The following is a 144179-nucleotide window of genomic DNA, read 5'->3' as shown; positions in this document are numbered from 1 at the left end:
TCTCCCATTCTGTCGGTTGCCTTTTAGTTCTGCTGATTGTTTCCTTCACTGTGCAGAAGCTTTTTATTTTGATGAGGTCCCAGTAGTTCATTTTTCCTTTTGTTTCCCTTGCGTCCGGATACGTGTTGAGTAAGAAGTTGCTGCGACCAAGATCAAGCAGGTTTTTGCCTGCTTTCTCCTCGAGGATTTTGATGGCTTCTTGTCTTACATTGAGGTCTTTCATCCATTTTGAGTTAATTTTTGTGTCTGGTGTAAGAAAGTGGTCCAGGTTCATTCTTCTGCATGTTGCTGTCCAGTTTTCCCAGCACCACTTGCTGAAGAGACTGTCTTTGTTCCATTGTATGTTCTTTCCTGCTTTGTGAAAGGTTAGTTGGCCATAGGTTTGTGGGCCCATTTCTGGGTTCTCTATTCTGTTCCACTGATCTGTCTATTCTTGTGCCAGTACCATCCTGTCTTGATTACAACTTTGTAGTATAGCTTAAAGTCTGGGATTGTGATGCCTCCAGCTTTGTTTTTCTTTTTCAAGATTGCTTTGGCTATTCATGGTCTTTTATGGTTCCATACAAATTTTAGGATTATTTGTTTTAGTTCTGTGAAGAATGCTGGTGTTACTTTGATAGGGATTGCATTGAATATGTAGATTTCTTTGGGTAGTATTGACATTTTAACAATATTTGTTCTTCCTATCCAGGAGCATGGAATCTTTTTCCATTTTTTGTGACTTCTTCAATTTCTTTCATAAGCTTTCGATAGTTTTCAGTGTATAGATTTTTCACCTCTTTGGTTAGATTTATTCCCAGGTATTTTATGGTTTTTTGTGCAACTGTAAATGGGATCGATTCCTTGATTTCTCTTTCTGTCGCTTCATTGTTGGTATATAGGAATGCAACCGATTTCTGTGCATTGATTTTATATCCTGCAACTTTGCTGAATTCATGAATCAATTCTAGCAGTTTTTTGGTGGAATCTTTTGGGTTTTCCATATAGAGTATTGCGTCATCTGTGAAGAGTGAAAGTTTGATCTCCTGGCCGATTTGGATGCCTTTTATTTCTTTGTGTTGTCCGATTACAGAGGCTAAGGCTTCCAAAACTATGTTGAATAACAGTGGTGAGAGTGGACATGCCTGTCTTGTTCCTGATCTTAGGGGGAAAGCTCTCAGTTTTTCCCCATTGAGGATGATATTTGTGTTGGGTAGTTCATATATGGCTTTTATGATCTCGAGGTATGCTCCTTCTGTCCCTACTTTCTTGAGGGTTTTTATCAAGAATGGATTTGTATTTTGCCAAATGCTTTCTCTGCATCTATTGAGAGGATCATATGGTTCTTGTCCTTTCTTTTATTGATGTGATGAATCACGTTAATTGTTTTGCGGATATTGAACCAGCCCTGCATCCCAGGTATAAATCCCGCTTGGTCGTGGTGAATAATTTTTTTAATGTATTGTTGGATCCAGTTGGCTAATATCTTGTTGAGGATTTCTGAATCCATGTTCATCAGGGAAATTGGTCTATAGTTGTCCTTTTTAGTGGGGGTCTCTGTCTGGTTTTGGAATCAAGGTAATGCTGACTTCATAGAAAGAGTTTGGAAGTTTTCCTTCCATTTCTATTTTTTGGAACAGCTTCAGGAGAATAGGTGTTAACTCTTCCTTAAATGTTTGATAGAATTCCCCTGGAAAGCCATCTGGCCCTGGACTCTTGTTTTTTGGCATATTTTTGATTACTAATTCGATTTCCTTACTGGTTATGGGTCTGTTCAATTTTCTATTTCTTCCTGTTTCATTTTTGGTAGTGTATATATTTCTAGGAATTTGTCCATTTCTTCCAGATTACCCATTTTTTTGGCATATACTTGCTCATAATCTTGTCTTATTGTTTTTATTTCTGTTGTGTTGGTTGTGATCTCTCCTCTCTCAGTCTTGATTTTATTTATTTGGGTCCTTTCCTTTTTCTTTTGGATCAAACTAGCTAGTGGTTTATCAATTTTGTTAATTCTTTCAAAGAACCAGCTTCTGATTTCATTGATCTGTTCTACTGTTTTTTTTTTTGTTTTGTTTTGATAGCAATAATTTCTGCTCTAATCTTTATTATTTCCTGTCTTCTGCTGGTTTTGGGTTTTATTTGCTGTTCTTTTCCCACCTCCTTAAGGCATAAGGTTAGGTTGTGTATCTGAGATCTTTCTTCCTTCTTTAGGAAGGCCTGGATTGCTGTACACTTTCCTCTTATGACCGCCTTTGCTGCATCCCAGAGGTTTCAGTTTGTGTTGTTATCATTTTCATTGGCTTCCACATAATTTTAATTTCCTCTTTAACTTCTTGGTTAGCCCATTCATTCTTTAGTAGGATGTTCTTCAGTCTCCAACTATTTGTTACCTTTCCAAATGTTTTCTTGTGGTTGATTTCGAGTTTCATAGCGTTATGGTCTGAAAATATGCATGGTGTGAACTTGATCTTTTTGTACTTACTTAGAACGTTCCATGTGCGCTGGAGAAGAATGTACATTCTGCTGCTTTAGGATGAAATGTTCTGAATATATCTGTTAAGTCCCTCTGGTTCAGTGTGTCCTTCAAAGCCATTGTTTCCTTGTTGATTTTTTTAGTTAGATGATCTGTCCATTGTTGTGAATGGGGTGTTAAAGTCTCCTACTATGATGGTATTAGTATCGATGGGTTTCTTTATGTTTGTGATTAATTGATTTATGTATTTTGGTGCTGTCACATTTGGTGCATAAATGTTTACAATTGTTAGGTCTTCTTGGTGGATAGACCCCTTGATTATGATATAATGCCCTTCTGCATCTCTTGATACAGTCTTTATTTTAAAGTCTAGATTGTCTGCTCTAAGTATGGCTACTCTGGCTTTCTTTCGTTGACCATTAGCATGATAGATGGTTCTCCATCCCCTTACTTTCAATCTGAAGGTGTCTTTAGGTCTACAGTGGGTCTCTTGTAAACAGCATATAGATGGATCTTGTTTTCTTATCCATTCTGTTACCCTATGTCTTTTGATTGGAGCATTGAGTCCATTGACGTTTAGAGTGAGTACTGATATATATCTTCATATGTATTTTATATTTTCATATATATTTTATATATATATATATATATTTTCATCTTTTCTCCCCTCAGAAAATCCCCCTTAAAATTTCTTGCAGAGCTGGTTTAGTGGTCACAAACTCCTTTAATTTTTGTTTGGGAAACTTTTTATCTCTCCTATTTTGAATGACAGCCTTGCTGGATAAAGAATTCTTGGCTTCCTATTTTTCTGATTCAGCACACTGAATATATCCCGCCACTCCTTTCTGGCCTGCCAAGTTTCTGTGGATAGGTCTGCTGCAAACTGTTCTGTCTTCCCTTGTAGGTTAGGGACTCTTTTTCCCTTGCTGTTTTCATGATTCTCTCCTTGCCTGAGTATTTTGTGAATTTGACTATGATATGCCTTGTTGATGGTTTTTGTTGAATCTAATGGGGGTCCTCTGTACTTCCTGGATTTTGATGTCTGTGTCTTTCCCCAGGTTAGGAAAGTTTTCTGCTATGATTTGCTCACATAACCCTTTTACCCCTATTTCTCTCTCTTCCTCTTCTGGGACCCCTATGATTTTGATATTGTTCCTTTTTAATGAGTCACTGATTTCTCTAATTCTTAAATCGTGCTGTTTTGCCTTAATCTCCCTCTTTTTTTCGGCTTCGTTATTCTCTATAAGTTTGTCCTCTATATCGTTGGTTCTCTGTTCTGCCTCGTCCATCCTTGCCGCCGCTGCATCCATCCGTGATTGCAGCTCAGTTATAGCATTTTTAAATTCATTCTGGCTATTTTGTATTTCTTTTATCTCTGCAGAAAGGGATTCTAATCTATTTTCGACTCCAGCTAGTATTCCTATTATCGTGATTCTAAATTCTGGTTCAGACATCTTGCTTGTATCTGTGTTGGTTAAGTCCCTGGCTGTCATTTCTTTGTGCTCTTTCTTTTGGGGTGAATTCCTTCATTTTGTCATTTTGAAGGGAGAAAAGGAATTAATGAGGTAGAAAAATTGAAATTAAAAAAGTTAAAATTAAAATAATATTAAAATTAAACACACACACACACAAACACACATACACACAAATTGAATAGATCATGCTAGATCCTAGGTGTGTTTTGGTCTGGATGTTGAAAGTGGTTTGACAGATTAGAGAAAAAAAGGGGGGGGGGGGGGCAGAAGAAAAAAAAAGGAAATCGTTTGAGAATTTGAAAAAATGAATACACTGAAGTGGGCTAAAATTAGATGATGGGGTAAAATAGAATTGGAAAAAATTTACATAAAAATAAAGAATACAGTAGGAAAACATTAAAGAAAAATATTTTAAATAAAAATTAAAAATAATGAATTTTTTCTCTCTTTCTGTATTCAAGGAAAAGAAACGAAAAAGAGAAAAAAGAGAAAAAAAAGAACTCATTTGAAAATTTGAAAAAGTGAATACACTGTAGTAGACTAAAAGAAAATGATGGAAGTAAAATAGAATTTGAAAAAGTTTACATAAAAGCAAAAAATATAGTAGAAAAATTAAATAAAAATATCTTTGATAGAAATTGAAAGTAAAAATGAAGGTTTTTCTCGTTCTGCATTCAAGAAAAGAAACGAAAAAGAGAACAAAAGAAAGAAAAAAATAAAAAGGAAATTGTTTGAAAATTTAAAAAGGTGAATACACTGAAGTAGACTAAACTAAAATGATGGAAGTAAAATAGAATTTGAAAAAATTTACACAAAAGTAAAAAATATAGTAATAAAAATGAAAGAAAAATGTTTAAAAAAATTGAAAATAAAAATGAATTTTTTCTTTCTGTATTTAAGAAAAAGAAGTGTAAAAGAGAAAAAGAAAAAGAAAAAAAGAAAGAAAATTGAATAGACGGACCTGCTAACAGATTAAAATAGGACAGAAATTACCTCATTTTCCCCTAGAAGTCAGACTACGTAGTGCTTTATAGTCCATAAACTAAGTAGGCGGTGAGACTTGTCTCGAAGAGCGAGGTTGGCCCGGTTGGGCGGGGCTCCGTGCAACAGCTCCGCTCTCCACTAGATGGCGCTGCTCAGCTCACTGGGGTGGAGTGTTGGGGGGCTCGTAGGTGCCTGTGCGCCTGCGCGGTGGTGGTAAAAATGGCGCCAGCCAGCTATCTGGTCTGTTCTCCCATCAGCAATCGCGCACCCGTCGTCTGTCTTCAGCTCTCGTCCCCTCCCCGCTTCTTCACTGTCCATGACCAAGTCCTAGACAGTACCTCTCTCCCGGGTTTTGTCCCAGATGCGGCTGTTTTCCCCGGCCCCTTACTTCCGAAGGACCCCGGCCTTGACCCGCTCTGCCCCTCTGTGGGAGGGTCTCATCCAACAATGGCCGAATGTCGGCTGCAGCCAGGAACGCCCGCTGGACTCTGCTGTTGCCGGTGTCCTGAGACTGCGGCCAGGTGCCAGCCCGTCCCAGAAAGCGTTCGCGAGACAGTGTAGCCGCAGCGTTTCACGGATTGTGGAAAATCACAACACACGTCTGGCACCAGGCTTCACCCTAAATTACCCTTAATGGTTCCAGCACCAGCGAATGTGGCCGCCTTCCGGGGTCTGCCGGGACCAGGTGGCTTCAACGGTCTCCACCAAATGTCCTTCCAGCAGTGGAACCGCTTTTCCCCGTGTGGCCCGAGAACCTCCCGGACCCCACTCTGCTCCTGGGGATTCGCCCTTCCCACCAGAGCACCGCCAGGTAGGGAGCTGCGGGGTTGCAGCCTTTGTGCTCCCCTCGCTTATAGTCTTAATGGGATTTAAACCCTCTCCTTTCTCCTTTTTTAGTTTAGTCCCTGTGGCCGTTTCCAATTTTCCACTTTCTCTCCAGCTGCTTTTGGGGAGGGGCGCTTTTCCCGTATTCTCACCCCCCCCCCAGTCTCTGTCCTCCCTCCGCTTGCGAAAGCACCTCCCTGCCTGTGCCTTCTCGCTCCCCAAGTTCACTTCTCCGCGCCGCGTACCTGCTGAATTCTGTGGTTCAGGTTGTGCAGATTGTTGTGTGAATCCTCCAATCAGTTTTCTGGGTGTGTAGGATGGTTTAGTGTTGGTCTGGCTGTATTTCATGGACACGAGACACACAAAAAACTTCCATGCTGTTCCGCCATCTTGGCTCCTCCCCTATATATGAATTATTTTTTAACGTTTATTTGTTTTGAGAGAGAGAGAAAGAGAGAAGGGGAGGGGCAGAGAGAGGGAGACACAGAATCCCAAGCAGGCTCCAGGCTCTGACCTGTAGCACGGAGCCTGACGTGGGGCTCGAACTCCCTAACTGTGAGATCACCTGAGCTGAAGTCAGATGCTTAACCAACTGAGCCAGCCAGGCATCCCAAGTTGATTTAAAAAATAAATATATAAATAAAGTTGATTCTTCCTTGCCATATTGTCACTAAGGGTGTTTTCAGACTCATGTGGCCTAAGTGCCACAAAGAAAATTGCATTGGAGCAGGTGGAATCAGTTCTCGGATCATTATTATAGTTTACTGCAATTGTAAATAAGATCATCCGACTTATTTCAAACTGAGCGTCAGGTAGCTTATGAAAGCTGGTGAACACTCTTGAAGAGATTCTTTCGTGCAGCTTCAAATGCAAAATGCAGTAAAGCCAGGAGAATACTCAGTCTTTTGGCACTCGAACCTGTCTGGGGGGGGGGGGGGGCTCCGGCTTGAGCCTCTGAATTTGGTAGAATAACGACGGGAGCTTCAGCTTTGCTCAGGGTGGTAGTGTCTCTTCTATTATCCTTGTCCAAATGATTCACGCGGCTCTCTACAGGGGAGTGACACCCTCGCTCGCAGCGCTGTGTTCTAGAGGCTAAGTAAGCAGAGCGCAGGGCATGGAGCTCGGTGTGGGAGTAGTTGGCTCCAGTGAACCACCTATTGTATTCTGCCCAGGACCCCACAAACCAGCCCAGCGTCCTCTGTGGCTTTCCTGCGCCGGGATCACTTGGTGTGCATGACAACTCCAGGGACTTGTGGAAACGCATGTTCCCTATCCCCACTAAGATCGACCAAATTGCACTTCCCACAGGGTAGACACCTGGGTCCTGCATTTCCTCGGCTCTCTAAGTGATTCTATGCTTAGTAATGTCTGAGAACCACTAGCTGAAAGATTCTGAGAGAAAGTAGCGGGGAGGTAGAGGAACCAAGAGGCTGCAGGATGCTGGAAAGCAAGGAAAAGCTTTGGGAAGGAGATGGCTTCCTCCCCGCCACGGGATACTAGAAGACAGGGTGGGTGATGACCAGGCGGTCACCGGCGACTTCAGCAGGTGCGGCTTCAGTGGGGTGGGAAGAGGAAGGGCAGGGGTCACAGCAGAGTCAAGTGAGTGGCTCCGTGAAAGTTAGACTGGACAAACATTTTGTTCCTGCAATCCTGCCTCTTGGTGTCTTCCTGGTAGGATATCACTTGTGCACAGAGGCGTGTACAATAATGTGCCCCCAAAGCTTTATTTTTAATGGAAAAAACCCCACAACAACAGGTTTTAAGTGTCCATCAATAGCAGAAGCCTAAATAAACTGAGGGTGGGCAGTGGCCAACGCCCATTTGGATCAATTTGCACTAAATAATAAGCTCACTCCAGCTGAGAGAAGCTCTTCCAGGATGCGGGTTGGTCTCTGCTTGAAGAAACCTACAGCAGGAGGGTTGTTAGGATAAACTTCTATCCCCATGCTGAGGCAAGATTGGGACATGATAATACTGGTTACCTCTCTCTCTACTACAGTCTTGATTCTCTCTCCTCACCCTCTGTTAGCACCTCTACGTTCAGGCCGATGTGGTCTAGAGCGGTGGTGACCCAGCTCTCAGCTCTGGAGGGTTTTTAGCCCCTAGTAAGCTCCCCTTAATCCATGGCTGCTGCACCTGTCCATTTACTATCAAAATTGGACAAGGGAGTACCAATAGGCACCCCAGAGGGTCATGTGAGTGACAAAGTGTTCTTCCTTTTCTCTGCATGTGACATCAGCCTCTTTTTTGTGATCAGCGTCAATTACTCTTGCCAGAATGGTGATGCCTTTCTTTGCCTGCTGGCCATATGGCACAAAAAGCCTGAAATACCAAGGAAACAGTCATAGCTTAATGTTTAATGAGTCTCTTGCTGTGTCCCTTAATGGAAAGAGTTCCTCTGGGAAAGAGGACCTCTTCCTGAAGAGTCCAGAGTTGCAGTGATGGGAAGCACAGTTCCCCAGAGGAGTCACTGGAAGTGAGTGTAAGTAGGGCTGATGTCACTTCTGCCCCTCATGCCCATGTTTTTAGGTAATACCTGCTGGGGACACAGTATCATGCCTTGGTTGTTGATTTAGCTGGAATACTGAATCCTGGAGGGAGTGCCCACCCTTGCAGTCTATTATCTCCAAGCTGACACATTACCTGTGCCTTCAAAGGGTTGTTCCATTGTGCTGTTGGGCCAGAGACTTCAGGGTGGATTCATATGTGCTAGGACCAGTGAATTCATGGTCATTTGCCCACTGTCAAACTTTCTTTGCTGTAAAATGGGTTCCTGGGTCCAATGAAATATTATGTAGGATTCATATCGATGGATCAAATACTCTGTGAACTTTTAGCTAGTGATGCTGCATAAAGCCCTATGGACAGGAAAGGCAAATCCATACCTGTATGGGATGAGTCAATACCCATTAAGGTGAGTCATTCCTTTCCAGGTTGGCTAATTGATCTGTGAGTGATGATACCACATTGAGAGTTCAGGGTTGGTCTCTGTTGCTTGCGGGTTGGACATACAGCAGTAGCTGTGGTTAGATCAGCCTTGGTGAGTTGGAGGCCCCGCTGGTGGGCACATCACAGCCTCCTTCCCTGCCACCACACCTACTCTTTTCAGGATTCCATTATACAAGAACTGGTGTGGTCAATGAATGAAGAGGGCTGATCTCAGTTGGCCAAGTCATTCTCTGTACTTGCTTGGCTGGTGTCTCTTCCATGGGAGAAGATCTGGTTGATGCTAACATAGAACACAAAGATCTTTACACTTAATGCCCATTCCCATAGGACCATCTAGACTTCTGAATTTCTAATCTTCAAATCTTTCTTCCTCCAGGCCATTGAAAAAGGAGCCAAGCCATTCACCACTACCCACAAGTCCATGTACATTCTGACCTCAGGCTACCTCCTCTGTCAGATGACAGATGTGCTGCTTGAAACTCTTCCCATTGGGAGGAATTCTCTCACCATGTCTTCTGGGGACACCCCTGGGTACTCTGGGGCTATAATGAAGCAACAGACCATTTCCAGGTACTACCCTGTAGCAAGAGGACCCGTCTTTGAACCAAACTTAGCCTTTTCATCTCTTCCTTTTGTAGCTAATAAGGGACAAACCTCACCCATGTGGCTACAGGTGTAGATGAAGGAGAGATGCTAAAGTGACAGTGGTAAGTGATGTGGGGGTCCAGGCCGCCTGCCTTCTGGCTGTGCTGGTGCCTCATCTCCAGGTTCTGCCTCTATCATGAGAATTATTTGTTGACTGCTTGCCTGACCCTGTGAGTCTGTGGGTCTTGACAGAACCCAGGTCACGATGGGCAGTTATGGTGTCCGTGGCTATGTCCTCAGTCTCTATCAGGACGTGATATCAGGAAGAAAGCTCTTCCTTGCATGGTGTATATTCCTCTGTTGCGGTTGGCATGATCTTGCTCTAGGATCCTAAGGGTCTACACTGTGATTGTCCTGCTGGGGCTTGTCCTAAACGGCACACGATGTGTTTTCCCACCACAGATATATAGGGTCTACCAGGCGTATGGGCACATTGGCATCACAGCCTGGACCCGCTGCCGTGCCCTGTCCTTCTCTAGGCTTCACTGAGAGCCGGCACCTTCCATGTCACATAGTAAACTTGTTGGGCAATATCCACAGTTTGGAATATGCTACGTCCGGAACCCAGAGAGGTCTTCCAGGCCTGCTTCCTTCTTACAGGTGGGAGGTTTAAGATACAATAATTCATCTTTTTCTTTAGAGGGGAAGTTCAGCAAGCTGAGCTCTTAATTCACTGATGCCCTAGGTTCCTCAATCTACATAGCATTTTCTCCCACCTTCTGGAATACGTATGTCTTACAAAGACCTCCAACATCCTTGCCACCTTTGTTCATTCAGTCTACTTAACGTGTCATCTATATAGTGGACCAATGTGATGTTCTGAGGAATGTCCAGATGGTCCAGGTCTTTTGAGATTATATTATGGTAGAGGGCAGGAGAATTAATATAGCTCCAGGGCAGGGCTATAAATAAATACTGTTATCCATCCCATGTGAATATAAACTGCTTCTAATCCTCCTTCCTGATAAAGATGGAAAATAATGCATTCATCAAATCAATGGCTGTGTACCACATCAACGCTAGCTGGCTCTAGAAAAGAGACCACAGCTGGCACGACAGCTGTCTTCAGACTACCGTGTGGTTGGGTTTGCAGTAGTTCTTGTTTGTTTCCCCAAATCTCTATGATTTGGAAAGGGTCCAGATAGTGAATGAAATGGGGGAACTAATGGAGTTCATCACCCCCTGCGGTGATCTTTTCGAGTCTGTCATTTCTCCTGGGAAAGACTGTTGTTGATTTACTCTCTTGGCCTGAAGGCAATTTCATGTTCCCCTTTGGCCTTCCTCACTGTGACAGCTCTTACCCAAGGCCAAGGAATCCACACGTGTGCGTCAGTGCCTAGGGCTGCTGTGACAAAGCACCACTAGCCACGTAGCTTAAACAAAGGGTAAGATATTGTCTCACAGTTCTGGCGGGGAGGGATCATCCGTTCCAGGCCTTTCTCCTGGCTTCTGGTGGTTTTCTGGCAATCTTTGGGGCTCCTTGGCTTGCAGAAGCATCACCCCGATTTCTGCCTACATCTTCATGTGGTATACTTCCTGTGTGTGTCTCTGTGTCCAATTTCTCTTTCTTTTCTTTTTTTTTTTTTTTTAAATAATATAACACCGGTTATATAAGACTAGGTCCCATCCTAATGACCTTATGTTAACTAATTACATTTGCAATGACCCCATTCCAAACAAGGTCACGTTCTGAGCTACTGGGGATTAGGAGTTCCAGATATGAATGTGGGGGGAAACACAGTTCAACCCATAAAATGTGGGGAGCTCACTCTATCATCCACTCCAAGCTCGCCTGGGGAAAGAGAGGTGCAGGGCAGTGTGCACCCAGCCAGTCTCAGTAAGGAGCCTGCTGTGCCTCACTAGTCCAGAACCAACTTCCCAAGAGTTTAAAGACCCCAGTCCAGGCCCGAGCCAGATCCAGGGTTGCTCACCACAGGGAGGACAGGAATGTGCGGAGCACCCAGGTGCCTGGGACCCGGGCAGCCTGAAAGTGTGTTCTGATGGAACAGGGCCAAGCAGGCTGTGTCTTTCTCTCTCTCACTCTCTCTCCCCAGACCTCTCACCTTCCTTCAGGGAAGAATGTGTGAGAGGTGGACGTGTCTATGGAACATTTCCAAGAGGCTCGAATGTCTGCTCTATGGGCAGGCAGGCCTCTGGGCAGAAAGAGAAAGTGGTTTTCTCAGTTCAGCACAGTGAACTGTGCTGATGTTTGCTGATGTTCTGACAGTCCAGCATCCTTCTTAAAAACATGGAGCCTCCTTTTGGAAAAATACTTCTCCTCCACGTGGGTGGCCTCTATGGGTCTACCAGTGAAGGTGTTCTGCCAGCCACAGCCAAGGGTAGGTGCGTGACCCAGACTTGGCCAAGCAGACTTCTCCTGGGACTTCAGTCTTGAAGGGGATCATCACATATGTAGGGGAACGCTTCCCACTACTAGGGGTACCATGGTATCAAAAGATGGAGATAACAGGGAGCTCCCCTAAATGCTTATATGAAGACGCAAGAGGCAACATTTCCTACCCTCTTCCTACAAAGTCGACCATTTGCAAAGCCAACGTTCATTTTATTTTCATGGATTGGGAATTCAGTTTCCCATCCATGGATGGAAAAGGGTGGTGGAGCATGTTCACTCCACTGATGGGACCTGAACCAGAGCATGGAGACGTCCTGCTGTGTAGACACCAGGTTCTGGTCTTGCTTCCAAACCCAGTTCTCAGATCTGCCCGTTCTTTGAGCTGGCTGCTGTTCCCTCACATTTTGCTTGTGATCCAGAGTTAGATGCTGTTTGCAGTCAAAGAACCTGAGTTGGTAAGTAGGAAGCCGCCCAGCGGCCTGGCTCCCGGGGATGTGATCCTGACTACTGGCTCCTGGCATGTTGGCTAAGAAATCTACCCGGTTCCTCTGCAGATTTGCCGTGTGGACTTCTGCTGTGCTTAACTTGCATTGACTGATTCCAAATGGTTTTGGAGAAAACTTAACTTCTGAGAGGTGGGAAGATGGGGTGAGGCCACTTTTCTTAAAAAGAGACAGATTTGGACAGGGGGAGATGTCGTAACAAACAATCCTTTCTCATGAAGAACTTTCTGTTTTCATGATAAATCTAGATATTTGTTTTGTTGTAGACACTGTGCTTCAGTAATCAATACCAGACAGTACCGGTGCTGACCATGGGCATTTAAGAGGCATCTTCTATCTCAGCCACCACTGGGAAGTTATTGTGTATATCCCTGTAATGTTGGTGTGATTGATTTTCATCACGAATTTCTTTTGTACTAAAACAATACACCTATAGGGTTATCATGTGAAATTTTCTTTGTGTTAGAAAGGCAAATAGGACTCAGTGCTTGAAATGCTTCTTTTCCTCTTCTGTTTTGCTGATGGATGTTTTTTTTGTGTGTGCCTTATTTATTAATAGAAGCGAAAAATAAATTATTTAATGTTTTCCTTGATGCACTGGCCTGGAAAAATATTTTTATCCTTGGCCAATGTGTTGCTTGGTGTGTGCTGTCTCCTGAGCGCCAGGTCTTAAAATCCCCCTTGAATGTGCTTTTCACTCCACTAGAAGAGAAATTAAAACCCTTTATCTTCGTACTGAGAGTTGAATTAGCAAAAATGGAGCTGGTGAATATTTGAGCTCTTTATTCTAGTTGACCTTTTCTTCCCAAGAATAGCATTTCTTTCATTTAAGACATACAGTTGATAGTCTCTGTTGCTGTGAATACCTTTTTCTAAATGTAAATAAATATGTGCTTTTGTTTTCAATCAGGCCACATCATTCCAACTTCCAGGAAGTTTCAGCCCAAGCTACAGAGGTTCATGGACTTATTTTCTTTATAATAACCCCTGGCACACATTCATTCATTCATTCATTCTCCATTGAGAACTTCTCTATCCCTGCTACTGTTCTAGATAATAAAGATACACTGTAAGCAAATAAGAAAATAGATCCCTGCTTTTGTAGCATACAAAGAATGTTCCGGCTAATTTTAGCCTGAATTATGAAAGTAGAAATACAGTTTCATTTTATTCAAGAAAAAAAATATGGTGGGAGAATAATCATTCGTGGATTTTTATAATTAGTATAATTTACAGTCTTCATTTTGTGTGTTCCAATTTAAGGGCGAGCATTCACAGGATTACTGAGTCACCCAATCTCACTGGACAAAATGAAGTGAGTGCCTGTGTGTGTGTGTGTGTGTGTGTGTGTGTGTGTGAAGGGGTGGGGAGGGAACCAACCCAGATGTAATTTTTTTTTAAATATGAAATTTATTGTCAAATTGGTTTCCATACAACACCCAGTGCTCATCCCAACAGGTGCCCTCCTCAGTACGCAACCCAGATGTAATTACAGTAAAATTTTATGTACAAGTCTTACTTCTGCTCATTGCCCTGCAATGCCATCTGGTGGTTGAAATGAAGGAAAACATTTCAGCCTCCACATACAATTGCATAAACATTTGGTCCCCTGCCTGTGATGAACAGGCAATTTATTATCAAAACTGGGGCAGTTTTGAATGTAAAAAGGGAAAGTACTCATCATTTCCCAGGGACAACACGCGTCAAATACGACTGCCCCAGGCCAACCTGCACTAGATGCAAGAGTAGTAATTATAATACATCAAACATTTACAGCTCACCCTTTCTTTACAGGCATTATTATTATTTTTTTAATATGAAATTTATAGTCAAATTGGTTCCCATACAACACCCAGTGCTCATCTCAACAGGTGCCCTCCTCAATTACAGGCATTATTTTGTAACATCCACACAGTAACCCCATGAAGGGTGAGTTCAATTATTATCTCCACTTTAGTGATGAAGACAGGGGGCTTTCAGGTTTTCCATATAAAATATAGAATGTCCAGTTAATTTCAGCGAATCAGCAAATAATTTTTTTGCATAAGTACGCCACACATATTCAGATAAGCAATGGTTCACTTTTTAGTATATGTCGTGCAATCTATCTGAGACATATACTAAAAATTATTTGTTGCTTCTCTGAAATTCAAATGTAACTGGATGGTGTATTGTTTTTCCTAAGTCTGGCAACCCCGGGCTGTAGAGGTTAAGTAGCTTGCTTCAGATGGTATCGGCGGCCAGCACAGAACCCGTTTTTGAGACCGGCTTTTGCTCAGAACAAAGCTCAGGCCTTACCTGCATGACCACCGCCTACTCCTAACCAAGAAGCCCCCATCTGGGTGGGGAGGCAGAAGTCCGAGCTATGTAACCACACTTGGACCTCCACCTCCATACGCAGGTATGTACAGAGGGAGTAGTATATGAAGGATTGACTCGGAATCGTTAACAGCACGGTTTGTTTGAATTTGGTAAAACCCACAAAATTTTAGCGCAGAAAGTGCAGTAGGGCCATAGGAAGAACCTAGACCCAGGCACCAGAAGATGCTGGAAGATTGGGGAAGATTTGCACAGGGTGAGATAGAAATGCCAGCTTGGAACTTTGGGCTCGGGGCAGTGGAAATGAAGTCTGGTAGGCATGATCATGGAGGGAGCCTGGGAATTCTTAGGAGGCATTTTCATTTTTAGTTAATTAATTAATTAATTAATTAGAGAGGGAGAGAGAGCGTGCATGCACGAGGTAGAGGGACAGAGAGAGAATCTTAAGCAGGCTCCACGTCCGGCACAAAGCCCAAACTCACCAACAGCAAGATCACTGATGTGGGAAACGATGGGAAACGAAGGCTGAAGGAAAATGGTAGATAAAATTAAATTTCCTTATAACCTGCAGCCCATTGATAGATACTTGAGGCAGGCAGAGAATAACATTTTTCCAGGGACTCCCTGCCGTCTTAGTGTTAATACTTTGCTAGAGGGGAAAACAACCGGAGCTTGACAACAGCTAGGTTTCCAGGATCCTGGGAGTCTTTGTTTGCATATGAAACTCCTCTTGGAAACTTCCCCTCCTCTCTACTCCCCAAACTCCCAAGTATGTAATCAGCCTCTCCTCATAATCCCCAGGGCAGCTCTTTCTGCCCATGAGTCCTGTCCCCAGGCTTTAACCAAAGACGTCTCAAGAATTCTTTCTTAGCTGTGGGTCTGGACTCCCCCCACCATTCCCAAACCACATCAATCATGACCTGAACCAAAATCAAGAGTCAGACTGACTGAGCCACCCAGGTGCCCCCAAGAGGCATTTTCCTGCTCACTTCCCAGTAGGGTGTCACAGAGGAGGGGCCCACACTAAGGCCCCCCCTAGGAGGGATGGCTCTTCTGATCAATATCCTTGGGTGGCCAGCCTCCACTGGGGGCCAGCATGTGGTTGTGAGCGCTGGGGCTAAGCCTGAGCCACCCACTTTTAGAATATGTGTTTTGAGGAATCTTCTGGTTCACAAACCCCTCTTATGAAACTACCCTCCAACTCTCAGATAGGGTCCCTGGCCGTCTTTCTGCCCACTCCGGCAGGTGGCAGTGGGGACCCCAGACCAAGGTGGATGATCAGAGTCTATTCCCTGGGGACTTAGAATTGGGGCCCAAGACACTAGTTAGTCTCTGGTGATAAGGATATAAAACCTTGGGAGCTGGGAGGGTCCTGACAGGAGAGAGGGAAAGAGGGAGAGAAGGAGGAAGAGGAGGAGGAGGTGGAAGGGAAGGGGAGGGGAATGAGGAAGAGGAGGGAGAGGGGAGGAGGAGGGGGAGGGGAGGAGGGAAAAGGACAGAGAACCACAAAAAGAAGCAGGGACCCTGTGGCCTCAGTTGCACCTGGGAGCCCAGGCCTAGCTTACTGATGACCTCCCAGCTCCCAGTTCTGGAACCTGCTTTCCAAATGAGTATCATGTTCCAGTTCCGGAAGGTCCTGAAACCTTCATGTACTCGAGCAGACCCTCAGCCTTCCCGTCTACACAACATGTCACTATTGGCACTTTCAGCCTGGATGATGACACCCAGCATGTGGTCCAAGAACCACAGCCCCACCCACTGGGTCTCCCCTTCTCATATTCAGTACAGAGAAACCCTGCATTGTCATCAATTTACCAGAAATAGGTTTCTTTGAAGACTCTTCCTCCAGGATGTCTCTCTTGTACGTGAAACACTGGAACATGGCCTCCAAACTGTGCTAAGTCAACCTCCCTATGTGTCAGGGGGACCCCCTCCTGGCTGGGCTGTCAGGGTCCTGCTCTTACCTCAGCTTTTCCCTATCTTCCCTCATCATGAGCCCTTCCCTGCAGCCATGAAATATCCGTTACATCCCTGCCTTGGGGCTATGCCTGATTTCTCAGCTTCCAGCTATCCCCTCTGAAGGACTTGGGGTTTGGTGTCCCAGAAGACTGCATACCCAGGTAATGTGCCTACTTAGTCAGGTCTGTCGCCACCTAGTGGCCAGGTGAGGCCATAAGAGAAATTCTGCCCAGAACAGAGGTGGCATTTTTCTTGGGCCAGATGAAGCGACCCAGGATGGAGTCACTTATGCTAGGCCAGGTAACCAAACTGGGGCTTAATTCTTAACCTAACTGCAGTTTCAACCTCCCCCAGAAATGTAAGTCTTAACAGGTCAGTCAGGAAGTTTCTATTAAACACCAATGAGGTAGTCCGTCACAGGGGCTCTCTCTACCCACCAAAGGAAGAGGAGGGAATCTGCAAAGGATCCCTGGCCCCTTTCCCTAAGGGAAATGGAAGTTGCTTGAAACAATCCTTTCTTTTCTTTTGCTAATAATTTCCTTGCCCCACCCTCCTTCCTATATAACCATTTTGTTAGCTCAGAGCCCCTCTCTACTTGCTGGATGGGATGCTACCCAACTCAAGAATCACCTAATAAAGTCAGTTCGATCTTCAAATTTACTCCGTCAAGTTTTGTTTCTTAACGCTGTGAACTTCGCCCCTTACTGTGGTTTAGACCTCGTACTTGCTTGTGGGATTTATTTTTCTTGCACGTCTTTCTCTCCCACCTGACTGTTTGCTCCATGCGGGCGGAAACCGTGTCTGTTTTCTGTACCTTCAGTAAACGAACTGATCCCTGACACATGAGCTGAGAAACCAACGAGTATCGGGACACTCTGTGTTGTAAATGACAGAACTCTGGAGGTACTTCACCTTTCGAGGCTTCACCTGGATCAGCTTGGGCACAGACTGAATCCCAGGCCCTCTCTGCCACCGTGTTGGCTTGGCTGAAGGCCAGCCTGATCTATTCTCTTCCAGGTCATGGTCAGGTGGACAACTAATGAGCATTAGTTTATTTGGGGGGAGACAGAAGAAACAGACAGGAAATATAATTCATGTACTTCCTGTGAATATAATAGTCACCAAGTTTGTTTTCACACTGCCCCAGAGACTAGTGCGTAATGTCATTTGTCCCTAAAATATTTTCCTGCAAATATTGTTTGTAGAATATATAAAACAATCCATTTGGTTTGGTATTAATGTGTTTTTCTGCCATAGTGTGTGCTGGCCAGTGATGAGCGAGAAACCTGAAGGCCTGGTCTACAAGGGATGCCATTTAAAAAAATTTTTTTTAGTATCAATTTATTTTTGAGAGACAGAGAGAGACAGAGCACAAGTGGAGGAGGGGCAGAGAGAGAGGGAGACACAGAATCTGAAGCAGGCTCCAGGCTCTGAGCTGTCAGCACAGAGCCCTGTGCAGGGCTCAAACCCACGGACTGTGAGATCATGACCTGAGCTGAAGTTGGGCACTTAATCTACGGAGCCACCCAGGCACCCCCGGGATGCCATTTTATTATTATTATTATTATTATTATTATTTTAATTTTATAAATATTTTATTATTTGTTTTGGGGAGAGTGCATGCTGGGGAGGGGTAGGGAGAGGGGGACAGAGGATCCGAAGCTGGCTCTGGCTGACAGGCTGAAAGCAGTGAGCCCCATGTGGGGCTCGAACTCATGAACTGGGAGATCATGACCTGGACCGAAGTGGGATGCTCAACCGACTGAGCCACCCAGGCACCCCAAAGGGAAGCCATTTTAGATTTCTAAGTCAGCATGACTGTACGTAATCTTTTTTTTTTTTTTAAACCTTTTTTTTTTTTTTAACGTTTTATTTATTTTTGAGACAGGGAGAGACAGAGCATGAACAGGGGAGGGTCAGAGAGAGGGAGACACAGAATCTGAAACAGGCTCCAGGCTCTGAGCTGTCAGCACAGAGCCCGACGCGGGGCTCGAACTCACGGACCGTGAGATCATGACCTGAGCCGAAGTCGGCCACCTAACCGACTGAGCCACCCAGGCGCCCCATGACTGTACGTAATCTTTGTGTTGATCAAAAGGCTGATTTAGGGTCTGCTGAGCACACTTCTTACGTAGCCTGAAGGAAAATCATCTTGTTTTTAAAATATTGATCACTGCCCCTCCTAGCTCTGTGCATTCCTGATGTTAAAACTCATGATTCCTGCCTGTGTGTTAATCTGTGGTCTTTTGAGCTCTCACAAGATGTAAAAACTGTTCATTCTCTGAGGTACTTTCTTCACTGTGAAGGCGGTGGGCAGCTCTCTTGGGCTTGAAGGAAACTCTCTTTCTTGTAGAGATTCTAAAGATTTGTTCCTTTTGCACGGACACCAGTGAGAGCTAGTGAAGCCACCTGAAGCATCACCTCCAAAGGTCACCGGTAACACCCAATGCGGAGCATAAGCCTGGCAATCGCAAAGCACTCTCTCACAGCGTGACTTGTGCGAGTGAATTTCTTGATGATTTAGCTTTCAACTTAACATTTTTTGTCTTAGGCTTTTTATTTAACTTAAACTTTTTATTTTAGCATGGTTTTGATTTACAACAAAATTGTGAGTGTAGTACAGTGGGTTCCTATAGTCTCCTAAAGTTCACATCTTATGTCTGTGTGGTGCATAAAACACATCACAGAAATCCGAGTGAGGGATTCCACAAAATATCTGCCCAGTCCTCAAACTGTGAAGGTCATCAAAAACAAAGAAAATCTGAGAAGGCTGAGGGGGCCAGGTGACTAAATGTCACACACGTGGCTTCCTGGACAGAATTCAGGATAGGAAAAAGGACATTAGGGGAAAACAGGACATCTGAGTAAATTATGGACGTTGGCTCAGAAGAAGGCATCAATAGATGTCATGTTGACCATGGTCATGTAAGATTAATAATAGGGGACACTGGAAATCCTGTGTATATCACTGTATTTTTTCTTAAATCTAAAACTACCCTAAAACAAAAAGCTTACTTCACACACACACACACACACACACACACACACACACACACACAATCCAGGTGAAATCTAAGAAATACGAAGGTACAACCCTTGAGCTCATAGATAAGAGAAGAGATTGGTATTTGGCAGAGGCGGGAAGTAGATGAAGGGGGTAAAAAGATACAAACTTCCAGTTATAAAATAAATAAGTCCCAGGGACATAATCCAGAACATGGTGACTGTAGTTAACAGAGTTGTTCCTTATACTTGAAAGTTGTTAAGGAAGTAGTTCTTAAAAGTTCTCATCACAAGAAGCAAAGTTCCATAACTGTGTGAGGCGAGGGATGTGAGTTGGGATCATTTAACAGTTTATACAAATAGGCTGTCCGCTCAAGACTAGGATGATGTTTTATGTCAATTATGTCTCCATTTAAAAAATCCTGACGCTTTATAAAGCAAAATAAAACAACTAACACCCTCACAGAGAGAATCCTAGTGTAAAGGGGCTGATGAGTTGAACTGCGGGTGGCAGTAACTTCACCCGTAGGAACAGACATTTGAAATTACTTTCATTGTAAGGACAGCTTTCCAAAGGGGAGGTTAGGTTAGTGACGCATCTTATACACTTGTTGTAAATATTCTAATACAAAGACAGGATGGGAAGACCACAGGGAGTCTTTGGGGTCAGAGTCAGGGGCAAAGCTGGTTTACAGATGCCATGACTCTTGGCAATGTGATAAAATGTTTAGAGCCTCAGTTTTAGTGTCTGTAAAATGGGTATAGTAATGCCCAGCTCTCATGAGTGTTGAGCTGATTAATGAGACCATCGAAACAACCCCTTACACAGTGTCTGGCTCAGAGAAACAAACCTTTCTACCTTCCACCAAGGCTGAGCCCCAAAATTGGTATGAATCACAAGGAAGCCTTATTTGGAAGTGGAAACTCTGTAGAACATATTGAATGTAGAAAGTTAGTTTTAATTCAAGTGCATACACCCTCTAGAGCAGAAACACCAAGGTGAAATTTTACTGCCTGTTGTAGGTAATTGGGATTTGCATGCCAATGACTGATTAAATTAAACCCTCTGAAAATTATACTCTCTACAAGTAACTCCCAGGATCTTATCTGCATTGTTCATTTCCTTCAGAATAGTTTCAAATAATTACAAATTTGATATTATCATAAATTCCAAATGAAAGAAACCTAGATCCATGAAGCTTTAATTTACTGTTAAAATAACCAGGTGCTTGAAAAAATGTGGTGTCTTTCCCCATATGTTCCACATTCCTCTCCTGACAGTGTGAGGTCCTGGGTCTAATGAGGCAGCATTAAATATAAAGAATGTGCTTCTCTCCTATTGCCAAACCCGATGACACACTCACCAGTGGGGAGCGGGGACATTTACTTTCAGAAAGTAGTGGAAAGTGTCCTAAAGACAAAAAGGGAATCAGAGTGATGTAGTAAAACAAACAAATAAACAAACAAACAAACAAACAGCAAGCCAGCCAGCATGACTTAATTTTTTTTAATGTTTATTTATTTTTGAGAGAGAAAGAGACAGAGCATGAGTGGGGGAGGGGCGGGGAGAGAGGGAGACATAGAATCTGAAACAGGCTCCAGTCTCCGAGCTGTCAGCACAGAGCCCGACGCGGGCTCAAACTCACGAGCTGTGAGATCATGACCTGAGCCGAAGCCAAGAGTTGGATGGCCAAGCGACTGAGCCACACGGGGCCCCAGTGTGAAGCACTTTTAGAGGTCACTAGACCTATTTAGAAAGGAACCAGGGTATCTTCCATTTTGTTGTGTAAAACCGAGGCCATTTGTCCCCCTAACCTAGAGACCCGTCGGCGTTTTTCCGCAATTGAGAACAGCAGAATCTCTTTCTTCTCTGTTGTGGTTGAAATAAAAGAGCTTTGACCGTCTCAACATGTGAACCAAAAAATCCAAGTTTTAGACCCTTCAGCAGACCCAAAAGAAGACCAAGCCCCCTCCTCCTGACACCCAATGGGGCTCAGTCCATAAAGCTTGACTTTGGCCCAGATGACCATTCTTCTCCAGCCGGTTTGCATGGTGAGTCCATGAAGGACAGACACAATGTCAAGCTCAGTAATGGTGGTTTCATTTCAGGGTGAACTAGGGGAGAACACTACAGGCCCTCCAGGTTCATCATTCCACAGATCCTAGGTGTAGGATGGGACTAGGGTAGCTAACTGTGTTTTAAGCCAGAAATCAAATGAAAGAAAACCGTGATGTGCACACCAGCCATGGGGGATGGCTGCAGTTTCAGAATGTGGACTGGGAAGGTGTCAGTGGATGGAGATGTCACGATGGCACAGCCCCAGGAGCCTGGGGTCAGATGATGTACAGGAGAGGGACCGGCTGCTCTCACTGCCCAGCGGCCACTGGTGCAATTTTGCCACAAACCTCATGTTCTGTAGGACCAGAGATCCGGGCTACTGGTGGGAGGGGTCACACTGAAAGGGTTCCATTGAACTTGAATACTTGGGGCCTCCCCTGCTGGTGGCCGAGGAGGCAAAGGAAGCAGGTACTCTTTCAGCAGGGGCCCGTGACCCCGGTTATCACTGGGGCTGTGGCTGCTGTGTGTCACAGCAGCACCGGGAACACAGCTCTTGCTTGGAGATTGTCTGGGGCTTCCCTGGGTGCCACCCAGCCTGGTGATAATGATGGTCATTGACCCTCAGGCAAGTGGCCTGGAAGAGCAGACATGCAGGTGGAGCGTGGGGGTGGAGGAGGGAGACGAGGCGTTTTGGCCATGGCCCCTGGTTAGCCTCAGATGCTGGACACCCACGCCTTCTCTGTGGAGCCATCTGTGCATTGGGGCTGGCCGCTGTCTTACAGACCAGGAGACAGAGAGGGACTGGTGTAGAGTGGGAGCCATCTGAACGGTGTGAGGGGTGTCCCGCAGCACACGTGTGAGGTTCTCGGACTCCTGTTCTCTCGGCCTGACCCCAGATTTGGGCAGGGGCTGGGGCTACACTGGTGCTCCTTGCCGGGCTTCGTGCTGATAAGAGCTGAATTCCTGCACCTGCCGCTGGACTTGCTTTCTCCTCTGATGCTGTGAATGGGGGACGTTCAACAGGGGCAGCTTGTGACCTTGACAACATCCTGGACCTGTGGGGCCGAGGCTGGTGACGAGGCGCTTGCTCTTCCTTCCTTCAGACGAACAGCCTGGGGCCAGTCTGCACAATTCTCAGGGGGCCAAGTGGCACAGAGCGGTTTCCTTGACAAGACAGTCTCTTCTTCCCTGCCCTCTCACTGCCGTGCGTGGAATTGTGTCCTGCAAAAAGGGATGTTCAAGTCTCAATCTCTGGTCCCTGTGAACGTGACCTTATCTGGAAATAGGGTCTTTGCAGATGCAATCACACTAAGATGAGGTCATACTGGGTTGGGGCGGGTCCTAATCCAACGTGACTGCTGTCTTTATAAAAAGACGTCGTGAGGACCTGTGGAGAGAAGGCCATGAGACCACAGAGGCAGGGATTGAAGCCACGGCCAGGCGCACCACAGATCGATGGCCACCACCAGACTTGGAGGGAGGCTCTCCTCAGGTTTCGGTGGGAGCCGAAAATCTTTGCCGACATCTTTGTTTCTGGCTTCTGGTCTCCGGACCTGTGAGAAAGCAAACCGCCAGCTTTACCCCCTGGTCTGTGTTTACGCCATCCTGGGAGATGAATGCCCTCGTTCTGTTTCCTCTCTCCAGTTTTCCAGTATCACCTCCCAAATCAACCACCTGCTTACTGGTCCATGGCTTCCCAGGGTTTTCTTGTTAGGAACCCAGGCCAAGACGCCCCTGTGCTGTGTGAAGAGGGAAACCTTAGTGTCTAAATGAGACTTAAGTTTCTGAACGAACTCCTTTTTTTGTGAAATATTCAATTATAATGATACCACTTGCTGGCCTGGCACTGTATAAACATATCAGATTTAATCCCATGCAACCCCACATGGTAGATAGTAACAATCCTATTTTGCAGAAGAAAAACAGTCTGGTTGAGTTTAAGTAACTTAGAGCATTTGTGACCCCAGATCTTGTTCTAAGTACCTATCACCAAAAAATGCCCAGGAAATCTGGAATTTCTCTGATGGTCTCTAGATTTCATCTACAAATCCTCTTGTATTTGTTGGTATATAGGTTTGGCTGCTATAAAGACCAAAATAGTAGCGGCTTGCACAGGCAGGTGTTTATTTCTCTCTACAAATGCCTACATATTGGGGGCAGGCCTGCTCTTCAAGCTTTCAAAGGCTCAGGTTCCTTCTTCCCTCCTGCTCTGCCATCTTTGGGGTGTGGTTCATGATGGCTCATCGTCACCTCCACTCTCCAGCCAGTAAGAAGGTGGGAAAAAGGGAGAGAGAACAGATTTCTTTGTAAGGACAGGATCTATTCACGTCCCATTGATCAGAATTTAGATGCACGGCCGTGCTTAGCTGCAAGGTGCGAGGGCTGAGAAATCAGTCTGGATTTGTGTCCTGCTAGAGCGTAGGGTTCTGTTGCCACAGAATTTGAGAGCGTGGATGTTAGGGGATGGCAGCAGCCATTCATGGGACACCTTTGTGCATGGAACGGCACCAAGCCTTGTTGGGAAGAGAAAGATGAATGAATGCATTCTGGTTCCTGAACCCAAAAGGAGGAGACAACGAAGGTGAAGTTTCATTAGCTGGTAGAGGTAGACGTCGTAGCCCACGGAATGGCAAGGATACAATATATGGGAAGCGTCGGTATCCAAGTAGGTTCAACCAGCAGGTCCTGGCTGGGAGGATACGCAAAATAAACCAATAAAGAAATTAAGGTGGGGGGGAGGAGTAATATGAAGCTAATTCAAGACTAGAAATACAGATCTCCTTGGGGTATTATAAAAAAACCCAAACAATACACTGACCTCAACTTCAGTCTTGGAAGGAAATACACCCGGTGAATAAAGCAGAGCAGAGGGGTGGGCGCCTGGGTGGCTCAGTTGGTTAAGGGTCTGAATTCTGCTCAGGTCACGATCTCATGGTTCGTGAATTCCAGCCCCACATCGGGCTCTGTGCTGACAGCCTGCTTGGGATTCTCTCCCTCTCTCTCTCCGTCCCTCCCTCCCTTTCTGTCTCAAAAATAAACATTAAAAAAAAAAAAAAAGCAAACTGGAGCCATGGGAGCAGTGAGGCCAGAGAACGTTAACTGGATAGCAGCACTTCCACAGCCGGTGCAAGAAATCAAGGGGTCTGCAGGGTCGTGCTCCATCTGGAGCCTGTGGAGGAGAATCCGTCTCCCCTCCTCCAACCTCAGATGTTCTCAGCCTCTGTCTTCATGTGGCCTCTCCTGTGTCTCTCATACTGTCTTTCCTGCTACATGTGTCTGTGTCTGTATCCAAACCTCTCCTTTGTATAAGGACACCAGCCACACTGGATTAGGCTGCACTCTAATGACCTCATTTTAGTGTGACTTGTCGGTAAAGATCCTGTCTCCACAGCAGGTCACATTCTGAGGTCCTGCCGATGTGGACTTTGACCTAGTTTTTTGGACAGGCACAGTTCAACCCACAATGGCTTGCTTGATGGACATTCATATCTGAGGTCAAAGGAAATTTAAGTCTGTATTAAAAGCAAGAAAGATCCCACCCTAGAACCAATATTAACATCTAGGTGTGAGAAGTAAGGGAGATGATTCATTTTCAGAAATACCAAATAAATGCCGTGTTGTCTAGTTAGCAGTAGGTTTATAACCTATTGGAAATATGTACAATCCCCCCTCCCCCCCACAATGGAGTCCCAAACCCTTAGACACTTCACTTCCTGGTTCTTCTTCCCCTCTCTATTTCACGGGCTTGTTTTCCTGGGCTTTGCAATGAGCATGCACCAAAGAACAAAGGGAGGAGGGACTGAAAGTCTCTGGAACCTCAGGGAATGTACCTTTGTTCCAATTAGACTACTCTTTGCCTTATATGGGCATAGGCGCCTTCTGGGTAAGGCTGTAACCTCTGTAGTGCTCAGCCAATGAGGAACCAGGGGAGGGGATCACCTCTGTAGTGCTCAGCCAGTGAGGAACCAGAGGAGGGACTCACCTCTGTACTGCTCAGCCAATGAGGAACCAGGGGAGGGACTTACCTCTGTAGTGCTCAGCCAATGAGGAACCAGGGGAGGGACTCGCCTCTGTAGTGCTCAGCCAGAGAGGAACCAGAGGAGGGACTTGAATGCTAGGAGATAAATTGTCTGCTGTAACTGCCCTGAGTGTGCCTGTCCCTCAGACACCTGCTCTTACAAGAACGTTGATTAAAGCCTGGCTTCACTGGGCTTGAATCTCCACCTCCCTCCTTTGATTGGGTCGGTGACCCACACAGGGAGTTCCATTTTCCAAGCAACATGAACCCCTAAGTGAGCCTGAGTTGCCAAGAGAGGGCGATGTGGTCACTCCTCAGCCACATGCACCTGTGAGGCATCAGGCCAGTCTGACATGAGGATGATTCTGCAGTAAAATAGAAGAAATTAGATGATGAGGTTCCCAAAGGCAGTTTATACTTTCCTATGCTTTCAAATTCATTTTCAAAAATCTTTTGTTTGTCTTTGAGAATCTTAGGTTGCTTTCAAGGGTCACTTTTAGTGTCCAGCCATTAGTGTGTGGGCTGCATGACACAGGACTGTCATGAGGTGGGGACTGTGGGCATAGGGCCAGGCTGCAGCAGAAAGCCCCCCCTTTTCTTTTCTTTTTCTTTTTTAGCTTATTTATTTATCTTGAGAGAGAGAGAGAGAGAGAGAGAGAGAGAGAGAGAGAGAATCCCAAGCAGGCTCCGCATCATCAGCACAGAGCCTGATGTGGGGCTTGAACTCACAAACTGTGAGATCATGACCTGAGCCTAAACCAAGAATTAGATGCTTAACCGACTGAGCCACCCAGGAATCCCCAAAGGCATTTCTTTAGGAAAGAAAGCAGCCCTGGCAACTTCAAGGGCACATTATTCTCATGGACCTTCCTCCGGGGATTTCGTGACTCAAGGAGCACCATGGACAGAGAGCACTTTGCAAATTCCTAGTCACAGGAGGGGTCTATCAGCTTTGCACTCCAGTCAACCACACTCACAAATATGACAATATCACGTGCTGTTGAGGGTGTGGTGAAGTAAGTCACCTTTGACACTGCATGTGGGATCATAAGTTGGCATAGTTCTGGAAACTCCTTCAACTTTATCAGCATATATATTTTCAGGTTTATTTATTTAAAATTTTTTAAATGCTTATTTATTTTTGAGAGAGAGACAGAGACAGAGCATGAGCAGGGGAGGGGCAGAGAGAGAGGGAGACACAGAATCCAAAGCAGGCTCCAGGATCCGAGGTGTCAGCGCGGAGCCTGACACGGGGCTTGAACGCACAAACTGTGAGATCATGACCTGAGACAAAGTCGGACACTAAACTGACTGAGCCACCCAGGGGCCTCTAGTTTATTTATTTATTTAGAGGGGGGGACTTGTGCTAACATGTGAGAGCAGAGGAGGGGCAGAGAGAAAGGGAGAGAGAGAGGGAGGGAGAGAGAGAGAATCCCAAGCAGGCTCTGTGCTCTCAGTGCAAAATCTGACACAGGGCTTGAGATCATGAACTGAGCTGAAATCAAGAGTCAGATACTTAACTGTCTGAGCCACCCAGGTGCCCCAACTTCATCAATAAAATTTTTTTAATTAAAAAAATTTTTTTTATTATTATGAGAGAGAGAGAGAGAGAGAGAGAGAGCGAGCATGGGAGTACATGAGTGGGGGAAGGGCAGAGAGGGAGGGAAACACAGGATCTGAAGCAGGCTCCAAGGCTCTGGGCTGTCAGTACAGACCCTGACGTGGGGCTCAAACTCACGAACCTCGAGATCTTGACCTGAGCCGAAGTCGGACGCTTAACCGACTGCCAGCCAGGTGCCCCTTCATCAATAATTTTAAAGTGACTAATGTTTTTACATGATCCTAATGAAAAGAGCCTAATGTAGATACAGTACCAAATGCAAAATACAACCCCCCAGCCCAACACTCTCTGTACATAAATACATTCATCTCAGTATTATTTGCAATACTAAAAAGCTGGAAGCAACATAGTGTTTAACCACATGGGTATTCTTACTGTCATGATGATACTTATAATAATGATGTCATATTATGAATCATAATACAGCACGTTATTATGAAGCCATTAAGACAGTGTTCATGCATGGCTTTTAATGGTAGGGAACAATGCTCATGATACTGTGTTACATGAAGAGGATATAAAGTCATATTCTACTATATAATACATGAATGTATACCTGGTTCTTCAAGGAGAACATGTCTAGAATCAAATATATAGAGGCAACTTAATGTTTAATAATAAAGAATTCTTTAAATAACTGATGGTACATCCATAAGGCAATCCTCTTCTGGCCACTTCAAATATTCTGTAGGAATCCATAAATTTATGGAAAGACACTTAGGCCATTTGCTTAAGTGGTTGTAACCGCTCCCTAGGATTACAGTTACAAAGTCCTGCCCATAGGCTCCTTGAAGGAACCCGCATTTATTCTCTTGCAGTTCTGGAAGCTGGAAGTCTGAAATCAAGGTGTTGGCAGGACCTCGTTTCCTCTGAAGCCTCTGGGGGAGACTCCTTCTCTGCCTCATGTAGCTTCTGGGGCTTGCTAGCCATTCTTGGTGCCCTGTAAACACCTCACTCCAATCTCCCCCTCTGTTGTCACCTGGTACACCCCAGTGTGCCTTCCAGCACTCTTTCTTCTGTGTATATCTCTGTGTCCACATTGCTCTCTTCTTTTTTGTTTTAAGTGTATTTATTCATTTCGAGAGAGACACAGAGAGCGTGCAAGTGGGGGAGGGGAAGACAGAGGGAGACACAGAATCCAAAGCAGGCTCCAGGCTCCGAGCTGTCCGCAGACAGCTGTCAACTCACGAACTGTAAGGTCACGACCTGAGCCGAAGTCCGACGCTTAACTGACTGGGCCACCCAGGCGCCCCTAACATTCCTTTCTTCTTATAAGGACACCAGTCATACTGGGTTAGGGCTCTCTGTAATCCAATATGACCTTACCTAATTTAACTAGTTACATCTACCAAGACCCTGTCTCCAAATAAGGTCACATTCTGAGGTTCATGTTGTACATGACATAGATTTTGCCAAATGTATAGTGACGTGCACCCACCATTATAGGATCGTGCAGAGTATTTTCACTCTCCTAAAAATCCTCTCTTCTCTGCCTATTTATTCCCCCACTTCCCCCCCATTACTCATCTTCTTACTGTCTTCATCATAGCAACTGCATTTTTCAGAACGGATCCTAAGGAATCATCAGGGGCAGACTCTCTGATCAGCTGAGACGGTGTTGATCACCATATGCACCGCGAAGCTGGACAGAGGGAATCGGCTTAGGTAAGTGATGCTACCATCCGTTGACGGAATTATGCCTAGTCATTAAAAATAATGTATTTACTGACTGGGGACAGGGATTTGTAATATATTAAGTAAATAAAATTTGACTACTAAACAGGAGGTCCCATCTGAACATTTTTTAGCAGATACACACCATGCTGTTAACAGTGCTTGTCTTCATGGTGTGCTTAAAAGCAATCTATTTAAAATGTTTCTCCTGGGGCGCCTGGGTGGCTCAGTCGGTTGATCCTCCGACTTCATCTCAGGTCATGATCTCACGGTTCGTGGGTTCAGGCTCCAAGTTGGGCTCACTGCTGGTAGCTTTGAGCCTGGAGCCTGCTTCCGATTCTGTGTCTCCTTCTCCCCTGCTTGTGCGCGCGCTCTCTCTCTCTCTCTCTCTCAAAAGTCAACAAATATATATTTAAAATAAAATAAAATGTTTCTCCTTTTGGATTACCTGCATTGTCTATTTTTTTTTTCATAGTGAATATGTATCACTTTTTAAGTAAGGAAAATAATAGAAGCCACTCATTAAAAATTTATAATGCTTCAAAATGAACAAATCAGGAGACTAGAGATGCTGGAGAGGATGTGGAGAAACGGGAACCCTCTTGCACTGTTGGTGGGAATGCAAATTGGTGCAGCCGCTCTGGAAAGCAGTGTGGAGGTTCCTCAGAAAATTAAAAATAGACCTACCCTATGACCCAGCAATAGCACTGCTAGGAATTTACCCGAGGGATACAGGAGTGCTGACGCGTAGGGGCACTTTTACCCCAATGTTTATAGCAGCACTCTCAACAATAGCCAAATTATGGAAAGAGCCTAAATGTCCATCAACTGATGAATGGATAAAGAAATTGTGGTTTATATACACAATGGAATACTACGTGGCAATGAGAAAGAATGAAATATGGCCTTTTGTAGCAACGTGGATGGAACTGGAGAGTGTGATGCTAAGTGAAATAAGCCATACAGAGAAAGACAGATACCATATGGTTTCACTCTTATGTGGATCCTGAGAAACTTAACAGAAACCCATGGGGGAGGGGAAGGAAAAAAAAAAGAGGTTAGAGTGGGAGAGAGTCAAAGCATAAGAGACTGTTAAAAACTGAGAACAAACTGAGGGTTGATGGGGGGTGGGAGGGAGGGGAGGGTGGGGGATGGGTATTGAGGAGGGTACCTTTTGGGATGAGCACTGGCTGTTGTATGGAAACCAATTTGACAATAAATTTCATATATTGGGAAAAAAATAAAAATAAAATGCAAGGTGGAAAAAAATTTATAATGCTTATCCATGGATGATATTGAGATTATAGATGGTTTTTATTTTCTTCTTTATATTAGGTTGAGCTTAACATGAAATAGCCGTTTCTGTAAGAAAAAAAAAAAACACAACACAGGTAAATGTATTCTAACCTACTGCTCTTAGTACTTTAAAAAAGTTCTACACAGATCATGGCCCTTATCTGCTTAAAGTGCTCAAAGAACTCCTTCCTGTTCCTGGGATTTAAGATTGTGGCTCTTATACAAATTTGAAAGGAACACGGGGTGCCTGGGTGGCTCAGTCCATTGAGCAGTTGAGCGTCTGACTTCAGCTTGGGTCATGATCTCGCGGTTCAGTTGGTGAATTCAAGCCCCATATGCAGCTCGCTGCTGTCAGTGCAGAGTCTTCTGCATAATCCTCTGTAGCTCTCTCTCTATCCATCCCCCTCTCGCGTTCTTAAAATATACATCTGGGGCACCTGGGTGGCTCAGTTGGTTAAGTGTCTGACTTCCACTCAGGTCATGATCTCATGGTTTATGAGTTCAAGCCCCTCCCGTATTGGGCTCTGTGGTGACAGCTCAGAGCCTGGAGCCTGCTTCAGATTCTGAGTCTCTCTCTCTCTCCCCCTCCCCTGCTCATGCTCTGTCTCTCTTTCTTTCTCAGAAATCAATAAACATTAAAAAATTTTTAAAAAATGTTTAATTAAAAAACCTAAAATGAAAAATGAAAAATGTTTAATGTTTAATTTTTTTTTAATATGAAATTTATTGTCAAATTGGTTTCCATACAACACCCAGTGCTCATCCCAACAGGTGCCCTCCTCAGTACCCATCACCCACCCCCCCTCCCTCCCACCTCCCATCAACCCTCAGTTTGTTCACAGTTTTTAAGAGTCTCTTATGGTTTGGCTCCCTCCTTCTCTAACTTTTTTTTTCCTTCCTCTCCCCCATGGTCTTCTGTTAAGTTTCTCAGGATCCACATAGGAGTGAAAACCTATGGTATCTGTCTTTCTCTGTATGACTTATTTCACTTAGCATCACACTCTCCAGTTCCATCCACGTTGCTACAAAAGGCCACATTTCATTCTTTCTCATTGCCAAGTAGTATTCCATTGTGTATATAAACCACAATTTCTTTATCCATTCATCAGTTGATGGATATTTAGGCTCTTTCCATACTTTGGCTATTGTTGAAAGTGCTGCTGTAAACCTTGGGGTCCAAGTGCCCCTCTGCATCAGCCTTCCTGTATCCCTTGGGTACATTCCTAGCAGTGCTATTGCTGGGTCATCGGGTAGATCTAATTTTAATTTTCTGAGGAACCTCCACACTGTTTTCCAGAGTGGCTGCACCAGTTTGCATTCCCACCAACAGTGCAAGAGGGTTCCCGTTTCTCCACATCCTCTCCAGCATCTCTAGTCTCCTGATTTGTTCATTTTGGCCACTCTGGCATGAGGTGGTATCTCAGTGTGGTTTTGATTTCTATTTCCCTGATGAGGAGCGACGTTGAGCATCTTTTCATGTGCCTGTTGGCCATGTGGATGTCTTCTTTAGAGAAGTGTCTATTCATGTTTTCTGCCCATTTCTTCACTGGATTATTTGTTTTTCGGGTGTGGAGTTTGGTGAGCTCTTTATAGATTCTGGATACTAGCCCTTTGTCCAATATGTCATTTGCACATATCTTTTCCCATTCCGTCGGTTGCCTTTTAGTTTTGTTGATTGTTTCCTTTGTAGTGCAGAGGCTTTTTATCTTCATGAGGTCCCAATAGTTCATTTTTGCTTTTAATTCCCTGGCTTTTGGGGATGTGTCAAGTAAGAAATTGCTGTGGCTGAGGTCAGAGAGGTTTTTCCCTGCTTTCTCCTCTAGGGTTTTGATGGTTTCCTGTCTCAGCTTCAGGTCCTTTATCCATTTTGAGTTTATTTTTGTGAATGGTGTGAGAAAGTGGTCTAGTTTCAGTCTTCTGCATGTTGCTGTCCAGTTCTCCCAGCACCATTTGTTAAAGAGACTGTCTTTTTTCCATTGGATGTTCTTTCCTGCTTTGTCAAAGATTAGTTGGCCATACTTTTGTGGGTCCACTTCTGGAGTCTCTATTCTATTCCGTTGGTCTATGTGTCTGTTTTTGTGCCAATACCATGCTGTCTTGATGAATACAGCCTTGTAGTAGAGGCTAAAGTCTGGGATTGTGATACCTCCCGCTTTGGTTTTCTTCTTCAACTTGACTTTGGCTATTCGGGGTCTTTTGTGGTTCCATACAAATTTTAGGATTACTTGTTCTAGCTTTGAGAAGAATGCCGGTGCAATTTTGATTGGGATTGCATTGAATGTGTAGATAGCTTTGGGTAGTATTAACATTTTAACAATATTTATTCTTCCAATCCATGAGCATGGAATCCATAATCCATCATAAGCTTTCTATAGTTTTCAGCATACAGATCTTTTACATCTTTGGTTAGGTTTATTCCTAGGTATTTTATGATTCTTGGTGCAATTGTGAATGGGATCAGCTTCTTTATTTGTCTTTCTGTTGCTTCATTATTAGTGTATAAGAATGCAACTGATTTCTGTACATTGATTTTGTATCCTGCAACTTTGCTGAATTCATGTATCAGTTCTAGCAGACTTTTGGTGGAGTCTATCGGGTTTTCCATGTATAATACATGTCATCTGCAAAAAGTGAAAGCTTGACTTCCTCTTTGCCAATTTTGATGCCTTTGATTTCCTTTTGTTGTCTGATTGCTGATGCTAGCGCTTCCAACACTGTGTTAAACAGCGGTGAGAGTGGACATCCCTGTCGTGTTCCTGACCTCAGGGGGAAAGCTCTCAGTTTTTCCCCATTGAGGGTGATATTAGCTGTGTACTTTTCATAAATGGCTTTTATGATGTTTTAGTACGTTCCTTCTATCCCGACTTTCTCGATGGTTTTTCTTAAGCAAGGATGCTGAATTTTGTCAAATGCTTTTTCTGTATTGATTGACAGGATCATATGGTTCTTATCTTTTCTTTTATTAATGTGATGTATCACATTGATCAATTTGCGAACATTGAACCAGCCCTGCAGCCCAGGAATGAATCCCACTTGATCATGGTGAATAATTCTTTTTACATGCTGTTGAATTTGATTTGCTAGTATCTTGTTGAGAATTTTTGCATCCATATTCATCAGGGATATTGGCCTGTAGTTCTCTTTCTTTGCTGGGTCTCTGTCTGGTTTAGGAATCAAAGTAATGCTGGCTTCATAGAATGAGTCTGGAAGTTTTCCTTCCCTTTCAATTTTTTGGAAAAGCTTGAGAAGGATAGGTATTATCTCTGCTTTAAATGTCTGGTAGAATTTCCCTGGGAAGCCGTCTGGTCCTGGACTCTTATTTGTTGGGAGATTTTTGATAACTGATTCAATTTCTTCACTGGTTATGGGTCTGTTCAAGTTTTCTATTTCTTCCTGTTTGAGTTTTGGAAGTGTGTGGGTGCTTAGGAATTTGTCCATTTCTTCCAGGTTGTCCAGTTTGTTGGCATATAATTTTTCATAGTACTCCCTGATAATTGCTTGTATTTCTGAGGGATTGGTTGTAATAATTCCATTTTCATTCATGATGTTATCTATTTGGGCCATCTCCCTTTTCTTTTTGAGAAGCCTGGCTAGAGGTTTATCAATTTTGTTTATTTTTTCAAAAAACCAACTCTTGGTTTCATTGATCTGCTCTACAGTTTTTTTTAGATTCTATATTGTTTATTTCTGCTCTGATCTTTATTATTTCTCTTCTCCTGCTGGGTTTGGGGTGTCTTTGCTGTTCTGCTTCTATTTCCTTTAGGTGTGCTGTTAGATTTTGTATTTGGGATTTTTCTTGTGTCTAGAGATAGGCCTGGATGGCAATGTATTTTCCTCTCAGGACTGCCTTCACTGCATCCCAAAGCGTTTGGATTGTTGTATTTTCATTTCCATTTGTTTCCATATATTTTTAAATTTCTTCTCTAATTGCCTGGTTGACCCATTCATTCTTTAGTAGGGTGTTCTTTAACCTCCATGCTTTTGGAGGTTTTTCAGACTTTTTCCTGTGGTTGATTTCAAGCTTCATCGCATTGTGGTCTGAAAGTATGCATGGTATGATCTCAATTCTTGTATATTTATGAAGGGCTGTTTTGTGACCCAGTGTGTGATCTATCTTGGAGAATGTTCTGTGAGCACTCGAGAAGAAAGTATATTCTGTTGCTTTTGGGATGCAGACTTCTAAATATATCTGTCAAGTCCATCTGATTCAGTGTATCATTCAGGGCCCTTGTTTCTTTATCGATCCTGTGTCTAGATGATCTATCCAATGTTGTAAGTGGAGTATTAAAGTTCCCTGCAATGACCACATTCTTATCAATAAGGTTGCTTATGTTTGTGATTAATTGTTTTATATATTTGGGGCCTCCCATATTTGACGCATAGACATTTATAATTGTTAGTTCTTCCTGATGGATAGACCCTGTAATTATTATATAATGCCCTTCTTCATCTCTTGTTACAGTCTTTAATTTAAAGTCTAGTTTGTCTGATATAAGTATGGCTACTCCAGCTCTCTTTTGACTTCCAGTAGCATGATAGATAGTTCTCCATCCCCTCACTTTTTTTTTTTTAACGTTTATTTATTTTTGAGACAGGGAGAGACAGCATGAACAGGGGAGGGTCAGAGAAAGAGGGAGACACAGAATCAGAAACAGGCTCCAGGCTCTGAGCTGTCAGCACAGAGCCTGACGCGGGGCTCGAACTCACGGACTGCGAGATCATGACCTGAGCTGAAGTCGGATGCTTAACTGACTGAGCCACCCAGGCACCCCCATCCCGTCACTTTCAATCTGAAGGTGTCCTCTGGTCTAAAATGAGTCTCTTGTAGACAGCAAATAGATGGGTCTTGTTTTTTTCTCCATTCTGATACCCTATGTCTTTTGGTTGGAGCATTTAGTCCATTTACATTCAGTGTTATTATTTGAAAGATATGGGTTTAGAGTCATTGTGATGTCTGTAGGTTTCATGCTTGCAGTGATGTCTCTGGTACTTTGTCTCACAGGATCCCCCTTCGGATCTTATAAGGCTGGTTTAGTGGTGATGAATTCCTTTAGTTTTTGTTTGTTTGGTAAAACCTTTATCTCTCCTTCTATTCTGAATGACAGACTTGCTGGATAAAGGATTCTCGGCTGCATAATTTTTCTGTTCATCACATTGAAGATTTCCTGCCATTCCTTTCTGGCCTGCCAAGTTTCAGTAGATAGGTCTGTCACTAGTCTTATCGGTCTTCCTTTATATGTTAGAGCGCATTTATCCCTAGCTTCTTTCAGAATTTTCTCTTTATCCTCGTATTTTGCCAGTTTCACTATGATATGTTGTGCAGAAGATCGATTCAAGTTACGTCTGAAGGGAGTTCTCTGTGCTTCTTGGATTTCAATGCCCTTTTCCTTCCCCAGATCAGGGAAGTTCTCAGCTATGATTTGTTCAAGTACACCTTCAGCCTCTTTCTCTCTTCCTCTTCTGGAATTCCTATTATACGGATATTGTTGCATTTGATTGAATCACGTAGTTCTCTAATTTTCCCCTCATACTCCTGGATTTTTTAATCTCTCTTTTTCTCAGCTTCCTCTTTTTCCATAATTTTATCTTCTAATTTGCCTATTCTCTCCTCTGCCTCTTCAATCCGAGCTGTGGTCATCTCCATTTTATTTTGCAGCTCATTAATAGCATTTTTTTAGCTCCTCCTGGCTGTTCCTTATTCCCTTGATCTTTGTAGCAATAGATTCTCTGCTGTCCTTTATACTGTTTTCAAGCCCAGCAATTAATTTTATGACTCTTATTCTAAATTCACTTTCTGTTATGTTGTTTAAATCGTTTTTGATCAGTTCGTTAGCTATCGTTATTTCCTGGAGGTTTTTTTGAGGGGAATTCTTCCGTTTCGTCATTTTGGATAGTCCCTGGAGTGGTTTCGGAACTGCAGGGCACTTCCCCTGTGCCATTGGGAGTAACCTGTGTTGGTGGGCGGGGCCACAGTCACACCCAATGTCTGCCCCCAGCCCACCACTGGGACCACAGTCAGACTGGTGTGTACCTTATCTTCCCCTCTCCCAGGGGCAGGACTCACCGTGGAGTGGTGTGGCCCCTGTCCGGGCTACTTGCACACTGCCAGGCTTGTGGTGCTGCTCCGATGGGATCTGGCGTATTAGCCAGGGTGGATCCGCAAGGTGCACAGGGGTGGGAGGGGCAGGCTCAGATCACTTTGCCAACGGTGGTCCCTTGCGGGAGGGGCCCTGCAGCACCGAGAGGGAGGCCGACCAGTTGGAGGGATGGATCCACAGAAGCACAGCATTGGGTGTTTGTGCGGTGCAAGCAAGTTCGGTGAACTGGTTCCCTCTGGGGTTTCGGCTGGGGGATGGGAGAGAGAGATGGCGCTGGACAGCGCCTTTATTCCCCGCGAGCTGAGTTCTGTCTCCCGGGGCTCAACACCTCTCCCTCCCGGTGTCCTCTCACCCTCCCACTCTCCGAGCAGAGCTGCTGACTTTTAACATTCCAGGTGTTGAGTCCCGTTGGCTGTCAGAACACACTCTGTCCGGCCCCTCTGCTTTTGCAAGCCAGACTTGGGGGCTCCGCCTTGCGGGGCAGGCTGCCCCTCCACCACCCCGGCTCCCTCCCGCCAGTCCGTGGAGCGCGCACCGCCTCTCCGCCCTTCCTACCCTCTTCCGTGGGCCTCTTGTCTATGCTTGGCCCCGGAGAGTCCATTCTGCTAGTCTTCTGGAGGTTTTGTGGGTTATTTAGGCAGGTGTGGGCGGAATCTAAGTGATCAGCAGGACGAGGTGAGCTCAGCGTCCTCCTACGCCGCCATATTCTCCCCTCTCTCTCTCTCTCTTTATCTTTAATGTTTAATTAAAAAATTTTTTTAAATGAAAGGAGCACGTGTCAGAGATTTTATTAACTCACTAATTAATGAGGGAACCAGCATGATGTTACAACGGTTCAATGGAGAACTCAAAGAACTCACATACATATGCTATTACGAATGTTGAAAACTCTAAAAAATAGATATGAAACTGGTCATTATCTGGAACACGAAAATCAGGTGCTTCTTCACCAAAGTTCACTTGTGTATCTGTGTGCTAGAATAATTAGTATTACTATAGGTTTCTTACAACTTTGCATTAGTTGGTTCTCTAGGAATAGACGCAGTAAGGTGTGTGGTGTGGTTCCCGCTGGATGCTGGTCTGTGTAAGCACACCCTGAACGCCCCTGTAAACCACTGGCTTCAGAATACACAGATCCCGTCTTCCCGCTGGAGCCCCAACAAGCAGGAAATGTGGAAACCTGCTGTTCCGTGCTCGAGGTCAAGGGCCCAGGGGGCGGCCAACCTGGAGCATCTCAATTGTGACCAAGAGTATCTGGATGGCAGGCCTTGATGTCCTTGGAATGCTGGCCCTGTAAGGAGGGCAAAGGCTGCAGGTAGTAAGGGGGCTACGTGCTAGATCATAAAAACAGCAGGTGCTTTATCTAGTTGGCCACTCCTGTGCTCCCTGTATGTAAGTTCCCCCAATAAGCCGATGTATTTTTATTTTATTTTATCTTATTTTATTTTATTTTATTTATTTTATTATTTTTTATTTTCTTTTCTTTCTTAAAAATTTTTTTTATAGAATTTTTTTAAAAACTTTTTATTTATTTTTGAGACAGACACAGAGTGTGAGTGGTGGAGGGGCAGAGAGAGAAGGAGACACAGAATCTGAAGCAGGCTCCAGGCTCTGAGCTGTCAGCACAGAGCCTGACACAGGGCTTGAACCCATGAACTGTGAGATCATGACCTGAGCTAAAGTCGGATGCTCAACCTACTGAGCCACCCCGGTGCCCCTAAAAATTATTTTTTGAATCCAAGTTAGTTAACATATAGTGTAACAATGATTTCAGGAATAGAATTTAGTGACTTGTCACTTACATATGACACCCAGTGCTCATCCCAACAAGTGCTCTGTTTAATGCCCATCCCCCATTTAGCCCATCCCGCCCCCCACCTCCCCTCCAGTAGCCCTCAGTTTGTTCTCTGTATTGAAGAGTCTCTTATGGTTTGCCTCCCTCTTGGTTTTTATCTTATTTTTGCTTCCTTTCCTTTATGTTTTTAAAAAAAATTTTGATATTTATTTATTTTTAAGAGAGAGAGAGAGAGAGGGAGAGAGAGCAGAGGAGGGGCAGATACAGAGAGAAACACAGGTTCCGAAGCAGGCTCCAGGCTTGAGCTGTCAGCACAGAGCCTGATGTGGGGCTTGGACTCGTGAATGGTGAGATCATGACCTGAGCTGAAGTCGGACACTCAACTGACTGAGCCACCCAGGCTCCCTCCCTTCCTTTATGTTAATCTGTTTTGTATCTTAAATTCCACATATTAGTGAAATCATATGATATTTGTCTTTCTCTAATTTTGCTTAGCATAATACCCTCTAGTTCTATCCATGTTGTTGCAAATGGCAAGATTTCCTTCTTTTTGATTGCTGAGTAATACTCCATTGTGTGTGTGTGTGTGTGTGTGTGTGTGTGTGTGTGTTTATGCCACATCTTCTTTATCCATTCATCCATCAATGTACACTTGGGCTCTTTTCATACTTTGGTTATTGTTGATAGTGCTGCTATAAACATTGGGGTGCATGTGCCCCTTCAAATCAACACTCCTGTATTTTTTGGATAAATACTTAGTAGTGCAATTGCTGGGTCATAGGGTAGTTCTGTTTTTAATTTCTTAAGGAATCTCCATATTGTTTTCCAGAGTCCAGTAAGCCTATATCTTGATTGCTGTCTCTGGGTCAATTCTCCGATGGTGAGACCACCACCCACCCTTGGCTTAGGGTCTGCTGGGGTGCAGCTGCACAACATATATGTATGTATGTATTATATATGTATGTATGTTTTATGAGAAACTGACTCATGCAGTTTTGGAGGCTGGGGAAGTCCTAGGGGAGCGGGTACTGTGGCTCCCGTGCAAGTCTGAAGCCCTTAGTCCAAAGGCCTGAGGACCAGGAACACCAATGTCTGGGGAAAGGAGAAGTTGCGTGTGCCAGCTAATAAGCAGAGAGAGAAATTTTGCCCTTCCTCACCCCTTGTTCTCTCCAGGCCCTCAGTGGATTAGACGAGGCCCACCCATATTGGGGAGGGGTTTCTGCTTTCCTCAGTCTCCTAATTCAAATGCTGACATCTTACAGAGACATCTTCAGGGACACACTCCACACGATAACGTCTAACCAGCTCTCTGGGCTTCCCATGGCCCGGTCAAGTTGACATATCAAATGAACCATCACACACTTAGAGTTTTTAAGAGCTCAAAGACAGCTCAGGTCCTGTTACGTCAGGTGACCCCATGTAGAGAGCAAGATGGAGTCACTCATGTCAAGCAGCGACTTGTGTCAAAGCAGTGATGTAAGCAGCCAAGGGCGTTGTAGCTATGACCAGGTGTCCCTGAGACCAGCACTGGCTGGAGACACCCCGGAACTGATAACCGGCAGGAGCAGGGGAGGCCTGCAGGGGCCCAAGGCTGATGACATCCCTTTATAAAGGGAGGGTTTTTGCAGCAAACTGTCAGACTCCTCGGACGTGACCCCTCTGTGTCTGACCACCTCAGAAAGGCAGCTGCGGCCAAAGACTCTGCCCGGTTCATCTCCAACAGGAACAGAGACCCTCCGCTGCTTGGACATAATAAACAGTGAGCTCTGAGCGCCGACCCAGACCCGACGGAGGCCTTATCTCAACCGGGTGCCCACAGGCTGACTTCGCGTTGGGTTCGTTAACTTCTTATGCCCTGTTCTACCTAACTTGCTGTGTAACTTGTCTCGTGCTTTGCTTTGGGTGACGTGTAAGAAGCCAAATTAAAAGTGTAGTGAAATGGGGGCGCCTGGGGGGCTCAGATGGGTAAGCATCTGACTTCGGCTCTGGTCATGATCTTGCAGTTCGTGGGTTCGAGCCCCGCGTCGGGCTCTGTGCTCGGAGCCTGGATCCTGCTTCGATTCTGTGTCTCCCCCTCTCTCTGCCCCTCCCCTGCTCATGCTCTGTCTCTCTCAAAAATAATACATAAACGCAACATATATTTTTTAAGTGTAGTGTAATGTCACTGAGTTTGGAATCCTGAATCTGCTTCAAAACTATGTTAACCTTGCCTTATGACTGAATAAAGCCAACAATGGGAAAGACACCTCACGTGCCTTCATGGTGGGCTCATGAAACCCCACAACCTTCTTTGCTCATTTAAAAGGTTTTCACCGCTTTTCCTGACATTCCTTTACAATTTTTTAAAATGTTTATTTATTTATTTTGAGAGAGAGAGAGGGAAAGGGAGAGAGAGTGGATGTGAGTGGGGGAGGGGCAGAGAGAGAGAGGGAGACAGAGAATCCCAAGCAGGCTCCACCCACGGGGCTCAATCCCATGAACTGCGAGATCATGACCTGAGCTGAAAGCAAGAATCTGATGCACGACCAACTGAGCAGCCAGGCGCCCCCTGACATTCCTTTCTATATGTGAGGACAAAAGCCCAAATCTTGACTGTACCCTTTAGTCTGGACCTTGCCTCTTCTCTGGGCTAATGGAAGACCCCTGCCCCCCCTGCCAGCCCTACCCCAACTCCTACCCCTTTGCATTCAAGCCGGGCTAGGCTCTCCAACTTCCTCAGGCTTTTGGGGCCTCCCACCACCCACCCTGACTCAAGGCACACCCTTCATCTTCGCCCCCCCCCCCCCCCCCGCCATGGTCCTTCCTGAACTCCACCTTCCTACCCAGTGTGGTCCTAACATGCCCACCCCACACCTGAGCTCAAACGCCTTTCCTCAGGGAACCCCCCTCCCAACCCCTGCACCTTCAACAAAGCTTTTTTAGGGGTCTTTACCACAATTTGAATTTTAGTGTGAGTATGTTTCAGGTAGATTTGAACTTTGTGATTTTAAAATAGCATAGGCTAGGGGCGCCTGGGTGGCTCAGCTGGTTGGGCGTCGGATTTCGGCTCAGGTCATGATCCCGCACTTCGTGGGTTCCAGCCCCGCAGGGTCTGTGCTGATGGCTCAGAGCCCGGAGCCTGCTTCAGATTCTGTGTCTCCCTCTCTCTCTGTCCCTCCCCTGCTTACACTCTGTCTCTCTGTCTCCTAAAAATAAATAAATATTAAAAAAATTTAAAATAGCATAGGCTAAAAATATTAGTACATCTGTCTTTATGCTCAAACTTTGAAATAATGAAAACCTCCCAAAGTCCAAAAAAAAAAAAAAAAAAAAAAAAAAAGTCCCCCGAGACCACACAGTCTCAGAGTTGCATTTCCAGTGATTTGGAAACAGGGTTTCCAGGCTGGGTAGCTGGTAGACAGAAGTGCCCAGGCCCAGGGTCTGCATCTTTGGGGCACCTCCGAGGTGGTTACTGTTGTTACGTACGCACGTCATACAGCACTTGTAGGGGATCAGAATATAGCACCCTGGAATGGGCCAGGTCGTCATAAGAATTATCGTAAGCTGAAGATAACTGAGAAACAGCAGACCCCAAACTTTGCCTCCCCTCGCGGGTATCAGGAAGGGCAAACACCATCTTCGTCACTGGGGGCTCTTCTCAGAATGGTTACAACAAACCTGACCCGATACAACCCTTACCTTCCTTTTAGTCTCCCCCCCCCCCCCCAACCCTGTCTTCACCTTCCCACAGTTTGCCACACTTAAAAGCCTGGACTTCTTTTCCTTTGCCCTGTCACTTCTCTTCAAGTGTATTGTCTTGTTAAGACTCCTTTGAGTACTCAGCACCGAGTTTCCCCCACCTGTATGCATCAATAAACTCTTGATATCTTGCTGTTCTCTTGTTTTCTCTTGTCAATCTGTCTTTTGTCAGTTTAATTCTCAGGCCCTACCCACCAAACCAAGGAGGGTATGGGAACAAATCTTTCCCCTCCCCTACACTCTCATTGTTATCATAACTCAAAATTTCTAGAAGCTCTAACAATAGTCTCCAGTAGTTATGCTGAGGCTGAGCTGTGCTCTGAAGGTCAGTGCTTGGGACTCCTGGTGCTGACTGATATTCTTCTTCTTCTTCTTCTTTTTTTTTTTTACATTTATTCACTTTTGAGAGACAGAGAGAGACCACAAGCGGGGGAGGGGAAGAGAGAGAGGGAGACACAGAATCTGAAGCAGGCTCCAGGCTCTGAGCTGTCAGCACTGAGCCCGGGTGCTGACTGATATTCTAAACGACTCGTGCTGAAGCCGAGAAAATGAGGAAAAGTGTATCAGGGATAAAAATCAGCTACATTGGCCTTGGGTGTTCATTTCAGTGGCTCATTTTTTGGGAATTATTTGAGTTTTGAATTATGCTTGGCCTTCAGGGACATAGCTCATAAATAAGATGCCACAACCTTGTGTATATTTGAGAGATTATTTGACTCACGTGTTGTTAACTCCTGGAATCTGTTTCGCTCACCGTTTTTTCTGACCAGCACAGGGCCTTGTAGGGGAGGAGGAAAACAAACCTTTTTCTTTGCCCTCTCAGGTACAATGTCTGGGACCTGTGAAGCCAGGTTAGCAGGATAAAGGTGTAATCTGCATGCATATAGGAACCAAGTGGTTGGAATGAATACTTATATATACCTAATTTAGAAGGGGAGAGTAAAGGCGGGGGGTGGGGGGGGTGGGGGGGGGGGGGGGGGGGGGGGGGTGTCGGGGGGGTGGAGAAAGTCTTCTTATGGGAAAAACAAATAGGGTTTTTTTTGGAAGGACAAATAGATTTTCAGTAGAAGAGACAAGAGAGGAGAAGGTTTGTGATAATGTTTATCTATACAGGTGATGAGTGGTCTTTTGAACTTATTCTCATTCAGAGTCGGAAATTCCCCCTGAAGAAGGGATCTCCAGTAGGCTTCATTAGTGGACCCACCCTATAAAGGAATTTATGGCAGCCATATTCCCCAGTAGTTAATGCTTTTAGTCAGAAAAGGGAATCTCTAAGAAGGCTTTTTTTTTAATCTCTTAAATCTCAAATATTTTTAGCCTAAAATAAATCTCTATGCCAAACTGGCATATTTTGGGGGTGGTGTATTCTGATTCTGTTCCACTGGGGAGAACCGTTTCCCCCTATTTATTTGTTTCAGGGTCTCACGCTAAGTGCGTGATCCACACCCTCTGTTGGTGTCTATTCTGTTCAGACGCCCTTGGCTCTGAGTCCCCTGACAAGATTAAAATGCAGTGGGTGAGGGGCACCTGGGTGGCTCAGTCGGTTAAGCCACTGACTTTGGCTCTGGTCACAATCTCACAGTTTGTGGGTTCGTGCCCCACGTTGGGCTCTGTGCTGACAGCTCGGAGCCTGCTTGGGATTCTGGGTCCCCATCTCTCTCCCTAACCAACCTCCCCCTGCCCCCCGCCCCACCCCTGCTTGCGCTCTGTCTCAAAAATAAATAAACCTTAAAAAAAAATTGAAACGCAGTGGGGGAGACGAGGCAGGTGCTGAGAGAGAACGGCATAAGAGCAAACAGTTCCACGTGGTGCTGCCGTGTGGTGGGTGCCAGGTGGTGGTCTCTTCCAGAATTTTCCACGGGCTCTAAGAAGCCAAGTTCCTTTGTTCAGGCTGAGTGCTGGCTGGGTGTGGGCGTGGGAGGGCCAAAGAAACCTCTTAGCAGTTTTCCTACAAATGCTCCTCGGGAAAGTGCGGCCACATTCCAGAAGGTTTCACCCTCAGGACTACTTTTCTTTCACCGAAGAGTCTTCTTGTGGGTGTGGAGGTTCTTGGCCGGAGAAGGAACCGGCTCGGCCAGCCCCAGGCCCGTGCTGACGCCAGAGATCAACAAGGTTGTCCAGGCCGGCGTCCTCGGGCAGGAAGGGCCCCCAGCCTGGGTAAGAGGACCTTCGGCCCCCAAGGGCTTGGCTCTGTGGGACTGAGAGAGACAGAGAGGGAGAGAGAGAGAGAGAGAGGCCCAGAAGAGGAGCCAGGGCAGAGGGCCGAGGGGAAGCAGTGGTGGCCCCGGAGGCTGTGACCTTCTCAGGCCCCGCTGGGCGGCCTGGCTTGCCGTTTGGGGCTGGCTAATGATTAGCAGGGAAAATGTCACTCTGGGGCATGCACACCTTCCGGGAGCGAGGGGCCAGTGGCAGGCAGGGGCCACCTCTGTGTTTACAGCCCGGCCTGTGACGTGACAGGGCCATTTCAAGAGGAACTTCCTGCTAACCGGCGACCCGGGTGGAGATTCTCGGCGGCCACACAGGTTTGTTCCTGCGTTTGCGTGGAGGGAGGGCGGAGGCCCAGATGCCTCTGGGATCAGAGAACCTTCTGTGACGCCGGAAGAGGAGAACTTCCTGCCCGAGGTGAGCCAGCTCCAGCCAGCGGTGGGCGTCCGTCCAGCGGGTCCGCGGGCACCTGTCTCGGGCCGAGGGGCGGGTCGCTCGCTTTCCCCGGGAAAGTGTCCCAGGACCAAACACACACCCTTTGTTTCCCAACTTCCAGCCAGTTAAACATTAAGAAAGCAGGCTGTTCGGGGAGTTCAGGAATTCAAGATGACTTCTGATGGAGCGAGAGCCTCTGTCATAGCATGCCGCTGTCTGGGGGCGGCAAGAGCTGAGAGCCAGCTGGGATTTGGGGGGGGGGTCAGGATTCCAGGGCTGGAACGTCACCGTGGCCCCATGGGTCATTCCCCGCACTTGTAAATGCCGTTTCTCCTCCTGTGGGAAGGAGAGCCTCACGGAAGTCTCCGGAAGCCCTCACGGGGGCCTCATTCCTGCAGGCAGGACAGCCCCTCCGGATGTAGGGGTGCAGGACGTGGGCTTGTCCGAGTGCAGCCTTTATGTATATTTAGGCACAGACGTTTGCAGCGAGCCCCTTGCGTGGATTTTGCTGTGACGGATTCTCGCTCACCCTGACCAGCACCCAGCTTTCTTTTTGGGTCTTGGCTTCATGCTGCTGCCTGTAGCAAGAAGTGTGGCAGGCACCTTGGCAAAGCTCTTTCCAGGGACCCAGAAACGAGGGCTTGCGTGTGGGGGTCACTGAGTGAGATAATGAAACGCGGCAGTTTCCTTTCCTGAGATCAGTGCGGTGGCCCCTCACACACCTTCTGTGTGGTTTTTGCCTTGTCAGGGCAGTAAGGAGTGGTTGGAGGTTAACTCCTGTTTAGTACAAATAAAAAAACCTTTTTTTTAATGTTTATTTGTGAGAGAGAGACAGTGAGAGTGGGGGAGAGGCAGAGAGAGAGAGGGAGACACAGAATCGGAAACAGGCTCCAGGCTTGAGCTGTCAGCACTGAGCCCGACGCGGGGCTCGAACCCACGAGCTGTGAGATCATGACCTGAGCCGAAGTCGGATGCTCCACAGACTGAGCCACGCGGGTGTCCTGTGTTTAGTACCGTTTAACAAGACTTAAGACTTTAAGAAGACTTTGCAGGTTTTCAACGAGAAGTAGGTACTTCAAGTCTTCCATAACAAAATGACTGGGAAGTGAAATCTCCGGGGTCTGTCCAACTATCCCACAGAGATGTTAACTTGCAAATTACCTGGCAATAGGTCCTCATTTAATTAAAGCGAAGGGACGGCTCGTCTCTGCACACATCCTTCAAATACCAGCCCGGCACAAATCCACTCCTGCAGCAATCCTGCCCCGGGGCTCCCTGGACCTCACTGGGCGCTCCTGCCCTGCCCGTCCCGGGGATTCTGCTGGGCTCTGGGGAAACACAGTCACCGCTCTTACAGAGAAGAAGCCAGAATGGCGTGTGAGGGACGGAGGCCGAACAGAGGCTTTAGAAAACACAGCACTCAGACTCGGCCTGACTCAGCACGGTTATCGGTATTTCCTAATGGACCTTAAACTTCGGCTGCAATTTCAATAAGCACTGGGTCCAAGCTTGGCATTTATGGCCTTCGGTGAGATGCGTAATCTTCTCTACGAGGGCTGTCTCCCGCATCCTCAGCTGGGGTGTAGCCTTCTAGACGACCGGTCTAGCCACCGACTTGTCAGGGCGGTGTGCATTGAACCTTGCAAATTAGTAAATGATTTATTGGCACTTCATAATTGGGGACCTGGAGCCCGTCTGGGAGGGCTGGGGTTTCAGTCCGGCCTGGGTACGGCTGCTGCACAGCTTGCCGCCCGGGCCTATTTGTGGAGCTCTGCGGCGTGTGTTTTAGACCCCGCGGGGGCCGGGGTCCCCACAGCGGCACCGACTTTGAACCTTGCGCCGTGCCGTGCACGCAAGTGGTTATGGTTTAGCACGCATGCTGAGTTTTGCTTTCCCAACACATCAGAGAAACAGAGGGGTGGAAACCCGCGTTCCTTCTCGTGAGCCCCGAATAGCCAGGATCACTGCTTCAGCGTGAAATGGGTTCCGCAGACGTGAGGTGTGGTGGTTACTTGTGCCTGTTTCACTTCCTGTGTTTGTGCTTTTGTGTTGCTGTGGGGTCGGCCTCTTTCGGCTGTAGGAGAGGAAAGGGGACGGGAGCCCTGGACAGGTGTCAGCCCATTACAAAATCCCACAGCTGTGGGGAGGTGGGGGGGGGGTCTCTGATGAAACCCGGTGCCCCACATTTCAGAGGGAGGGTCCCGCCCGCCCCCCTCCCCAGTTGATGGGGCTGTGACGTCTGTGTGAACCCCAAAGCCAAAGTAAAAACCATCCCCTGGTTAGGGAGCTGTGCTCCACATGGTGGTGGTGTTGAAGACTGTGAAAGAAAGAGACCCTTTGCTGAGCCAAGGGGCCATTGTTTTTGCGGGCAGTTCCCCACACGTTCAGTGGGTGATTTACCTTACATGCTCCAGTGGGACCACACGTTGCTGGTGACTGTGTTGCATGGGCCTACCACAGGGAAGAAGGAAAAAATAAAAATAAAAAGAGAACATGTAGGGATGGAGGGGTGAGCAAGAGGTTTATCCAAGAACAAAGGGATTGGAAGGAAGGGCCAAGAGATGCACACAACAGGTTCCCCATGAGCTGCCTAGGGCTCAGTCTACCCTGACCTCTCCTAGCTCTGACCTCTCCCCCTCTCCCTCACCCTTGACTCCACCCCAACGCCAGTGCCTCTCAAACATGCCAGGTATGGTCCCACCCTGGGGCCTTTGCACCTGCTGCCCCTGTGCCTGGAAAGCTCCTTTGCAAATATCCACGTGGCTGTCACCTCACCTCCTTCACTGTTCACGGACCATCTTCTCTGGAGACTTTCTGTGACTTGCCTGTTTGTAATTACAGCCGGCCACCCCATGCACGCACACGACCCCTTGCAGACGTCCCCCTGTTCTCTCTCTATATATACCTTTTGGCACCTTCTAATAAGCTTATGTTCTATTTCGCCTGTTTTCCCTTTTGGTAACGTGAACTTGTTACGGGGAGGATTTTTTTTTCCCCTCAGTGATTAAAACATCATGATTGAAATGAAAAGCAGCAAGCCCTCGCCCCTACATCCTGGCGAGTCAGTCAGCAGTAAGGCTATACCGTCTGCCTTCCATAACTTATACCTGGACTGGGGAGCAAGATCGTTTAATGCAGGGATTCTCCAACTTGAGCCTGGGCCAGAATTGGTTCACTGTTTAATTGTTTGGACAGATTTGTGTGCTCGCCCCTGGAGCTTCTGATCCAGCAGGTTTGGGGTGAGGCTGGTGCCACCGACCGTCCATCCACGGACACCCACGAGCCGGTAGGGGCTCCGCGTACTTGGGATGCCAAACGCTCGTCAGTGACAGATGGTTACCTGGCTGCTTTGTTTTCCCAGGGTGAAGAAGACGCGTGGTGATGGAGGGCAGGTGGAAAGGCATCTCGACCGTGCTGGTCATCCTGGCTGGGCTGGCAGGTAGGGGTCTCCTGAGCTTGGTGGAATGTTCCTGGGCATCTGCTGGAAGCGGGCAGGAGGGAACCCAGAGGAAGCTTCCTGGATACGTGGCTGCCAGAAGCTTCTTCCTTGGGCCTTTCTCACTGCTTCCTCTTTCCACAGAAGGGTCTCTTTCCTTGGGTGCACTTCCTGCTCTCTTGACTGAATTTCCTACCGGTCCTTCCACTGGGTCGTCTCTGCTGTGAGCGTTTGCCCTTCCATTCCTCCCTGTAAGTCATTGTCCTGTCCTCTGCCTGCTTTTCTCTTCTTCCATTTCTATCTGGCCTTCAAGGAAGGCCCAATTCAGACATCACCTCCTCCCTGAAGCCCTCCTGACCTTGCCGTTTTCGGGGTAATAATCCCAGCTCCCATTTACTGACAGGGGAAGGGCCCACCGCTGTTTCTCCCATCAGCTTCTCCTCGTCCTGGATCGCCCCCAGGGGGTCAGTCCAAAGGGACTCCAGGGGGTCCCAGGCCAGGGTCTCCCGATCACACTCTGCTTTGCAGGAGGTGGAGCTTGAGACTGCGGGGTCCTCGGGGTGACTGGAGTTGGTTCCCCCAGCTTTCTTTTGATTATGTCTTGCCTAGACTTCTTAGAGGGTAGCCATCCTGTATTTCTTGTGCAGTGATTTCAAGGCATTGTACTGAAGAATGATGAACATGTAGAAAAGCTCACAAGTCACAGAGGTACAGCTTGATGAATTTTCACAAATCTGAACACCTTCGTGTATTAACAGTGAGACCAAGAACCTCCCGTGAATGCCTCCCTTTTGGTCATTCTGATACCCCTCCCCCAATATTCAATATTTATTGAAAAACGGAAAAGAATGAAATAATATAGGGACTCTCAGAGTGTGTTATAGGCAATAAGGACTCTTTTGTAAGTTTTGGTTTGGAGTATGTTGAGACATTAAGCCCAGGGGCCCAGGCTGTGGTGTTAACGCGTATTTGAGGGCAAAGATGTTCAGAAACCCCCGACTCATAGTGCGCAGTGTGAGGTGTTTAGTAGGCGCTTGATAAGCCCTGGTTTGTGGAGAGGAAAACACCAGCCCTGTCGCGTAGAGCTTGAGGACTTGTCCAGGGGCTGGCAAACCACGCTCAGCACTCATTTGAGGGATAAGGCTCCAACGTGGCTATTTCAGCCACGGTTGCAAAAATCTCTTCTGGCAGTTTAGCGGGGAGCTGATGTGCTGTGGGGTCTATGGTTTTTCTGGGACATTTTCCCTGAAGTTGTGTTTGGAACAAAGGGGAGGCTTTGGTGGAGGCCTGGAGACGGCTGTTCCAGGAGGGGAGAGTGTTATGGGCTCATTCGAATGCCCCCTGGGGGATGGGGTCCATTGCTATGGACTGAGCACCTCGGATGCTTCATCTTGGAAAGTCTGGGGGTAGAGACACCTTCATTTGTAGACTCTAAATAGCTGAGAGCAACCTCCATGCACACTCAAAGGGTTCCTGCCAGTCCTCTCCTCTCTATCTTGCCCCAGTGCAATGGATTATTTAGAACTCAACACCCTTATTTATTCGCTCAGTGAATATTGACTGAAGGCCTGTTATGTGCCATTTAGTTGTAGGCATTGTGATGTGGCAATGAAAAGAACCGGGCATAGTCCCTGCTAACAAAGCACTTAGAGCCTCGCAGGGGAATTAGGCACTGATTGGTAGAAAAATCAATATAAAGTTGCCATTGTGACAATTGCCTCAAAGATTTGAAAGCCAAGACTGGCATGCCAGACTGATCACTGCCCATGCAAAGGCCCTGGGGCCAGAAAGAGTTGGTGAGTTTGATAAATTTAGGGTAGTCTGGTGGCTGGAAGGTGAAGTTTGGGGCCAAAGGAAGTTGATGGGAGACTAAGTGAAGTCTTAAGAGGATAATGTTGAGGGTTATCTGGTCTTTGTCCAAAATGTATATGTTTAAAATATTTAAACTAAGTCTGAGTGTGGAGGTGGGTGGTAGGGGTGTCTGAGCATGCTGGTGTGCTGGCTGCCGTGTGAACAGCAGTTCTGGGTGGTGGTGGCACAGCGGTGACACTCGAGCTTCCTGCCATCATCAGTGGGACTCTGCAGGTGCCTCAGGACCGCCTCCCCCCCCCTTGTTTCTCAGTTCCCTTCTGACTGTCCTGACTCCCATTTTCTCAGCTGCCTCACCAAAGCATTTCTCTGCTGCCAGATCCCCTGCATTTCCCTTTCTCCCTTTTGATTTTAATGGTCTGCTTCACTGTTTCTTTGCAGTGTTCAGTAAGAGGCAGGGGAAGGCGAGGGGTCTGCAGGTGCAGTGAGGGAGGCGGGAGGACAGTGGGAGAACAGAGGGGTCTGGCCTCCGACCTCCCATCAGGGAGACATCCAGCTGCTCCCCCAGGGAGCTGGGGAAAAAACCTTCGCAGAAAGCCGGTAGGATGCATGTTTGGGGTCCATTTATGGAGGGCCGGGAGGAGGCACGGAAGTGCTACTGTTGGGTGATTTCCGTCTTGCAGACAGGAGGATGCAGTGAGTGGACGAGATGTCTGGTCCTCGCCGGCAGCCAGTCAGTCATTCACGGAGGTGCCTGGTGGAGTAGGATCCTGGCAGGAGAGGAAGCAGAGGAAGGGGGGCTGCCGATGTGGGAACTGGAGAGTGTGAGTGTGAATAAGAATCTTGCAAATGGACAAACTCCCGAGTTGGGTGACCACCACAGCTGGTGGCCCAGGGGAAGTGTCTGGGAGGTGGGGAGGGGGGTGGGGGGGGGACACTGATCTTTCTTGTGGCTCTGCCCCGATTTGCCTGTTCGCTGTACAGAGTGAAAGGGGAACAGAGGGAAGAGGAGGATTTGTGTTTGGTGAAAGGCCTTACTGTCAATTTTCTCGTATTTGTTCTGTGCAGGGCAGGGTTACACAACCCGCAGCTGATAGGATTCAGGGAGAGGAAAGGGGCTCCGGGACCTCGCATTATCAGGGTACAGCTTCCGAGTTTACCTATGGCGGTAGCCAAGACCGCTGGGGACGTGCTGTCCGGGGAATGTAGTGCTGACGATTTGGAGCCTCCTGTTTAATTTATTAGAGGTCAGGTTCAAACTCCAACAAGAGTTTCCATTTGTTCTTCCTCCCTCTCACCTCCCACCTGCAAAGTAAGGTATGTGGCCTGCACGTTTTGTTGGTCACAGGTGCAGTCTGGTGGCTCGGAGCAAACAGTGTTCCAGAGTGAAATAATCTCTCTACCTCGCACTAGGCAGTGAGGGAGCCATGGTTTCAGATGGGTCTGCGTGTTCCGTGGGAGCCCTTAGATGGCGCTCCTGGCAGGGGGGGTTGGGTCTCAGCCACCTTGGTGCTCCCCACACCTGAGCCACTGGGCTCTGTCCATTTAACTCCCACCGTTCTGCATCAGGAGTAGGGGGAGCGTGCTGTTGTCTCCCTGTGGAGTGGGGAGAGCTCGTCTCTTTCCTCAGGGTGTAGATTTGGTTGTTTCCTTCCTTCTGTTCTTCTGAAGGTGCAGTTCAGGGCTCGTGGAAAGAGCCAAGTCAGCACAGAGGCCGTGACTTTCCCTGGGGGATCATTTTTGATTTCTCTTCCTCAGGCTTTTTTCTTTTTCTAAAATCCCAGATCAAAGGGATCCTTGGATTAGAGAGGCCTGCCCCGGGATAAGGGAGGATGGCCAATAGGAGTTGTTATTTAGAGTCCCACTTTCTCTCTTTTCCCACCATGCCCAGAGACAAAGGAAAGAATAACCGTCATGTTTATGCAAACACAGGAATAGTCTTAGCTAATTGTGATCTTCCCTCAGTTCTGCCTCTTTGCAGCCTGTAGGTCTCTTTTCAGGACCCTTTTCTTGACCTTGACCCTGGCTGCCTTGCCCCCTGGTCCTGCTTGCCTCCGGGGCTGTGCAATAGTTCTCGCTCTCCCATTAACCTGTCCCTGCGGCAGACCGTGCATTCTGGGTACTCAGGTGATGCGTTAATGTGTTAATGTGTGTCTGCCGTGTCCTGTCTTACGACTTTACCATATGAAGTTGGAAGGAGAGGTGGCTGCAATGATTTGGGGGCACTCAGGGTATATGGCAGGCTGCCTGGTGGACCCACAGGAATCCTACAGCTGCATAAGGTAGGAGGAACCCGTTGCAGTCTTACTGGTGTGGCGGGCAGGGCTGAGGAGAAACCACAGGGTCTGGTCTGCCTAGGGGTCTGTTTGCTATAAACTCTGAGTGAGATCAGAGGGGGAAAGAGTGGGCAAGAGTGGGCAAGAGTGGGAAGGTGTGAGTGTGGGTTCCAGCTCATCACTGTGATGGCAAGTCCTGGGATATTGCTTACCTTCATTTATTCGTTTAAAAAACCAGAAGTGAAAAGAGGGGCATGAAGGATTTGGAAGACTACCCTTTGCCGTGGAAGTTCTATGTCGAGTTATTATTATTATTATTATTATTATTATTTTATTGACTTCTTTTATTTTTTATTTTTTAAATTTACATCCAAATTAGTTGGCATAGAGTGCAACAATGATTTCAGGAGTAGATTCCTTAATGCCCCTCCCCCATTTAGCCCATCTCCACTCCCACAACCCCTCTGGTACCCTCAGTTTGTTCCCCATATTTAGGAGTCTCTTCTCTTTTGTCCCCCTCCTTGTTTTTATATTATTTTTGTTTCCCTTCCCTTATGTTCATCTGTTTTGTCTCTTAAAGTCCTCATATGAGTGAAGTCAAATGATTTTGGTCTTTCTGTGACTAATTTCACTTAGCATAATACCCTCCAGTTCCATCCACGTAGTTGCAAATGGCAAGATTTCCTTCTTTTTGATTGCCGAGTAATACTCCATTGTGTATATATACCACATCTCCTTTATCCATTCATCCATTGATGGACATTTGGGCTCTTTCCATACTTTGGCTATTGATGATAGTGCTGCTATAAACATGGGGGTGCATATGTCCCTTCGAAACAGCACACCTGTATCGCTTGGATAAATGCCTAGCAGTGCAATTGCTGGGTCGTAGGGTAGTTCTGTTTTTAGTTTTTTGAGGAACCTCAATACTGTTTTCCAGAGTGGCTGCACCAGCTTGCATTCCCACCAACAATGCAAAAGAGATCCTCTTTCTCCCCATCCTCGCCAACATCTGTTGTTGCCTGAGTTGTTCATGTTAGCCATTCTGACAGGTATAAGGTGGTATCTCATTGTGGTTTTGATTTGTATTTCCCTGATGATGAGTGATGTTGAGCATTTTTTCATGTGTCGGTTGGCCATCTGGATGTCTTCTTTGGAGAAGTGTCTATTCATGTCTTTTGCTCATTTTTTCACTGGATTGTTTGTTTTTTGGGTGTTGAGGTTGAGAAGTTCTTTAGAGATATTGGATACTAACCCTTTATCTGATATGGCACTTGCAAATATCTTCTCCCATTCTGTCGGTTGCCTTTTAGTTTTGCTGATTGTTTCCTTCACTGTGCAGAAGCTTTTTATTTTGATGAGGTCCCAGTAGTTCATTTTTCCTTTTGTTTCCTTTGCGTCCGGATACGTGTTGAGTAAGAAGTTGCTGCGACCAAGATCAAGCAGGTTTTTGCCTGCTTTCTCCTCGAGGATTTTGATGGCTTCTTGTCTTACATTGAGGTCTTTCATCCATTTTGAGTTAATTTTTGTGTCTGGTGTAAGAAAGTGGTCCAGGTTCATTCTTCTGCATGTTGCTGTCCAGTTTTCCCAGCACCACTTGCTGAAGAGACTGTCTTTGTTCCATTGTATGTTCTTTCCTGCTTTGTGACAGGTTAGTTGGCCATACGTTTGTGGGTCCATTTCTGGGTTCTTTATTTTGTTCCGGTGATCTGAGTGTCTGTTCTTGTGCCAGTACCATCCTGTCTTGATGATTACAGCTTTGTAGCATAGCTTGAAGTCTGGGATTGTGATGCCTCCTGCTTTGTTTTTCTTTTTCAAGATCGCTTTGGCTATTCGGGGTCTTTTGTGGTTCCATACAAATTTTAGGATTATTTGTTCTAGCTCTGTGAAGAATGCTGGTGTTACTTTGATAGGGATTGCGTTGAATATATAGATTGCTTTGGGTAGTATCGACATTTTAACAATATTTGTTCTTCCTATCCAGGAGCACGGAATGTTTTTCCATTTCTTTATATCTTCTTCAATTTTTTTCATAAGCTTTCGATAGTTTTCAGTGTACAGATTTTTCACCTCTTTGGTTAGATTTATTCCCAGGTATTTTGTTTTTTTGTGCAACTGTAAATGGGATCGATTCCTTGATTTCTCTTTCTGTCACTTCATTGTTGGTGTATAAGAATGCAACCGATTTCTGTGCATTGATATTATATTCTGCAACTTTGCTGAATTCATGAATCAATTCTAGCAGTTTTTTGGTGGAATCTTTTGGGTTTTCCATATAGAGTATCATGTCATCTGCGAAGAGTGAAAGTTTGACTTCCTCCTTGACTATTTGGATGCCTTTTATTTCTTTGTGTTGTCCGATTGCAGAGGCTAAGACTTCCAAAACTAGTTGAATAGCAGTGGTGATAGTGGACATGCCTGTCTTGTTCCTGACCTTAGGGGGAAAGCTCTCAGTTTTTCCCCATTGAGGATGATATTTGTGTTGGGTAGTTCATATATGGCTTTTATGATCTCGAGGTATGCTCCTTCTATCCCTACTTTCTTGAGGGTTTTTATCAAGAAAGGATGCTGTATTTTGCCAAATGCTTTCTCTGCATCTATTGAGAAGATCATATGGTTCTTGTCCTTTCTTTTATTGATGTGATGAATCACGTTAATTGTTTTGCGGATATTAAACCAGCCCTGCATCCCAGGTATAAATCCCACTTGGTCGTGGTGAATAATTTTTTTAATGTATTGTTGGATCCAGTTGGCTAATATCTTGTTGAGGTTTTTTGCATCCATGCTCATCAGGGAAATTGGTCTATAGTTGTCCTTTTTAGTGGGGTCTCTGTCTGGATTTGGAATCAAGGTAATGCTGGCTTCATAGAAAGAGTTTGGAAGTTTTCCTTCCATTTCTATTTTTTGGAACAGCTTCAGGAGAATAGGTGTTAACTCTTCCTTAAATGTTTGGTAGAATTCCCCTGGAAAGCCATCTGGCCCTGGACTCTTGTTTTTTGGCAGATTTTTGATTACTAATTCGATTTCCTTACTGGTTATGGGTCTGTTCAAATTTTCTATTTCTTCCTGTTTCAGTTTTGGTAGTATATATGTTTCTAGGAATTTGTCCATTTCTTCCAGATTACCATTTTATTGGCATTTATTTGCTCATAATCTTGTCTTCTTATTGTTTTTATTTCTGTTGTGTTGGTTGTGATCTCTCCTCTTTCATTCTTGATTTTATTTATTTGGGTCCTTTCCTTTTTCTTTTGGATCAAACTAGCTAGTAGTTTATCAATTTTGTTAATTCTTTCAAAGAACCAGCTTCTGGTTTCATTGATCTGTTCTACTGTTTTTTTTGGTTTTGATAGCATTAATTTCTGCTCTAATCTTTATTATTTCCTGTCTTCTGCTGGTTCGGGGTTTTATTTGCTGTTCTTTTTCCAGGTCTTTAAGGTGTAAGGTTAGCTTGTGTATCTGAGATCTTTCTTCCTTCTTTAGGAAGGCCTGGATTGCTATATACTTTCCTCTTATGACTGCCTTTGCTGCATCCCAGAGGTTTTGGTTTGTGGTGTTATCATTTTCATTGACTTGCATTCATTGACATCCATATACTTTTTAATTTCCTCTTTAACTGCTTGGTTAGCCCATTCATTCTTTAGTAGGATGTTCTTCAGTCTCCAACTATTTGTTACTTTTCCAAATTTTTTCTTGTGGTTGATTTCGAATTTCACAGTGTTGTGGTCTGAAAATATGCATGGTGTGAACTTGATCTTTTTGTACTTACTTAGGGCTGATTTGTGTCCCAGTGTATGGTCTATTCTGGAGAATGTTCCATATGCACTGGAGAAGAATGTATATTCTGCTGCTTTAGGATGAAATGTTCTGAATATATCTGTTAAGTCCATCTGGTCCAGTGTGTCCTTCAAAGCCGTTGCTTCCTTGTTGATTTTTTGTTGAGATGATCTGTCCATTGTTGTGAGTGGGGTTTTGGAGTCTCCTACTATGATGGTATTACTGTCGATGAGTTTCTTTATGTTTGTGATTAATTGATTTATATATTTGGGTGCTGTCACATTCGCACATAAATGTTTACAATTGTTCGGTCTTCTTGGTGGATAGAACCCTTGATTATGATATAATGCCCTTCTGCATCTCTTGATACAGTCTTTATTTTAAATTCTAGATTGTCTGCTATGAGTATGGTTACTCTGACTTTCTTTTGTTGACCATTAGCATGATAGATGGTTCTCCATCCCCTTACTTTCAATCTGAAGGTGTCTTTAGGTCTACAGTGGGTCTCTTGTAAACAGCATATAGATCGATCTTGTTTTCTTATCCATTCTGTTACCCTATGTCTTTTGTTTGGAACATTGAGTCCATTGATGGTTAGAGTGAGTACTGAAAGATATGAATTTATTGCCATTATGATGCTTGTAGAGTTGGAGTTTCTGGTGGTGTTCTCTGGTCCTTTCTAATCTTTGTTGCTTTTGATATATATATATATATTTTTTTTTTTCATCTTTTCTTCCCTCAGAGAGACCCCCTTAAAATTTCTTGCAGGGCTTATTTAGTGGTCACAAACTCCTTTAGTTTTTGTTTGTCTGGGAACCTTTTTATCTCTCCTTCTATTTTGAATGACAGCCTTGCTGGGTAAAGAATTCTTGGCTGCCTATTTTTCTGATTCAGCACACTGAATATATCCCGCCACTCCTTTCTGGCCTGCCAAGTTTCTGTGGATAGGTCTGCTGCAAACCTGATCTGTCTTCCCTTGTAGGTTAGGGACTTCTTTTCCCTTGCTGCTTTCATGATTCTCTCCTTGCCTGAGTATTTGTGAATTTGACTATGATATGCCTTGTTGATGGTTGGTGTTTGTTGAATCTAATGGGTGTCCTCTGTACTTCCTAGATTTTGATGTCTGTATCTTTCCCCAGGTTAGGAGAGGGTTCTGCTATGATTTGCTCACATAACCCTTCTACCCCTATTTCTCTCCCTTTCTCTTCTGGGACCCCTATTATTCTCATGTTGTTCCTTTTTCATGAGTACTGATTTCTCTAATTCTTAAATCGTGCTCTTTTGCCTTAATCTCCCTCGTTTTCTTGGCTTCGTTTTTCTCTATAAGTTTGTCCTCCATATCGCTGATTCTCTGTTCTGCCTCATCCATCCTTGCCGCTGCTGCATCCATCCGTGATTGCAGCTCAGTTATAGCATTTTTCATTTCATTCTGACTAGTTTTTACTTCTTTTATCTCTGCAGAAAGGGATTCTAATCTATTTTCGACTCCAGCTAGTATTCTTATTATCATGATTCTAAATTCTGCTTCAGCCATCTTGCTTGTATCTCTGTTGGTTAAATCCCTGGCTGTCGTTTCTTTGTGCTCCTTCTTTTGGGGTGAATTCCTTTGTTTTGTCATTTTGAAGGGAGAAAAGGAATTAATGAGGTAGAAAAATTGAAGTTAAAAAATTAAAGTTAAGAAAATATTAAAATGAAACACACACACACACAGACACACATACACACACAAATCGAATAGATGATGCTAGATCCTAGGTGTGTTTTGGTCTGGGTGTTGAAAGTGGTTTGACAGATTAGAGAAAAAAAAGGGGGGGGTGGAAGAAAAAAAAGGAAATCGTTTGAGAATTTGAAAAAATGAATACACTGAAGTGGGCTAAAATGAGATGATGGGGGTAAAATAGAATTGGAAAAAATTTACACAAAATTAAAGAATATAGTAGGAAAAAATTAAAGAAAAATATTTTAAATAAACATTGAAAATAATGAATTTTTTCTTTTTCTGTATTCAAGAAAAAAGAAATGAAAAAGAGAAATAAGAGAGAAAAAAAAGAACTCGCTGGAAAATTTGAAAAAGTGAATACACTGTAGTAGACTAAAATGAAATGATGGAAGTAAAATAGAATTCACAACAGTTTACATAAAAGCAAAAAATATAGTAGAAAAACTAAATAAAAACATTTTTCATAGAAATTGAAAGTAAAAATGAATTTTTTCACTTTCTGCATTCAAGAAAAAGGAAAGAAACGAAAAAGAGGAAAAAGAAAAAGAAAAAAGAAAGCAAGGAAATCGTTTGCAAATTTGAAAAGGTGAATACACTGAAGTAGACTAAAATGGAATGATGGAAGTAAGATAGAATTTGATAAAATTTACACAAAAGTAAAAAATATAGTAAAACAATTAAAGAAAAATATTTTTAATAAAAATTGAAAATAAACATGAAGTTTTTCTCTTTCTCTATTCAAGAAAAAGAATAGTGTAAAAGAAAAGAAAAAAAAAGAAAATTGAATAGATGGGCCTGCTAACAGATTGAAATAGGACTGAAATCACTTCATTTTCCCCTAAAAGTCAGACTACGTAGTGCTTTATAGTCTATAAACTAAGTAGGCGGCGAGGTTGGCCCGGTTGGGCGGGGCTCCGTGCAACAGCTCCGCTCTCCACTAGATGGCGCTGCTCAGCTCACTGGGGTGGAGTGTTGCGGGGCTCGTAGGTGCCTGTGCGCCTGCGCGGCAGTGGTAAAAATGGCGCCAGCCAGCTACCCGGTCTGTTCTCCCCATCAGCAATCGTGCCCCGTCCTCTGTCTTCAGCTCTCGTCCACTCCCCGCTTTTCCACTCTCCGTGACCAGGCCCCAGGCAGTACCTCTCTCCCGGGTTTTGTCCCAGATGCGGCTGTTTTCCCCGGCCCCTTACTTCCCAAGGACCCCGGCTTTGACCCGCTCCGCCCGTCTGCGGGAGGGTCTCACCGAGCCATGGCCAAGCGAGCAATGTCGGCTGCAGCCAGGAACGCCCGCTGGACCCTGCTGTTGCCGGTGCCCCGAGACTGCGGCCAGGTGCCACCCTGCCCCATAAAAAGTTTGTGAGATAGTGTAGCAGCAGAATTTCAGGGATTATGGAAGATCACAACACACATCTGGCACCAGGCTTTACCCTTAACGACCTTGTTCCGGCACCAGCGAATCTGGCCGTTTTCCGGGGCCTGCTGGGACCAGGTGGCTTCAACGGTCTCCACCAAATGTCCTTCCAGCAGTGGAACCACTTCTCCCTGTGTGGCCCGAGAACCTCCCGGACCCCACTCTGTTCCTGGGGATTCGCCTTTCCCACCAGAGCACCTCCAGGTATGGAGCTGTGGAGTTGCAGACTCTACGCTCCCCTTGTTTACAGTCTTAATGGAATTTAAACCCTCTCCTTTCTCCTTTCTCCCTTTTTAGTTTAGTCCCTGCGGCTGTTTCCAATTTTCCACTTTCTCTCCAGCTGCTTTTGGGGAGGGGCTCTTTTTCCGTATTCTCTGCCCCCTCCCCCTCCCAGTCTCTGTCCTCTCCCTGCCTGCAAAGGCGGCTTCCTGCCCGCTGCCGGCTTCTCTCTCCCCACGTTCACCTCTCCGCGCCACGTACCTGCTGAGTTCTGTGGTTCAGGTTGTGCAGATTGTTGTATTAATCCTCCAGTCAGTTTTCTAGGTGTGCAGGATGGTCTAGTGTTGTTCTGGCTGTATTTCATGGATGCGACACACAAAAAACTTCCATGCTGTTCCGCCATCTTGGCTCTTCTCCTGATGATTATATTTCAATGCAAGGGTTCCCAGCCCTCCTCCTCCTCGTCCTGGTCCTCAGGCGGGGCACAGGCTGCTCACCCTCCTCATCCTCCCTCCTCCCCTTCCTCAGGCCGGGTGCGGGCTGCCGTCCTCCCTATATCGAATTATTATTACAAACATGGGAAGCTCTTAAAAGCCCTGGCTGCCAGTTGGCTCCTCTAAGGCGGTTAGAACATCTGTCCTAAATGGACAAAAGATTTTTCTTGAGGTCTTCCAGTGCCGAACATGCTTCATCCCCTGTTATCGTGATTCCTTTCATGTGAGCTGGAGAGCCCTTGGTGTCCACTGTGTGGAAGACCAGTTAGAAATTGTCACTCCAGGGTCACCGGGGTGGCTCAGTTGGTTAAGCATCTGACTCTTGATTTTGGCTCAGGTCATGATCTCAGGTTCATGAGATCGAGCCCCGCATCGGGCTCTGCGCTGATAGGACAGAGCTCGCTTGGGATTGTCTGTCTCCTTCTCTCTCTTCCCTTCTCCCCTCGCATTTACTGTCTCTCTGCCTCTCGAAATAAATACATGAACTTAAAAAAGAAAAACAAGTTGTCACTCCAGGTAAAACCGGCATTATGGTGCATCTGGGGAGCCAAGGGTTGAATGTTGTGGAGAGTGTGAAAGAAACAATTCTACTTAAATCTACACCACTCTTGGCTTATCTTACAAAATCAACACATTCCTTCTTGCAGGTTATATGCTCATGAATGTTTACTGAGTGTTTGAGGGTCACGTTTAGGGCTTGACATGGACTGTCATATTTGGTTTTTGAAACAATCCACTGTGGTGCCAGTGCCCTTGTTCTGTGGCTGAGGCGAGTGGGACATGGAGAAGTTGAGATAATTTGCCCCGTGAGCCAGGAGCCCCACCTGACAGTCCATGGGCTTCTGCTTTTGAGCCACCTGCCTGTCTGCTGGAGTTTTGAACCCAACACTAGATATGGCGGGATTTTTTTTACCAGCCTGCCAGAAGCATTGCTTGATTGTTCTCGTCATTACGGGAACCCACTCCCCTATCCTTCTGCCTGTTTTCCCTCTTTGTATTTCCCCACCCGTGTCTCTTCTGGTCCTTAAGAGGAGAGGCACGGAATCAATGGTAGTACAGTTCTCTTGATACTTGGCGACTGGCTTACCTATCACTCCACGACCGTGTACTCAGATGCAACGTTTGCCTCTCTCCAGCTGGACTCCTTCTCTCTCAACCTTGTTTATCCTCCACCCCTCGACACTGTCCTAAGGATTCCATCTGGGGGCTCTAAGGAGTGCAGGGGCATGCAGTGGGCTATGATCTCAGCATGCTGGGGTCCCCATTCTCTTCATGAAGAGAGACTGTTTTCCACCTTCCCCTCTGAGCCCCAGGATTTCCACGGGGGTGGAAATCAAAGACCCTGCCCAACTTCCTTGGAGGATAACCCTCGTTTCATAGGGAAGGTGAAAACTTGCCTCCAATAGACCCGGGAGCTCTCAGGGCCAGGCTGGGATCGAGGTAACATCGCTCTGGAGGTAGAGGAGCAGTCTTGCTGGGAGGTGCTCTGAGATGTGGAGGGGGCGGATGGAAAGGAGGGATGCGTGGCTTCCTGTCCACCGGGGAGACATGGTGTTGGGACCAGGAAGACATGGAGTCTGAGCCACTGGCCATCCAGAGGCCACGGCTGGTGAATACAGAAGGGTTAAACCCTACCTTAGACTTACACACATTTGTTCACTTACCGCCTTGAAACACCGGTTGCCTTCCAGCTTCTGGATCCAGCTATCACATCATAGAAGGTCCCAAGAATGCAACGGTGCTGGAGGGCTCGGAGGCTCGCTTCAACTGCACGGTCTCACAGGGCTGGAAGCTCATCATGTGGGCTCTGAATGGCACGGTGGTTCTGAGCATCACGCCCTCAGAGCCCATCATCACCAACGACCGCTTTACCTCTGCGAGCTACCAAGAGGGCGGCAACTCCATCTCTGAGATGATAATCCATGATGTGCAGCTCCGTGACGCGGGGCACATCAAGTGCAGCCTCCAGAACAGTGACCGCGATGCATCCGCTTTCCTTTCAGTGCAAGGTGGGTGCACAGGTGGCTCTGAGCGGAGCAGGTGGAGGCGGCTGCGTTGGATGCCAGGGGCACAGGAGGACCCTGCACGCATCCAGGGTCTGCCCTCAGCGTGTTAGGCTTAGAAGTATGAATGCCTGTTGTTTTGTTGTTTGTTGTTTCTTACCCCAATTCTTCACCGAATCTCTTTCTGCCCTTCTTTCTGTTTCCCCTACCTCATCTCTTCTTTCCTTTCTCTTTTCTTTCACTAAGACTCTTAAAGACAGGTCTTATCACTTTCCCATCGCTAGCCCACCGAGAGCTTTTGTGGACATACACCCCAGATTCTCCCAGGCCGGTTGTGGCCACTGCTCTTTGATTTAGGAATAGTTGCCCATCACTGCCGTTTCTCTAGTGTTTTATATACTTGCTGCTCTTTCCTCGCCTTATGTCACGTATGCACTTTGAATCATGATTTTTTTACCCTTTTCCTCTTTCCAGTTGAGTTCTCCCAATCCTTTACTCTTTCCTGCCCCCAGCGGTTCTTGTAGTCAAAGGTGGGTGTTCACTAACTATACCAAACATTTTAGGGAAAAGAGTAAGCGAAATTTATCACAAGGGATAGTTTATTTTTCATTTTCAGAGGTGATTTTGAGGTGCTCTAAATCATGGTATGTAGCGAAAAGAAAAATAAAAGGATGCTTTACAAGAATTCAGAACATCTTTATCAAAGTTTAATCACCTTGCAATTCGTAAAATGTAATTATATGGTATTTGTAGATGCATTGGAGCTAGTTGAGCTCCTGATTTCTGTGGCAGCGTTTCTTAAGAAAACCACGTCGTATTTTGAAATTTTTTCTTATGTCTATTTATTGGCTTGTCTAGGAGAAATTTCCAAACATTTGATCTGTGTTCATGTTGCATCAAATCCAGTTTGATAACATTTGGTAGGAATGCAGGTTTACCTATTTCTACTTGCTTTTTTTTTTCTTTTTTTACTTAGCCAAAATGTTGTCCCTTTACTTTTATGTGTCTTTAATTTTATATGGCTTAATGATATTTTCAAAATAGTGATTTTTATGAGATTACCTGGATTATTGGCTTAGTTTGCATGACCAGATTCTTACCATAATGATTTGTGGCATATGGGAAAGAACACAGGAAAAATGGAATCAAAGACACGAGTTCTGGGTTCGCTGTCATCAGTTACCAACTTAGTGACTCCTGAGGTGGCCCGACTTCTTCATCTTTAAAAGAAGGATAAGGCTCCCCCGCCCCACCTCACAGGTGTACTGTGAGGGTCAGACGAAGCAGTGACTGACGATGGCTTGAAGACCCCAAAGTCCTGTTTGATTCAATTTATCGCACGTGGAGCTGGGAGCCAGCGTGGGCTGGTGGTTCATAATGCAGGCTTGGGAGCCTGAATGCTAGGTTCAGATTCCAGCTGTATCACTTGCTAACTGTGTGACCTTGGCCGTTATTTAATGACTTTGTGCCCTAGTTTCCTCATCAGAGGGTTGTTGTGGGATCAACTGCGTAGGTCCAATAAAGTCTTTACAACAGCACTTGGGTCATGGCCATCTCCGTACGGCCAATCGCATTCCTGATAGGAGCACACCATTGTGTTGGGCATCTGGAAATGCACTCAAAGGTGGATAGAAGAAGACAGAGTCCTGTCCTCAAGGACCTCCCGGGAAGAGTAGACCATGCACATGCAGGGATAACATGAGTGGCCTGGAGATGCTGCCAGGTGCTGTGAGGGAGACAAGTTCAGGTTTGAATTGGGAGGGGAGATAGAGAAAGAGCAAAGCCTGTACAGATGACTCCGTGTTGAGGTGCCCTTCTGTGCTTCGAAGGTTTGGGGATGCTAGGCCAAGGGGGGAAATGAGAGAGGAGGGGGACACCTGGATCAAGGACACAGGGCCAGAGGCCTGACTTAATCGATATGTTCATGGCACATCAAATTCATAGATCCATGTGTTTTTATAGCAGCTTTGCTCAAAGCTCCACATCTATAAAGTTGTCTGTGCCTAAACGTGCATTTTTGTCGGTTGGCAATTACCGTAGCTTTTAGTTTTGCTACACATGGAAGATTAAGCATTTGGGATGATAAATTCTTTCCCAAGGTCATGCGGAAGGAACCCACAGACCGGCCACCGAACTTGGTCGTATTACCTGGGTTCCAGTGGTCTGAATGGCTCTTTGTTCCCAGAGGAACAAATGTTCTCTAAGCAACAGGATCTCTTTCAAGGGAAAGGAATCTTGAAGAAAGAGGAAACATCCATGTTATTTTTAAAATGGTTTAGCTGAAGATTTATTTTTTCCAGCTCATGTGTCAGCAAGAAAAAGAGAGCTTACATAGCTCCCTCTAGAGTCATCTTAGATCTGTGTGAATGCTACAGTCATCACCTTTGTATAGAGTGTTCATTGCGCTATGCGATAAGCTTTGTGAAAGCCAGTGGGAAAAGTTGAATCACAAATATGTGTAGAGAAAGGAAATGCTTCCGGTTGCTGCATTTGTCCATCCATTGCCAAGTCTGCCCATTAAATCACACATCAAATTCTAGACCCCTTGTATTTCGAGGGCCAGTAGACTTGAGTTCAAGATCGTCCCTTATTAATTGAGGCAATACCGCTCCTTCCAGTTTCTGTCATCTTAAACCTCTCCACCAAATGAAACAGTGAGTGGAGAAGAAGGAATAAGTACAAAACCCTTTACATGTAAGGAACAAATCCATTTCCCTTGCATTGTTGCGTTTACAGTAATCCCTGCATTAGCAAACAGGCTTTACTTACTCCGAGAGACTATTGAGGAAAGGAATGGTTGGAAATTTAACATTTTAGAGTAAGAAGAGCTTTCAGAGCTGACCCAGTTCCATCTAGTTTGGGAACTGTTGGGCATCCCCTAGAACTTTCAGGGTCCGTAAGGTCACGACTGCTTCCATTATAATACTAACATGTGAATTGCCTTTCCTACGCTCATTTCACTTGTGCCCACGGGATGTCTTTCCCAATAACTGATGTATAATGATACAAAGTCATGCAAAAGTGAAAGGTCAATGAAAGCGCCAGATAGAGCAATGGGTTTGTATGTCAAAGAGAATGAGAGTTCCTTTATATAGTTTCAGTTTCCACAGTGCAACTACCCTGTAAGAAATCACTGCTTGCCAAGTGTTGGTACAATATCAAGGAACATATGTGATTATTTGAAAAACCTTCTCACTGTTTCACCTATATATCCATGGGAGGTCAGATTTATTTATTTGTTAAAAACATTTTTTTTAAAACGTTTATTCACTTTTGAGAGGCAGAGAGTGAGCAGGGGAGGGGCAGAGAGAGAGAGGGAGGCACAGAATCCAAAGCAGCTCCAGGCTCTGAGCCGTCAGCACAGAGCTCAGTGCGGGACTCGAACTCATGATCTGTGAGATCATGACCTGAGCTGAAGTCGGAGGCTTAACCAACTGAGCCATCCAGGCACCTCCATGTGAAGTCAGTTTTAAAAATATACTCCAGTAAAGCCATTTATTGAATATATTGCAACAGCTTGAATGCAGAACCAGATATGAGAATCCAGCTAGACGTTAAAGAGATTTGCAGAAATCTAAAACAATGATATTCTTCTCAATAATTTATGTTGGGTTAAAAACACAGGTGTTTTTCATCATAATATGGTAATCCACGGTGACATGTAGTGATTTGTCATTGTTATTTTAAATATCTTTAAAAATAAATATTCTAATTTCAAGTATGGTAAATATTTTTTAAAGTTTATTTATTTATTTTGAGAGAGGGAGAGAGTGAGCGTACAAGCAGGGGGGGGGCGGGGGGGGAGGGGGGGAGAGAGAGAGAGAGAGAGAGAGAGAGAGAGAGAGAGAGAGAGAGAGAATATCCCAAGCAGGCTCCATGCTGTCAGCACAGACCTGATGTGGGCCTTGAACTCAGGAACCATGAGAGCATGACCTGAGCCAAAATCAAGAGTCAGATGCTTAATCAACTGAACCACCCGGGTGCCGCTCAAGTATGGTAAATATTGATAGAACATAAACAAAATGTCTTTGGAGTCCTCAGTGATTTTTAAGAGTACTGAAACAAAAACATTTGAAAACCACTGATCTAGTCAGATTGTTTCATCTGACCTTTAAAAACAGAGAGTGATTGCCCAGGTGAGGGCAATTTGACTGAGAACTGAGGGTTTTTTTTTTTAATGTTTATTTATTTTATTTTGAGAGAGAGGGAGAGTGCAAGCAGGGGAGGGGCAGAGAGAGACACACACAGAATCTGAAGCAGGCTCCCAGCTCCAAGTTGTCAGCACTGAGCCCGATGCAGGGCTCCAACTCATGGACCTTGAGATCATGACCTGAACCAAAGTTGGCTGCTTAACTGAGCCACTCAGGTGCCCCGAGACTGAGTTTTTGATTCTTAGTCCAGTGTTCTTCCCATTATATTATACAACAGGGAGGATATTTTAATTTGGATGCTTGGATGTTTCACTAAGGCTGTGTCTTTACTGGAGCCAATCCTCAGGTTATTTTATTAATATTAGCACACACAAGTCCTATTTTCGTATAGGTTGTTTATAGTGTGAACATTGACATATGCAGGTAGGCCATTCATAAAAACCGTAAGGTTTTTAATTTATCTATTATATTCTGGTACATAATTTTGGGCAATTGTTATAATTATATTAGATTTGATTTTGAATTCATTTGCAACTGGAAAAACATTTTAAGGAAATACTATAGGAAGTTCTGTTTAGAAACGTATGACCCCCCAAATAAAATGAAATGCATCTGACTGACCAAAGGCCAGGAGCAACTTGCTTCCCATGACCCCGAGATACGTTCTCCTGACAATGGAAAGAATGTATAAAGGTTTTTCCCTTTTTGTTTTTGCTCCCAGGAGAGCCCAGGACAACTTTGCAACCTCACTTGAGTGACTGAGTAGCCTACTCTGGCAGGCACACTTGCCCTCTCTTTCCCATAGAATTCATATTCTCCTGGATCCCGATTTTTATTTATTCATTTCCTCTGGAATTATATGTTCTCTGGTGAGCAATCTCCCCTTCTTCCATGAACCTGGCAGGTCTAAATAAAGACACAGGTCAAACCTGAGTTAAGGTTCTCGATACAGACACAGCCAGTTTGGCCTCGGGAAGATGGCTCTCATGAAATGCGATCCAAGGGGAAAATTAAAGACAACCTGGAACCAACAGAGGTATGGTCACCCCTTTGGAACATTTCTCTTTTCTTCTTTAGTTATGGGGGCGTTGCTCATTCCCGGAGGCAACCTTGTAGTCGCGGAGGATGAACCTTGTAATGTGACTTGCCACGCATGGGGCTGGATCCCGCCCCCAGGTATTTCCTGGGATATCGGCGTTCCCGTGAGCCACTCGAGCTATCATTCCGTTCCGGAGCCCAACAATACCCAAAGTGCAGTGAGCGTCCTGACTCTCACACCACAGGGCAACGGGACTTTGACTTGTGTGGCCACCATGAAAGGGCTGCATGCCCACAAGTCTGTAACTGTGAATCTTACTGTGGTTCAGCCTCCTTTGGGTAAGTGAAGACCTTTTGCTTTATATAAAATAAAAATATTGTTGCATGCTTTTATATTTCATATGGGGTGCTCTCAGTCAACAATGCCTAGGAAAATTGTACGGTGACCTTGATTTTAGGTAGGGATGGTGATGGAGACAAATTAGTGTCAGCTTAATGATGCCGCAATTCCACTTGCTTTTAAATTTCATCTTCAAGTGTCTCTCTTTTTTTTTCATGTTTATTTTTGAAAGAGAGAGAGAGAGACAGAGCGTGAGCAGGGGAGGGGCAGAGAGAGAGGGAGACACAGAATCCGAAACAGGCTCCAGGCTCTGAGCTGTCAGCACAGCGCCCGACGCGGGGCTTGAACCCACGAACTGTGAGATCATGACCTGAGCCGAAGTCAGAGGCTTAACCAACTGAGCCACCCAGGCGCCCCAAGTGTTTTTATTTTTGACTTCCTTATGGAAACCATTAAGAACCTTGACAATTATCATAAAACACATCAGGTTCAGGGATAAACACTTGAAGTCAGTGTTTCTCTGTAGCTTTTATCTGTTGTTCCAGTTTGATCCCATCCTCTTGGCCAGTATGGGGCAAGCTCTTCTAATATTTGAGGAGGGTGTGCAGGCCCTCTTGGATTCCTTCCAATCTTAGTAGCATATGGTTTCTTTCTTTCTTTCTTTCTTTCTTTCTTTCTTTCTTTCTTTCTTTCTTTCTCCCAACAAATCTACAGTGTATTTGAAGGCACCACGTCTTATATTTTAAAAAATATAACTAAAAACTCAACTAAATGACATAAATTTAGAGTTTAGATTCCCAAGAGAACCTTCTGTAGGGTCCTTGGCATACCAAAAACTCTAACCACACAGCCTACAGGGCTGCAGAGCCTGCTTGAACTCTGTCAGCCTGGAACAAGAAGTAAACGTGGGGCCAGGACTGGAGATCAACTTTCAGTCTTTCATTTTGCAAAAGAGGACTGAAAGGGAGGCCTAGAGAGGTGCTGTGTTCTGGGTGGGGCAGAGCAGGACCTAGAAGCCAGGTAGGGGTTCTCTCTTGGTCCAAAGAGTTTCCCAATACAAAAACACCTTTACTTGAGATCTTCCAAAGTTCAGAACTTTGGAGTTATAGCCAGAGAAAGATTGATGATGAAGAAGAGGAAGGAGAAGAGGAGGAGGAGCAAGTGGAGGAAGAGAAGGAGCAAGAGGAGGAAGAAGAAGAAGAAACACAGCATTTGCCAAGTAAAGGCTCTGTTTTAAGTGCTTCTCAGATGTTAACTGAATTAACATGCACAGCAGGTCTATGAGTGGACCCTGTTATTACTTCTGTTGCAGAGGCGAGGTGACAGGGAAATAGTATGGTTTGGAATTTGCCTGTGTCCGCAGAACTAGTAAATGGCAGAGATGGCCCTGCTGGTCTGTCTCCAGAATCTGCTCACCTGTCAGCTCTGCGTTTCACTTGTGTGGGCATGTGGGCAGCCACGTGGGGGGATGGGGGAGTGTCCTATGGCTTCCATAACAGTGTTCCACAAAGTGGGTGGCTTATACCAGAGAAATATGTCACAGCTCTGGAGGCTGAATGTCTGAGATCAAGGTGTTGGTAGGCCTGGTTCTTTCCAGGAACCATAAGGGAATGATCTCTAGGCCTCTCTCTTAGCTTCTGGTATTTGCTGGTGGTCTTTGGTGTTTCTTGGCTTGTAGAAGTAGCAACCTGACTTCTGTTGTCATCTTCACAGGATGACACTCACTCTTTCTGTGTGCTTGTCTGTGTCCAAATTTCCCCTTTAAAATTTTTTAAAAATTTATTTATTTTGAGAAAGAGAGAGAGACAGGGAGAGAGAGAGGTGGGGGAGGGGCGGGGGGGGGGGGAGAAAGAGAGAGAGATAGAGAGAGAGAGAGAGAGAGAGAGAGAATTTCTAGCAGGCTCCACACCGTCAGCACAGATTCTGATGCAGAGCTTGAACCCATGAACTATGAGATCATGACCTGAGCCAAAACCAAAAGCTGGATGCTCAACCAACTGAGCCACCCAGGTGCCCCTAAATTTCCCTTTTTTATAAGGACACCACTCATATTGGATTATGGGACCCATCCTATCGAGTATAACCTCATCTTAACTAAATTGCGTCTGCAATACTCTGTTTTCAAATAAGGTTACATTCTGGGAATACTGGGGGTTAGTACTTTAACACATGAATTTTAGGGGGACACAAGTGAACTCGTCATCACAGATGATATCTCTGTGAACCTATAAAAAGCCAGTCAGAGACTAACCTGTGGTCAGTACCAACAGTTCTGTGCTTTGCACTGTGGGGATTGGTCCTTGGTGCAACGAGCACAAGCTTGTCTCACCATTGCTAAAACTTTGCCTCTTGTCTCTGATTCAGATGCTCCCAGAGACCAGGCAGACAACAGAAACGAAAGCATAAGTGAATACATGTGTCAGGTAGAAGATGGAGTGGAGGGGCCCATTGGGAACCAGACATCATGCTCCATCCACATGGAACAGCTCTATCAGTGCCAGCTGGTTGTTGCCAATGGGAAAGGAGATCCAGGGCTGGCAGATCTCTGACCTGGATCTGGTGACTATCAATGCTTTTGAGGGTGAAGGACACCGAAATCTGTGTTTCTTTGGTTTTAAGTCAAGATTAATTTATTTTAGCTTATTAAATTCAAGGGAATTTGGCTTATTCTCTGCTAAGACGACGTAAGAAGATAAAACGAGAATTCAAACCCAGCTTGCTTTTCTGTCTCCAGTTTATTATTTTGAACAACTAAAACCTTTAGAAAAATTGCAAGACCAGTACAATTAATACCTGTGTGCCTTCGCCTAGATACAACAAATGTTCACATTTTGTCCTGTTTGCCCCTCTCTCAGCTTTTTCTTTTTGCTGAGCCATTTGAGAGCTTCTGTTAAATAAATACCTAAATACCTTGGCATGTGTATCATAAGAACAAAGACATTCTACTTAACCACACATGATGTCGTCAGCAATCAGGAAATATAATGCTGACACAATACTATTATGTAACATACAGCCCATATTCACATTTCCCCAAGTATCCTTTATAGTGATTTTCTTCTCCAAACCAGTATCCAGTCAAAGACCATGCATTGCCTTTGGCTGTCAGGTGTATTGTTTCCTTCCCTTACTCTTGAATGGCTCCCTTACCTTTTCTGTCTTTCCTGATATAAACCTATTTTGATTTGGGGCTAAATATTCTTGGCAAGCCATGGGTATTGTCATGTGGGCACATGATGCCGATTTTCTCTATCATTGGTAATGAATTTGGTCATTTGGTTAATGATTTCTCTGTTGTAATGATACCTTTCTCCTTTATAATTAATACATAATCAGCGTATACTGTATGAATGTCTCATTTCCTGGCAGTCTTTCACCTCATAGCTTTTGTGTTCATCAATAAGTCATTGCCTAAATCTGTTGCTTCTATGGTGGCTGTAAAAGAATGATTTTCTGGCTCCATAATTTTTCTATATTTGTTGGTTGGTGGTCTTCTGTAAAGAAGAGACTTCTTTTGCCTTTTTTTCCTTTTCCTTTTCTTTCTTTTTTTTTAAAACAGTTTTAGTATGTACTCCTTTTTATCCAATACACTATTATCTGCTCCTGTCATTATTCATTTTGATGTTCAGGTTGCTCCATATTTGGCTAGTGGGAATCCCTTCCAGCTGGTCCAGTGTCCTTTTTGACATGGCCCTTAGTTTTTGAGCAGTCAGCCTAGTAAGATGATGTTCTGAAGTCCCTATGCATTTCACCTCTTCTACCTGGAATCAGCCATTTCTCCAAGGAGCCAGTCCAGCTTGCTTTGAAGCTATTTAAATATGATAAAGTATGGTCCAGGCTTTGAAAGGGAGGATTAAAAAAAAAAGAAAGTTCCATTAGCCCCAAATGCAGTGAAATCGACTGTTGAAACTGCACATCTTAACAAGGTAACACTGCAGCAGAGCTCTGGTCTGATGGATCATGCCCCAGAGAAATGGATTTTAGAGATTCGCTTGCCTGCAAAGCTTTTCTTTTGTAGGGAGGGGTAAGGAGCACTTAATTTCCGTTGATCAGGTTTAATTCAGCTGAGGGCCTCGTAAACTGGGACTGGGGGAGTTAGGCCTTAGTTACGGCAGCTGGGGTCCCCGCAGCCTCAAAGGGAAGCCCAGTGGGCGCCTTGCAATGAGTCTTACTTTATGGGACTCATTTGGAAAAGGGTAATTTGTTTCTAAATTATTCATCAAGATCCAGAGCAGCTGGCGGCTGGCTGCGTGTTGTATATTTTATGCAAGTTTTAGTAGCTGAAGACCTCATTACAGCGCGGGCTGCTGGTGTGTGGGAGGCTTCCAGAAACACAGCCAGCGGTCCGGAGAGCCCAGAAGCAGCAAGCCTGGGCTGTGCAGGCTTCTTCAGGAATCGATAAGCATCAGTCCTGCCACCCATTTCCTTCTAAAAGTGCAAGAAGTCTTCACTTCTGGAATAGTCCCTGTAAGTCGTGGCAAGAATGACAATGGCCGTTTAGGAAGCCTGTAATTAGTTCAAGCCAAATAAAACACTCACTGACTCCTGAAAGAGAAGCATCCTGAAAAGGGTACTGCTAATTTTTTTTTTTTTTTAAAGATTGATTTTCTCGATTCCAGAAGCAACATCGCATTGCAGACACACGGACGTCCGGAAGCGAGAGCCCCTCTCACAACCCCCCTTCAGATAAGCGCTCTCAGCCCTCTGTGCGCCCAGCTGCCTGGTTTCCTCTGTTTTCTTGCTTGGTGTGCAGGCCAGTGAAGCGTTCCAACAAAGCAACATTGTTGGGACAGGGGAGCACCCGGTAAAGTGTAGTGATTCCTGGTTATAATCTTAGTTTTGTGGGGAGTGGTGATTTCGACAGCCCGGGAGTGGCAGTCCTGGGTCACAGCTCTGGCTCCCGCTATGTGATTCTGAGCAAGTCACTGACTTCGGAGCTTAGTCTTCTTGCCTGTTAAATGAGAAGCAGAAGCATAGAGCAGAAGTTCTCTTTCCTGGCTGCCTGTTAGCCTCCAGGAGCTTTGACGCACATGGTGAATGCTCAGGGCCCATCCCAAAGGTTCTGACATAATTGGTTTGTGCGGAGCCTGGAAATGGACATTTTTAAGAAAGCCCCAGTTGACTGGGCAGTCAGAACTGGGGGCTCCTGCACAGGGAAATCTTGAAGGCCTTGCCTCCTGAGCCAGCTTCATTAGTGCTGTTATCCACACAGACGTGGACACCAGAGAGCCTGGGGCTCAGATTCCCAGCTTGCCTGCTGTGTGACTTCAGGCGAGTTACTTAACCTCTCTGTGCCTCAATTTTCTCATCTGTAAAACAGAGATGATAATAATATCTACCTCACGCAATTGTTATTGGTGTCAGAAGTAAGCAGGTTAAAACGTCTAAAGTGCTCAGGACAGTCCCTGCTGCAGAGCCCAAGGGCAGGAGGGGGGGCGGCTTTTATCACTTGTCTCATGGATTCAGAGATCTCCTGTGTCCCTTCCAGTCAGCAGAGGAGCACCTTTTCACATGCCGCTGGTGACATTTTGTATTGATCCAATTGTTTTCGAGAAATTCAATAGGCCCTTTTATTTTTTTATTTAAAAAAAATTTTTTTTAACGTTTATTTATTTTTGAGACAGAGACAGAGCATGAACGGGGGAGGGTCAGAGAGAGAGAGGGAGACCCAGAATCTGAAACAGGCTCCAGGCTCTGAGCTGTCAGCACAGAGCCCGACACGAGGCTCGACCTCACAGACAGTGAGATGGTGACCTGAGCCAAAGTTGGACACTTAACCGACTGAGCCACCCAGGGGCCCCTCTATAGGCCCTTTTAAAACCCAGAGCATTTCTGTGAGAGCATCTGGGAAGAACTGTCTTCCTTTTCTGCTCAGATGGGTAAAGGACAGCCTTGAACCTGAGATTAAAGGTGCACAGGAAATTCAGGATTGCGGCCGTGACGTGCACAGTTGTGTGAGGGAACATAGGGCCGAAGGCAAGCAGTGCTCAACTTGGACATCGTCTTCCTTGGTCGCGAGGTGCACATGTGCGTCCTTTCCAGCAACTCTGTCGTTCACCTTGAACCGATTACATCCACATCCTTTGCTAGGACATACGTCAGGGTCCAGAACCTACCTGGACTCCCCATTTCCTGTAAGACCTGGGCTGCAGCTTCCCAGAAGGATTCTTCCAAATTGGACACACAACACAAATAGACAAGAGTCACAGCACCGGGTTTTCTCCTGTTCTGAGAGACAGAACCGAGCCTGTTCTGGTTTTCTGTTGTCCAGCATTCACTGAGTGTCTTTGTTCCACGTGTCTTATGGACATCCTCCATAATGGAGGATTATGGACAAGGTCATACCAAGATGCTGTGCTTTCTGCCCACTCTCATGCTTTCCATCAGTAGATGACCATTATTTATTTTTCTTCCAATCCACTGTAAATGTACCATTTAAAAAGCATCACACTAAGACGTCTATGATATATATGCCTGTGTGCATTCATATGTATGTCATATATGATAAATTAAAAATTGTTATTCAAATAGGAAAAGTTCTTCTGTGTAGCTCCAGTACCAAATTACCCCCCCCTCGTGGTGCATGCACCATGCTGTCTGGGGGGGCCCACTGGAGTAGAGGGAGAGCGAAAGTCTTCCCTCGGTGTGAAACCCCAGGGGAGATTTGACCCCCAGTGGAGGGTGGTCACAGCATATAAGAAGCAAAAGAACAAGCCGTGTGCCTCCTGTTACCAGTCGCTGTTTTGGTGAGAGTTTGGGGCTTTTAGGTGAGTGCAGGCAACACTTTGCTGAGCGCGGTGGTTAAATTAAGAGATAAGAGAGTGAGTGAGATCACAGTACCCAGCAGGGTAGCCCTTCCCTTCCTTTAAATAAGTCCTTCCTGAGGGATAGGCAGCTATTTCTGTGCTAGATCAGAGGAAAGGTTGTCACGGTCAAGACTTGGTTGACAGAAGCTTGGCAGACTGGTCATTTTCTCCAGTAGGGGAGGAAAATGCCCTGATAGGGAATGTTTGGGGCAAGTCAGCAAATGTGTGTTGACTTCACCAGTGTGAATTTCAAGCCTATCTCTTGAATGTTTCAAATAGGCTCCAGGCCGGACATGGAGCTTGAATGTGGGGCTTGAACTAACGACCCTGAGATCAAGACCTGAGTTGAGATCAAGAGTCAAGTGCTTGGGGCGCCTGGGTGGCTCAGTCGGTTAAGCGGCCGACTTCAGCCCAGGTCATGATCTCGCGGTCCGTGAGTTCGAGCCCCGCGTCGGGCTCTGTGCTGACGGCTCAGAGCCTGGAGCCTGTTTCAGATTCTGTGTCTCCCTCTCTCTCTGCTCCTCCCCTGTTCATGCTCTGTCTCTGTCTGTCTCTGTCTGTCTCAAAAATAAATAAACGTTAAAAAAATTAAAAAAAAAAAAAAAGAGTCGAGGGCTTAACTGACTGAGCCCCCCCCCCCCGCCATCTCTTGAATATTGAGCCAGATCTTAATGTTTAACCCCAGCTTGCTCCCTTAAGAAAGCTAATATTTGAAAACTTCAATTTGTAAACAGTTCATCATACTGATTTAGAATGATATCAGCAATCTCGAACGTGTGTGTTGTACCCTACAGTGTTCTCAGCATTTTGACATGCATCCCGAGTCTCTGACCAGCCTGGGGGGAAGGGAGCAGGAACTGGGGACGAGTGAGCCAGTGGCCAGTAGAACACAAGTAAACAGTGGCCATGAGATTTCGCTGGATGCACTGACATGAAGCCCAAAGCTCTTTGTCAGTTGCAAAGTTTCCTCATGGTGCTCTGAGTTTAAACTCCAGATTGTGATTATCATAAATGTGGTTTTGGACTTATTATTGTTATTATTTTTATTTTTATCACATCCATAAGCTGGAGCATCCTGTTGTGTGGCTGGTTGCTTGGAAAGTGTTTGCATTTTGGTATTTTCAAAGTGTAGGTCACCAACCACCTGTATCAGAATCACCTGGGTGCCATTGCAGACCCCCTGACTTGGCACCACTGGAGGCAGGCTCTGCATTTGATGTGCAACGAGCATTCCAGGTGATGCTTGGGATTTTGCTCTCGGTGCAGCAGGTGGACAATCTGTATTACTCTCTGGATGGGAAGACACTGGATTGTTTTAAAGCTCCAATTCTGGGGCTGAGGAGGGGTGGTATGAGAAGGGTAGAATTCTGCCCCTACCGACTCTGCCTTTTCTGGGGAATTCTTTTCTATCCCTATCTGTCTCAATTCATCTCAGAAAAATGATGGGTCATGTGGAGATACATCATCCATCCTTCCATCCACCCTTCCTTCCATCCTTCCTTCCTTCCTTCCTTCCTCCCTCCCTCCCTCCCTTCCTTCCCTCCCTTCCTTCCCTCCATCCCTCCGTCCTTCCATCCATCCATCCATCCGTCCATCCATCCAATGTGCCCAATATGTACCAGGTGCTTGGGGTATAAGAAAAATAAGACATAGTCCTCGACCTTGAGGAGACTAAGTTTAGTTTAGATAGTAGCAAATATGTAAGAAGAACTGGAGGTGAAATCTGTCAATTTCACAAACATTTATGGTGGCAATGAATGGGAGATGTATAAAAAAAAGGAAATTTAAAAAACCATCACAGGTAATGCAGAGAGGCTTTGCACAGAGAGAAAACAAGTACCTTTTTATATTATGTAATTCTTCAAAGCACAGAGTTCTCTGAATTTTAGCATGTGCTTCGAGATCAGTCCATTTATTATTTTGCAGTGGAATCCTTTCTTGTCCATGAGTCAGAATCCAGGTGGTTGATGATTGTAGAAACTAGGGCATTAGTGATCATCTCTAACCATTCCTGTAAGGTTGTCTGAGCATTTAACTTTGACACAGGATTAGCAAATTATGATTTCAAGGTCAATTTTCATGGAAAACTCTAAGAACACCCAAGAACTGTTTTCCCACTATAACCTCTGGTTCCAAAGTGCTGAAAGTCTGTTGATTTAAATTTTTTCAAATGTTTATTTAGTTTTTGAGAGAGACAGAACATGAGTGGCAGAGGGGCAGAGACAGAGGGAGACACAGAATCCGAATCAGGCTCCAGGGTCTGAGCTGTCAGCACAGAGCCTGACAAGGGGCTCAAATTCATGGACCATGAGACCATGACCTGAGCTGAAGTTGGACCCTCAACCGACTGAGCCACCCAGGTGCCCTTAGTCTCTTCATTTAAAAACAGACCCTCTCTTCCTTCATAGGAAGTCTATTGTTTTAATATTTTTCTAATGACTTGCATACAATACAATAGCATTCATTTACAATGAGAATCCAACCAAGCACTCAGGGTTGAGTGGCAGACTTTACTGAAGAGCAATTCACATTGGAACGGATCAACTTAAATGCGGGTTGACCTCAATGTGGTTCGGGGGGCAAGTGCAATGCCGGCCGGATAAGGGCTCTCTTCGGAACGTGGGTATGGTTCTTCTAACCCACGGCTGCACGGTGCTGTCCAATGGGACTTCCTGTGGTAAGGACCATGTTCTGCACCTGTGGGAACTGAGCACTTGAAATGTGGCTAGTGTGACTGAGGTGCTGAGTATTTAATTGTATATAATTCTGGTTAATTTAATTTGAACTTAGATAACTGTGCGAAGCATGTTGGGCAGTTCTGGCTAAGACAGCGCTGTACTACATCAAAGTGGCTTTTTCTTCTCTCTTCCCTTCTCACCTCTTCCCTTTCACTCTCTGCAGGCACTACCTTGCCTGTCTGTTCCCTTTCCCAAATCCGTGACTACTGGATGCAACAAGAGGGCAAAGCAGACATTAAGGGCGGTGCCTCCCAAAGAACCATGGAAAACAGCAATGAGCAGATGAGGAATGAAGTCTGTGGGCGGGGTGTGGGTGGGCTGGGGCTGAAGGCCCTTGCAGTACAATCCCTTAGACGTGACGCTTCTTCAGTTTGGCCTCGTTTCCTCTGGGCTCTGGACCCTTGATGGGTGGGAACGTGGGAGAACCAAATGCTGGTCTTGCAGTCTTGTCTGGTAGTGGCTGCCTAGTAAGTATTCCATGGTGAAATAAAGGATGTTGGGGTGAGGTAATCACTCCTCCCACTTGGGAGCGGTCTTCCTGTGTTGCCTACTCTACCTCTAAGAACAATAGAGGCGCTAACTGACAAATACTGGGACCGTGTTACTCAGCAGGTGCTTATTGGCAGCAGTAAGTATTGTAATGGAAGATCCTGTAGAGTATTGAATATCTGAGCACACTGAAGAGAAGTTGACCTATGACACCCAGCTGTAGTGGCCAAATGGTTATAATATTATCGGAAAACAGAATCTAACTTACAGGGCGGCAGAAATAGTGATTACGAACCCTAGACGGTAGCAAGCATCACTAAATAAATTTTTTTTTCTCCTCTCAACTTTATAGGCAGTATTGATAAAGCAGGTACATCCTTGCCTACCTGGGCCATAATTCTGCTTGCAGTATCATTTTCGTTGCTTTTGATCCTGATCATTGTTCTGATTATAATAATCTGCTGCTGTTGTGTCTCCGGGAGAGAGAAAAAAGGTAATTGTTTTGTTTATATAGATTTGTGTATATATTTGAACGTTTGGTACAAACACTTGTCGGTCATTAGCTCCTTAACTCTTTTGTAAGATGCATTGGCCTTTGGAGTGCACTTTATTTGGAAGCGGGCTTCAGAGAAGGAAAGGATTTTATGAAGAAGGAATACATTCCTTTGGGGCTTGCTATAACCACTCCCAGAAAGACTGAGATCTGCACACTTTTGAGAGGGTGAAGAGACAGTACCTTTCTCAGCAAAGACGCTGACTATTTGAGTTCTGTGCTTATTTGCGAGGACAGAAGGACATTGTAATCTGCCACTTAGACGCTGTGCTTTTATCTAGAATAGTATCTACCTATCTGAGCACATGAAAAGGTTATTTCCTATTTTGTGTAATTCCAAATTGCATTTGGAGGTGAATGTTGATACAGTGGTAGGAAGAAAAAGAAGGTCTGCCAATCAAAATAGTACAAATAAACTTAATAATCACACATTTCTTCTGAATGAAGTCTTTCGAGGACTCCAAGATATATGAAAGCAGTGGCCTCGTTTGGGGGTCAGGCTTCACAATGGGGTGGGCTCACCAACATTGGGGGGGGGGCTTGTCGTGAGGTTCAGCCATTTGTGACTTCAGAAACCAAAGGATCTTTGTCATGTAGAAGGCTCGGGACTTTCCAAGTGCTGAATATGTGTGTCCAGCCTTACCTTTCTTTGTCTTGGAAAGCCTCACCTACACCTATTTGAATATTCTCTACACTTAAATTATTTTTCTTACAATCAGACTTCTGATATTAGGCTATGTGTCAGTTTAATTGCATTTAAAATGTCATTAGTAATAATTGCCATTTGATGAGCCCTTTTTTGTGGGTGACCTAGGCACTGTGTTAATTATCTTACATGGACTATCTCTCTTAGATAGTCTATGCAAAGTGCATAGTTAAGCCATATCTAAGCTAATTGCCTGGCCTCAGCCCCTGCATGGATTTGGTTCAGGATTGGGAATTAATTCTGTGATACAACTTTATTCCCTAGGAAACAGAACATGAAAAGTAGTAAGCCTCTGTTGGCCCAGATTTGATGGCAATTTGCTTTAACTTGGGAGTTACCCTATATGCCACAGATGGATTACTCAAGTAAAATACACTGGATTTTAGATGAAAACGATTGGATAACTTAAATTTTAATTTAGACGTGACTAGGATTGTGCAGTGCCTTCAGAATACTATTTTCCACATTAGCTACTGTGGTGTCATTGAAGGAGCATTCTGTTTATTTGGATTCCTGCTTCTCCTAAGCTGTTTTTTGCCTGTTCCATAATAGCCTAGTAGGAAGGTTGTGATGGTTGGTGGCCCAGGTAAGATGTGCACCGGGGGGACTGTCTGATTTTTAGCATTCTCATTTACAAGATGGGGATAAGTGCCATCCTATAGATCGGTCATGAGGACAAAATAAATTGCTACATGAAACTGTTTCCATTCTAGATTAAAAACATTTTTTTTACTGTGTTTTATTTTTTGAGAGAGACAGTGTGTTGACAGCACAATGTGGGGCTTGAACCCACAAACCGTGAGATCATGACCTGGGCTGAAGTTGGACACTAAACCGACTGAGCCACCCAGCTGCCCTTCCACTTTAGATTTTATCCTTTACTTAACTTTGAGATGAAAAGCTCATGTAAGAGTGAGCTGTGTTTATTCCCCTGCGTCTTAACAGGTCCAGGTAAGTGTTGTGAGCAGGGCCTGTGGCGACCTTACAAAGCCCACCCCCATTGGGTGGGACTCACAATAGACACTACATTTCACCTTGACATAAATAGAAAGGATGCAGTGAAGGCCTGGGTTTCCCCCATGACAATTATTTCCATCCTTAAAAATGGCAAGCACCAAGTTGTTTTCAGAAGTATTTTCTGGCACTTTGCTTTGCTGATGCCTGGAGAATTCTCAATGGTCTGACTGGTTAACTGGGGACCGACTGAAGAGAGCTGAGGACCCCACTAAGTGTGGCCTGAAGGCCTTGGGATTGTTTCTGCTAATAGAGCAAAGAGGCCAAGAGCCCATCTCCTGCAGCCCATTCCTTAAGGAAACAATAGTGACATTCTGTGTCTCTCTTTCAATTCAAATAAGATTGCTTCTGAAGTCCAATTTGGGGTGTGAATTGGCAGATGATATTACGACTGGAGTAAGTGGGAATATTCTCTAAAAATAAGGAAAATGAATATATTTTAGATCTCAGTAAAGCTTTTTTTTTACATTATTTTTTTTAATGTTTATTTATTTTGGGGAGAGAGAGACAAGAGTGTGAGTGGGGAAGGGGTAGAAAGAGAGAGGGAGACACAGAATCCAAATCAGGCTTTACGCTTTGAGTTGTTAGCACAGAGCCCGAAGCAGGGCCCGAACTTAGAAACCTCGAGATCATGACCTGAGCCGAAGTTGGACGTGTAACCGACTGAGCTACCCGGGTGCCCCTGTAAAGCTTGACGAATAGAAGGCCTAGACAGGACAGCAGAGTTGCAAAGAACACTGGCTTTTGAGACAGATGATTGGAGACTGGAGCGTGACTCTGTTTCTCTCTACTTTCAAGTTCTATGTCCCCTCCGGTCCAAGAATCCTTTGATTAAAAACATCAGCAATTTAATGACAGCTCAGGGTGGGGGGGGAAGGGGATCCACCTCTATGAATCGATACCATTGGTACATGTTGATTGAAAATGAATTCTAGAATTAAGTAAATACAGTGCTTAAGCAATGTAATTCCTTATTTGTTAAAGTATGATAATACAACATGATAGTGTCTAGTTTGTTAATAATATGATGACACTAATACCTATCTCTTGGGTTGTAATGATTAAATGAGATAAGTGCTGGCACACAGTAAGTACTGAATGAATGACACTAGGGACTGGGAATGCAGAATGCCTCTCCCTGGTGAACGGAGTCTTTGTAATCTTGCTAGTCAAATTCCATATTCACTAAATACTTATTAGGTACCTACTATACTACAGGTACCTAGGAATTATTTATGTTTATGATAGTTAATAGTGAATTCTACTTCCTTTATGCTTGAAAGTCATTTGATAATTCGCTGTGGGGGAACTTAATAATACCTAATGGGTCACAAATACTCAGCAATGTATTTAATTGGCGGGGGGGGTTGTCTATAAAAACTGATGATATTTTGTGATTTTGTGATATGTGATTTTATTCCTTTTTTTTTTTTCCAGAATCTAGTTATCAAAGTGAAATAAGGTAAGTTTGAAATCACATCACTTTCCTGAAAACAAAGACAAACAAATGAAAAACAACCAAACAACACCAACTCTACCACCACTAACACACACAAAACTGTGGCGTTTCAGGATCATGTTACTCAAAATTAAGTACTGAAAGTGGACAACTCTGAAAAACACATATGCCAAACACAAACTCATATGGCAAAATTAATCATAGAATAAAATAGGGGCTGGTTACTGCCTAAGTTTGACTTGCCCTGGCTCACTTAGGAAAAAGGAGATTTTCTACCTGGTGTCTGGCATTTACAACTCTTTCCACAAGAGGACACTAGGCGCCTGCACCGTGACTGTTGGCCCTCCTGTTTTTAGTCAATGCAAGGGACTCAAGGAACATTTCAAGGATATTAAAGAACCATGCAGAAATCCTGCTGCAGTTTCTGGGGCGGTGGAGAACAGTGGGGCCAGCTGGATGGCTTCAGGCACATGAAACTGACCAGACAGACAAATTAGGTAGTGTTTATTGCTTGTACACTGATAGGGGAGGGGATAGAAAAATTCCTGACATTCCCATGGCCGTCCAGAAGTAGCCACAAGCACTTTGAAGGTAGCCGTGTGAAGGACCTACAGTAATACAATAACTAGTTTAAATGTCTGCAATATTTATACAAGTATAAATGCGCTAAGGGGAGGGATTTTTAGACAGCGGTGATTTTGGTGGGGGTGTTACAGCCAAACCGTGTCTAATTTTCACTATTTTATTAGATAATTTTCATTTTTGATAGGCTGTGGTTTAAAAATACCTTTAGGCTACACGCGGTGAATGAAGATGTGTGTAATCATTGTGTAACAGACACTAGCTGTTCTCCCTTTGACCCCGGTCACTCCCTGGTGATAATGCGGTATTGGGAGAGGCAGCTGCGGTCTCTCTCAGGACACTAAAAAACAGCAATCTGAAATGACACCTCCTTTGGGGCCTGACTTAGGGCAAGAGGAGAGGAAGGCAGACTCACTCTAATAATTATTCTGGTATCTCTCAGCCTGATGGCAGCCTGGATTCTTCCGTGGACCGTTATTGACTTCGTAACATCTTTCACTTGTGTTCTCTGGGATATTAGCTGATTTCAAAACATAGGACACTGGTCAGCAGTGATTCGGGGGCACGGGTGGAGAATAAGAACTACTGACAACAGCAGCAACAATATGGCAGTAGTGATGACAGCAGCTGGTTTATGCTAAGTGCCGAACACACGTGCCAGGTGCTGTTCTACACGCAGTGGAGCCCGTTTTCTCGCTGGATGCTCATGATGATTTTATGGGCCATTTATTTTGTAGAGGAGGAAACTGAGGGGCACAGAGAGGTTAGGTAGTGTGCCCCGGGTCTCCCATCTGGAGAGTGGACGGTCAGGATGTGAGTGAGGCCGTCCTGCTCAGGGCCTGGACCTTGCCCCTGTGCAGCTCTCGCACTTAGATCTGAGTGCATTAGGTCTGGGGAGCAAAGACAGGGAGACTCACTGGGACCCCCATATCCTAGCTGCTTTCCCTGCACTGTGCCAGCTGTGCTGGCTCCAGCTGCTTTCAGACGTCTTCTGCAGTAAAATAACATACTTCTTCCTCTAGAATCAATGCATGTTTATTATAGAAAAAATTAAAAATACAGTTTAAAAAAATATATTTATTTATTTTTGGGAAAGCGCAACTGGGAGAGGGGCAGAGAGAGGGAGACAGAGGTTCTGGAATGGGCTGTGCGCTAACAGGCTTGACGGCAGCAAGCCCGATGTGGGGCTCGAACTCACGAACTGAGAGATCATGACCTGAGCTGAAGCTGGACGCCCAACCGACTTGAGCAACGCTCAGCCCAAGTGCCCCAAACATATCGATTTATTTATTTATTTGTTTATTTATTTATTTAAAAAAATTTTTTTAAACGTTTATTTTTAATTTTTTTTTAACGTTTTATTTATTTTTGAGACAGAGAGAGACAGAGCATGAACGGAGCAGGGGCAGAGAGAGAGGGAGACACAGAATCGGAAACAGGCTCCAGGCTCTGAGCCATCAGCCCAGAGCCCAACGCGGGGCTCAAACTCACGGACCGCGAGATCGTGACCTGAGCTGAAGTCAGACGCATTAACTGACTGAGTCACCCAGGCGCCCCTTAACGTTTATTTTTGAGACAGAGAGAGACAGAGCATGAACAGGAGAGGGTCAGAGACAGGGAGACACAGAATCCGAAATAGACTCCAGGCTCTGAGCTGTCAGCACGGAGCCCGATGCGGGGCTCGAACTCACTGATTGCGAGATCATGACCTGAGCTGAAGTCAGCCGCTCAACCGACCAAGCCACCCAGGTGCCCCCAAACATATCGTTTTAAGAAATGATTTTGAAATCACCCCTAATTCTATTGCTCAGAAGTAGGTATTGTTACCTGAGTATGTATATGCTCACTTCGATGTATATGCACACATCGATGCGTTCACGTCGATACACACACACATGCATTTTGTAAAATTTGGACCATAATAAACCTTACTTCATAACTTGCTCTTCTCTCCTGAAACTCTTCTGAAGATTATTTCCATTGACATTTAAATACTTGCCGGCCACATTTTTGCTTCATTTGCTTAATAAAAATATCTTACTGAAGTGTGAGTACAGAAAAGTTCACAACTCGCGGGTGCGTCACTTGATTACCTTTCACAAGGCATATGGGCCTTGAGTGGGGCCATGCAGAACTAGAACACCCTTAGCGCCCCAACCTCCCTGCCCCCCCACATCGCTGCCTCTTCCTCAAATGTTATGTCTTCTGACCTCCATCCCCACATCCCCAGAGATCAGATTCATATGAACTTTGTGTAAATGGAATCATGTCATGTGCACTCATTGATTTTGGTCTTCACCCTGTGAGATTGGTCCATGTTGTTCAGAGAAGATGTGGATGGTTGATTATTTTGTGATACCACACACTGGGTATATATGCCGTTTATCTTCTCCTTTTCCCTTTAAATGGGCATTTGGATAGTTTTCAGGTTGGGGTCATTATAAATACTGTGGCACTAAGCAATTTAGCATGTATCTTTGGTGACATGTTCATAAGTCCTCATTCCTGTTTTGTATTCAGTTGGGTGTGTGTCTACTGGTGAACGCTGGGCTGCAGGGTAGGCAGGGTAGACGATTCTGTCATCATCCAGTTTTCTGAAGTAGGTGCACCTGTTTATACTTTTACCTGTGGTGCATGAGAGTTCTCATCAGCAATAACTTTTATAGGTGGCATGGAATTTCATTTTAGAGATGGATTGTCATTTATTTTACAGTCCTCTAGGGTGGGGCGTGTGGACTGTTGGCAGCTTTTGCTGTTATAAAGCGTTCATGAATGAACATTCTTTTAAGTAAATCTTTGCCCATATCTTTGGCCATTTCCCTATAATACATTCTTAATGGTCGAGCATGAATATTTTTAGGTCTTTGGATACCCATTGCCAAGCTTTCCTCCCCTGGGAAGCTGCACCAATTTTTACTTTATTTTGGAGATTGGCATACCTTTTCTTTAAAGGGCCAGATAGTAAATATTTTTGGTGTTGTGGGCCACACTGTCTGTCACAATTACTCAGTTCTGTTGTTGTAACATGCGGGCAGCCATAAATAACATGGAAGCGGACAGGTGTGGCTCTGTTCTGATAAAACTTTATAAAGGGGCACCTGGGTGGCTCAGTGGGTTGTCGTTGGCCAACTCTGCTTAATTGGGTCACTGGTTTCTGGGGGTGGACTATCGACTGGGGAATGGTGCCCACGGGGCTCTCGTGATAAGGTTCCATCTCTCCCCACCTCAGTGGGAGTGTGAGCAGGCAGACCACTTGCATAGCTGTGCTGGTGGCGATGAGTGTCTTTCCTGATGCGGTGGTGACTTCGGTGTGCGAGGATGCCCTGGGTGGAGCAGTGTGAACCAAACATCCACTACTGATTAACATTTGGCTTTTAAAAATGGTCTGATTCCAGGAAATCTGCAAGTGTGAAGACAAACAAAGAAACTTTTGAGACAAACTTAGAAAGTGGCAGTGAAAACCTGGGCTACAGTTCAGACGAGCCGCGGACGGCAAGTGAGTGGTTGGGGGGTCCGTGGGAATACCCGAAGGGGCGTGAGGAGGAGGGGCTGGCCAGCCCAGCACCAGCTGCGGAAGCCAGAGGACTTAGCCATTCCTGGGCATTGTTCTTTGAGTAATTTTCAGAAGAAGGAGAAATTTCAGAACTAGCAATATTCTAGTAGGTAAACAGTCTACCTATTTGTCCAAAGTTTAAAGCAAAGTGGGATGACAGTTTAAGGACTTTAAAATAAACTTTCTGTTTTCATGTTCTCTTTGGATATAGCCTTCTACCTTTAGTAAAGTATGTGAGGAGGCATTTTAAGACATTGAGGGTCACTTCCCCAAAACTTCAAATAAAGGTGAGACTCAGCAAGAAATACATTCCTATTGAGCTTTAGAGGGAGTGGGAGAATGTTGAAAACAAAACCTAACTTTGAAAAGTCTTTGTGGCACCTGAATATCTTACCTTTACAGGACACAGTCCTAGTGAGGGCATCTTGGAAGGCTTGGGCACTTGTTAGCGGCAGGGATCTTCCAGAAGGCAGATGAGAGGGGAAGGGAGTACAAATGGGTTGGAGGGGGAGACCTGGCCCTTCCAAGTTGCCTGGCAAATCAAATTCCATGGAAAGATGTTTCATTAATCAGTTCTTACTGACAGGCTCCCCCCAAAATTGTTTTCACTAAGATCGGGGCTGTGCTCATGTCCCATCTCTCCCACTTTGCCATGGCCGCCTCACATATCTATTCAAAATGGCTCACTTAAGATTTTTTAAATTCCACGAAGCATGACTGGTTCCTTTTTTTTTTTTTTTTAAGTTTATTTATTTATTTTGAGAGAGAGTGCGCATGAGGTGCAGACAGAGAGACAGGGAGAGAGAGAGTCCCACACAGTCAGCACGGAGCCTGACTTGGGGCTCGATCTCACGAACCGTGAGATCATGACCTGAGCTGAAATCAAGAGTTGGTCACTTAACCGACTGAGCCTCCCGTGCACCCCTTGACTGTTTCCTTTCATAATCGGATCACAGCTTAAAAATTTCCTGTAGGAGAATATTTATTTCTTAGTGTTTTGAGCAACTAATCGTGTAGCTTGACCAAAATCGTAGCCCAAACCAAACCTATCTTTTTTTCCCCTCTTTTGCCCTGTGTTTATTTACCTTGGTCAGCATTACAGCTATGGATTCACCTTGTCTCTGGATGAGACTAATGAGTCAAGGAAGAGCTTGATTGTGAGTTTGCCATATTTTTTTATTATTTTTTTTTAATTTTTTTTTTAATGTTTATTTATTTTTGAGACAGAGAGAGACAGAGCATGAATGGGGGAGGGGCAGAGAGAGAGGGAGACACAGAATCCGAAGCAGGCTCCAGGCTCTGAGCCATCAGCCCAGAGCCCGACGCGGGGCTCGAACTCACAGACCGCGAGATTGTGACCTGAGCTGAAGTCGGACGTTTAACTGACTGAGCCACCCAGGCGCCCCAAGTTTGCCATATTTTTATTTCATTAGAAAGGTAGGAGTTGCAAAGTATGTAACCTCAGGGTTAACTCTAAAAACAATCTGTTTATGGTTAAAGATTACTTTATGCCAGGGTTACTATATAAAAACAAATGCGTTTCCTTCTAAATCAGAATTGTGAGAACGTGTTATTTGGGTTTTGTCATTTATCACTCTAAAATCCTTCTTCTGTTTCAGAACTTGCTTCTTTTGCTCCAGTGTCCTCTGAATCCAGTGTTCAGGAACAACACAGCGGTAGGCAACCTTATCAGGTGATTCAGACCATTTTACCCATTTTGAGACTTTTTCTTTTCCCCCTTTAACAACCCTTGCCTGGTGGTAGGTGATTATAAAATCATGCCTGTTTTATGCTCATGATGGAAGAACATGGCCTTTGCTCACTGGTCAACCTGTCAACACGGAGGGAATGGGCCAGGACATGTAGTATCTCTTGGCCTTTGTAGTGGTTTTGGGGGTGGAGATCAGAAGTGTAGGTGGGGGCTTATAGATCTTGGGGTATCTCTTACATGAGGGTACAGGTGTATGTACAGGTCTGGAGCTCCAGTGGGGGAGCACAGGTGGTAGGTATTGTTGGTTGTTAGGCAAACTCTGATGGTCTCCATCCTTCCAAAGCACACGTAAAGAACACAGTCACCCAGGAACCGTGATGACACAGTATGTTACTTTTCTGACACAGACTCCGTGGTGGTTGTCACAGATGAGTTAGAGTGCCTGCACAGAAAATACAATTCTTTGCATATCATATTAGGCAAAATATGTATTTTCTGACCATTTATTGACCTGCACAAAGGCACCTTGAAATGAGAAACACTTCGATGTGACTCTGCAGTGGTGTTCCCGATATGGATGAATGTTCTCCCCTTTGGCTTTTGGAAAAGGCCCACTGGCAGTTGGGATCCCGAAAGCACTCAGGGTCCGAAAGCACTCAGGGTCCGAGGTCTTGGCCGTGTTCTGACAGCGAGTCTCTGTCAGCCTGAGGCGCTGCTGCTGGGAGTGCCTTCCTAGACCTGTCATTCTTTGTACTCGTAGATATTGACTTGGGCTTCCGGGCAGCCCCAGGCCATGATATTCCTCTCAGCAGCTGGGATTCAGCTCAGTCCATACATCTTGTCAGTGATGTGTGCCTCCTGGGCCTTTGGGGGTGGGTGGGGGGAGGTGAGGTTTGATTGATGCTCATGCATGTATTAAGAGACCTAAATGGTCTCAAAAGAGTGGTAGCCAGGTGGGAAGACATATGGGGGGGTGTCTGTGGCACGAAAGAACATGGGCCTACGTGACAAATAGTTGAGTTCCTGGTATAAGTTCAGGCTATTTCCCTAGGGTGAGTGTCGGGAAAATGGAGAGGTAAATTTCTTCCCATCTAATCTGCTCTCTTTGGCACATAGATCTTCTGATGCATTTAATCTGGCCCTGGGTGAGGTGGCTTGTGGAGACACAACAGATTCCTTTTCCAGGGGCCATCTCTTGACTAAGGGGGGCGCTGACCCAAGAGAGTAATCACCAGGCTGTGAAGGAGCCTATCAACCTCTAAGACTGGACCTGAGTGGGAACCATGGGCTGATGGAGGGGTTCTCTTCACTCAGAACCAAGCACGGTCGTCCAAGAACACGTTTACTCCAGCCCTTATTTCTGTGGTTACCTTTTACTGTCAGGTGTCTTTCTACTGGACAAGCCAAAATGCTTACGTCTGGCATTGGGTGGGGGGCATTGGGATAAGTGGGGAGGGGAGTCAGAAGAAGTGATGTAGATGATCCCCCCCTGAAGTAGAAATGAGGACATGGGAGAACTCTAGATGCATTAGGATACAGGAATGGAGAATGACATTTCAGAGCTTAGAGTGGATCCTTCTTGAGTTTGAAGTGTTTTGAAAATACGCAGGGAGAGAAACTTGAGAAGTTTCTGCTACTTAAACATGTAATCAGCTAAATAATCTATTGGTGGAAAAAGAACAGTGGCCTGGAGGTGCTGGGCCCTGGGGGACTGTCACACACACCTGTGTTTCTTGAAGTGTCTGTCAGTTTTCTAGGGGAAGGTGCATCTCGGCCCAGAGCATCAGGGTCCTTAAGAAACCAACAGAACACAAGGAAGATGAGCTGTTCTTGCCTGGACTAGAAGCTGGCGAGAGGCTATTTAAATAGCTGGATTCTTCTGTTTAGAGTTGGGGAACTTCAGGGCAAACCCTGTTTTGAAGAGTCCACCTTTGAGCAGTAACCAGAGGGTGCCTCTGCAGGTGTGGGCCCAGGCACTGTCTGCAGGTTGTCCATTTGGAGAACCCGGACGCAAGATGTACCGTGGGGTACACTTCCCATGAGCACTTTGGGAAGGGAGGGAAGAAGGCAGATGGTGGAGCAAGTGGCCGAGCACAGGGACCCTCGGCCCAAAGAGGACATATTCCTTCACGTGGTCAACTGGCCACTCGAGAGCTGCCAAGAGGCCACGCCGCTGCTTCTAGAAACAGGTCAAGGTGACTTGCAGCACAGAGGCTCCTTTTAGAACTTCCCCAGGCCAGGCCTGCAGCCCTGCCAGGTCCGTGCGTCCGTGTTCATGCTGTGCAGCCCGAGGAAGACCTTCGTCAGAGCTCATTAGGCCTCACTGAAAGACGACAGTGCAATCTGCACTTTCTTTTCTCATAGGCTCTCTCCATTCTGTAGTGACCCCTAAAGGCCCAGGGGAGGCATCTGAGAGCTACTCAGAGCTCTTTCATTTGTCTTTCATCCCGGCCTCTTCTCCAGAGACCTCAGTGTGACTCCAGCCTGTGACAGAGCTACCTGCGCCACTGTTGGGTGTTTCCATGCTCATGGGCCCCGGTGGGACTCCTGCCCGTAAAGCTGGCTTGTTGGAGTTTAGGATTGTGGACTACAGACTACGTGATTGTGCAGAAAATCTGCACCAGCCTCGGCTCCTCAAAAGCCCGTAGCTTCAGCTGAGACATGTCCAGCTGGGAGTCAGCCTGCCCAAAATCTCTTCCCGGTGTTCCTCTGCATGGAGCTCGTTGGGGCAGATGCACATCCTATCCATGGAGGCATGGTGTGCACAACACCAGCCGAGGCTCCTGTTTTGTATTAATAGGTCTCACGGTGGGGTGATCTTGGTTTTGCCAGCAGCTCAGCAACAATTGAATACGTGCCCTCGTTCTCTCTTCATGCTGGCTCTCTCGTCTGCTCAACCTGCTGGTGTTATGTTAACTCAGCATTTTCAGATCTTAACTGGTGGCCCAGACCTACGCACAGTCTAGCACAGCGTTACTGGGCGCTCATTAAAAGCTATGCACTGATGTGGAGAATGTCTTCAGTGCTTAGCCGTATGCTGTCACGAGCAAGGTGATACAAGGAGTGTGTGTGCATGTAGACGTGCTCCCTTTGCAGATAATCACAACCTGATCACCCCAAGACATTTGTTAGACAGGTATAAAGGAGGACGCACCATAAAAATACTGTGTTTGGGGTTCATTGAAGAAAAGTAAATAAGTCCATGTCAGATTGCCACTTTGCTCTTGGGCACTTTGGTTTCCTTCAAGATTATCCTGTTCAAACACAATCTGAGGAGGAGGGAGCCTGAAGGGCCAGGGGCTGCACTCAGGAATCATTGATGTGGCCTTTGGGATGCCCAGACTCTTGGTCTCACCTGTGGACCTCCTGGCTCAGTGGACTTGGGATGCAGCCTCAGTGCGTCTGAGTTTTGGGCAAGACAGGGCGGTTGTCTAGGTGGTGAAGTCTAAAGGCAATTGGCTACCTTATAACAAGCTGGAAATGAGGGGCTGCTGGGAGAGACAGTGGAACATTGCCAGTGACCAACTTGCCTACTTTGTGATGATTATTTGCTAACGTCCCAGGGCATTCACGACACCCAGGTTACGTACACCAGGTAGCGGTTACACCGGACCTTTCCCGAGGGTGGAGGGCGTCTGTGCTCTTGCTGGAGTCATGTGGATCTCCTATAAGTAGAGGAGGGTCCAGCCCCCGAGCCCTGTGTGTGCCCACACTGGCTCAGGGACCAGAGAAGTGTCCCAAGGAGCAGGCAGAGTCTTTGGGCCACTCTTCTCCTCGCCTTCAAGACTGCAACTTCCGGCTCCATCCAGAGTCCACGTCTGTGTCTGATCTCCAGGTTGTGGTGAACCTCCACGTGCCACGTCTTTGTCGTGCAGCACAGGCATGATTTTAATTACATCCTACGCCCAACAGTTACTAGAGCAGGAAATTGGAGTTTTAATACTTACGAGGGGCGTTTGCGGCTGCACCAGCCCCCATAACCCTTGCCCCATCGATACCTTCTGATTGAGGTCCAAAACACAGGAGGCCCACACTGCCTTGGGGAAGATCAACCGGAGACGTCATGGGGAACCTCTTTTTTAGGATCTCTCATCGTGTCCAGATGCTTTCAGTGCTGATGGCCCCGAGAAAGCTTCGGAGGGGTGAGGGCTCTGCTCAGGGACAGGCTGGCATGAGTCAGGTCCATTGGTGACCCTGGGCTGTAATCACAGGAAAAGGTACCTGCTGGCTCTTCTGGGGCTCCCTCTCTGGCTCATCCCCACCTGTCAGCCCACTGCCCTGCTAAGGTCCGCCCCGAACACGGGACTCTTCACCAGAGGCTGAGACATGGGGGCAGTCCTTGTTCCTACCAGCAACTGGCAGAAAGGGAGGATGTGTTTCCAGGATCCAGGATCCCAAGGAATGCTTGCTGAGCCTGGAGGCACAGCCAGCACCTGTAAGTTCCCGTGTCTTGGTACCTTGCTGGCTCAGCAGTGGCTCTCAGTGGAGCGGTATACCGGAAGCTCTTCGGGTATTTGTTAAAATGCAAAGTCCTGAGCTTCTTCCAGCCTTTCTGGATCAGAACCTCTGGGAGATGGGGCCAAAGAATGGGTGTTTTTACCATGTTCTCCAGGCGAACTGCTTTGACGACAGTATTTTAGTGGACCCACATGAAAACGTAAGACATGTACAGCCTGTTTCTAAGGGCAAGTCACTGCTGAGTGCTGGGGTTTTTCTTACGCCTATGCACTGGGAATGACTTCTACTCCACGAGTGTGCCACCAAGTAGGTGGCTAGGCAGTGCTATGAGGAGCGTTAGATGGAAGGGTCTGGATACCGAGATACTTTGCAATCTAGGCTGCACCGTAGTTGGGGTAAACTTATTTCTTAATGTTTATTCATTTTGAGAGAGAGAGCATGAGCAAGTGAGCATGTGAGCAGAGGAGGGGCAGAGAGAGATGGAGAGAAAGAATCCCAGGCAGGCTGCTTGCTGTCGGCACAGACCCCGATGTGGGGCTTGATCTCACAAACCATGAGATCATGACCTGAGTGGGACGCTTAACCGACTGAGCCACCCAGGCACCCCAGGGGAAAGCTTTTTTAAACCTCTTATGTTTTAAGTGGGTCTGAAGGCATACTACATTCACTCTGGATGAAAGAAAAAACAGGATTTTAGGCTGCAGAGACCCCAAGAGCATGTATTAAATTGTAGGAAAGGTCAGAAAGGAAAACAAGAGAGTGATTTTCAGAAGTTACAGACACCAAAATGTGACACTTCTTTCCCCTGATGATTCCTATCCAGGCTGGATTTACGGTTAGGATACATAATACTGACTTTATATTCTAGAAAGGAGTTGACGTTGGTGAAGTACAATAAACTTAGGTATAACTGCCCGTGAAACACGTTAGGACAAAACTAATAAATAAAACTAGAGGGGCACCTGGGTGGCTCAGTCCATTGGGCCTCCAACATCGGCTTATGTCATGATCTCGCAGCTTGTGGTTTGAGCCGCACGTCGGGCTCTGTGCTGACAGCTCGGAGCCCAGAGCCTGCTTTGTTGGGATTCTGTGTCTCCTTCTCTCTCTCTGCCCCTCCCCGGCTCATGATCTGTGTATCTCTCTCACAGAAAAATAAATAAATATTTAAAAAATTAAAAATAAAAAAAAATAAAATGAGAAATTCTTACTGACAATTACAGCCAGTGGGAAGGGCAAACACCATTTTTTTTAATATGATGTCATGGGGTTTGCAAATATTTTGCATCTTGATCAATAGTTAAAACCAAGAGGCCTCGTTTTCCTCTCCTCTTTCCGGGCCTCAACTCACTGTCAGTCAATTTTTCTGTTTATTTTGGGCAACTCTGTCCCTTTCTCTCCGGAGTCTGTCAGTTTTGAAGGGTGAACGCTTGAACAACTTGAAATGTGGATCGACTCTTCCCCGCGAATCACCACCCTCCTGAGATCAACAGAAACAAACTCTTGATAAATTTAGAAAACAGCCAGGCGTTAGTGCAGCCCAGTCGTGAAAACAAAAGGCAAATAACAACTGCAAAAATGTCAGGCATATTTACCGCAGAAACCCACTTCCTAGAGCACGTTGCTGAGCTGGCTCCGTCAGCCTCCTGTTTTCCCTGCATGACCAGGAGTCACCAAGTTCAGACCACGAGCCTGAGTGATTCTATCCTGCAGACTTACTGACATTCCATTGCAATGTCAATAATGCATGGTGCCCGGTTGCATTATTTAGGATGTGCAGTGCGGCTGCGGTACCCTGGAACCTGAGATGGCACTCTCAGGACTGGTAGGAAAACATATTGTGTGTTTTTTAGTAGGGCAGTATAGTCAGGCAGGCACTGGTCCCTCTGGAAGAGTGTGTGGTTTGCCGGGGATCACACTTCCTAATGAGAACAGAACAGCAAAGATAGCATTTCTGGCAGGACGCAGCAGCCTGGCTGCCCGAGGAGACAGACGAATGATCTGTGCCCCTCTCCTGTAGAAGGAATGTGTGTTATTAAAGAAGGTTAGAAATCTATCTATCTATCTATCTATCTATCTATCTATCTATCTATCTAAATGTCTTTATTTTGAGAGAAAGTATGAAAGGAGGAGGGGCAGAGACATAGAGAATCCCAAGCAGGCTCCATGCTCTGTGTGGAGCCTGATGTGGGCTCGATCCTGCAACCCTGGGATCGTGACCTGAGCTGAAATCAAGAGTTGGATGCTCAACAGACTGAGCCACCTGGGTACCCCCCCGAAGGTTAGCAATATTTTATATTTTCATATGGAAGTTAGAATTTCTATAGGAAGATTGAAAAAAAAGAAAGAAGAGAAAACCAGAACAGCACATCTTTGTGGTACTTTGCCTCCATACAAACGAATATTGGATTCTTTGACCTGCGTTGCTCATGTGGCCCTGAGCTCGGAAACTTCGGGCGTGTGTGGAAATACTGACATAAAGGAAGGATGTGCGTTAACATTTTTGCTTCCTCTCTGGGTCCTCATTTCTTCTTATCTGATGAGTGGAGGTTTCTTCTCAAGTGTGCCTTTTCCGTCCATCTCCGCTGATTAAATCCACCCTCTTCTCTTGTCACCAGGGACCCGACCGCCGGTGGCGGGGTCCAGCAGGTCGCCCGCAGGTTTCCTTTTCCGTGGCCAGTCCTAGGACCGTGAGGAATGTAACTTTGGTCTAGCGAAGACGTCCCTCGGGTTCCATTCTGCACATGGCTGATAACATGCATCACGCCCGCGTCGTCCTTCCTCTCCGTCCCAAGGCTGGGCTCCCGTTTCGCCAGTGTTACCGGGAAGCAGTGATGCCGGAGTAATCGGAATGGACACTTTATCGTGAAAGAAGGGGTCCGCTTCCCCACCTTCCAGCACAGAATTTGGTTTTCAAAACGTTTCACGATTTTAGTGAATTCCACCAAGTTGCTGAGTAAAAGCTACGAGTCCATTGTGGTGATTTACTCGTCACCGGACACTCCTTCTTGCTATCTAATAAACGGCAGATAAGCCTATATCATACCATGACTTTTAAAATATTTTTGTTATTGTAATCATATGAAGACAATATTTATGTATGTTTAATATGGGGGACATTATTGTATATTGTTCGCGAAAAAAAGAGCATACATATTAGGATCAATCAGAAATCTAAGATTGCCTGGGAAATCAGAACTCATAGGTTAAGAAAAGATTAAGTTCAAAGCCGACGTACACATTGTGGATATTTCCATGAAGACATTCACTTTTGTCTGCTCCTTATCAGGCTCCCTCTCCAATGAGTTAGATGTGGATTTTGCTTTGTGGGGGATGTAACTTACATACCACAAATGCCATGAAAACACTGGAAATGGGTAACGTGTTCTTTAATAAATAAAAGAGAAAACACCAAAAAACATGTATTGCCTCTCTTAATTCCTTACTATTCAGGTGGTAGTTTAAGGAATCATGATGTTTAGGAATCAAACATTTCTTAAAAGCAACATGAGATGTCTGAAAAAAAAAAAAATCAAAGGGCGCCTGGGTGGCTCAGTCGGTTGAGCATTCGACTTGGGCTCAGGTCATGATCTCACAGCTTGTGAGTTCGAGCCCCATGTTGGGCTCTGTGCTGACAGCTCAGAGCCCGGAGCCTGCTTTGGATTCTGTGTCTCCCTCTGTCTCTGCCCCTAACCCACTCACATTGTCTCCGTCTCTCTCAAAAATAAATAAACATTGGGGCGCCTGGGTGGCGCAGTCGGTTGGGCGTCCGACTTCAGCCAGGTCACGATCTCGCGGTCCGTGAGTTCGAGCCCCGCGTCGGGCTCTGGGCTGACGGCTCGGAGCCTGGAGCCTGTTTCCGATTCTGTGTCTCCCTCTCTCTCTGCCCCTCCCCCGTTCATGCTCTGTCTCTCTCTGTCCCAAAAATAAATAAAAAACGTTGAAAAAAAAAATTAAAAAAAAAAAATAAATAAATAAACATTAAAAAATTTAAAAAATCACATTTTCATGTTAGTCTTTGACTACTGTACATTTGCCCCATAAAAGTTAATACGAGGGGCTCCCAGGTGGCTCAGTCGGTTAAGTGTCCGACTCTTGATCTCAACTCAGGTCTGGATCTCAGGGTCGTGAGTTCAAGCCCCATGTTGGGCTCTGCACTGGGCACGAAGCCTGCTTGAAAAAAAGCAGTTAATATGAATGTTGTTATTAAGAAAAAAATTTGTCTTTTCCAAATATTGCTTTTTCGTGTAGATATTGTCAGTACATTTCACTGCCTACCCATCTCTTCATATTTACCCCGGAGACAGGACAGGTGGCTGAGTCCTGCACCAGTTGGTACAAATTTCTGTGATGGTTAGTAATTAGCAGCTGCTCAGTAATTAACGACATGCCCAACCATGGACTTGCTAAAGTGGAATTTGACTTTTAAAATGGGTTAAGATTTTAGTGATTCCTTGGAGTTAGTAAACAATGTACGTTTATCGTGATGACGTTTATCACTTAACACTGCTGCCTGCTAATCCAATCAATGGTGGACAAACCTATATACCACCATGACTTATAAAATATTTTTGTGATCTGAAATCACACTCAGCCTCTACCCTGAAGGCTTTCATGTGAATCAACAACTAATTCCAGAGCTATCTGCTGGTGCAGATGTTTGATTCACTGGCACTCATACAGTATCTGCTCTGATTGGCTGGTGTTCAGCCTTACTGGTTGTCCAATATTTTGAGTATCACCACTGCCTAGAGGATCCTGAAGAAAATGCCATCTCTTCTAACACTGTGTCCCTAAAGTGAGGGAATTGGCTGCCTCTTTCTCTTCGAAGTAGAGCTAAAATGCAAAATTTCAAAAACCCATGACAATTGCTAGATCACTTTCCTAAGATAACTTTTGATGAAAAAAGTTGCGAATTCACCTGCTTCAAAATGAGACTCGTATTCATTATAACTTCTTAACTCTCTGCCAGTGTGTTTCTGTCGTCCATCATCATCCTTGAGTGGGTACAAGTCAAGGGGAAAGACAAGAGTTTCAGAAGACCTTTTGGACAGAGCTGTTCAGTGAGTGAACTCTGTATTCTTTACTTCATGGTTTGCTCTCCCGAAACCTTCACAGAACCCAGACCCTGAGACAAGGCAAATGTCATGTCATTTATGCCTTTTGTAACCTTTACAGGCGCTAGCGTTCTTGTAGGCATTGAGTAAATATTGAGATCAAACAGGGCAATATTGAGAAAGACAATATATTGAAGTGTAATGAATATTTGCCATCTGCCTGCTATAAGAATTCCATTTGGGTGGTTGTTTTAGGAATCAGTGGGAATTTCATGGGAAATATAATTGAACTTTAAGTTCTGAACTCTGGAGAGCAATGCCAAGTGATTTTCATGGAAACTGCTTCAACTTCGTTGGTGCCTGTTGCCTCAAAATGTTTATCAGTCCCTCGGGAAGTTTCTCTGTGTCACTAATGAGCTATTTCCTTACTGTAGCTTATTCCAGAAGTGAGGTTCCTCAAAGGGACCCCCAGCCAGTTTTTATCGCACAGGAGGTGAATAAGTTATTTGAACAGAACTGTCTATAGCTGTCCTGCCCAATACCATAGCACAAGTGGCTATGCACATTTAGGTTATTTGGAATTAAATAAAAAAGAAGATCCATTCTCTAAGTCCCACCAGCCACATGTCAAGTGTTCAATAGCCACACGTGGCTAGTGGCTACTGTATGGGACAGTGCAGGTGGAAGTTTTTCACTGCTGCAGAAAATCCTGTAGGATAGTCCTGACCTAGAGCTAGCTATTTGGAAATGACCTTGATGTGTCCAGGATGGGCTCTTTTACACAAACACTCAATTGGTGTTTTCTGTCAGTGTTATGTCTGTGTGCTTGCTAGTTTCTATTTAGGAACCTGTAAACCCCAAGGCGGCTCTCAACTGAAAATGGTATTTTGCTGATGTGGTAAATTCATCTCTTACTTCTGCAACGCAGAGAGCTGAAGCATGCCCAGGGGCATGCGGTGAGAGGGGTCAATCACGGCTAAATGTCACGGCCAAGGGTGTTCCTCAGAAAGACAGACATGGCTACTGCTAACGAATGGCCATGAGGCTGCAGGTTTACTTAAACAAATACCTCTCAAAGGCGTGTGCCATAAAATCCTGGCTGGGGAAACCACACCTGTCCATCCTTCCAGGGGTCTTTGACCATGGTTCCTCTGTCAGATTCCAAGCCAGCCCCCTGAACTCGAGGACCTTACACAGTTTACTTAAGAGTAGGGTATAAGTGGTAATGTCAACACATCAAAGGTAATTAGAGACTTGAATAGAAGCACTTCCTTTGCTCTGTGTGACCCTGACCTTGGAAACTGTGAGAGATGTTCAAGTTGCCTTGCCAGATCCTGGGAGTTTGATCACCAAAAGGGTGAATGGATGCTGCCAATCATATAGGAGATTCTGTGTCAACAACCTATCCCTGCCACGTCAGTGCTTATGATACTGTTGGGGAAGAGTACTCCATCCTGCGTAAAGAGGGTGCATAGTCCTCCCTGGGGAGCACCTGGGAACTCGGAGCAGAGATGAGGGAGGTAGAGGAGAGGCGAGACAGTAAGGAAGGGCAGGGGGAGCGGGGGAGAATGGGATGGACAGGGGGTCTAGCAGGCCTGGGCCAGGACCCGAGGGCCCGAGCACCTGTTATCGTCCAAAGGGTTAGACTTGAATGGAGAGAGCTCCCAACAGTCGCTGCCAAGCCCTGGAAGCCTGGAAGTAGGGAGTGAGGTGACAAGACTCCCTCACTCTCTTGCTCATGCCTCCCCTTGACCAAGCCCGACCAGAGCCAGAGGTCCATGGGGCCCACCCATGTCATCCGTCCAGGATGCAGAAAGGTAGAAAATGGATATGGAGGGCAGGCAGGCAGAAGATACCCAGCCAGGAGGATCTGGCAACATTTAGGAAACAGAAATCAAGGAATGGAGAATGTTTGCAAAGTCATGGGGAAAGACGTTTGGCCTGGTAGCATTCCACTTTTTCCATTCTTAAGGCTGCATCCCTTTATACCGAAAGAGGACACCGTTTGGGGAAAAGGAATTTCGCTGCACTGAACTTGAGTAGGTCACGGCTTCGGTGACACCTCAGTAGAACAAAGAGATGGGATGGTGGTCCCTGGAGTCCCTTGTGGCACTTATCTCTGTAGAGATGCTCTCAAACACACACACACACGCACACACACACACACACACACTTGCCCCGTCCTCACCTGACACGGCCCAGCTGTCGGACCGAAGCTGTTCCCATCTGAGTGCGTGCAGGCGGCCCTGTCCCCGCTGCACCGGGGGCGATGGTAAATATTTAATTCTTACCTAGTTCAGCCTGTAAATCACGCCTCGGGCTGTGGCTTCGGGTGAGTCTCACTTTCCAACATTTCCCAAGCAGGCCCTCCTCCTCTCCCTGGACCTGGATGAAATGCAGTCTTGGAGGCAGTGGGCGGGGTCCTGAGCCGAAAGCAACCCCACATTTGTCTCCCCTCCTTTGTTGCATGAGACGTGTTCTTTCTAAGCATACAGTGGGATTTGGAGCGCACACACCCGCAGGAAGGTTCGTGAGGATTACCGCTCAGCCTAGTGGCTTCAGACAGAGAGGTTCATGACCAGCATGTAATCACAGTGGGTTGACAAAGCAGAAAATGAATGATCCCAGTAAAGTATGGGGGAAACACAGTGCACAATGTATTGATATATTTCTGCTCAGAAACCTTAAAAATGCATGATATTTTATAGGGTAACTGAATTTGAGAACAGTTGCTAATCTCGTGCTTCAATTTCATGGCTAATAACCTCTGAGGTAGTTCAAATAATAGCAAATTACTGTCTAAATCAGAAACTAATTTTAAGCATTATAGTCGATCTAAATTTTTTCCTTAGAAAGTGCAAATGGGATGAGATCAAGTGAAATGTAGTTAGCCAGAAGGCTCGGACCTTGGCAGTAGGAGGTGACACAAGAATGTCCCGTACCTTCTGCCTCTTCCCAGTTGTGTGGTGTGCATGTGTGTGTGTGTGTGTGTGTGTGTGTGTGTGCGCGCGTGTGTGCGCGTGTGTGTGCATGTGTATGTGCTGTGTTTGTACATGTGTGTGCTTGCCTGTGCATGTGTGTGTGCTGTATTTGTGTGTGGCATGTGTGTGTGCGCGCGCGCGCGCGCGCGTGTGTGTGTGTGTGTAAGGAGCAAGGAAGGGGGAGAAACATTTGTTTTGTGCCAGCCACGGGAGTCAGCAGACTGTAGCCCATGAGTCGAGTTCAGTCTGCTGCTTTTATTTATGTGGCCCACAAACTAAGAATGGTTTTTCCATTTTTAAGTGGTTGAAAAAAATCAAAAGAAGAATATTTCACTGAATGTGCAAATTATAGGGAATATAAATTTCAGTGTCTACAAGGACAGTTTTATTGGAATGCAGCCAAAGTTTACGTATGGTCTATGGCTACTTGTAGGCAACAGAAGCAGAGTTGGGGGGGACGGAGCCGTGTGGCCCGTGTAGCTTGAAGTAACTATGATGTCGCCCTTTGCAGAAAGCGTGGTCTTGCGCACACAGGCACTTTCATGGGTTGGTTCGCTCAACCCTTACTTAATCTGGCCGTGTTCTTTTGTCTCCATTGTACCGACAAGCAAAGTGAGGTCACATAATACGGTTCACAGCGACTCTGACCCTAGGTCTTTCTGATTCCCAAGCTGGTTCTCTGTCTACTCTCTGTTCTGGGTGTCAACTTCTCCTGGATCTCCACCACTCTTGGGATAAAATCTAAAACCCCACCATGGCCTATGAGGCCTGACTGGCTCTACCCCCAGCTCTCCCTGGCCATGCACCACTCTCTCCAAATCATGCCCGAGTGCAGGAAATTTCACAGGGGTCTGTGGTGCTGCCCACACCAGGGCCTTTGCACGTGCTTGGAACATTCACTTCCTCCCTCTTCACTTTGTCCAACTGTAGCTGATCCTTTGGGTTTTCCTCGGTGGAGCCACTGTGTCAGCTAGCTACTCTTCCCACTATAGTTCTGGGTGAGGGCTGGCCACAGAGAAATGTGCCCAACATCTGGGAAGTGGGTGTGAAGGCCCAGTGGCCACACATTCAGAAGGATGAAGCCCCAGATGCCCTTGAAGCTCACACGTGCTGAGGCTGATTTGCTGACTCTCTGGAACTGCAGCCCCTCGGGCACCCCCATCCCCATGACCTCCTTCTGCCCCTCTGGGTCCTGAGCATGGGGCGTGTGCAGTCTGAGGGGTAGGGAGCCGGTTTCCCCACGGCGCCTGTGTCATGGGGGTTAGGAGAGCTGGGAGAAAGGCAGGGTCCCAGTTTTTCTTCCCAGGTCCAAGTTTGTGTCTCTGCTGTCCCAACTCTTCTTGCTGATGGTGATGACTACAGGCCTATCCTGGATGCAGAGGCAGGAGTTGGCTATGGACTTCTCGTTGGCTTCTCTTCACGGTCCCTGCCTGGTGGTTCTCATGATCCTCTCACCTTCCCCTCCGGGCATTTACTTCCCCAGCATCTCTTATGCTTGTGTGAAGTCGAGTCCCTATAATGAATCCTTTACTGTATGTCACGTGGGGCATTTTGCTTCCTTGATGGAACTCTGACAAACCTACCGCCTATTGGGTTCATGCCTTGACTATGTTTGCACATCACCTTAGACTTGGTTGTGCTACCTAATGATGTAATTGTTTGTATGATTAATGAGTTACCGAACGCCTACTTTCCCATTAAATTCTGCGGAGGTGGGCAGCTCCGTGTCTGCCCTGTTCCCCTCGTGGCCTGGGCACCACTTCTGTCAACCAGCACATTCCATGTGGTCAATAAATACTTGCAGAATGAATGATTTATTCCAAAAGCAGAGAGGGGACATGAAAATTGACTTTGTTTACATTGCTTTCAGAATCTCCAGGCTGTCAAGGTCCGCGGACTCATGCAACTTAGTGGCCAATTTCCACTCACTGGCTCACCTGGGGTCACAAGTCAAGGGGGCATGGCACCCACCTGCTTCAGAAAGACCTACCAGTAAGGTAATCGCCATGATTTTTTTTTTTTTTTTTTTTTTTTTTTGGCCAGGGAGTCATTTAGAGTTGGATTTGCCTTTTTGGAGGTCTGGAGGCCCCCAGAAACATGATACAGGGGAAAGAGCTGGAAAGAGGCAACAGAGCTTGCTGCCTGTGTGACCTTGGGCATGTCACTTGACTCACATGAGCCTCACCCCATTGGTGAAGGTGGGAGTGTGGGTGGGTGCCTGAAATTCTTGATGATTGACAGGTGGCAGGCAGCTGAGGGCAGGTTTCCTTGGGAAAAGCCTGCAAAACCTTTCAAATGCTAGATGGTGATAGATTTGTGTATATGAGCTTGCTTTCCACTAAATATCCCACAATAAATAAAAACATAAAATATGTTTGTCGTGCATCTAAGGTACCAGATTTTCCATGAGCGCAACTGCCATGGAAATTGAGGGCAGATGGCAGTGGATTCTATGGGAAGCTTCATGGAGGGTGGTTTGCCATTTTGGAAAATGGCGTCGGCAACAGCACCACCGTTTGGAGCATCTGAGTTGCTGTCATGAGACACATGAGTCGCTGGAGAGTTACAGCTGCTGCATTCCTGGTAATTCTTTAAAAAAAATTTTTTTTTAACGTTTATTATTGAGAGACAGAACATGAGCAGGGGAGGAGCAGAGAGAGGAGGAGACACAGAATCTGAAGCGGGCTCCAGGCTCCGAGCTGTCAGCACAGAGCCTGATGTGGGGCTCGAACTTATAGGCTGTGACATCATGACCTGAGTCAAAGTCGGACGCCCAACTGACTGAGCCACCCAGGTGCCCTTGCATTCCTGGTAATTCTAAGCGTGCAGGCAGGGATGTGACTGTCTCACGTGTCCTCCTATGGAGTTCCATTGACCACTGCATTTGCTGTCTTATCAACAGCTTCCCGGAAAAATAAATCACCAAAATCCATTTTATTTATTTTTGAGAGAGAGACAGAATGTGAGCAGGGGAGGGGCAGAGAGAGGGGAAGACACAGAATCCGAAGCAGATATTCAAAGATATTAAGATATTCAAATGCACTCTCTCATGTAAATAATTTATGCAAGTATAGGCAGATTCCAGCACTGATATCCCATAATTAAAAACCTTGAATTTTGTATCTCTAAGCTTATCAATAACAAAGCAGTCCTCTAATTCCAAAATTTCTTTCTCTTTTTTAGATCAACCTTTTCATGTACCAGGAAACATACATATGACCAAATGACCAAAACAAAACCAAAACCCAGTAAAGCCCCAAATTCCCCAAACCAAAAGACCCCTGGAGTTATAGAAATTCATCCCTTAGCCCTATGAATATTTTAATATAGACATTTTCCCAAAGTATATTTTTGTGTATTGTAATACACAAGGAGTGTTGTTTGTTTCTTCTTCTTCTTTTTTTAATGTTTATCTTTGAGAGAGAGACAGAGAGAGAGAGCATGAGCAGGGGAGGGGCAGAGAGAGAGGGAGACACAGAATCTGAAGCAGGTTGCAGGTTCCAGGCTCTGAGCTATCAGCACAGAGCCCGAGGTGGGGCTCAAACTCACAAACCATGAGATCATGACCTGAGCTGAAGCCGAGTGCTTAACTGACTGAACCGCCCGGGAGCCTCAAGGAATGTTATTTGAATACTTGTTGCTTTAACATGATTTGTGTTAGTTTAGAAAACAGAGAGGAAAACTTCAATGAAATACTTTTCTGTCATGTGAGTCGGCAAATACTGTGAGTGGGAGTTATGTAAAAATTAAAAATGAATAGCCACAGAGAGCTTGACCGACGTTGGATGATCTGACTTCGAAGGCAAACCCTTGGTTCCCCCTGGGGTATAGCTTCTCTGGGACCATGGGAGTAGCATGTGGATGGAGGGCCAAATTTGCTTCAGAACCTTTATTTTTCTGTCTTCAATGGAAGCTAAAGAGTCAGCCAATCAACGTTTATTGATTTTCCAAGGTTCCTTAGGATGCAGAGAATGATATTGCCGCCCACACAGAATTTTCGAGTCATTGGTTTCATCAAAGTGCTGTTCTAAGGCTGACTATGCTCACGATGGTACCCTGGGGACCTGCCGTGGGTTCTCACGTGAGCTATATCATCTGAAAGAGAGATACAGCTTCTCTGCTTCTCCGGTCTGTGTACTTTACATTTCTTCAAAGACTTGCTATACTGCAGCCAACGTACAGGTCAGGACTTTCGGAGGGAGTAGGGACATTTTCAGAGGGTCCCAAATTGTCACTTAATGTTAAAATTGGCTCATATCCAGTTACCTCCTTGCCCAATATCCTGACTTGCAGGCACAGAATTCTAGCTCAACTCTGAAGAAGGTGATTCCAGGAAGCAGGAGTTAGGGAGTAGGGAGACTGAGGCTGGGAAGGAGGAAGACAGCGGGTATGGACGTTATCCCCAATGTGCACAAAGCCAGTAAAGTTGGCGACTGTGACACTGAGGGCTCAGGGGATGGGGGGGTCCTCCTGCAAGGACAGCATGCTTATTCCCGCTCCATTCTCACTGAGTGGGGACATTAACACCCCCCTCCCTCCCTTCCAACTACCAGAGAAGGTGCTGGAGTGCAAACAGGGGAGGGTTAAGGGGTTGCCTGAGATGGGGTCCTGCAAAGCGTGGGGTGAGTCTGAGTGCACAGGGCACTCTGTACCACACCCGTGACAGTGTGTCTGAGGGACGGGACTCCGGTCCCGGCGGCATTGGCCTCAGCAGCTTCCTCTCCCCTTTCCTTTTCCTGTCTGACTCCATAACCAAACAAGTGAAGATCAGGAAAGAGTAGAGGGGGGGACTCAAGCTCCTGGCACCAAGACTTGAATAATTTAAGTCCTGCTTTCTTGGTAAATTGCTGAGTGAGTTGCAGCTGTGCTTAGATCATGATGATTATAAGGAAACAAATTAAGGAAGAAGCCTGGGGGTATTGACGAGACCTTTCTTCCATTGTAATTGAGATGAAGTAGTTCTCCTGAAGACCCATAGGGCTAACCACATTCAAAAATTTACCAGGGTGATGTGCTTTAGACTCAGGTATCTTTTCAGGGCAAACAAAGGCAGGTGTGATTTCAACCTGCAAAATGCAAATTTTAGGTCTGTTTTCTGGAAAACGCACAACTCTACCCTTCAAAGACCAACGGCCAGCAGGGGTGGAGGGCACTGGCTATAGCTGGCCATGTTTTAGGACAGGACCAACATACCCTTGACTTTCTATTTCATCGTCAAGATAAAAATGCTAACATCTATCCGCCTATGACACTGTGTGATATAAAGCTGTGATGTGTGCCTTCTTAAAAGCTTAAAATATAGAAGACATCACTGAGGGGAGAGACTAAATAATGTCAGGTCAACTGTGAACTGTTAAATGAACGTTTAAGGAAGCAAGTGATTAGCCTGATTACCAAGTGGCAAGGTCGTGAGTGTGGCTATTAGTGCTCATGTGTAGGGAAGGGTGGCTGCGAGATTTTGCTGCTGTTTTCCTGCAGTAATGAGTTCTTTTGGAGAAATGGAGTTCAAGGATGCTTACGTTTAGGAAGAGATAGTGATAAGAGAGCATCCATGGCTAGCCTGGGGCCCCAGAGACGACTCAGAGATGGAGCTCTGGCCAGTGGTACACCGAGCCCGTTTTCTGGAGAAGAGCACACATTTTGGGCAACGTGAAAGAGTTGTTGTTGGAAGGCAGGCTCTTAGTAATGTTGGAGGAATGAATAAAGACGTGGTATGTGACGTGCGTAAGTCCGGGGAAGGGGGGGAAGGCAACAGTGAGGTGGTGGATTTACTGTGCGAGGGAGGAAGGGGGCCAAGGATAGAGAAATCACCAAAAGAGGAAGAAACACTACCAGGGGTCAGAGGATAGCCCAACAGAAGCTGAAGCAGCAGACAGTGGTCCCGTGAGGAACAGGTGTCCGTGAGAAGCAGGGTAGAACCCAGAGTGGGGAAGGAAACTCTAGGAAGGACGTATTCTTGGCTGGGTCTTCCATATTCCATGCGTGATGGGTTACTGAGGACATTCCGAGGGAGATTTCTTTCTAATGTTTATTTATTTTTGAGAGAGAGAGCCAGAGCATGAGCAGGGAAGGGGCAGAGAGAGAGGGAGACACAGAATCTGAAGCAGCTCCAGGCTCTGAGCCATCAGCACAGAGCCCGATGCGGGGCTCGAACCCACTGACCGTGAGATCATGACCTGAGCCGAAGTTGGACGCTTAACGGACTGAGCCACCCAGGCGTCCCTTCTGAGGGAGACTTTTAGAATGGCCAGATTCTCTTTGGAGAGCTTTGACGGTGAATCATCTTCCATTATGTGACCAAAGTGCTGGGTCTCATCCCTCATTCTCTTGGTGGTAGAAACTGGTTGCTGGTGACTTGAGCTGAGTCTGCATGGAAACAGGCCTCCTGGTAGGAGGCCCTCAGTCCTGGCCGAGTGCACAGTCAGCAATTTCTGCAGGGGATGCTGTCCGTCTCGGGCACGAGTCTCACTGCAGCATTTAAGGGGGAGGGGTGTACAGGACACAGCAGCCCTGGCAAGACCTCCCCTCCCCCAGCCTTCCTTCCCGAGGATGAAATGAGAGCTGTTTACCTACTTTCTCCTGAAAGATTATCAGAAATAATCTCATCAGTCTGTATGTACATCTCTCTTTGGCTCAGTCTCCACCAGAACAGGTTTTTGGTGTCTTTTTCCCATCCTGACTTGTGTCCCGTAAGGTTCTCTATATCTCTTGAGAGGACTTGGTCTGCCACCCCTCAGGACGTTCCACCATGTCCTCTGCAATCTGGTCTGTCACCAGCCAAGTCTCCTGGACCTTCAAGCTCTTCTCAGAAAGTTTCCTTCTTTCTCAGAGTGGGAAGGACACTCCCCCAAGGAGGGGGGGGACACTGTAGTCTCCCCTAAGGACACTGTAGTCCTCTTGAGTGTTGGCTGTTTCTTCTCCAATTCCCCCTGGAGCACAGGGCCAGGACGGGGTTGGGCATCCTTTCTGCCGCGAATGGCCTTCTCCCCACCATTTTCTTCCTGCTTTCCTCAAAAATTCTGGCCTTGTCAGGTAACTGCTGTTACCATGTGTATCAGTCTGGGTTTTCCAGTGAAACAGAACCCACCTCTAATAATAGAAAATATTATTATGTCATATTGTAATGTATATAGGATATACTGTATATATATTTACTATAAGGAACTGGTTCACACGATTATGGAGGAGTCCAAGACCTGTCATGGGCAAGTGAAGACACAGGGAGCTGGGGGGTGTAGTTCTATTCTGAGTTCAAGGGTGTGAGAACCAGGACAGCCAATTTGTGTGAGCTCCTGTCTGAATCTGAGTCTGAAAGCAGAACACTAATGCCGCATTTTAAAAACAGTGAGGCAGAGAGAAAAGACTCTTTCTTATTCTGCCTTTTATTCTATCTGAATCCTCAACAGGTTGGATATGGCCCACCCTAGTGGGAGAGGCCATTGCACTTTACTCAGCCTGCTGATCCACATGATAATCTCATCCTGAAACCCCCTCACACACACCTGGAAAAAGGTTTAACCAAATATCGGGGTGTCCAGTGACACGTACAATCAGCCATCACACCAGATTGTCCTGTTACAGTCCTCAGCTCATCTTCTGGTTGCTTCTTGTTCATTGAAAATTGGATACTCCCTTCATTATTTTTATCTGGGGAACTGTAGAGAAAAAAAAAATATATATATATATATATACACACACACACACACACATTTATGTTTCTGCATAGTGAGAACGTTCTAAGAAAATTTTATTAAACTCAGGGCTGGGCTAAAAAAATAAGCCTTGGAAGTTGAAGTGTGAGTAGACAGGGAGAACTTTCCGGAAAGATTCGCCTCCCTGGAAGTGTATGTTTACAGTTCAAGGTGGGGATGAGACCCAGGGCCCTCCCTAGGTTATGAAGCTGGAGACACTAATCTCTTCCTCTTAGAGTAATTTATTTACATTCCAAAGGGTGAGAAGCCAGGATTCTTTCCAAGGAGAATTTATTTACACTAGAGAGAGTGATAAAGATTCTTTGCTTGACCAAACTTTAGTCAGGCTCCTGAACCTTCTCCTAGACCGGCTGTGTACTTCCTTGTAAGATCTGGTTTTAGCAAGAACGCTGCCATGTCAGTTCAACCAGCAGCCCCCACCCTGGGTTTCTGGTCAAGTTCCTCATCCTCCCCTCCCTGCCCATGTGGGGTCTGATCACCTGGCCTGCTTTCAACAACAGTCCTGTTAAGTCCATTTTGCCAGAGTCCCCCTTACCCCTGGTGTCTCCTCTTAGTAATTTTCATTTTCATTTTTATTTTATTAAAGTTTTTTTTTAATGTTTATTATTATTTTTTTATGAGAGAGAGAGACAGAGTGAGAGCAGGGAAGGGGCAGAGAGAGAGGGAGACACAGAATCTGAAGCAGGCTCCAGGCTCCGAGCTGTCAGCACAGAGCCCGACGCAGGGCTTGAACCCATGAGCCAGGAGACCATGACCTGAGCTGAAGTAGGCTGTTCAACCGACTGAGCCACCCAGGCACCCCTTAGTAATTAAAAAAAAATTTTTTTAATGTTTATTTATTTTTGAGAGACAGAGGGAGAAGTGGGAAAGGGCAGAGAGAGAGGGAGACACAGGATTTGAGTCAGGCTCCAAGCTCTGAGCTGTCAGCACAGAGCCTGCTGTGGGACTTGAACCCACAAACCGTGAGATCATGACCTAAGCTGAAGTTGGACACTTAACCGACTGAACCACCTAGGTGCCCGTCTTCTTAGTAATTTTTTATCCACTGTCTCACACCTGCTCCTTGGCTATAATTTTCATTTGCCATATCAGAGTTTTAAGCCTGGTCTATAGTGAAGTCTCTTTTCCCCTATTTTAATAGGTCTGAATAAAATCTGTTTTTACCACACCAACTACTGTCCAACTCTGGTTTTTCTTAGACAAGAGATAAGTTTTATTTCCCTTTTGCAGAAGGGGAGGAGGGCTATGACATCCTATACAACCACCCAGATTTATGCTTTTATTTGTGGACCACAGTGTGTGTAGGGGGACATCTGATGTAGCTCTAATTGTATCTCACTGTATTACCCCAGGGGCAAGAATTGGGGGTGTGAGGAAGGAGGGTGGTTACTAGAAGTACTAATTAATCTGTCCTTGTTCTGGAAGCTCACATCATCAGCCTGATACAAACAGCTATGGCTACTGCATGCAGAACATTGTCTTCAACGCTGCTCCAGCATTCTTGGGATGACAACACTCATGTCAAACCACCGCATTCGGTCTTCTCGGGTCCTTCATTTCCTCACGGTGCACACATTTTTCTCTACTCCACTCCCCACCCACTGCTTTGATCATTTCTCACACCTCCAAAATTTATTTTTTTATTTTTATTTTTTTCAATATATGAAATTTATTGTCAAATTGGTTTCCATACAACACCCAGTGCTCATCCCAAAAGGTGCCCTCCTCAATACCCATCACCCACCCTCCCCTCCCTCCCACCACCCACCAACCCTCAGTTTGTTCTGTTTTTAAGAGTCTCTTATGCTTTGGCTCTCTCCCACTCTAACCTCTTTTTTTTTTTCTTCCCCTCCCCCATGGGTTTCTGTTAAGTTTCTCAGGATCCACATAAGAGTGAAAACATATGGTATCTGTCTTTCTCTGTATGGCTTATTTCACTTAGCATCACACTCTCCAGTTCCATCCACGTTGCTACAAAGGGCCATATTTCGTTCTTTCTCATTGCCACGTAGTATTCCATTGTGCATATAAACCACAATTTCTTTATCCATCAGTTGATGGACATTTAGGCTCTTTCCATACTTTGGCTATTGTTGAAAGTGCTGCTATAAACATTGGGGTACAAGGGCCCCTATGCATCAGCCCTCCTGTATCCCTTGGGTACATTCCTAGCAGTGCTATTGCTGGGTCATAGGGTAGGTCTATTTTTAATTTTCTGAGGAACCTCCACACTGTTTTCCAGAGCGGCTGCACCAATTTGCATTCCCACCAACAGTGCAAGAGGGTTCCCGTTTCTCCACATCCTCTCCAGCATCTCTAGTCTCCTGATTTGTTCATTTTGGCCACTCTGACTGGCGTGAGGTGATATCTGAGTGTGGTTTTGATTTGTATTTCCCTGATAAGGAGCGATGTTGAGCATCTTTTCATGTGCCTGTTGGCCATGTGGATGTCTTCTTTAGAGAAGTGTCTATTCATGTTTTCTGCCCATTTCTTCACTGGGTTATTTGTTTTTCGGGTGTGGAGTCTGGTGAGCTCTTTATAGATTTTGGATACTAGCCCTTTGTCTGATATGTCATTTGCAAATATCTTTTCCCATTCCGTTGGTTGCCTTTTAGTTTTGTTGGTTGTTTCCTTTGCTGTGAAGAAGCTTTTTATCTTCATAAGGTCCCAGTAATTCATTTTTGCTTTTAATTCCCTTGCCTTTGGGGATGTGTCGAGTAAGAGATTGCGACGGCTGAGGTCAGAGAGGTCTTTTCCTGCTTTCTCCTCTAGGGTTTTGATGGTTTCCTATCTCACATTCAGGTCCTTTATCCATTTTGAGTTTACTTTTGTGAATGTCACACCTCCAAAATTTAAATTCTAAACATATTCCTCTTAGACTTCCCACTTCTTCCTTATCTTTATTTACTGCAGTCCTTCTTCTCCCATGATGCTTTGGTCTGCATTGGGACCACCAATGTACGAGCCTTCCTTCTGCTCTTATCATTACTCCTCCCCCCACCCCCCTTCCCCCAGGTTGGAGTTCTTGGTCCTTAAATACAACTAACCGCTCCATTGCCAACACACAGTTCCTTTGCCCCTCTTGACATTGCTTGGCAAAACTCCAGCCTTCACTACAGTAAATTTTCTGGCTATTTCACACCTGCTTTCAAGCAGCAGCATGTGGTGCTAACTGGTCCCATTCTGAATTCCTTACACAACCTCACATAGCTCTTCCACACTAGCTGCTCCATTGTGCCTGGATCCTGTCTCCTTTGGCCATGTCAGGTGGCCTCCCTGCACTGTTGGCTTTTCCTTCTCTCCTGAATCATTCCCATCAGCCAGCACACTCTATTCCCTGCACCGGAGCATCGTCCTTGTTTGGTTTCTCACCCTCTCTGGTCTTTCTCACCTCATCTGCTGTTCTTTATAGCAACAGTCTTCATTAAGAGTTCTCCAAAACACAGTTCCCACTCTCTTGCTTCCCAATTCCAAACAAGCTTTTGTCCTTTACACCAAGATCATGCTGATCAAGGCTACCAATGACTGCCATCTCGTCAAACCCAGTGGACACTTGGCACTCTCCATGACCCATCGGTGGCATTTGGTCACTTCCTCCTTGAAATCTCCATCCAGTTTCCATGAAGCTCCATTCTTAACTTTTCCTTTCATTAACTTTTCCTTCTGTGTTTTTCTGTTTGTTCTTTAAGATTCTCCTCTTCCTGTGATGTCTAGATGTTGGTTCACTATGGACTGAGTTTTATTGTTTAATTTTTTTTAGTGTTTATTTATTTTTGAGAGAAAGAGACAGAATGCAAGTGGGGGAGGGGCAGAGAGTGAGGGAGACACAGAATCCAAAGCAGGCTCCAGGCTCTGAGCTGTCAGCACAGAGCCTGATGAGGGGCTTGAATTCACGAACTGCGAGATCATGACCTGAGCCGAAGTCGGAGGCTAACCGACTGAGTCACCCAGGAGCTCCTGGACTGAGTTTTAGATTCTTAATCTATAATCTATCCCTAGGTGGCTTCATATTTCACTTAGTCTCATGGCTTTAAAAACCATACATAAGCTGATAGTTCCTCATTTTGTATTCACCCTTGACCTCCCCATGAAGGCTGGACTTGTTATCCACTTCTTGGCATCTCACTGGGTTGTTGAATAGACTCCTCAAATCTACATACCAATACTAGGTTTCTCCCCAACCTCACTGCTCCCTGTGTCAGTAAATGATGCCACCTATATAGTCTGGCCAGGTGACTTTGGTTTTCTTCTTCACATCTGTCATTCAGTGTCTTGTTGGAAATATCCTTCAGACACATCTAGAATTCACTCATTGTCACTGCTTCTGTGATTGGCAGAATAGTGGCCCCCCCCCCAAATATGTCCATTCTGTAATCTCCAGAACCTAGGAATGTCACTTTACATGGCAACAGGGGTTGTGCCCATGCGATATGGTCACAGACTTAGGGGGGAGGTTATCCTAGATTATCCGGGTCACATGGGTCCTTAAAAGTGGAAGAGGAAGACAGAAAGGTGGGTCAGAGAGATGTGACATGAGTAGGAGTCAAGTGCTGCTGCAGGGTTTGAAGATAAAGAAAAGACTCCATTAGCCTAGAAATGTGGCATCTTCTGGAAACTGGGATAGCCCTCATATCACAGCCTGCAAGAAAACAGGGACCTTGGCTCTGTAGCCACAAGAAACTGGTTCTGACAACTCAAAGGAACAGGAAACACTTTCTTCCCTGGAGCCTCTAAAGAGGAACACCACCCTGCCAACACTTTGATTTTAGCATCGTGAAACTGTTCTGGACTTCTGACCTGCAGAATTGTAAGATCATACGTTAATGTTATTAGATACTAAGATGCTATTGAATAGTAAGTGTGAGGTAAGTATGATACCAAGTGTGCTTGTCACAGCAGCAATGGGAAACTCATACAGCCTCTATTACTGTCACCCTGTTGAGGGCACCATCAGTTCTCATTGTCAAGTCTCCTATTCACTTCTCCTCCACAAGACAACCAAAGTGATATTTTCATATATAAATCAGATCATGCCATTCTCCTGCTCCTCTAAAAGCCTCTCAACACATTTAGAAAAAAATCCACTAAAAAAAAAAATCCAGGTCCACAAGGCTCTGCATGACTGACGCCTGTAGAGCTTTATGATCTTGAATTCTTCTAGGCTCCTTCCTTCTCATTTTGCTCCAAACTCACTGGTCTTCTTGCAATTTCTACAATACACCAAGCTCATCACTGTCTCAGAGCTTTATCCTTGCATCGTCCTTTTTCTTGAATCTTTGCTTTTCCCCCAGATATTCACCAGATTGGCTCCCTCATTTCATCAGGTCATGCTAACATGGCACCCACCATGGGCAGGACTTGTCTGTCAGCCATATTTATAATTGTCTCCCGTCCTACTCCTCCACCTCTATTCCTTCACCTGCTGTATTATTCTTGGTAGCATTTACTAGTACTTGAAACAAATATTACGGACTCATTCCTTTGGTAATAATTGCCTGTCTCTTGCACTAGAAAATAAGTTTCATGAGGGCCCCTAAAAGTTTACCTTGTGTAGGGCTGTTTTGTGCATTACTGGCTAGAATAGCTTCTGGTATATAATAGGGTTCAATATTTTTTTGTTGAGTGAATAAGTGAAGGGCAGTATCTGAGTCTTTGATTTGATAACCCATTTCTTCCATACCTAAGTGCTAGGAGAAGGAATGGAGACAGATATTCTCAATGTTATACATAATTAATTCATTATCAGATCAACATGTCATCAGGCTCCCCAGGTGAAGGGTCTTTGTAGGGCCATGGAGGGCAATGGTGCTGGATTGGGCTTGCATGTTGCACATATCCCAATACAGCAGAATCAGAGCCAAGGGGAAAGTCAAACAGGAAAGCATTTGATGGGTTTTAGTCAGCTGCTGCCTAAGGGTGTGGGGCTCGGAGTGCAAGAGGTCAGAGCATTTTGCTTGCTCCTTTGGTTTTCTGCTGAACTCACAGAGTTTTTGAACATAATGGTGACTGGAAGAAGGTTCTCCCCCGCTCCTGTTTACAAAATGAGCCTGTACCATGCTGTCACAGCCTACAGGAAAGGTCACTGAGTATGACCTTCCAATTAAGTCACACATCTAGCATCTCTCATTTCTGACGACATCGCTGAAGTGCTGAGACATCAGGGCGTGGGATTTTTTTTTTTTTCAAAACAACAATTTATTCATGGAACAACTCCTTCACATAGGGAGGAAATTCCAGCAGGTGAGCCCTTGGGTCTACACAACCAGCAGAACTCCTTTGTCTCATCATCCACTTCCTTCCACCTATGCTTCAAGACCCAGTGGCACAGCAGGGCTCAAGCTTCTGTAGGCTTCTTTGTGTACATCACAAGTTTTCTTGTAGTTTTTTTTTTAACCTTTACTTGTCTATTAAAAAATAGTAATTTTGTCCTGGTCAAGTTACTCCTTTCCTGGATGAAGTTGTATTTTGGTATGCATGTTGACTTTCGTATTTCCATCTGTAGCAATCTACAGAGTCATGTAGAGCTGCACAGAGAGATGCCTTGTAATGGATAATGATACATGATGACATTTCCTAGAGCTTACTATGTGCCAGGCTCTATGCTAAGAGTAATACAGTAAAACCTTGGTTTGTGAACATAATTTGTTCTGGAAACATGCTTGTAATCCAAAGCACTTGTATATCAAAACGAATTTCAAGAACCATTGGCTCAGTTGTGATCATGCGATGTTTGGTGTCACGTACTACACGTATTGCAAGACATGGCTCTTTATCAAGTTTAAATTTATTAGAAATGTTTGCTTGTCTTGCAAAACACTCACAGCACAAGTTACTCGCAATCCAAGGTTTTGTTGTACTTTATATGGATAGTCTTTCCTCCTCCATTCTCTTGACTTTAGTCCAGCTTCTGTTCCCAAGACAGCAGGGAATCTGTTCATGTCGAAGTCAATGACCGCCATCTTGTTAAGACTCAAGAGAGCCACATGGTTTCTCTCACTGGCCCTCTTAGCCACATTTGACCCAACTGACCACTTCCTTCTTCCGAAACGTTTTCTTCTTTCACTCCCATTTTGCTTCATTCTCTTGATTTTCCTCCTTCCTCAAATTGCTTTCTTTTTTTTTTTTAATATTTATTTATTTTTGAGACAGAGAGAGACAGAGCATGAATGGGGGACGGGCAGAGAGAGAGGGAGACACAGAATGTGAAGCAGGCTCCAGGCTCTGAGCTATCAGCACAGAGCGTGACGCGGGGCTGGAACTCACGGACTGTGAGATCGTGACCTGAGCTGAAGTCGGATGCTCAACTGATGGAGCCACCCAGGCGCCCCTCAAATTGCTTTCTTTATTGATTGTTTTTTTTTTTTACCAGATTTCATGTTGGGGAAACCTGATCCATGACCCTTTTCTTTTTCTGTTTACATGTTCTCCTTAGGTGATTCATTATGGTCCTATGCCTTGATATACCATACCTATGCTAATAACTTCCAAATTTATCTTTACTTCTGACTTTTCTCTTGAGCTCTAGCTTCATTTATGCAACTGTCCCCTTGACGTCTCTGTTTAGATGTCTACTATGATTCTCAAACCCAAAATCCCCAAATAGAACTTTTAGTGACACCTACTATAAAATGGAAAAAAAATTTAGAAGCCGTTCTGGACTCAACTTTTTGCAGCATCCAAATCCATTAGGAAGTCCTGCCAGTCTACTTCCATAATATACTTCCCCAGCTCATCCAGTTGGTACATCCCCATGGCTGCCACCATGGTCCAAGCCACCATCACCTCTTGTCTCGATAACTACCCTAGCTTCTTTACTGGTCTCCTTGCTTTTACTCTAGTTCCAGTCCAAATAGCATGAAGTGTTTAAAAATGTAAATCAGATCTTATTTATTTTTTTGTTAAAACTATCCAAGAACTCCTCATTACACTTTAGGAAAAAAAATTCCTCCAAGGTCTACTAATCTGGCTCTACCCTATTATTATGACTTCAGTTGGCACCCCCCCCCCCTACTTTACCTGCCCCTGCGCACGCACACTGCAATACCATGCTGCAGACTCCGTGGCCTCTTTTGTCTTTCCCTGTTGGTCAATTTTGTTTCAATTCCGGGGCCTTTGTGTTAGTTGCTCCTCTGCATTGGACACTGTTCTCGTACATGTCATTCGGGTCTTATATTTGTGCCACCTTTTCAGAGAGGCCTTCCTTGCCTCATTGGGAAACTGAGGCTCGGAGAGGTCCAGTAACTTGCGTGAGGCTGCTGTGCTGGTGAGTAACATGTGTGAGATCTGATCTCGGGTGGCCTGACTCTACTTCCTGTGTTGTGACCACTGTTTTCTCAGTCACTACTTTCTCATAATAGGGGCTTGTTAATTAGAGCTGCACTTGCAGAAGGTACAAGGCATGAAAGGAAGTGGAGGAGTTGAATAAGGAAGAAGTGAGTCCATGAGCATTTCTGGCAACAGCAGCAGAGCCCAGTAACAGGGCAACTGGACGCTGAATAAAGTGAAGAGTGAGCCTGTTAGATCCTCAGGGCAGCCAAGAATAAGACATTACATCATTATCCACAGCTTACAAGATCGGGACTGCAAAACTGGCCTGCTCTCCCCAGCTAGGGACGTAAAACAGGCGTAAGAACCTGACGTGTGCTTATATCTGTGGTTAGCACCTTATATTTGATTTAACAACCTAGCAAATACCCTCAACAATTTGTCACAGTGTGACCGTTATTCTCAACTAAACCCTTTAGTTTAGCATTGCTATTAAAATATTCCCCATGGGTATTGGTTGAAGTAGAAACACTTGAAACTGGTGAGTAACATTGTCACAGGACTGGAATCAGAAAAGGTGATGGAAATGATAATAGAAAGAGTGGATGTATCAACTCTTAGGCCACCTAAGTGTTCCTTTTGGGTGATCTCTAGCCCAACCTTCTTGGGAGGGAGAAATACAGGAGATCCTTATGAGGTGGCCAAGAAGGAGGGCTATTCCATAAACATACTCAGATGCCAGCATAATCTTTTAGAGCATGCACCTAGTTTAATAGGTTCCTCCCCGAATGTATGTCCATCTAGAACCTGTGAATGTGACCTTATTTGGAAACAGATGTACTCAAGTTAAGATGAGGTCATTAGGATAGGCCCTAAATCCAAAATAACTGGTGTCTTTACAAAGGGGGCAATTTGAACACAGAGGTGTGGATGCACAGGGAGAAAGCTGTGTGAAGACAGAGGCAGAGACGGGAATGATGCGGTTATAAGCCAAGCGCTGCCGAGGACTTCCAGCAACGTCCAGAAGCTGGAAGGGGTGAGGAGGGACGCTCTGCTAGAATCTTCAGAGAGAGCATGGCCCTGTTGATGCTTTGACTTTAGACATCTGGCCTCCAGAACTGTGAGAGAATAAGTCTTTGTTTTTATAAACCATCTACTTTGTGGTAATTTGTTACGGTAGCCCCAGGAAACGAATACAGAGTGACTAGATAATTGACCACAATGAGATGCTCAATTTAAGTAAAAATTCCTATAAAATTTCAAAAAATAATATAAAAAATAGAAAACATGGTTTTCTTTTAAAAAGGAGTTTCTAGCAGTCTATGTGAGCAGACAGTGCATGCCCATGGTGCTCACATGAAAATCAATATGGGAATGCGTGAAAAGCACCCCCTCCTTCCTCTGCTCCCACTTACTCTCTTCATGGGCAACAGTTTTATTAGTTTCTTGTGTATTCCTCCCGGACAATTTTGTGCATATACAAGAAATTGAAGGACATATTCTCCCCCTATTTAAAAAACAAATCATAGCATCCTATATATACTCTGCCTAGCATCTTGCTTTTTTCACTCAATTATTTATCTTGGAAAACTTTCCATATGCATATATAAAGAGCATCTTGATCCATTTTTATAGCTACAAAATTTTCCATTGTGTGCTTGGAATGATAATTTATTTGGCTGGCCCTGTCATGACGGTCATTTAGATGGCTTCCAAGATTTTGCTTCCCCTCCTCCAGACCCTGGAAACCACCAAAGTACTTTCTGTCTCTATGAATTTGACCACTCTTGGCACCTCATACAAGTGGCATCATTTGATGCTGTACTTTTAATCTGGTGTATTTCATTAGCATGATGCCTTCAAGGTTTTTCTATGTTGGAGTGTGTGTCCAAATTTCCTTCCTTTTTAAGGCTTTTACATACATATTGCACTGTATGTAGAGACCACATTTTGCTCATCCATTCATCCATGAATAGACTTTTGGCTTGTTCCCACCTTTTGGTTCTTATGAATAATGCCACTATGAATATGGGGTTACAAATATGCGTTCAAGTCCCTGCTTGCAGTTCTGTTGGGTATCTACTCAGAAGTGGAGTTGTTGGACATGATAACTCTATCATTAAACTCTATGTTTAATTTTTTGAGGAACTTTCATACTGTTTCCACAGTGGCTGTAGCCTTTTACATTCTTGCCAACAGTGCACCGGGGTTCCCAGTTCTCCCCGTCCTCGCTAATACCTTGCTTTTTTCACTCAATTATTTATCTTGGAAAACTTTCCATATGGATATATAAAGAGCATCTTGTTATTTTCTGATTTTTTAAAATAATAACCGTCTTAATGGGTGTGAAGTGGTATCTCATGATTTTGATTTGCTTTTCTCTAATGGTTAGTAATATTGAGCACATTTTTATGTGCTTTTTGGCCATTTGGGTGTCATCTTTGGAGAAAAGCCTATTCAAGTTCTTTGATCATTTTTTAAAAGGATTTATTTATTTATTTATTTATTTATTTATCAAGGATGAGCAGGGGAGGGGCAGGGAGAGAGGGAGAGAGAGAATCCCAAGCGGGCTCTGCACTACAGGTGCAGACGTGGGGTTTGAGCCCACGAATCATGAAATCATGACCTGAGCCAAAACCAAGAAACAGACACTTAACCAACTGAGCCACTCAGGCGCTCTACTTTTTTATATATTTAAACACCACGATACATTTGTTACTTTTGATAAAAAATATATAACAGGCAGTAGTTATAACATAATGACTTTTCTGCCTCACATTAAACAGAATTTATCCTTTCCTTTCCAACTCAGTGATGTCTTGCCCTAGTGACTTCACTGCTCTGCAGGACAGGAAAAACTGAGGTGTCGGCCATGATGCAAACATCCAGATGTTGCTGTTGTCGAGCCAACACTTTCGACTTCTTGGTGTAAGATTTTCAGTTCATTTATTTAACATTTAATATGATCCTGCTATAGTGGGCACTGTTCTTGCAGTTGACAAAAGGAAAGTGAACTAGAAATTGTTACTGTCTTTGTAGATCTTGCAGATGAATAGACAAATAATTATAAGAGAAGGTGCAAGGGCTGTAGGTCAATGGGAATGCAGGGAATGTTCTTGGGCATTACTCTAATTAGAAATGTCTTGGGCTCTATCACGTGAGTCCAAAGACATAGAGGACTGTTACTCTATAAGATAATCATAAATTAGAACCAGAACAAAGGCTATTTGCAATGTCTCCACCCTAAACTCATCACTTTCCTATAGGCTCTTCAGCTACAAACTGGTACAAAGGTGGGGTATAAATTCATAAAGTCACAAGAGTAGCGAATAGTGGAGATGAGTCATTCTAATTAAATTTTTCTTGAACACCTACTGGATGACCAATATTGTGCTTAGGCAGGGTCAGAAAAATACTTCTCTGATCTTCTCCACCTCAGCCTTGTAGTAAATCCACCTCCTGGGGCAAGACTGACAAAAATGGCATATGGTGCTTATGACAGACATCACCAGTTGATGGTGGCTTTTACCCACTTAGTCCGTGGTGGCTTCCCAACCCATGGCCATCAGTCAATAAGAGTTGGCATTATAGATTAAGCCCATTTGCTATTTGGTTGCTGAGGTCTCTATTTGGGTCTCCTCAAATTTGGGGGTCTCTATTAATGTCTGTTGCTTGGAGGAGAGCAAACTTGAGTGATTCAGGGAATGAAGCCAGAGAGGCTGTCCCCTTCTGGGCCTGGATTCTGGTGAGTTAAGGTTGCCACCTCTTTTTTTACTCCTAAGTTTATAATTTCTCTTTAAAAAATATTATGTTTAAGAACAAAAGCTTCAATGTGCTGGTCCTTGAAAAGAAACAGTCATTGCAGGCTTTCATTTGACTGATGTGTTCACGCATTTGTTTTCATCCTGTTCGTCTCTGTATCCCGAGCTCCTGCCATAGTGCTTAGGACATGATAGGGCTCAGAGAACATTAGCTGGATGAATGGCTGAATTTACAGGAAGCCAGAGTGTTGAGACTACCCATTTGGTTAAATAAAAGTACACGTAGATGGTAGTATAATTACCAAGTCACTGTTTCCCAGGCAAGGAGGAGAGTTCTCTGATAAGATTGCCACTTGAAAGCCATGTATTCAGGTATTCATCCATTCATTTATTCATTCAGAGTATGTTTGTCTTGGGTACTTGAGGGCAGACCAGGAGCATGATCCCCCAACCCCATGGAGCTTCCAGTCTAGTTGAGGTGACACACCTTAGACAATTAAATACACAACTACAAACTGATAAATACCGGAAGAGAGAGTTCAAGAAAGATGCAGTTTAGATGGGGTGTAAAGTAATCAAAACCACAATGAGACACCACCTCACACCTGTCAGAGTGGGTAACATGAACAACTCAGGCAACAACAGATGTTGGCGAGGATGCGGAGAAAGAGTGTTTCTTTTGCACTGCTGGTGGGAACGCAAACTGGTGCGGCCACTCTGGAAAACAGTATGGAGGTTCCTCAAAAAATTAAAAATAGAACATCCCTACGACCCAGCAATTGCACCAATAGGTATTTATCCACGGGATACAGGTATGCTGTTTCGAAGGGGCACATGCACCCCCATGTTTATAGCAGCACTATCGACAATAGCCAAAGTATGCAAAGAGCCCAAATGTCCATCGATGGATGAATGGATAAAGAAGATGTGGTATATAGATACAGTGGAATATTACTTGGCAATCAAAGAAGAATGAAATCTTGCTATTTGCAACTATGTGGATGGAACTAGAGGGTATTATGATAAGCAAAATTAGCCCAAGAAAGGCAAATATCATATGACTTCAGTTATATGAGGAATTTAAGAGACAAAACAGATGAACATAAGGGAAGGGAAGCAAAAATAACATAAAAACATGGAGGGGAACAAAACATAAGAGACTCTTAAATATGGAGAACAAACGGAGGGTTACTGGAGGGGTTGTGGGAGGGGGGATGGGCTAAATGGGGAAGAGGCATTAAGGAATCTACTCCTGTAATCATTATTGCAGAATATGCTAACTAACTTGGATGTAAATTAAAAAATAAATAAGTTGTTAATAACAAAAAAGATGGGGTGTAAAGAAAGGTTGGCTGGTGAAGAGGTGGGGTGGAACTCGGCACTCAGTCCTTCACCTGGAGGTCTTCTGAGCCCTGACACACGCCCCCAGAAGGAAGGACCAAGAGGTACAAAGAAGCTGCTCTTGTTGTGTCGGAGGCCCCTGGGTTCTTAGAGTGAACTGTTGTCCTCCATGAGTATGCGGTGTCTTATCTAACATGCTCTACCTGTGGTGGGATCGGAATGTGCTTTCCAACATCATTAAAATTTTAGCTGCTCAGACTTTGGTTCCAGAGAGGCAATAAACTAAATATTTAAGAGGGCCTAGGATTAAAGTAGACAGACAACCCCAAAAAAGTCTCCTACTTTGTAATTATAAAAATTAGCATAGTTTCCACTTCATGAAAATGTACGCTTACAGTTTATTGGTTTTCACTTTATGGTGGCTTAACTAAATCTGAGCTTGGATTTTTAAAATTCCATAAAAATAGTGACTTGATTCTGTTCTATTTAAAGCTTCAATTTCTTTTCTCAATTTTATGAAACAATTTTAATTTTATGTCAGATTTCAAATCCTGGTAAGACTTTGGAATGCTTATGCTATTTGATTGGCTCCCTCCCTCCCTCCTTTTCTCCTTCTTTTTCTTCCTTCCTTCCTTCCTTCCTTCCTTCCTTCCTTCCTTCCTTCCATCCTTCCTTCCTCTGTGTTCTCTCTCTCTTTGCAAAATATAGAATTTGAACCTAAAAAAAACCCTCTAAAATTAAACTCTAAAAAAAAGCTAGAACCTGTCTTCTCTTTAATAATACACTCTGTAAAGTTTTTTAGTTATCTCTAGAGTAAGACAAAAGAGACCATTTTACAACCCTGTCTACCAATAAGGATAGATGTAGGAAACAAAATGGTTAAAGACTGATTGTTAGTATTCTCTGTTCATGTGACCATACTATCGACTTCCAGGAAGTCAATATTCATCAACTTTCCATTTGCTTCTGCATAACCAAGTCTTCCTATTATCTATTTTTCATCCCTGGTATCCGATGTTTGGGCCCACTTGCTGCTCCCTTGGCTGGGACAGTGCTTCGACTTCCTGAAAGTCCTTCTCAGGGTGGTCTTTGCAGCAGAGGATCAAGATGAATGTCCCTGGGGTTCTGGCGATAGCCCAGGATGGCTTACCAAAGGCATGAGGCTCTTGTGTGATCTCACAGTTTCATATTTCCCCTATAATTGCATTTTTATTATGTTCCTATTTGTTTTAAAAATGTTTATTTCTCCAAATCTTCAAGCAACCTTGATGCTTTCAGATGCCTTATCAGGCACTTGTGCCCTACAGCTGTGTGTCTGAGGAACAGGGAGTACTTGGCCCAGATGAGCTGCACAATGTCTAGTTAAGGTTGATTGAATGCTCTTGGTGGTGGGCGGAGACTGGAGCCTGACCTTCTCATGTTGCCCGAGGAGCCAGCAACCTGCTGTCCCAACTGTGAACACAGTCCTACTCCCACATCTTCCCCACATGGCTCCTCAAGTGAGTCCACAGGAACCAGCAGGAAACTGGAGAAAAGAGGGCCACTTACATGTGGCTCAGTCAGGGCACTGTTTACATTTGTAGGGAGAATCTCTTTCTTGATAGAAGGCACCAAATGCAGCTTTTTCAATATCCTCCCACGTCTCCAAATGCCATCTCCTGCCTGAGGGACCTCCTTTATTGCCCCAGCTAGAGATGGGATCCTCCTCCTTCAAACCCACATGGCAAAAGCAAAGTGGAACAAAACAAAAGAAAGAGACAGAGTTGAACAGAAAGTGATCGAATTAGAGAATCATTATTTTGTCATTGCCACTAATTGGGTCAGGTGAAACCATGAGTTGAAAAGTTTGGGAGCAGGGTCATCATGCCGTGTCAGAGTAGCACTCCCCAGGCTATTTATTAATCACAAGGGGAAACTTCCCTTCCCATCCCAGCCACCTGTCAGCATCAGGGTCAGGGGAGAAGCTGACATCATGGGCTCCTGCTCTGATGAAAGGAGAAGGGCAGGCATCAAATATTTAGCATTCTGGCCCAACACGTTGCACCTGAATCTAATAATGAGGCCACCATGAGACAAAATCAGACTGCATGACATTCTACAGAACAATAGGCTTGGACTCTTAAAAAATATGGTACTAATGAAAACGAAAACAAAAACAGAGGCAAGGGATCTGTTCTGGGTAAAAGGAGACAAAAGAGGCATGAAGATTGTGTGGTCCTTGGTAGGGGTCTTGGATAGCTGGGACATATGAATACACACTGTGCATTTGATAATGTTATTTATCAGTGTTAAATTCCTCAGGTGTGACAGTGATATTCAAATTATGTAGGAAAATATCCCCCCTTTTTTTTTTAAAAGAAACATTTGGGGATGAAACCTTTGGGGATGAAGGGTTATAAAGACTTGAACTTACTTTCAAATAATAGATAAATAGATAAGGATAGAGCCAGCACCAGAAAGAGAGAGGGAGAGAGAGAGGGAGGGAGGGAGGGAGGGGGAGAGAGAGAGAGAGAGAGAGAGAAAGAGAGAGAGAGAGGAGGGCAAGCAAATGTTGGGGAGATGTGCATAGTTGGTGACGTGGGTTCAAAGGTATGTGAGTGTTTATTGTATTGTTTTACTTTTTTTTTTGTAGATTTGAAGTTTTTCACACTTAAAAAAAAAAGATCCATGGCAACATGGCAACATTCCTATCTACAACTCTCATTTGGCAAATTTTAAATCTTGTGCTCCAGTTGCTTGTGGGTGTTCTACTGTCCTAATAAGATGCTGACTTTTTCTCTCTCCTGCATTCTACAAGCACCCAATGAGGCTAATTCATGGCTTGCAAGCCACCATACAGATTCCATAAATATCACTTGCATGAGTGCTGTGTACTAATACCTTGAACATTGAGTAAATGAATGAGCTTCTCCTCTGGGGCAAGTCTCTCTTGCAAAATCTCTTTCGTAAGGAATTTTCACCTCTGTGGTCATGAAGGTCTTGTGGGTCCTTTCAGCATTCAGGCTCCACGTTCAGGATGCTGTAGGTCTTGAACTTGAAGGCCTGACCTTCATCTACACAAGGTGATGGGAATTTTTGTGTGTGTGGCTTATATGAGAGAGCTGCCCAAATAACTTGAAAGTAATGCAATAATAAGGCTTTTACAATGGAGGAGAGATGAGGCACATTTAAGATGATAAAGTTTTTATGAAGTTATGTTTTAAGCACGGACAATAGAAGGGAAATGCACATTTAAGTTAGAACAGTCAGTTTTTGCAAAACAATATATTTATTCAAGGTTCAGGAACCTTGTATATTTTTCTCATTTCCATTTGACTTGGGAAGCACTTGTTAATTTTATAAAGGGGCTCTGTGATGGCGATGAGAGGCTCTCAACCTTCACATCACATCCCAATGAAGTCTTGGGACTCTCACGATCTTTTTCTCGAGTACCGCACAATTTGTTGCTTTTCCGAACCCATCCTGGATGGAGATGAAAGCATATAGCTTCTTCACTGAAGAGACAGGTTGATAGTGAAGGACTGCTCCCCTTCTCTTAGGAGGACTGGTGTTTTTCCAGTGGGGTTCCTTCATGAGTTTTGAATTCTGAGTACCTCCAGGTTGGGCTGGATGCTGATGGGGACTCCTGCTGCTGCTGAGGCTCCAGGTGGAGGGGTCAGCACTGTTCCTAGGGATGTACAGGAAAGCAGACACTCCACCTATAGTTCAACCCCATTATCAGCCAGACGGCCAGCTGACTGCCTTCCCTAGCTCACCTGCAAAGCAGGCACACCTTGCCAAGGTGAGCGTTATTACTTCTTGGAGACAAGGCAGTTGGTCTCACCCAATGAGAGGGATGTTGCTTCTACAACATGACCTTGTTGTTGCCCCCTTGCAAAGCAATAAACCCTGGTATGATTGTGCCCAGGAGTGTTTGGCTTCTTCCCAGGGCCAGCTTCCATTACAGGAGCCTCCTTGCTGGCTGTGAATGGGTTTGTCTTCATCTGCAGGAAGGAGGACACTATTCTAATGAGATTGTTTACCTCCAAATCTTTCCCAGTGATTGGAACAGTGTCTGTGTTCTCAATTCATAGGCTTGCAAGTTATTGGAGGATATAATAAAATTCGACCAAAGCCCCCGCTAAATTCTATGTGTCATGCTTTGCTTTTGTTATTGTTTTTGACTCTATTTGAATTTTTTGATTCCAGTCTGGAGCACGAAGAGATCCCCCTCTTCTCTTCCAATTTCATGGATCAGTGGGGCTGAAGGGTATATTCACAGGGCACACTGTTGTTTCTCTCATCTTGGGTCCTGTGGTGTCCCAATGATTAACTTATTTGAATATTTAAATTTTACTTTATATTAATTTTTTAAAATAGGAAATATATTTGCAAGACTTGAAATTCAAAACAATGAGATGTTTCCACCCATTCCATCTCCCACCTGCCCTGTGCTATGATCCTCTACTTGCCCTCAATGTCCATTTTATGCTCTCTTCTGCCCTGTCAGCCTAAAAGCTGCCCTGTGAAGTGCACTGACTAGCCTTCTTGCCCATCAGCCAGGAGGAGGTGCTGTCAGGGGGTCGGGGAGAGTGCTGGAGGGAGCCTGGGTGGTATATACGTATACAGTTTTACTCTCCTCCTTAGACGAAGGGCAGCACAATTTTCACTGGATGGTATATCTTGGAAGTACAGTATATCAGTGCATAAGGAGACTCCTTCTGTTCTCTCTCCTTTTCTTCTTCTTTTCCTCCCTTCCCTCCTGCCCTCCCTCGTTTTCCCCTTCCTTCCTTCCTTCCTTCCTTCCTTCCTTCCTTCCTTCCTTCCTTCCTTCCTTCCTCTCCTGCTCTAGTCCTGCCTGAATTAATAAAGTTTTTGTTCACATTTGCTGTGTATGTCAGGGTTGGGGGCGGAAGGTAAGTTGTATGTCCCGTGGTGTGGTCCCACTGAGTGGGAGAGGGAATCTGTGTTTGGGTTCGGATGTTCCCAAATCCACCTTCTTAGGGGATTGAGCACCAGGATGTTTGGGAGCTAGAGAGAAAAAGAGATTGGGAGAGTGGCAGGGAAGGCCGAGAGATAGGGATGGGTGGGTAGGTGGGGGGAGGTACAGTGTCTTTGACCACAGTGGGTCAGCACTGTCTTTTGCTTCACCTTTGCAAAGCTTTCTCCTCAGCCCTTTGGTCTACAATGTGTGAGCCCAGGGGAGCCCTTGGTCCTGTGACCTCAATATGTGCTTGTGGTCTGACAGAGGAGCTAAAAAGCAACCTGCATTAGGGTCTATCAAATGAAAAAAAATGTTTTAGCTATATTTGACTCAGGTTTTAATTTATTCATGGGGCTGATGGCCTCCCAGCATGTTGCCCATCTGGCATCGCTATCTGGGAGCACTATTTAATCTGAGGAGCTGAGAGCCTTTGACCCCCTTCTACTTTCCATTCCCAGTGGCTGACTTACTTATGCTTATCAAGTAAGAGTTACTAGTTCACTTTCCCTTCCAAGAAAGGAAGGAAAGAAAATGGCCATTCTGGAAAAAAGTGGGAGGCTTTCTTAGAAGAAGGTTTTTGGGGGAAGAAGTCACAAGGTATAAACAACTCAACAAGAGCAGTGGAAAGCCGTTGTTCTCCACTGGGAAGTTCTGCCAACATAACTATAGGGTCATGAGAGAGGAGAACTCTCCTGCTTTCCCACCTGGAAATGTTTTCCTTTGAGCTTTTTGACTGAACAGAAAATCCATCTTGACTTGGAGGTGGGCAGTACAAGTCATTCCTACCTGCATTTGGAGACCCAGGCTCTGTCAGGGGTAAAGCAGGCACAAGCTTCCGGAGAGAACAGTCTGAAAGGGGATCTCAGGCAGGACCCAACTTCCAAAGGTGACCAGCTTGCCCACAGCTTCCTTTTCTGCTAGGCTTAGGTGCCCTTCCTCCTGAAGTTATTTAGAATAACATGGCCCCTAAATCTAGAGCCCTGGCAAACAGGTGTTGGGTATGGCTGCCCTTTCATCAAGTTTCTTGAAACCAGAAAAGAAGAGTGGAGGCAGAGGTATACTTTTATCATCACCCTTTCTAAACTGCAAGAAATAATTATTGAGGCCTTTTTTAAACACATTAATTCCCTTGTCTGAATAGAGATTGAAATTTGTTAACTGATAATTAATGTCTTTTTTGCCTTTTAATTAAAAGTTAACTGCCAGTGGAAAGTGCCAAGGAAAATTCTCATGCTGTACGCAGTCAGTTAATGCTTCTGTGCTTTCCTGACCCGTGGCCAGTTGGAGGGCCAGAGGGTGGCATCTGCATGCAAGTGACAGGTTAGGGACTTGGGGAGCTTGAAATAAAAGTTATTTCTTTTATGCAAAATTATGCAAAAGGTAAGCCTGGAATAATTAAAAATGAAATCCATGTCCAAGCCCATAACCCCTTGAGCTACCATTCCAAGACCTGGTTCCTGCTTGCTGGGGAGGAGAAGAAAGCTTTGTTTTGTCTTCCTGAGGAAGACTGATGAGTCATCACAGATAATAGCTTTCTCCAGTATTTTCCATAAGCAGAGGACAGCTGGCCACCATACTCTAAGTCTCCACTGGGATGATACCTCCTTTTTGCCCTTCCAATTGTCATGAGCTGTCACAGATAGCGTTTAAAATTTCCCCAAAGGATTTTCTTCCCACCATTGTTTATACCTTAGTTAATGGCACGTGCTATGTTGTGCCCAAGGTCAGGGGGTGGGACACAATGTTCTTACCTAGAAGTTATTTTTTTTAGTGCATTTTGCATCATCCAAGTTTAATTTGCATCCTTGTAGGATTCATATTTACCATTTATTGACTCTTATTATGTGCCAAGCGCTGTGCTATAGCCCTGAAATGTTGGTTGAAACCCTATGAAATTGCAGATTATTCAAGTGTTTGACCTATAAAACTGGACATTTCCTATGGTTCAACCTAATACCCAATTTCACCTAATCCTCACAATAGATCTAAGGGGGAGGTATCATTTAATTCAAGCTTTGGATGGTGAAGAGCCACGGGTGAGGGAGATTAAGGTATTTGCTTCAGGCCACATGGCTGGTAGGCTGGCAGAGCCAGCCATCTTATTCTAAATAGCTTGTGTGTTTCCACCTTGCTCTGGGGCTAGGACAGGACCCACACATGTGTGTTTCAAAATGCTTGGACTGAAATTCAGGGCTTTTCAACAGGATGCAACACTGTATTCTGAGGAGGCACTTCAGGGGGCTGGTTTAGTGTCACAGTGACTGGGGAGGGGGCCCTTTTGGCATTTACTAGGTGGAACAAGGGGACTAAGTAAGCTGCAAAGTGTGCAGAGGTCCTGAACAATGACCAGTCATTGTGCTGCAATGTCAACTGCTTCCTCTTTAGCAGCGTGGCCCAAGTGAATGCCAGGTTTCTTCAGACAAAGAAATCTGAGACTGCCAGTGTCAGGGCCAGCCGCTGGGGCCATGATTTTTTTTTCCTGGACATAGTCAAGCCATCCAGGGGTGGGCACCTAGCTAAGCTGGGTTAATTTCTGGGAAATCTGGCCACATGTACACACAGAAACCCTGTGCAGCAGAAACCACACATGTGAACTTGGGCTTGTGGGTGGCCATCTTCTATTCATATGTGACCTTGAGTACCTGGGAAGGCCAGTTAGTGAGGAAAGAAGGTAGAAGCCAATCATCAATACCTGCTGGTTTCCTAGATCCGTCCCTCCAGGGACTCTCCAGGTCCCAAGTCCAGCCTCCTTCTTGATCACCTGCCTTCTTGTCCTTGGATTCTAGGACACAGCCCACCTCCCTGCAATCAATCCTTCTCTTTGGCTGACACCAGTTGGAAGTGGCTGCTGGTTTTGAAACTAAGATAAGCCTAAGCAAGAGAACTGTACCTGCTCTACCTTTGTGCACACATGATAGAATGTGGAAGATGAACCATTCTTCAGACTCTCTCGTCAGAAAATAAAGTTATCTTTCATGCAAATGAGAAGACACTCATCAATTTGACTCCACGGGAGGTTAATATTTTTAGAGTAGAAAAACTTAGCTTCCATTGTTCAAGGTGAATTTTCCATAATGAAAAAGGCAAATTACCTGTGAAACTGGCAGCTGTTATTAACTAAACAATTTCCAAAGGAAAATTTCCTGGTTTCCGTACTTAAAAACATTTTTACCCCTTTGAAATCCTTCTTTGAAATTGGTCTTGTTGTTCATCTGGAAATGTATCCAATATTCACCTATTTATTGTGTAGCTAATTTTCATAAAATGGAAATACTTTATTATAATTGGACTTCATCTTGAAGTAAGAACATGGGTGCTTTCTACATCAAATAACCATTGCGTCCGAATCCTTTTCATCCCGTGGATGTTTTGTGGGCAATAAGAGTAGCTATTTTCCTTGTGCTTGGATCGGCACTGCTTAAGTATTCCAGCTTAATTATCTTGAAGGCTTTATCTTCATCAAAGTCACCAAGCTACTTGGAAATAATAGCTCCAACATTGATTAACAGAATTATGTGTGAATAAATCCCATCCTCAGATGCTGAAAGGAGCCATGACAACAGTAGACATTTATACCACTCTTATTTTTATAATTACAAGTATTAGATCCCATCATTGTGGAAAAAGAATACACTTCATTTTTTTTTAATGAAATGTGCCTATTATACAATGGGAATCAGATTCTCAGCTCATCAGGCACTTGGGGAAATTCTTGGAGATCTGAGAATTTCTTGGAATTTTTTTGCCAGCATCAACTGTCCAGGTGACTGATCAGCGTTCTAGGTAACTTCTGGTGTTTTGGACTGTAACCCAGCTCCTGCAGAGCCCGTGGCTGTACCCCAGGCCTCCATCTGGATGATTCGTGTCTGAACCCCATTCACTCATTTATCTTTGCTCACACCTCAGGGGGCGAGAGGATGGCCTGTTGAATAGAGTTGGGATTTCCCATGGTCCAGAGCTTCAGGATGGCAGAGTGTGTGTGTGTAAGAGACACAGAGAGGTAGACTGTGATGGTGGATCTGTCCATCCGGAAGCCCTGGCACACACACATCTGTGCAGATGCCCTCTCAGCTCTAGGCACTGTAGCTGCTGTCGTAGTAATCCTCACACTTTCATTTCTGAGTTGTGGGATGTGGGCAGGGAGGCCAGCAGAATAATGACTTCCACAAATATGTCTGCATCTTAATTCATGGGACATGTGACTATATTACCTTGCAGGGCAAAAGGGACTTTGCAGGTGTGATTAAGTTAATGGTTTTGAGGTGGGAAGATTCTCCTGGATTATCCACATGGGTCCACTGTGGTCATAAGCGTCCTCCAGGATCTCACTAAGACAATTCAGGAAGAAGACGGTGAGGCTCTGGAGATGATGGTGAAGTTCATGGAGAAGACAGTGTGACTCATGGAGAAGACGATGTGGCTTCATGGAGAGGATGGTGAGGCTCAAAGAGATAATGATACAGCTTGACAAAGATGCTCTCTTGACCAAACTCTAGTCAGGCCCTCTGAGCCCTCTTTTTGACTAGGCTTCAACCTTGGCTTATAAAATCTGCAGACTCTCAGCACAGATGATTTCACCTCCCACCCCACACTAAGAGACTTAAGCAAACACTAGCATAGTTTCTAAGAGCTCAAGGCTGTGTCTCTAGGATGATGACTGCCCTCCCTTAAGTCCTGTCTGGGGGAGCTCAATGCTTCCAAAACCTGGGGGTAGGGAGATAGCCCTCTGAATCTCCTCACAGAGCTGCTACTTTAGAAAGCTTTTCATTATAGACATTACATGTCATTATAGACATTATAGAAAGAGAATTCTTTCTCTGCCCCTTGGAATATAAATCTACCACATAGAGCTATATTCTCAAGGGCCCCAAAGCTGTCCTGGAGTAACATTCAAGGAGATAACTCATTGCTTGCTCCTTGCTCTCAGTCCCTGCGGGAGGGTGAGGGCCTAACGTCAGTGGATGCCGTGCTCTAACTGTACCACTGCCCTCTCTCCTAAAGATATGTGAAGTTTGTTTCTCTGTGAATAAGCACCAATGAACAAATCCAACTGGCCTAATCACATGGACCAACGCCACTTAATACCCCTTAATGCCTTTCTATTAGCACATCCAGGCCTTTACAAAGTCCCTTGATTTTTGTCCAGGAGGTTGAGTTCAGTTCATGCTGGACCCTCTTCTCTATTGGAATAATTATGACTGAATGAAATTTGTCTTTACCACTTCTGGTGTCAAGCTTGTTGATCTTTGACGAGCACACAGGAGACAGTGGAGTTTCATCTGTTTATAGCCCTCAGGCCTTTACTCCAGAGAGGGACAGACTTATACCACATTTCATCCAGCAACTTTCCTCGGTCCCTCATCACTGCAAAAAGTCTCACTTCTTCTGAAGCCTCAAGCCAAAGCCCCTTCACAGATGGATAAGGTGAACAAAATTTAGGCACTGTTGAAGGGAGGCAGGGACTAATGCAATCGGGTAAAACCTCCTTGTTGCTCATGCCTCTGGGTCCAGACTGAGAGAAGTACTTCCTTTTTTTTTCTGCTCTGGGAACTGTACTCTGCACTTCCTGAGGTGAGTGAGCCCAGTGATATCCTGGTCCGGTAGACTAACCACACCATGCATTCAACTGGAAAAGTACAATGGCCAGTAACAGAAGATGCATTCCTGGCAGATGTATGTTGAGTTGGTGCTCGGTCAACTGATACTAGTACCCATGGATTCCCTTTTTGTTAACCTGTTAATTCAGTCCAGTTTTCACCTATAAGAATTCTTCATGCCCATAATTACCTCCCTTCTGTACCTCGAGATGCAGTCTGGCCTCCTGACTCCAGGATGCTGACGTAGCTGGCCCTGCCTAACTCTTCTCATTTGGAGCATGATTCACTTACTCATAATCTCAGGCCCTTTCTATCCCTTGGCTCTGGGCTTCTCTGTCTCCTGCACTCAGCAATTCTTTGGGTGACCTCTAGGGGAACTTCCACTGGCTCCTCCCTTCCTGTGTCTTGGCTCCACCCTCTCCTATCTTCTCCAGTCCTTGGTCCTCCCATGCCAAACTACATACAGTGAGTACCACTGGCCTGCCACGGAGGCGCTGGTTGGGCCCCCTCCCTTCTCCCAGGGGCGAAACCCCTTCCTGTAGCTATTCACCTAATTCCCTATATCTCTACCCCCTAGGCTGGTATTTTCACAAGTTTCTGGCTGCTCTTTCAATAGTTGAAATACCTCATGTAGTTCTAGGTATTTTTCTGTGGCACTAGAGATCAAAGGGTGCATAGGACCCTAAAGGATTACTTCTGTCCATGGATCTTATTAAAGGCATTGCTATTACAATTAAGCGGTATGTGTTCACGTGGGAGTGGGCAGTGAGCTTGTCTACACTGTAATGTTCTGGGTAAGGATGTTGCTGTAGATGGCATTCTGGCCCTTAGACTGTTCAGGCCAAAATTGGGCCACTGAATGGAATGTTATTACCCAAAATGTTTTTGACTTGCAGGTATGTGGTTGCAGAAACTATTTTTTTTTCAGAAGAGGAAACCATTTTTCGGAAGCCTTTTCAGAAGCCTTTTTCTGGTCAGTTTCTCTATATGATGAAAATGGCCTTGCCTTTTGGGATGCAAGTGTCTAATGGCGTTTATGCATTCTTAAGCTTCAGTCACCACAATGATGCTTTCGTCAAACTATCTCATTTACGAGGCCAGTAACTCTGAGGCTGCTCTGGTGGAACATTCTACTTGCTGCTCCCACCCCTCAGCTGTTTAATTAGGGAATTAAATTTTTCTAAAGACTTTTAGTTTCCTGCGTTTAATTGACTGAGATTTTTCCTAATTTTACAATGTTGGTAATAAGTTCTCCAGCATGATTTAGTATTTGGAATTATTTAAAGCAAGTATTCATATTAAATGGAAGGAACTTACCACTTTTTATGCTAATATTTTATAGTCTGGAAAGAACCAAAATGACATGAAGGTTTTGCAGATTAATTTTGGACCTCATTTTTGCTTTCATTTTGAAAGATATTAGCACAATTTCCCAGCATTCTACTGACATATGCATTAGGTCCAGATAGTGATGACCATATATAATTCTTTCATGACCCACTTAAATGCTGTACAAGTTGGTGTAGGAGAAGATGCCACTGGGAATATATTATGGTTGTTTACTTACTGTCGCCCCTTTCCCCAGCTTCCACATCACACACACACACACACACACACACACACACACACACACACACACCATGTCTTTGTCTTGCTTTTGTATGCAGTATAACTCCTAGTACAAGAAAGATTCTATTAAGGGGCAGGAGAGAACAATATTAGTGGTATCCACTGTGTTAATACATCCAAGAAGAAAAACCATGATCAAATTTTAAATTTTGATTACCATACAAATTTTTCTTGAGGGAAAATAGTTGGATTGTCTGAATTCAGGGAATTGGAAGTTAATATCGTGGGTAACAACAGCTAAATTACCCATGTCCCTGGCATTTTTATTTCCAAGATCACTTGGAGATTCTCACATAGACACTGAGATGTGAGACTCATTGACTCCAATATGACCCACATTGCCTTCTCTGGGATGCTCTTGTAATCATAAACTGCCACTGTGATATTTATGAATTCTACCAATCCCTCGATAGCCCTTGAATGGACATTTCCTTTGATATCAATGAGTCCAACCATATCATCATATGTGCTCCTATGCAGGAATTTTTCCATGGCACTTTCAAGCACACAAATTTTGGAGTCAGACTGCTTATTTCTAAAGGTAAGACTTCACAGTTACTAACTTTGGGATTCTGGGGAAATTACTAACTTCTCTGAACTGCATGTTCTTTGAAAAAAATGAGGTTAATAAAATTGCCTATCTTACTCAGTTTTGTGGGAACTAAGTGTAATAAGTCACCTGCATCAGGGGCTACACAGATGGGGTCATCAGGAGGCAGGAACCACACTGGTTTTCACCCAGACAAACGTTTGTATAACAGTTGATAATGAGCCGTACAGTTGCTGAATGGCTGACCAAAGAGGCAAAAAGAGAATTCTAAGTTGTCATAGAGGTGTCCCTTGAAGGCAGCTATCAACCTGGGGGCTGGTGAACAAAGGGAAGAATCTGGGATTATTAAAATCTAGAAGCTTAGGGGAAGGACCTCAGGGAATTGAAGTTCAGACCTCTGTCAAGCAGGTGTCGTTCTGCTGGTGCAGTGTCTCTGTGGGGAGTGTAGGGAGACTGGTTCTGCAGATGTGGGGAAAACCACTAACTAGATCAAGTCTGGAGGAATTGCCAGTCTTGAGGTGAAGAAGCACGGCCACCAATGGGAACAGGGATCAAACAGAAGGAGCAAGAAGGGAAGAGGAAGGAACACACCCGTCCTGCCACCTCCAGGCTTGCAGAATCCTGACCATCCAGGCTCTCCCTTGGTGGATTCTGGAAGGGAATGGCTGGCCAACTTGAAATGTGGTTTGCAGAGTCCCGGATATAGAATTGTAGAGTGGGGCTGTATGAAAGAGAGTCTACAAGCCCACCATCTCTGCAGTTGTGTCTATGAAATGAACAATAGTATTTTCCTGCTTTTTTTGCATGCCTGGTCATTTTTGGATCCTCGACATTACGAATGTCATATTGTGGGGTGCTAATTTTACTGTAGTCCTTTAAAGAGTGATGGGTTGTTTTCCTGGCATGTACTTAAGTGAACTGTGGGTCACTTTGAGTCTTTTGAGGCCTGGTGTTAGGCTCTGTTGTGGCGAGCCAAGAACACCCTTTATTCAGGAACTAATTTAACCCTACTTCTAAGGCAAGGCCTGTGTATTTCAAGGTCACTCCATTTTGGCTGGTGGGAACAGGAATGATTTCCAGTTCTGTGGCACCTCCAGGAATTGTCCAGGGGCTCTTTCCCCAGCATTGGGAAGTTTCCTCCACTTTGGTTTCAGAGGGTATTTTTTGCAAAGATCAGTATTCAGTCCAAGGCACCAGGGAACCTTCTGCAGCTCTCTCACTACAGCAACCTCTTCTCTGCCATCCAGTCTTGCAAACCTTGGTCTCCCTGGCGCCCCCTGGTGAAAGCAATGCCCTCATTGTGTTTTTCAGACTTCCATGGTATACACTCTTTAGCCCTCTATCAAACCTTGGCTGACATGAAATGCAACACTGTCCAAGGTGATGTTATGCAATATTTTGTATCGGTGGATTAAATGCTCTTTAAATCTCCAGACAGTGGTGCTAGAATTGGATAGATAGAGGCCTGTGGGCAGCAAAGGAAATACACCAGAATATATGCCCATTCCAGTTAAGGTGAATTACTGTCTCTTCCAGGGTAGGGGTCTAAAGATGTCAGCTTGCAACCAAAGGGTTGGCTGATCTCCTTGAGGGATGGCGTCATATCAGGGGGCTCACACCTTCTAATCTTCCTTTTATTTTTTTTTAAGTTTATTTACTTATTTTGAGAGAGAGTGTGCAGGTGTGGGAGGAGGGGAGGGGCAGAGAGAGAGAACCCCAAGCAGGCTCCATCCTGTCAGTGCAGAGCCCAATGCAAGGCTTGAACTCACGAACCTTCAGATCACGACTCAAGCCGAAACCAAGAGCTGGACACTTAACCAAGTGAGCCCTGTAGGTGCAGCAGTTCTCCTTCTTAATAAAGAAGGAAGACAACACACTTGCCAGATCAATGACCACATACCACATACCTGAGGCCACATCAGTCTCCTCTGGGAGAGATACCATGTCTGGCACAGCATGTCGGTTAAGCATCCGACTTTGGCTCAGGTCACGATCTCACAGTCCGTGAGTTCGAGCCCCGCGTTGGGCTGCTGTTTGGTTGGGATTGTGCAACTCTACTGACGTCTTCCAGGGTCTGTCTGGCTTCTGTAGAGATCAGACTGGTGAACTAAGTAAAGATAAGTTGGAAACCAACACTCCAGTCTCCTTTTGGTCTTTAAGGGTGGCACTGATCTCTGCTATTCTGTTGGAATATGATACTGTTTTTTTTTTATGATCATTTTGGCTGGGGTGGGGTGGTTTCAGAGATTTTACTTGGCTGTCCCCACAATGAGAGCTCTTACACCACAAGCCATGGGTCCATTGTGGAGATTCTGCCCATTGCCAAATATGTCTATTTCCAGTGGACCCACTCTGTGTTGCACCTGTGCCGGGACACCATTTACACTCAGCTCCCTTATATGCTAACAGACAGGCTAATGCTTTGAGTTCCCAGTTTCCACTTGGACCCTGTATTCAACAGTCGTCTAAATTTTAGGGTATTCTCTTTTTTATTTTATAGTTACTCAAGAAAATGGTCATGGGTCCTTCTGAGGAATAACTGGGAAAGTTAACACTACTCACTATGGCTATGATGTGGGTGGGTCCTTTTCCCTGGAGACCTGGCCCCCTTTTCGGTTGACTGCTTCTGAGTCTGTGAACTGGCTCAGATTGAAAACTGGGCAAGGAATCTTGACTTGTTATTGGGATGCTTGCCCTCAGCCTCTTGATTACTCACCTGGGGATCCTTGTACAGATTTGTATAGATCCTCATACAGACATGTTTACCTCGATTAGGGTTTCTCATCCTCAGCACATGTTGCCCCAGATGATTCTTTGTTGTGGGAGACTGTTGAGAATATCATAGGAAATTTATCAACAACCCTGGTCTCTACACATTAAGTGTCATAAGGCTCTCCCTGACCTGATCTCACAAATGTTTCCTCCCAGTTGCGACACCAAAAAATGTCTGCAGACATTGCCAGCGTCCCCTGGGTGGGGGTGGGGGGGCGGTCCCCTTGCTCCTCCTCTAAGAAGCACTAGTATAGACTGAGAAAGGCCATTTGTGGTGCCTTTATATGCTGTGTCTATGGATGCTGTGTTCTGTTAACATCTATCAACATAGCGCTCTGTGAGTCAAGCCCACTGGCTGCTCTCAGACCCTTCCACTCATCTTGATTATTGCACCCACCTGCTTTCAATGGTTGACTGTTGCCACTTGGCCTCCATTATTTCTGGATCCTATCATCCCTGTTGCCATCAGGAAGCCTGGTTCTGTATTGGCCCTTGCAACAGTCCTGGCCTGAGTAGAATAGATACCACTGTGCTACTCAGTGCTGTTGGAAGCACATTTCTTATTGCCTTGGTAAAGGCAAAGCCCTCACTGCATATTTATCCAAAGTTATATGGTATGATAGCATATACCCCTAGCATGCCCTCATCACTGAGCCTTTTGATCCTCTCTTCCTCTTTTTTTTTTTCCCTTAGCAGTTCTGGCATTTCTACCTCACTCAGTGTGAACCACCACTTCCTTCAAGGTTCCAAAGCCATTCGAGCAGCTTGTTGGAATCACCTCTTGGGGTCTTGGCTGAATGATGAGTGTTCCATCATAGGAGAGTTTTCCCATCTCAATAAACTTTCTCTTGTCCCCACCTCTGGCTTTCTGCCTCCATCTAAAACTCAGAACCCAGCTGCATATGCATTTTCATCATGGCTTCTGCCAGTACGTGTTGGCCAAGCCCCAAGCTCCTTTGAGTTCTTCCCTTACCAGGCTCAACACTTGTGCCAGCTTATATAGTGATTTAACTCTGGTTATGAGTCTGGCAGTCAGGAAGGGAGGTGGGGAAGGCCTGGCATAGGCATGTGCTGTCTTGCAAGAGAGAAGCCTCCGTACCATCTTCAAGTACCAAGAACACTAGCCTTCAACAGGGAGGAGGAGGCCAGTGCTGTAGTCCCAGAGTGATCAGAGGGACCTGGGGGCTCAAGATATTTGCACGCATCTACCCACGACTCAGGATCTTTTTCCCTCCCATAGACCCTGACTTTGGCATAGATTAAGAGAACTTGCTTTCTCTGGCATTTGGCTACACTGTAGTTAGTCTTGGGTGTGTTCCTCTTTTTCTGCCCACAGTCATAGGACATGAGAATTTCTGTTTGCTGCTCGAGAAGCCCTGGGTTCCACACTCAGCCTTCATTTCCTGGTTAATCACTCTCGGCCTTGCCTTATTTTTCTCTATGGCCTTGACTTCCCCAGCAACAGCCTTCTCCTTCCATTGTCCTGCTAATTGTCTTTCTCACCTATTTCTGGAATGGCTCCCTGGAGAGAGGGGGATTCAGGCTGTGATCCAGACAGAACAAATGCCTCAGATGATCCAACAGGAAGCTTTGGAGATGGAATGGATGACCCTGTAGAGTTGTCCTGAGTTGAGATAAGGGGCCAGGCATTGTTGGATGTGGAGCTGACAGAACTGGATGTGGGTGGTCACCTGAATGACATGATGACCCTGAGCAAACAGGGCCCTTTGGCTGAGAGCAGCCTCCGAGGGAGGACTGAGTCGAGGGCTGAGTCCCTCACCAACACCCAGCACCTTGGGAACAAGCACTTCCATCCTAGGAGTGTGCGGGCCAGGGGGCTCCACTAGAGTGTCCTCTAGAGAGAACCTCAGCCGTGGTCCAGATGTCTGAATCTGCTCAGGCCACCACGGCAGAAGACCACACACATTTATGTCTCTCAGTCCTGGAGGCTAGAAGCCCAAGATCAAGGTTTCAGCAGGGCTGGTTTCTTCCGAAGGCCTCTCTCCTTGGCTTGTAGACGCTGCCTACTCCCCATGTCCTCACACGGCTTTTCTTCGTGCATGTGTGTCCATAGTATCTCCTCCTCTTTTTATAAGAACGCCAGCCCCATCGGAGTGGGGCCCCACCCTTATGACCCCATTTAACTTTAATTGTGTCGGTAAAGACCCCATTCTACATACAGCCGCGTCGGGTTTAGGTCTTCAAGGTATGAAGTTGGGGGGATGCTATTCAGCCTATAATGCCAGACAAGTGGGCTGGCTCTTCAGAATCACTGATTTGAAATTTTGGGAAGAGTTGCTGAAGCATGAACTGGAGGAGTTCACCTGTGCAGGAAGTGCACGCAAGGAAAATAGTTAGAAACTCAACAAAGCACAATTCTGAGAGCCATCGTGACTGCTGGGAGCAGACAGCCTTACCAGCATGACAGGCATGGCCTTCAGCGATGGGCCAGGGATCCAGGCGTCAGAGAGGGGGGGGGGGGGGGGGGGCTCTTTGAATGCAAACACCGCTGACCTTTTCATCAAAGAGGGAGCTGAGGAGGGTGACATGGGCTCTGCGAGCTCTCCAGGCAGAACTTATCCCCAGGACAGCCTTGGACCTTTAATTGAGCTAAAAGGGACTGCAGGTTGTAAGATGACCTTTTCCTCCATAAACGGAGTAATTTAAACCTGAAGAACAATAGTGGCTTCCGGTGGGCCTGTAGCACTTGACGTTGGAAGATAAGACAAGACAGGTGCCCAGATCTGACCTGTCCGTGTCTGCCTCCCACACCATCCCCTTTTCTCTCCTATTGCCTGGTGACTTTTAAAGAAAAAGTGACCTCACAGCGTGCCAAGGTGGGCTGGAAATTGCATATGTAGTAAACACAAGTTGTTTCAGGAAAGTGCGAGCCATGGAGGGGGAGGGATGGAGGGAGGGGGAGTGCCCGAGGGTAACAAATTTCCAATATCTCCAAGAAATAATAAGATGTACACATCTCTGATGCAGAGTGCCCAGTTAAGGGTGACAGAAGAGATGGGGAAACACTCTTGCTGGATGGGAATGAAGGGGGCGGGGCAGGACAGCAGCCATGCAATATTATTTGCTAAAACCTTGGGAAGCCACCGCCTAATGTTTCTTCTGTGAATCTATTTTTCCTTTAATTAAAAAAAAATGTTTATTTATTTTAGAGAGAGAGAGAGAGATCATGAGTGGGGGAGGAGCAGAGAGAACAATACTGCACTGTCAGCACAGAGCCTGAAGTGGGGCTCAAACCCACAAACCGTGAGATCATGACTTAAACCTAAGTTGGACGCTTAACTGACTGAGCCACCCAGGCGCCCCTTTTTTCACTTTTAAAAGACAAAATTCTTACCTTGGAAGGTAAATCTTTTCATTTTATAGAGAAAAGAGTTTTCTTTATTCAGCAGCTTCTATACTCAGTGGCCAGTAGAAAACTTACTTGTTTGGAAGTGGGCTTTTTTTTTTTTTTAAGTTTATTTATTTATTTTGAGACAGAGACAGAAAGAGAGAGACAGAGAGAGAATCCCAAGAAGGCTTTCACTGTGGGTACGGATTCCAACTCAGGGCTCGAACCCATGGAACTATGAGATCATGACCTGAGCCTCTCAAACTCATGGAACCCTGCGATCATGACTGGAGCTGAAATCAAGAGTTGGACACTTAGTTGACTGAGCCACCCAGGCGCTGTGTTTGGGAGTGTTTTTGACAACTAACTCTGTGCACACATAGGGGATGGGAGAGAGAACAGAAGGGGATGGCCTCACCCTCTGTCCACAAGCTTAAAGTCCAGGAGGGGAGAATCAAGACTTGTGCAAGCCAGCACGCACCCGAATCAGTCGTTGGAATAAACAAATGTTTCCTGGAGAGGTCTGTAGAATTACATTGCATGTCTACAATTGTGGCCATAACCAGAGTGGCTTCCTGGCTCTGGGCCATGTGGCCTCCAGAGGTTGGCTGAGGGCTAGAATCTGCAAAGGAGATTAAAATTCAAGGCAGCAGGACGCAAGGTTGGGGACCAAAAGCAGGAGCTCACTGGGTCCACCCTTTGGACTAGGGAATGCTGAGCCTTAGGGATGGGGGCTGCATAGACACCCAGGGACCGCAGGGGCCTCCTGTTTGGGGGGACAGTGAAGGCAGAATGGAGGGAGGGATCCAGCCACCGACGTTGGGCCAGGAAATCTCTGTCCTAGGAGGATGACCTCCTTCTCCCTCCGTCCATGCCTTCCACGTTCAGGGACGAAGCCTGTGCTGCACCTGTGCATGGCGTTCACAAGGAAGTAGAGGAGCAAAGGCAGGAAAATGACGCAGGGTGTCGGTTTTTTTTAAAGCTCCCACACCCTCTGAAATTGTATATATATGATGCATTTTGTATAAAAGTCTGATGAAAAGCCCCAGGTCATCAATATACAGTGGCCCTATAAATAACCCTAAAGGAGGATTTTGAAAGATTGCTTGGTTCCAGTCTGCACCTTCAGGCAGAATCACGCTCCCAAGAAGATGAAAATAATCTATCCATATTATCTGTTTTTTTTTTTTCATAAATTATAGAGCCCCATGTCTGGATCTTAACTCAGCAATGTTGAAGTATTCCCCAAGATCTAATATATGAAGCTGTGCGTCTAATTCTCCTGAAGTTCTTTCAAAATTTATTTCTCAGCTCAATATATCTGTTGTTTCTATTTTTGCTTAGGTTGGCAGATGCACAATTTTAATATTTCTTAAATTAATTTTTAAGATTGAAAGCACCAGTGGAGGAGATGAGACACTGAGGAATGGTGAGGCTTTGCCAAGGTCACGTGCAAAACCATCGCTCAAGTCAAGGACTCAAGTTCTAAGCTTCTGGTTCATGACTCCATCTACCATGTAATACAGTGTTTGGCTAACATGACTCATGTGAGAGGGCCACATGGATTCTAAAAGGAGGCAGAGGGAGGAGGATGGGCAGGAGGCAGGAGGGAGCGAAAGTTTGGAAGGAGTGCGTGTGAGAAGTGTGTGTGTGTGTGTGTGTGTGTGTGTGTGTGTATTGTGTGATCACTGTTCTAAACAATGATCCTCAAACTTGACTGCTTATTGGAACCACCTGGAAAAGTTTAAAGACCATCTGCTTACTGTCCTTATCCCTTGGGATTCCAAGATGAGGTCCAGGGACTCTTTGCAATCCTTGGTCTGATGGCTGGTCTGTGGGGACACCACTGCCCCAAGACAAGGGATGGGGCTGGGAGCTGTGGTCCCAGGGCCTACCTGCTGGGGAATGATAGAAGGAACATTCAGTGCCCGAGTGCCTGTGCAGCTGTCCCCTGAGCAAATGTGGAACCAGAACTGTGTGGGGTGCACCCTGGGATGCATTATGTGTAACCCCCAGGTCCTGGTTTCCCATGGCTGCTCTATGGGCACACTCAACTTCACTTTGTGTTTAAAACAGACAGCTCCATGACCCATCGATTGGAGATAACTGTGTTATGAAAGGTGTCCCAGGGAAATCCACAGGGTTAAGTTGCATGCTACATGGCAAATACTGGTCTAACTCCCCTTGAGATCCTTCTATTCTTTCCCTAAAAGTCTTCTCCAGCACTTGCTATGACATCTGTATTAGTTTTCTAGGGCTGCCACAAAGTACCACAGGCTGGGTGGTTTCGACAACAGAAATGTATCCTCTCACGATTCTGGAGGCTGGAAGCTGGAAGGCCAAGACCAAGGGTTGGTTTCTTCTCAGGTCTTTTTCCTTGGTTTGTAGATGGCCATCTTCTTCTCCCTGTGTCTTCACAGGGTCTTCCTTCTGTGATGGGTCTGTGTCCTAATCTCCTCTTCTTATATGGACACCAATCCTATTTCATTAGGGCCCACCCATATGGTCTCACTTTAGCTTACTTACCTCTTTTAAGGCTCTATCTCCTCTATTTCTAAATACAGTCACATTTTGAGGTACTGGAGAGTTAGGACCTCAATATATGAATTTTGGAGGGGACGTAATTCAGCCCATAATGCCATCTATCCTCTCTTCCATACCCTTTATAACCCCCGATTTGTTCCAAATTGTATACTCTCCTTGGCAAAGCCATAGCCCATCCCGGGCACCAGTTCTGGCCCCTCCCCTGGAAACACTAGCAGCCGTTTACTGCTCCTCAAACCCCAAGCTGTTGTAAATCCATATGTGCACTTGTGTTATGAGAAAATTCATGTCTGCACTACAACCAGGCCAGCAGAGCACTGGCTGGTCCTCTGTGTCTCCTCTATTTGTCCCCTCTGCCTGAGCATAGCCTACAAAACCACACAAGGGACCCTCGTCAGGCAAGCACTGGGTGCTCAAAATCCCCAACCAGACAGGCTTTCCCTGGGGAAGGTGTGGTTTTGCCATTCATGCAGAGAAGGGAGCCCCGTCCCTCTTCTTCCAGTCGGCTGCGCCTGGGCAGACCCACCCTCCTCTGTCTCCCACTCCCAACCACTGGGGGACACTAAAGGCATCCTGTCTGGGCCCTCCCACGTGTGACAAGGAGGGGTGGGGGAGGAAAAGAATGAGGAAGATGCTGTAAGAATGTGCTGGCAGGCAGCTCCTTTGTTCGCAAAAGATTCGTGTGGTTGGGATAGACAAATAGGTAAACAGTAAAACCTCGGATTGTGAGTAACTTGTTCTGTGAGTGTTCCGCAAGATGACCAAACAGTTCTAATAAATTTTAACTCGATAAACGGGTGATGTCTTGCAATATGAGTAGCACGTGACGGGATCACAACTGAGCCAATGGTTCTTGAAGTTTGCTTTGATATACAAGTGCTTTGGATTACAAGCATGTTTCCAGAACGAATCATGCTCGCAAATCAAGGTTTTACTGTATATAACCCATCTCTGTTTCTCTGTGAATGAAGAGTTATTATAATGAATGTACCTGTCTTCCCATTGGAAGGGGACTTTCTGTAGACACATTCCCATGTAAAGTGGCTATAAGTTAAGAAGATTGGCTCCCACAAGCCTTAGGAGTTTTGTGTTTCTTGCTGCTTTCTGTTTGTGGTCACTCACGTTCGTATGGTAGATGCAAGAGCTCTGAGCCCTGGCTCCCGGCCTCAGCCTCCGCAGGTGGCCTGTACTCGCTGGTACCCACTGGGGATGTGTGGCTTTTCTCTCACTCACCGAGGTAGCCCTGAGAAAGGAGGTGAAAGGAGAGGCCACTGTGGCGTTGGCCAGATAGAAGACAATGGAGGGAATCAGAGACAGGCCCGAGCTCAGTGTTGGTTCATCATACAGCTATTGGCAGAGTCTCCCCATGTGGGGTGATGGGTGAGGCCCCTGTGGGGCATCTGAGGACTGTAATAACTGCCCAGTTTCTCGTATATTTACCCACCTGGTAGCTGTCACTTGGATATGCTTGTATCTCCCATAGGTCCTTTGAAGAGTTATTAGTCATCATTTGGCGTATCCGCCATGACAGGGCGTCACTGTCCGAGAATCCCGCTTGAACCCAGGGCCAACCTGGAGCTGGCAAGTTGCCAGAGGGTGTCCTGATCAGCCCTGGGCCAACGAGACAGGCCGCGGCACCCACCTCATTCCCTGCACTGGCCATGATCCCGGTTGTGAAAGTCAAGGCTTCACTTGGGTGCCGTGAAGGCTCTTCGGGGTCTCACAAGTCCAGGCAAAAGGACTGAACCTCTTTACAGAGGGGCTGGACAGGCTGCAGCAGTGAAATCTTTAACAGATTCCACGGTCCAGCCCGCATCTCCCTCCGGATGCTGGTGAAGTTTATAACAACACAGATAAGGCCGGAGACTTCCTCTCTTGTCACAGCCTGACTCTCCAAGTCGATGTCCCAGCGCTGCTATGACCTCTTGCCAAGGGAGGAGGTGCCCGGGATACGAACAGCCTGGCAGATTTGGGGTTGGGGCGGGAGCAGTGGAGAATGTTCTCCTGGAAGTCTGGGATCTGTGCCACAAAGAACAGGGGAAGCCGCAGCTCCTGGGAAAGCGAGGGGGAGAGAGAGAGAGAGAGAGAGAGAGCGAGCATGGGCTGGTGTTTCCAGAACTGCCCTTCCTCTAAGATGCAAACATTCTTTTCACTGACGTTGAAAACGTATTTGAATCCTGGACCCTTGAATTAGTAAACGATGGCAAACCGGTGATGATCTTTGTACCTCTGACTTTGACCTTTAAAAAAGAAAAAAAAAAAAAAACCACGCACAAATCTAGCAGCTCTTTCCCTTGGCAGAATGTGGGGCTGAGACCCAGCTCACTTCCCACCTGGCTCCACTAGGTGGCCCCTCGTGCTCTCGGATGTCTGCGAGGCGTGCAGACAGGTGAATGAATCTCATTGGCTTACGGGAGGCATGATGCCACCGGGCAGCCCTTTTTAAGAGAAAAGCCAGGACCGGTGGAAGAGCGACCCCTGAGCATCGATCCGGGTGCTGAGCACGGTGCTGAGCGCA

General features: G+C 45.4%; 2 protein-coding genes and 1 long non-coding RNA gene across 5 annotated transcripts in view; all 3 read left to right on the top strand.

Moving 5' to 3' along the window:
* Nucleotides 1-43751: 43751 nt before the first annotated feature.
* IGSF5 (immunoglobulin superfamily member 5) lies at nt 43752-94877 on the top strand. 3 transcript variants are annotated; one of them, XM_049627844.1, is made up of 9 exons: nt 43752-43923; nt 47768-47845; nt 61234-61551; nt 66774-67073; nt 77460-77600; nt 80818-80842; nt 84817-84917; nt 86594-86667; nt 93759-94877. In XM_049627844.1, the coding sequence occupies exons 2-9, from the start codon at nt 47788-47790 to the stop codon at nt 93852-93854; spliced, it is 1113 nt and encodes a 370-aa protein (XP_049483801.1). In that variant the 5' UTR covers nt 43752-43923; nt 47768-47787; the 3' UTR covers nt 93855-94877. The 3 variants fall into 3 exon arrangements, with proteins under 3 accessions (XP_049483801.1, XP_049483803.1, XP_049483802.1); XM_049627846.1 differs by lacking the exon at nt 43752-43923 and adding an exon at nt 43944-44288; XM_049627845.1 differs by lacking the exon at nt 43752-43923 and adding an exon at nt 43944-44388.
* Nucleotides 94878-100985: 6108 nt separating this feature from the next.
* LOC125920727 (uncharacterized) lies at nt 100986-102623 on the top strand. Its single transcript, XR_007457172.1, has 3 exons — nt 100986-101175; nt 101570-101761; nt 102362-102623. It is a non-coding gene; the product is annotated as an uncharacterized LOC125920727 (long non-coding RNA).
* A 41478-nt stretch (nt 102624-144101) lies between these two features.
* Nucleotides 144102-144179, top strand: part of PCP4 (Purkinje cell protein 4) — a 60506-nt gene continuing 60428 nt past the window's right edge. The window contains exon 1 of the mRNA XM_049627854.1: nt 144102-144179. This exon is cut by the window's right edge and continues 39 nt beyond it. The gene's annotated coding sequence lies outside the window, so the exon portion shown is untranslated.

This window comes from Panthera uncia, chromosome C2, assembly GCF_023721935.1.
Source record: "Panthera uncia isolate 11264 chromosome C2, Puncia_PCG_1.0, whole genome shotgun sequence".
In the NCBI taxonomy this organism is placed as follows: Eukaryota; Metazoa; Chordata; class Mammalia; order Carnivora; family Felidae; genus Panthera; species Panthera uncia.
Note: the sequence above shows the minus strand (reverse complement) of the source record. Positions and strands in the feature narration are given on the sequence as shown.

What these genes read in the sequence shown, in the direction of transcription:
- IGSF5 (XM_049627844.1), top strand. Translation starts at nt 47,788, where the DNA reads ATGGAGGGCAGGTGGAAAGGCATCTCGACCGTGCTGGTCATCCTGGCT. An exon ending in AGTTATCAAAGTGAAATAAG is followed by an intron (nt 80,843 to 84,816) that starts GTAAGTTTGAAA and finishes GTCTGATTCCAG; the next exon opens with GAAATCTGCAAGTGTGAAGA. An exon ending in GCGGTAGGCAACCTTATCAG is followed by an intron (nt 86,668 to 93,758) that starts GTGATTCAGACC and finishes TCTTGTCACCAG; the next exon opens with GGACCCGACCGCCGGTGGCG.